This window comes from Plectropomus leopardus, chromosome 13, assembly GCF_008729295.1.
Source record: "Plectropomus leopardus isolate mb chromosome 13, YSFRI_Pleo_2.0, whole genome shotgun sequence".
Taxonomy (NCBI): Eukaryota; Metazoa; Chordata; class Actinopteri; order Perciformes; family Serranidae; genus Plectropomus; species Plectropomus leopardus.
In genome coordinates, this window is record NC_056475.1 from 26763380 (window position 1) to 26894151 (window position 130772).

The 130772-nt window shown below is 39.0% G+C and overlaps 1 protein-coding gene across 1 annotated transcript; it reads left to right on the plus strand.

The window, feature by feature from the left end:
* Nucleotides 1-6382: 6382 nt before the first annotated feature.
* On the plus strand, nt 6383-111772 carry LOC121952493 (roundabout homolog 1-like). Its single transcript, XM_042499217.1, has 30 exons — nt 6383-6685; nt 32569-32895; nt 80319-80476; nt 85722-85842; nt 86880-87018; nt 87119-87246; nt 89575-89583; nt 89902-90026; nt 90126-90297; nt 97964-98169; nt 98256-98337; nt 98440-98608; nt 98991-99157; nt 99279-99400; nt 100417-100651; nt 101651-101772; nt 101947-102118; nt 102403-102600; nt 103306-103332; nt 104845-104884; nt 105075-105229; nt 105387-105752; nt 105826-105945; nt 106028-106163; nt 108698-108850; nt 108969-109414; nt 110545-110685; nt 110782-111003; nt 111090-111244; nt 111355-111772. The coding sequence occupies exons 1-30, from the start codon at nt 6625-6627 to the stop codon at nt 111367-111369; spliced, it is 4689 nt and encodes a 1562-aa protein (XP_042355151.1). The 5' UTR covers nt 6383-6624; the 3' UTR covers nt 111370-111772.
* The last annotated feature ends 19000 nt before the right edge of the window (nt 111773-130772 follow it).

Sequence of the window (130772 nt, forward strand, 5' to 3'; positions counted from 1 at the left end):
CCAATTCCCAGGAAGAGGACTATGTTTCCTTTTGCTGACAAAGACTCTAATACCACTTAATGCCAGTTCAGCAGCTGCAGACCTCAAGTGCTGTGTCCAAAGCCAACACAGTTCAATCCCCACTCCCTCCGCTTTGACATTTTATGGCGAGGGCTCTGACTTTGGGATAGAACAAAGCTAAACGTTTAGGAGCTTGCCTCTCCCTATGGCCTCTATGGCTTTGGAAGATGACAATATAAGACTTCCTGCACAGTCTGTCTGACGCCTGGTTCAAATTTAGGTTAACAAGAAGAAGAAAATGAGATGCTAAAATAATGATGTTTTTGGCCTTTTATTTTTAATGGCCAGCATAAAAGTGTTTTTCATGGAGACTAAATTGGAGCTCTCACTAGTTTCTATCTGACATTTGGAGCTAATGGCTGAAAAAGGAATTCTTGATCTGTCTGTTTCCTTTCACAAGATAAGAAGCCTATTTTTTTCCTACCTAAATCTTTGTGGCCCAGCAGGGGAAAAAAGATGACAGTGAGAGTGTAAGAAGTTGAAAGGATGTCCAAGTCTATTGCATCAGCTTTTCGTACTGTTTGATGGTGAACGTGAAGGCTGTCTCTTATTTTGCTTGAATACTTTGTATGACCCTGAGCAACTGAAGTGATGTGCATTGAGAGGTGCTGACAAATATGCAAAGATATAAATGAGTGGAGGGAAATGAAAGAGCCAAAGAGCTGTCAGAGGTAATAAGATGAGTGAGAGTGGAGAATCGGCATGGAAAATAGAAGGCAGAATGTGGAAAAAAATGTAGTGAAAAATGAAGCAAATGACAGTGATGTGTCACATTCACAAATACTCCGCTCAGCTCTAGTTACAGGTGTGTGATATATATAAATATACTTGATGTATCGTGACTTTTTTCCTGTGGGATGTATAAAAATGACTACATCGTGATCATATACTCTAGTGTAAATTTTCATGATGTTTATTTAAGCCACTGTGTTTTTGACCTGCTTCAACATTTTGGTTCTCTCCTATAGCTCAGACACACACACACAAACAAAGAAAAACTCACAAACATGATGCATGATACACACACCCTTTTGCTCAACCAGACCACTTTCTCCTGAGCAACAGTGTTTGAGCAGACGAAGCGTGTATTTTCGTATCAGCAAGGATCCAGAACACAACTATTTAGTCCCAACCATGGAGCACTAATGCCACTTGCAAATATTGTTGATGTATGAACTGGAGAGCTGCTAGTTTGTTTGTTGTGTGAATAATTCCTCACGTTATAAAGGGCCACGGTTTCAGTTCAACTTTATGGTAACTGATAACGGCTAACTGTTGACCACAAGACACTACTGGTCCGAGATGAGCTGGCTGCTTCAAAATAAAAGTACCAGTGGTTCCGTTTTGATTTATTTTATTACAAAAATACTTTATTTACCTTTATTATAACAATACTTTGTTTAACGTTATTATAGCAGCACTTAATTTAACTTTAACAGTTCTTCTTGTACTTAATTAAACTTTATAACAGTGCTCTGTTTAACTTACTGATAACAGTACTGTATTTTATTTTATTATAAAAGTACTCCATTAAACTTTATTATAACAATATTTTTATTTAACTTTATTACAAGAGCACTTTATTAAGCTTCATAACAGTTTTTTTTTATCTAACTTTATTATGGCAGTACTTTATTTAACTTTATTATAAAAGTAATTTATTTGACTTAATTATAACAGTACAGTACTTTATTTAACTTTATTATAGCAATACTTTTTAAAACTTTATTATGACAGAAGCTACTTTACTTAACTGTGTTATAACTGTAATTCATTACTTAAGATTTTAGTAGTCTATAGTAGTTTAGGGGAGATTCAGAAATATTGAGATATTGGACAAAAAAATAAAACCTGTCTGTATTTTTTCCTGGACAAAAACAGTCTATAGTGACAAATAGAGGACATGCTAAGGCCAAATTTGTTTGTCTGTGGAGGCTCCAAATTGTTTATTTCTTCATAAATATTTTTTTGGATTTGGCTTTGTGCTTTTTTGGAGATATTTCCTCCCTTGGCTCAGAACCAGTTAGAGAGCTACTTTGGTGTGGAAGAAATAAATAAAAATAGGTCTCAGTACTTGGCACCGTCTCCTTAAAATCCTTGCCATTTTTTGCGCTGTGTTGTCATGAAGACGTGCATGTCTTTGTGTCCATTTTTCACCATCTGTTCCTGGAAATATTGGTGTTGGAGATGCTTTGGATTGCGACCAATTGTGAAATGGACGATAGATCTGACAAACCCTGCATTTAGCTGTGTGCTGCACCTGTTGTTATGTTGAAGCCACACGGGCATAAAGCAAGAGCCCCACTACTGAACCTCCATCATATCATTATTTGGGCTTCAGCCCTGCTGTGATGATAGCTAGTGTATACCTGCCAATGTTATAAAATGAGACTAATTATATAGTCATTATATGACCAAGACCATATTGTCTTCTACAGCACTATGGTACTGTTGCAGTCATTTAGTCTCCACCTGATAGGCAGCCAGAGAGCCATATAATGGTGATAATATTGACTTGGAGGGAATAGAAAGAATGGGGACAGAGACCCCTGTTGATTGTTAGGGAAACAGAAACACAATAGTGATATGCAGCAAAAAATAAAGTCTGAATAATAGGGGGAATGTGAGAAATACAGCACAACTGTCTATATTCAGTGTCATTGTGTTGCTGCAAACATGTTGAATAGGATATACAAGAAAAACATGCGAGAATACAAAGAAAGGAAATGGATGGTGTTCTTGAATGAAAAAAAATTGAGTGCACATTTTATAAAGGCAGAAATGTGCTCATAGTGAGACTGTAATTTCCCATATTTTACTGGTTGTTTACCAACCATGATGGCTCAGCTTAGTGCAAGCTCCATTCAGAAGAGCCACCAGTGGTCCAAAATGGGCAATTAAAGGATTTGAGGCTAGAGGTCAGGGAAGGCCAGACTCTGTTAAATGTGACTTAAAAAACCAGAAGCATCACTGTTTGTTCTGTGGCGTGTTAGTGACACAGAGTGAATGAAGTTTGTCTAAATGCATAATTACTGTCTTGTTTCTTGTGTTACTAATTTTGGTTCAACGTGTGATGGAATTTTAAAGTGTGTGCTTTTTACTGTGGATATTATGCATGGACTTAACTTAATATTTTTGTAGTGTTGTGCAGCTTGTCTTCTTGTTCCACTGGGGGATTGGAAATAAAGTGGTGTGGGCAGAATTAGGACACAAACTGATTTTTTTAAACCTTGAATATCCCCCCATACACATACGTACACATAAAATGGACAATTTGTAACAGCTGGTGTTATGTTACATAAAGTGAAATACCACCAAAATTAAGAATTCTAATGTTATTTCCCTGGTCTAGGAAAGTTTGGTCAATATTTGTGAAAATGAGCAACTCACTCAAACTTGTGATGTCATCAAGTTTAAAGTCTGGAGCTGCTCTATAGACAATGGATTGGGGATTTTGTGGACCCACAAAATGTTTATTAATACCCAAACGAGCTTTATTCTTTTGTGGTGTTCTCAGTTGTGAAACAGGGAATGTACCCATAAACTCAGAACATTCCTTTGGGCTGTTCTCATACCCCTTTTCCACCAACATGGACTCAATTTTGTTCTGGTTCCCATACCTAATTTCAAATTGTTCAGAGCATTTCAACCAAAAATGAGTTGGTTCAAAAACGGAAAGGTTGGCTCTAAGCTTGAACCAAAAAAAAGCAGGTTGTCCTTGACCTGAAGTGCAAACAGTGACAACATCTGTGGCCATGTCATAATCCACTGATTGGAAAGAGAGGATGGAGAAGGTATGTGAGAAATCGTCGGAAATAAAGCTTGTGCAGTGGCTTCATTAAAAGTTGGTCCTTGCTTTTTTTTTTTTTTTATAATAAAAACAAATATCTCTATTAACAGAACAAAAGTTCACTTGTAATCCATGTAATCCACAATTTTGTTTCAAATAGTTTTACCATTGTGCAATGCCTTCTGTTGATGACCTATCCTTGACAACAATGTCTCAGATCTGGCGGAAACTGTACTACTATCTGTACAAACTAAACAAAAGTTCCCAGTTAATAAATGTGATCTGCAATTTTGTTACTCTCGTGTACTTCCATTGTGCACTATGCAACGCCCTCCGTTGATGATGACAAATCCTCAGTTTCAATGATTCTATTCAAAACTGATGCAAAAGTGGACTGGTTCACTAAATAGCATTGAGGTTCCAGGAATCATGAGCAGATCCAGTTCAAGATCCAAAGCTCATTTGTGGAAAAGGGGTATTAGCATCACCCATAATCATCCACCCATCCATCCATCTATCCATCCACCCATCCATTTTCATCTGCTAATCCGGGGCTGTTTCAGGGGGGCAGCAGGCTGAGCAACGCACTCCAGATGTCCCTCTCCCCAGCAATACTTTCCAGCTTCTCTGAGGGGACCCCAGGGCATTCCCATGCCACATGAGATATACAGTATATAATCTCTACAGCGTGTTCTGGGCCTGCCCCGGGGCGTCTTACCAGTTGGATGTGCCCGGAACACCTCTAACAGGAAGTGCCCAGGTGGCATCCTGATCAGATGCCCAGCCACCTTAACTGGTTCCTTTCGATGCAAAGGAGCAGTAGCTCTACTCCAAACTCCCACTGGATGTCAGAGCTCCTCACCCTATCTCTAAGGCTGAGCCCAGACATCCCACTCATTCTGAAGCTCATTCCGGCTGCTTGTATTCATGATCTCATTCTTTCAGTCACTACCCAAAACTTATGACCACAGGTGAGGGTTGGAATGAAGATGCTCCCTCTTTACTACAGCAGTCCAGCGTCATCAATAACATCTTTCCTAATTCATAGTCTATGGAGCAGTTTCTGACTTTATACTCTATGACATCACAAATGTATGTTTTAGCACTCTACATTTTAGATTTATGAGAGAGTTGTTCATGTTTACTAATATTTTGGACTGTCTTAGACCATAAGAATAACATGTATGAATTTTAAAAATAGGCGTAGTTCCCTTTAAGACATAGAGGATATGAACAGACAAAAATTAAATTTAAAAAATGCACTGTGGGAATTATGAAACGATAAACATAGTCAAACAACGATCCTGTTCCTATTGCAGTTTCCTGTACAGCAGACTGTGCTGCATCCGTGCAGCCAGCAGAGGGAGTGCTGACCTGCTTAGACAACACAAAAGATATTTGAGGCTCACTAGGTCATAGATATGCTGAAACTATGAACTGCAAAGGATTTAAAGTATTAATCTTTCCTAATTCAAAATTTGATTGAGTAGAATTTTACTCCATATATGTTATCATCACTTTAATACTGGATACCAAGACAAAATATGGTGTTAGTCTACCTTTCTAAAGAGCTTAAAATGTCATTTAATTTCCCAGTGGTGTGTTGAGAGGTCACAGGGTGAAAACTTCATCGATATATGTCCTGGAAAGAAAAAGCAAAATGCTGCTGCTAGTGCCAGCTGTGGATGAAGGCACATTTCACAGGCTCATTAAGAATACCATATTTTTCCCATATGAGCTGCCTGAACTGGTTATAATAAGGACACAGAAAAGTGCTTGTCCCTCTGTCTTGATAGGAGGATAAAAAATAGTATAAATCATTCATCAAGGTCAAATTGTGTTTGCCTTCAACAGTAGACACACTTTAAAATATTAAGTAGCCTACACTTTAGGTTTGGGAATACTGCTGTTCATAAAAGGCTCTTCTTAACATATTTGAGAATGATGGACACTTGAAACAATGCGTTTGATTGCTGCAGCCAAATGGATGCAGGCTGCTCTTTTAAGATGGAAACCGTTTGAAACATGGGACTTGCTAATCTCTTATTAGATATTTAAACTATAACGTTCACGGCTCCGTATTTTGCAGTAATTTAGATTTTTTTCCTGACATGTATGGGACTGCTGTTTCTTGGATCTTTTGGTAAGGGACGTGCTTGATGCAAATGCCTAGTGGAGCCTCGCGTTGTGAATGTATCCTTATGCGGTTAAATGGTGCCTGACTCGCAGGAATCTCCTCTGCACAACAGAAAAGCCTCTGACTGGTTAGGAAATACCAAAAGCAGCGCTGCGCGCAGAGACGCACGGCGCCTCATCCAACCAGCGCCAGTCCCACTTTACCGGGGTAAAACTACACGTTCAAACCACTAAAGTGACTGCAACTGGACGCTTCTACTCTGTGGATTCTCGCTGTCCAAAGCTTCCCCTGAAGTGGAACTCACAGCGTATCTGATCACAGATGAATTCCGCGAAGTTATCAGCGTTTGGAAGTGAGGAGTTCGACAGGAGTGTTGAAAATCCAAGTGGTGCTGAGTGGATTACTTCTCGAGTAGCCCGTAACGATGCCTCCGACTGATTTCAACTTTGATTCAAATAGTAGTAATTCACTGTCTCGGGAGCACTTCTGAACACTATTATCTGTGTTATTACGGAGTTCAGGAACTCTCCTCCACCCGGATCCCCATCACCGGCTCTGCAGTAGAAGTTGAGATTTAGATGAAATAGGGCGACAAAGCGCATTCTAACTGGATTTACACGCTTCCAGCTGCTCGTGAATGATGCCTGCCTGTCTTACGGGGATTTACTGTCTACTGGCATTTCTTCAGATTTGTTCAGGTATGAGTTACTCATTGCTCTCTTTTCCTTTTTTTTGGCAGTGGAAGAGAATGGTTTAAATAACGATGGTGGGACGGAGAGAGAAGTGACGGGGGGGGTGATGAATTTGTTATCCGTCATGGCACCCTGCGTGGTTTTCGGTCACCTTTTCTCTGTGTATTCAGCAGTATCTGTATGTGGCCCCTGACCCATGCTGCGAACTGCCCGGTTGTTGAAAGTGACCCATTTATCTCTATGCTCTGCTGCAGTCCACTGAAACAGCCTATTACCAGCAGTCCTTATCACACCAGTGGAAATTAATTGCCACAATAAGTGTCCAAAGAGAAACAAAGAGAGATAGAGTCAGGTTTATATGGAAGCATGTTGTTTTATGCTTATGATAAAATCAAAGGCATGCACAAATGCATGTGTGGAGTCAAAGTAGAACACAGTAGGTTATCATCAGGGGGTGCATACATTACACTAGTTAGAGGTTTACTAGGAACAGAGAGGCTTCCCTTGGACAGTACTGGTTACCAGTAAGACCTGTGAGGCTGAATTAATTCCAAATAATGGAAAAAGGGGCTGAGCACTGCAAGTGTCATGCATGGCAAAGCAGTAATTATAGGGGAGGGGCCCCTCAAATATGCATAAAATGTATTGATAAAAGTTAAAAAAAAAAAACATGCTATGCTATCACAAGCAACCATGCATATATATATATACTGCATAGATATACTTGATTACGATAAATGATAGGGGTGGGAATCACCAGAGCCCCGTGATACCATATTATCACAATAATTAAGTCACAATGCAATATTGTTGGGATTTTAGGCATCTTGCGATTATTATATATGCATGTATGTCCAATAAGTCGTCACATATTGCCGCTTTGTCAGTGGACTTTCGTGCTTACATATTGCACTCGAGGTTTCAACCAGCATCTGCTGGTGATATTCAGGGATGCCACAACCAATGATGGTATTTCAACAAAAGCACATGCCTATGTTAAGGCAACAAAAGTACATGGCAACCAATGCTAGGACGTCAACAGAAGTACTTGGTTAGCATTAGGCTACAAAGGCATGGGTGACAGGGATGAAGCAGCAGAGGCACGTGGTTAGACTTAGGGGGAAAAAACCCATTGTGCTTTGGCTGTACATTCATGAAGCAAACGCTTGACTCCTGGGTCTAGGTCCGGAGTTTGTCAGACCCATCCACTGCCTCTCCCGCCTGCCCTAAAAGGACCCTCTCGCTCCCTTAATTATGCTGCCGGCAGTGTTTTAACCTGACGCTGTTTAGTGGTGTATCATATGGCCGCAGCAAGTTCTGTCCCACTGCATTACCAACTGGTGCCATCCGTCCACATATCATACGACCACGCCAGGTTCCCGGCCAACCGGTGGCATATCGTACTGCTGCAGAAGGTGGCTTTTGGCGGTGGTATCTTACACCGAAACCACTGACCACTGAAACCACTGAGACAGTATTTGATGACTTCAAATAATAACGGGCTGGTATGCCATGTATGTATGACCTTTTTTTCAACTGCAAATGATGTCCCCAAACTTTGTTAACGAAGCAGTTGATTTTATTATTCTGGTAGGCCATCAAAAGTGTAGTTTGTGTTTGCAATGTTATTTTTTTTCAAATACATGTTTTTTCTTTTGGCGTGTGCCTTTTAATTGTTAGAACAGGGGGTGGCATGCAGTAAGGTACCACAGTTTGGAATTTGACCTGCAGCTGCTGTGACAAGGATGTAGGCCTTTATACATGGAGTGCTCTATTATGTTTTTAGATAAGAAAATCAATAGTTGGGGTTGGTGTATGGATACAATATTGCCATGGAAAATATGGTGATGTTATGTTAGATACATTTTTCCCCACCCCCAATATTTAATATAATGGCAAATGAGTAGCCTTGCATGCTAGATTCACTACTAGATCAAACGATATTTAAAAAGTGTTTGTCATTTCTTTCTAAGAGAATGAGAGAGTCATGCACTCTCACGCTTTAGTTTACATTATCTTTTTACCCAGTAACTTCCTTTTTTGTGCGCCAACTCCAACCCAGCATGACATATAAGTTGGGAAGTAAAGCATTGTCAAACTTCATTTGAGACAGAGAAAAAAAAGCTTTGTATTGGGTGCTGTGTTTGTGTTGGAGGGTCAAGGTTCATTCTGGGAAAATGAACCCAAGCATAACATTGATATAACACTGATGTTGCAGGTGGAGGTCGGGGCTGCACATCAGCAAGGAAAAGTATTTGTTGGAGTGTTGACAAGATACCTAGTTTCCTCCGGACCTTATTGGCTCACTCACATTTTTCTTTAGCCTTGACCACAGCTGATATCAGCCACTGTGCTCCAGAAAAGCAGCAAACTTCACAGGTGTATCTATTGAAGGAACATCAGTAGATATTTCCTTTCACCCAGTAGGACTGAAAAGGCTCACCAAAATTATGCAAAATATATGAACAACAGTTATAGTAGCCTGCTTTTGTACAGATATGAGCTAACACATTATTGCCTATGCACCTGCTGTGGGACATGAGCTGGTTGAGCCTGGAAGGCATATAAAGTAGGAATTTAGTCACAGCCCACCAAAAATTAAGCTGAATACAAGGGACTACAACCCACCAAATAGAAAGTAATTGCTAGATCCCTGCACAGTATATCTGATTTTTTTGTTTATTGTTTTTTGTAATTAACATATTGAGTGGATTTTAGGCGAGAGTATAAAACTTCAGTCTAAAGAAGGACACTAACAGAAACCTACACAACTATATGTGGCTTGATCTTTTTTGGAACCACAAGAAAAGGTACAGAACAAATCACAAATGTTTTTTTCTAAATTTCAGGACTCCCTTCTGGCGCCATTCTTGTCACTCTGTAAAACAAAGACAGCTGTCAGTAACATTAGGATTGGCCACAGACTGAAAAACGAACATTATATTTTCAGCCAAGAGCCTTCACAAGTGTCTGTTCTCTGAGTGATGGCTTTATTTAGTGCTGAACTTTCCTTCTCTGACAGTGTGGAGGCACATTTCTCCAAGGCTTTTAATCATATGATAGCTTAAATAAATAAGCTTAAATAATTGCCCTCCGCGGAAGACATGGGGGTTGAACCTTATTTTTGGATGTGACACCATTTGTAATGTATATAATACCAAAGATAATGCAGCAAATGTTCTTTTCTAGCGACTGTGACCTTAGCTGAATCTGTTCGGTGTCAACTTGTGGATATAATACAGCCTTTTACCAACTGTTTTCTTAAATTTCAGTGGTGACTCAAAAAAGGGAACATACTCAGGCTTGCCTCTCCACATCAAAAGTACAAAAATGTGTATGACACCAATTTTCCAGTTCATTTTCTCTAAATTTACAAACAGACAAACTTGGTTACCACACAGTCCTGAGAGTTTCAAGAATACTCAAAGAGGTTTGTCCTGTTAGGTACTTTCTAGGAAAGTTCTCTAGTCCTTTAATAGGATGTGAATATGTGAATTTGCACTGAAATGGTCACCTGACATGAAACTAAACCCTGATTTTAAGCCCAGATTATTCTCTGATCACTGATCAACGGAACCAGACCTTCCTGCTGGGCCCAGCACTGCAGCTTTTAGCCAAAAAATATGAGTTGGAAGAAGTGATGAGGTGTATAGTAAACATACATGGCAACCTCATGTTAAAGAATGAGAGTTGTTTACTACAACCCTATCCTACTATAGATTACAGGGATTTTCAGACATTATTTCTAGGATAGCTGCCAGGCCATGTCCTTGAAGAATGATTACGTTTTTTTTTCCACCCTGCTTTTGTTTAACGTATACCAGCTAAACCCCTTGTATTGTCTTGACTTTAACATAAAAAACATACAACGGTCCATCGTTAAAACGACAAACTCTTAAAGCTTTGCTCTTAAGTGACTGCATCGTACTACCAACTAAGGGGAACCTGGAACTCTCCTCAGCTGAGAGTTGGATCTCTGCATAATAAATCTGCCAATAGTAATTGGATGATGCATAATAATTTAAATGACGGCCATTAAAAGCATATGCTCGTGTCGAGATGGCTTTGTCCCTTTCATCCCACAGATCTAAATTATGCGTCCCCAGAGTGATGCTGTGACTTTCCTCGCCACTCCACCTGCTTTGTTTGATGGTCTGTAAACACTGTCGAAAAAGGAACCATGGGAAAATAAAAGAATGGCTCATCCTGTTATTCTTTGTTATGGCGGTTGTCTCAACTGAGCTTTCAAACAGAGTACAGGCTTTGAAAGCTCAGTTAACCCTCTCAGCTCAGCTGGGACTGATAGGATTAATATCTTCATAAAACTAGCTAAGCTAATATAGGCTAATGACTTTAGCAATAAGTGACCAGGGTCCTCTGAGGCTTGTTTTACCTTTCTAGACTCTCTTGTTCATATGTTATCAGTGCAGAAGTAAGTACAAGAGGGGCTCCGAGACCAGCAGCCTAATTCCATCATTGGTGTGTGCAGCAGCCCCGCAGGGACCATTTTGATTGAGACATCTGGCTGGCCTGCTGGAGTTAGTTGCACACAGGTCAGAGTTCACATGTACCTACTCATGCTGTTTTGGTGACTGACACTTGCGGCTGCAAGAGGTTGACTGCTGCGACCCAAAATACTGCACGCCACTTGTTACAGAACGCTGGACTTTAAGTAATGATGGCTTGATTGGGGGGATGCCTGCCTGCTGTGTTGTCCCCTAAGCTAACAAGACTCCCTGTAGTCTTTGTGGTGGTGACAGTGATGAGCCGAGTCCCACTGCTAATGAGGACTCCTTCGCTATGGATGACGGGGCTGATAGGACATCTTTGTACACTGATGAGAATTCCTTTGTTTGTCAGATGAAATTGTCAGATTCCTTCTTTTCTTTCTGGGGAATAATGTAACTAATAGGCTTCACTGGTTAGCAGTTTGGTTAGAGAGCATCTTCACTGATGTTGTTTATTTCTTGGAACATGCCAACTGAAGAATAAGAATGAAAAAAAAAAAAAAAAAAAAAAAAAAAAAAAAAAAATGTATATATAAAAAAAAATATATATATATATATATATATATATAATATATATATATTCAGGGTGTGGCCCTTCTCTGCTTCACTCATGCTGATTGAGAATCCACAGAAACTATTTTGTTTTTTCAAGGTAGATGCATTGCTTGCTCGCTAATTAAGCGTGTTCATTCATTCTCTACTGCTGGCAGCCTCTCTGGCACACTGTGTTTTTTCAGCTCCTCGCTATTTATTTTTTTTCTAACTCTTACTTGGGATCCATCAAGCCTGGTTTTGGACTAATGTCTGGACTTCATAAGCTTTTTTTTTTTGAGTCGAGAATTGAGCCAAACACCTTAAAGCTGGGTTAGGCAGAAATCTGGAAAAGGCAAGAAAAACACATAATTTGAAAATACATCCAACTCCTGCAGCTCTCCCAACTCTCTGTTCTCTGCCCTGAGCCTCTCCCATCAGATGATTACTGATCCATGCACAGGGTCAATGCTCTCTTAATTCAGTGTATAGTTACCTGCAGCTCATTTACTTAGCCCCTCCTTGCCCTGCTCTCTCCCTGTCAGTTCAAGTCACAAATGAGACTAGAATCAGCTAGCTAGCTACCCAATGGACCCTCCACTCTGCTCTTTGCCACAGTGGACTGCTTCCCAGGGAAAAACGTTCACAGAAGTTTGGGAGACGGACCTTTGGTTGGGGACTTTAGTGGCTCAGATTTAGCCAGCTCAGGCCCCCCAGCACTGGGTGTCACAGTGGGCTGGTGGCCAGCATCAGCACAGCGGTGAATGTATGTAACAGCAGCAACTGAAAGTTTGCTGATCCAGCAGGGAGTTGAGTTTGTCTGGTCATCCAGAGTTGGGGTTTGTGCTATCTAAATATGGGTAGCTGCAGCCGCCAACTGGGGGTCCTTCTCTGGAACTGCTGCCTGCTCTCTTGCTGGAGAAGTGGTTCCTAGCAGCTGGGACTGAGGTGAAGCACATGCTATGATTCAGGGCTCTAACTAATGTTGGCTGCATAATGTGAACTTAAAGCCGCAACCATTAGCCTTAAGTTAAAGTTATCAGAAGGTTCAACTTTTGGCAATATTTTCTCTCTATCTGTGAAACGCCTCACCGTTATTGACATGTGTCTTATTCTGTCAGACTCTCCTAGAATTTCTTTTTGATAAGCTTGTCTTCCTTTTTTGGGTTGCTTTGCAGTGTTGGCAGTTATTGTGAATGCTGGACTGGTGTGCACGTTCTGACTGGAAGCAAAATTTGACCCTGGCAATTTTCCTCTGGACTGGCACCATTACTACCTGCTAGGTCTTTCTTTCTTTCCCCTACAAATTTTTTTCCAACATTGCTGGTGGTGGCCTGGCATTTGCCAGAATTGACCGATGGCCAGTTCGAGCCTGATGCTGGAATAGCAACTTTCTCATCAAGATTCCACTTAGTTAGTCTCTTACTGAAGGGATGGGCACACCTATTTGTAGAACAGCTTTTTAAATCCTGAAAACAGAGTAAAGAGGGGGTGCAGAAGTCTAGTTTTCTGTCAGTTCACTTGAATTACAATACGATCAATGTTTATTATGTAATTTTAGCCTGATGTTGCCAAAATGAAACTGCCAAATCAACCATTAAACCTTAAATTAGGTGTTCATTGTTATACAGAGCATCCACAGAGTCAGCTGATATAAAGATAAGGTCATGCCAAAGGAATGTGGTTTGACACAGGTGTTTTTGGGGTCATTACCTGCAAAATGCTCATGTGGATTTTGTCCCCCAGGAACAGTTCTGGCAGAGTAATTGAGAGTGTTTCTCTCTTGTCTCTCAAACCCCTGCAGGAGTTGCTGCAATTGTTTGCCTCTGACTGAATATGCATAAATGCATACGTAATGGTGTTAGCGTAAGCTTGTTTTTAATGTGTTTTCAGATTGTGTGCTGAAAGCTGTGATTCATGAATGCTTACCCTTGTTTACTCACTGGTTTCCTGTGGTGCTGTGAGGCCGAGCGTGGTTGCCAACCCTGGAGACGGGAAGCTACTGAGAGCTTTAACAAGCGCCTGTGGGCCTAGAGTTCACAGGTCATCACACCTTCTCACAGGCACACACAGCACACACTCTTGCACACACACACAACTCCTCATTTCGAGAGGGATCGATAACTATCCGCCTGCCCCACAAAGGTAGCGGGTTCCTTGCCTGAAGGATCCTCCCACACCCTTACTACTTCCTTCAACCTTTTCTCCTCATCTTTGTAAAAATAGAATCATCACATTGTTCATTTGTGTCTTCAGCTATTTCAATTTATTTGCATGACAAGCTCTTATTAAAGCACAATTATGTCTTCATTAGGAGCAATAACAACTCAAGCATGAACTAAACAAATAATATAGTAATCACAGCTGGTAACTTTTATAAAAGTAAGTTTATCTCCTGTTTGCTGAAACACACACTTTATCCTGTCAGTAGTACATCAGATAGATAATCTGAGAAAAAAAATCAAGTGTCTCTGCCTTCTCTTCCCAATGGCATTTGCTAGAATCTACCACGGCTCTCAGAAAACAACCATTTCTAGCCTCAAATGTTTTCAGAGACATATTTATATTTCCTTTTACAGTTAATCTGTAAATCGAGAAAGTTTGTTACGGCCGATGGGCAGTACTTGGTTTTAGCTCAACTGTTTCTAACATGTTGACCAGGTAACAAACGTTAAGCAAATAGGCAATATGTTATAAAATATTGATTCATATTTGAACAACGCTGCCAAATTTGACAGTTTAACTGCAGTTTACGAGCAGCGATTACATGACTGATAGCTGCGCAGACTCCTCAGCTCTGATTGGTTGTTTTCATTCAGGTGTGGTGGATTCTTGCAAAAGCCATAAGGCGCACTATGAAGAGGCAGATTAAAATGATTTTTTCTCAGATTATGTCTCATACACTACTCTAAGGATATAGTGACAGTTTCAGCATATGCAACAAAAAGTTATCTTCATAAAAGTTAACAACTATAGCTTTAAATGAAGAAAAAAACCCTCACAAAAAATGACCATGCAATTATAAAAAACATGAAGCTGAGCACAAAGTTAAGTTATTAAACGTAATGTTTCATGGCCACCTCAGTAATGCATTAAATTAAGCAGACACAATTTAATCTAACCAATTAATTCTGTCATGTGCTATTTAGGCTGATAAAATGCTCATAGTGTCATAGATCACATCGTATCTCTGTGAAAACAAAATGGAAGTTGCAGACTAACACCAACAATAAATACAGATGTCTCTGCTTAATTATTTGCAAACTTGGTTTACTTAATCTTTTTGGCATCTCGTGTTGTCCCCTGGCTCTCAATTCCTCACATAATCTGTCCTGAATAGTGAACCAATAGCTACGCTCCTGTGGATGGACTAGTTTCTGAGCTCAAAAATTCCCGTGGGTTTGTGGTTTTTCTCCGGGCTGTTTGAACTCTTTTGGCCTTAGTTTCCTGTTCTGAGGTCAGTGTCCAGCTTTGGGCTGGCTGTGCGCTGGGGCACTTTGGATAATTACTTTTGTAAATAAATCAGCTCTTTATAGTTCTTAGATTTTGTAAGTAATTGCAAAGCCATCCCACTTCTGAAGTGTGCTTTTATGAATCTATCTTGTTTCCTATTGTGATAACCAAGAATAGCTGACACTGGAACATTCTTTCCTTCTTAAATATTGTGTCTACAAAACATATTGTTATACATATGTGACCCTACCACTCTGTCCATGCTTGCAGTGAATGAAGTACCGCAGTGGTTTTGGAATGATGCTGTATTCCTCAAGGATTTGGGTTTGAGAGTAATTGGGAGATTTAATATTTTGAAAGGCCAGCTTTAAAGGTCATAGTAATAGTATAACCTCAGAGATGCTTCCCAAGGTTACATCTGTATGAGGCATCTTCTCTCCAGTCAGGCGGCTAATAATCAATAGAATCGATTTTCTCCCAGTGACTTGGCTTATAGAATCGATAAGCCAAGCCTGCTGATGTGTTCTGTTCAACTGCCCGTTAAAACAGTGCATCAAGAATATACTTTTAAAGCATTCAGCTGGTTTGATTGAATTATTTTGTGACATTTCTTTTAAATTTTAATATTAAAATCTACTCTGGCAGCCTTGATCAAACAACATCTAAACCAAACCTAGTCCTTCACTTCGTTTATCAGATCCCAGTAAGCCTTCAGTGATGATGAAGAGAGCAAGTGGTATGAGTATGATGGCCTGAGGACTGACCTTGTTATTACAGGGAGAGGACCTACCTAATGTTACCTTCATTAAGCAGAGGCTGATGGTGGAATGTCTCTCAAAGTATCTCAAGCATTTTGACATACGGTCTCATTAGCTGGTGAAAGAGCCAGTGGGAGATATTTGTGTTATGAAGGAATGGCATGATATTGCACACAGTGAATGAAGATTTAAATGGAGGCATTGGTTAAGACAGCGACCTGTAGTCTCTTTTTATCAGTTTGGTTTAGTTTTAAAGTGAATTTCTTTCATTTAGCATGTTGAACTGGAGAGATGTTTCAAGGGACTTTTTTTCTAGATTTTTTGACACAGGGTTTAACAGCATCTGACAAGTAATGTAATATGTTGTAACAGCTAATTGTGCAACAAGATTAGAAGCCATTATAGAGCCATTATCTATTCCGATCATTATAATGGTCATGAGTGTAATAGCCTATGCTTTTTTCATTGTCTGTCGCCTGCCCATTTGCCAAAAGAAAATGTTGCCATTTCACCTCTTTGCAAAGCATGACTATGTTAAATTAGCAATTTTGATATTGATTATATCAGGATTTCTAAAGGATGTAGTGTATGAGCTGACTCTGTCATCAGAAGGTGGAGGAAATGGTGGATGGTGTGACACCTAGGCGTGATGACCAGCAAGCTGCAGCCCACTGTTCAATACCAACAAACACCAAAATCGATTGTGTTTTAGTAAGGCATTGCTGTGTTTCCAGCGACGTTTTACGCTCAAACATGAGTGTTTTATAGTGGCGCATCAGTGGGTTTTCATTGCCTCTTTTTGCACCAAATGTGAGTGTTTTGTAGCAACCTGTCAGTGCGTTTCAGTGGATTTTTAGGCACCAAATATGGTGTGTTTTGTAGCAACCCCTCTTTGTGTTTCCAGCGGATTTTCGGCACCAAATGTAGGTGTTTTGTAGCAACCTGTTAATGTGGTTCCAGTGGCTTTTTAGGCACCAAATATGGCTGTTTTGTAGCACCCTGTCTGTCTGTTTCCAGCTGCTTTTTAGGCACCAAACATGGGTGGTTTGCAGCAGCCCATTAGTGCGTTTCTTGTGGCCTTTTAGGCACCAAACATAGATGTTTTGTGGCAATCAATCAGTGTATTTCCAGCAGATTTTTAGGCACCAAATATTAGTGTTGTGTAGCAACTCATTATAGTGTTAACTGCAGCTTTTTATGCATCAAATGTGCAATTTTGTAGTGACCCGTTGCTGTTTTTCCAGGAGTTGATTTTACCAAGACATTGGTAGTTTTTTTTTTCCCTATACAATTGTTTTTTGTGTGCCTTAACACTTGTTAACTACAGCATTGTTGAAACGTAAAGTCTCAATGTATCTGCTGCTTGATACCGTGCAAATGTAAAATATCTGTGGTTTGCAAATGGACAATGCATTTTTTCTGGTGATTGGGTTGCTTTCACCTGCTGCATCGCAGTGCTTTTAGTACTTTTACTTACTACATTTTTATGTCTCAATAACTAGTTAACAAAAAAAATATATTATTTTTTCCCAACAGCAATGAGGAACCTGCAATTTTTCCATCTGTTAATTCAACTTTAGTGCTCGTGCTAATACGGCAGACACTGTTATGGTCAAAAGGGGGGTGGGGAAAGCATCTGGGATGCAGGCAGAACTTTCTCACATTCCATTTTTACCATTTCTGTGCTAGGTAGCATTATCCCCTGAGGCTTTCTCTGGGAAGTCCATATTACAGAGTGGCATGAAAGCCAGTGACATCTTATAATATTTGAGAAAAAAATGCCCCAGGTTAATGAGGGAGTAAGAGGGGAAAAAAAGTGTGGACAGGGAAAGTGTCAAGGTGTTAGCAAGTGGGAAGCAATGTGACATCTGCAGCCTTCAGTGGTTACGTTATGAAATGCAGTAATTAACTCACGTTCCAAATCTGTATATATGAACACAGAGATAAAAGGAAACTCCAGACAGTCATTAATCTCACAGACATTTTCTTCCCATAGCTTGTGATTTTCCACTGCAGTGAGAACAACTTTCCAATCAACCAAACCTGCACCGTTTTGCTCACATCAAACAGCAGCTTTATTGTGACATGAAAGATTGGTATCAAGTGTGGATGGTAGCCAGATTTTTAAAGCTGCTTTATTCCAAACAGTGCTGGTTTGGCAATGAGAGGTACAACAAATTGTTTCGTTCATCCTTTTTTCACAAATCATTGCAATTACATTTAACGGTCGAGTGGAACCTCTCCTCAAACAGCAGGTCATTACAACTTTTGCCAGGATTTTTAGATTGTAAGCTAAGTTTTGCATTCTTAAAGCAATTTATTAGAACACAGAAAGGTTTACCTCAAACACCTCACACACAACACAGCAAGCCAAGCTGGAAAGCTGGGCTTAAACTGTAGTCCTCACGTCAACAACCAACCCCAGAGCCCCGTGCCAACATGTGTGATCAACAGCTCCAACATGAGTGCAGCCAAATAAAAAGCTGTTCATACAGATAAATTCCCCTATTTCTACCAGATGAGCAGTTTTAATCACCTCTTAAAAATCAGAGAAGCTGATGGAAGGGTGATGGGTCATGAACACGCCAATCCTTCATGGCTAAAACGAAGCAAAAAGCAATTTGTCAAGACACAGTTAAAATAATATTTGCCCAGTGGAAGTGACTGACACGAACAGGTTTGCTGTGGAAAAAAAGAGGTCAGGATATTATGGATTTCTCTTCCACGCTGAACTCTGACTTCTTGGCTGAGCCCACTGAGGTGCTTTATTGCTACTTGTAGTATTGCTGCTCCCTGCAGGTGCTGTTGATACAGTTGAGTCTGAAAAAATATAGGAATACTTTATAAGGAGGGGGGCTTCCTGGCACACTGTTTATACGTGGATATCTTGGCTTTATGCTTTCATTTAGTGATGCATATTCCCATCATCACTTCAGGACATTAATCCTTGGAATGGGTGATATCAGGATGTATATTGTGTGGCCAGTGCATGCTGCAACTAAACTAGAAGATTGTATCAGAATTTCTTGAAAAAAAGGATATAGCACAGATAAATATGATGTGTACATTTTTCATAGCAGGTGCAAAATATATAAATATTTCAAAAAGAAGACTGTATTTCCACCAAGGAAGTGATATTGCACCACCACCATCAACACCAGCAGCAGTAGCAGCAGCAGCTGTGTTTTGATAAGAGTTGCATTTGGCTCCTTGGCCTGACTGCTGCCAATGTGTCACACACCCACTGCTGTTTTTGAAACACTTGGATCACTGTCTCAAGATTTGAAACAATTTTGAGAAACAACAAAAAGCACTTTATGTGTTTTTTTCTTCATAAGCAATAGCAGGTTAGTGTGTTTTGAAAAATGACAAGTAACTTGCCATGTCTTCATAAAACTTTTTTTGTGGTTTAAACATTTTGTTTTTTAATCTGACAGTCTGATTGCAAATGAACAATTAAAGAAGAAAAAGTCAAACTACCTCTGATCTGGACAAAGAGGCTTTAGTATTTGCATGTGGAAATATTCATTCTAACTGCATAAATGTTGGCATTGTGAGTCTCTGCAAACCACCAATATGTAACGTTTTTACATTATTATAGCCGATATGTTGAAAGTTCATGTTTCAACAATGCTGTGGTTAATGTGTGGTTAGCTGTAGGCACATAAAAAACTTGGTTATAGTTAGGAAAAGACCATACTTTGACTTAAAACACCCAGTTTTGGTGGCACAGTCGCTGCAGGATATACACTATTGTCTTTGTAAAAACAAGTGGTTTTGTTGTTTGTGAAGGCTTGTCAGCTCTTTTACCCAGCCGTCATGCCATATACTGTCCCTTTTATTTTCCAATGACAAAGTCAGCTCATCAACATGTTATCAGAGCAACGTCACTTTAGTAATGTTGATATGATATGTATGAAACATACAAATGTAATATATCCGTGATTTGCAGAAACTTACAATGCCAACATTTTCTTCTGGTGGCAGGGCTATGATATAGTTTATAGAGAATAAATTCTTTGTGCACAGATGTTCCCAAGAAGCACATACAAGTAAAACAGGTGGCAGGCAGCTCAGATAGCTGGACATCAGTATAACAAGAGGGTGTGGTGTGCAATCCACATTTTGAATCAGAAAGAGGAGCCAGAGTTGAATTTTAAAGGAAAATTTGGGAAATTTTCTCTACTTGCTATTTTTTTTTTATCTTTTGCCATGCTAAAATAAGCTAATTGTTACTTGGCTCTTGCTTTGTATTTAACAGTGATTGGTGTGAGTCTTCTCGTGTAACATTTGGAAGATAGGAAGTGTTTCAAAGTGTCAGTCTGTTCCCATGCAGATGTAAATACAGTCCAACTTAAAGTGTAGGCTATTAATACTTGCTGCTTTTTGCAGAGCTCAGTGAGCTTCATCTTCCTTTTCTACTAAGAGGGTTATGAGCAAAGCCAGCAAAATCTGAGTGAAACTCTGCAGTTCTAACCTATAATCTCCTGTGGCTGAATGAACCCTCTTATTAATGTCCTCTTGGACTATTAAGCTAATGCTATGATTGTTTTGAGTGTTAATGCAGTCCAAAAACATCCAGGCCTGTGGCCACTCATTCTGCCTCTTCATTAAAGAGACAGCAGTGAAGAGTCAGAGGAGTGGTTTAGAGGCAAATATGAGCTTATGTCTGTGTATGTTGGTACTGAGTTATTGACTAATAACCACATGAGTCCGTTTCTGCATGCACGCATTCATGAAATGGTACTTGAGTAAACACAAGAAGTCCTGTGAGGACTGCAGTTTTGTAAATGTGTTTAGTGCTCAGGGCAGCTCCTCTCCCTCTCTCCCTTCACAGTATGACAGTCACTTCACATCTGGGCTGCCACTACCAGGGGCACAATTAAGACCAAAAATAAATGTAGGTCACACAGATATGCACTTGTGACATGCAATGACACAGCATGAGGCTAATGTATTATTAATGTGTAAACTCAGTAAGTGTAGCAAAAAATGTTTTAAATGGCAGTTTTATAACCTACAAGCCTCAGAGGAGATGAAGGAAACATGATAGACTACAGATGGTCAAACACACATTATGCAGTCTGTTTAACTGATTCTACTGTAGACTACATTGGAATTGATGAGATGATAAGGCAACTTGTTAAATCACTAAATGCAAGAGTAACCTAAAGTGGATTTTTTTTCCTTTAATAATAAGAAACTCTTTGCCATTTTATTGTCTGTCCCTGCTCATGGGAAGTTTGACTTTCAGGCTGTGCCTGAGTGATAATCAATGGCCTATACAGCCGCTTTGCTTTCCACTGAACATTTAATGGAGTAAGGATAAGCCTCAGCTGCTGGCCTTTCCAGACACTTGTGCTCCTGTAGGAGGTAAGCTCAGCTTAACTGTTGATATGTCAAAGCTATATACAATATATAAACAGCAAAGTGCGTACAAAATGCCAACACAATTAGGGATTAACCGTAAACAGTGTTAGCATAGCTGGGAATGTGTCCTGCACCCTTGAGCAGCAAGTCAGTTTAATGTCATTTGTGAGCAAATCAAAACATTTCAATGAACTGAAGCAAACAAATAATATTGGATTCTTACAAACTGCAGGGAAACAAGATGGAAAGACCACAGCTTGTGTCATTGACAGTCTGATGGATTTATTCTCCAGTTTAAGTGTCCTGATGACCTAGTTGGCTCAGATGTTTATCATGCACCAGCAATGTTCTGGTTTGAGTCTGCCCTGGGGACTTCATTCCTTGTTACCTTCCTAGTGAGCATTTAACGGCTGACAACACAAAGTGGATTTTCTTTCTAAAACATTTCATTATTGCACAGTAGAAACACAAATAAAAGAAAAAACTATTTAGGAATCAGCCTCAGGAAATAAATACATAAATATTTGCTTGCAATTCTCAATGACGGATACTCATAAAGTCATTTAATTTAATAACGATTTGACTGACAGATAAATAATTGTTGATAACTGGAGGGTAAAAATGCTAAATATTCACTGTTTCCAGCTTTTCAATAAGTGAGAATTTGCTGCTCTCTCTGTTTCATGCAAATAAATGTTTTGGTTTTGGACCAAATAAGTTATTTGAAGACATTAATTTGGGCTTTGGAAAATTATATTGAGCATTTTCTCTATTTTCTGGCATTACACTGACTAAAGGATTTATGGATTTATTGTAAAAAAAAAAAAAAAAAATTAGTAGATTGATCGATCGTTTGCTGCTATTTTAATTATTTCAAAATCTTCCTCTGCATCTTGTCATATCAATTCCTAAGCCGTTCGCGTGTTAAGCTTGCGAGCGTATTCCTCATGCATTCCCACTCTGTTCATATCTGGCTCTGAACATCTGGGTGCTGCAGTTGGGAGGTGTTATCATGTCCATGACCTTGACTCTCCTCTCCGCAGACTGCTTCATTGTGCATTGTGTTGTTAGAAGCATGCCAGAACCTCACAATACTGTAATTAAAGTTTTGTTGTTGTTTTTTTTCAGAACTTCCATGTGATTAAATTAACTTTGACAAAATGCAATTAAAGAAGATCAAATGTGTGAGCACAATGCAAGAGAGAGCGTGGTTAGCAGACACCTTGTCCCAGCCACACACATACACAGGAACACACTCACATTCCTTCCCCCACATACTTGAGTGAATGACAGTGTTCAACTGTTCCACTTAATTGTAGTTTATACAGCCTGAGAAAGAATGTCTGGCATTCATAGGCTCGTTGTGTTTTACTTTACAAATGAATGTGTGTCTGCGTGTGTTTGGAATACGTGTCTCCAAGGGATGAGCAACACAAATGGTTTATTTTCCAATGAGTCTGACTTTTTTTTCTTTGTTAAAGGAATAACTCAGTGCTAGGGGAAATACATTTATTTACTTTCATGCAGCAAATTACATGAGAAGATCAATATCACTCACTTTTTATGTTAAATCATCAGTCATGAAGTGAAAGCCAGCAGGTGGTTAGCTTAGCTTAGCTTAGCATTAAGATAAGGAGAAACATCTAGCTTGGCTCTGTCAAAAGGTAAAAAAAATCCTCCTACCAGCTCCTCTAAAGCTCACTAATTAACATGTTATATCATGTTTGTTTAATCCATACAGAAAAAAGAAAGGGTTTAAATGTGGACTATTTCTTGGCTGGGCATAACTGTCTTCTGGCTCCAGGTTTACATTTAACAGACAGACATGAGAGTTGTATCAGTTTTCTCATCTGACACTTGTAAGAAAGCAAGTAAGTGTTTGACTGAAATTGTCAAACTATTACTTTAATGCAGAAACACAAAAAGCTAATCTGTTTATGCACTCAAATTTTGAGTGACATGATGTGTTTCAGTGCAATTATTAAAACCACTGTTTAAATGATCATAATTAAGACCCCCAAACAACAGACCGGGGTTGTCAAACTCATTTTAGTTCATGAGTCACGCACAGACCAATGTGATCTCAAGTGGGCCGGACCAGTAAAACCACTGCATAATAACCTATAGTAACAACATCTCCAATTTCTTCCCTTTCTCTTAATGTAAAGAAGTTCTTTCTGAAATTGTTCATCCATTCACAAAACAGACGATGAACAGCCTGATGTCTTAAGAAAAAAGAAGTGCAGCACTCATTGTCATTACATTTGTATTTTTTCATACATTTCCACTCCTGACACAAAGTGGAAGTGGAAGCTATTAGGGAAACAGATTATGTTATCTCCTGCCTTAAAAAACATTTACAAATCAAAAGTTTTGGCAGTGCCTTAGCAATAGGGTTCCATCAGTATTTTTTCAAGACAGAAGTCTGATACAGATATTTTCATACTGAAGCTACTGATTGACAATATTTTTCATAATGTTTAATATCTTGAAGTATGTGCACAACAAGCATTCATTGTATTTTCTGAATTGTGTTCTGGTTATGGTGGAAAAGCCTCTTAAACAACATTTTACAGTAAGGAGGCAGCTATAATTATATTTTTTTCAGCCGGTAAGGATTCTTTGATAGATAAGAAAACATATCAGTCTGTTTACGGCTCGGCTGCAGGTATTCTCTGGCCTCAATTACTCACTAAAAGTTAAACTATAGCCCTCTTGTAGATTAGCTGCACTTGGCTGCAGAATCAAACAGGTGCAGCTCGGAATGGCAGCCTCAGCTTTCCATAGACATTGCATAGCTGCTTGCCACAGGCAGTACTTCACCCCTGCTTGGTGTTTTTATTTATTTATTTATTTCAGTGTTAGCCTATACAAGTGCATCAATATTATGAATGTAAAATCATTCAGTGGGCTGGATTGAGCCCTTTGGTGGGCTAGTTCTGGCCTGTTGACCATATGTTAGACACTCCTGTGATAGAACATCTATATCTTCACCTTTCGCAACAACAAAGCCTTCTTTGGCTTTTTTGATTTGTGGTCTGGCAGCATTCCCAGTGGCATTAAGAAGTGAGGATTGTAGACTGCAACCAGCTGAAACTTCTCCCGTGTGCCAAGCATGAACTTCCAGTTAGGATTTCTTAAGTGTTCGTAGTTAGGGAGGTTTTGACCGGGAACCATAATAATATAATGTGCTATAATATAATATGATATCCAAAAAAATGGACCTGGCTATTTAAACTGGTAAAAAAAAAACTGTTTGTTTTCCCTATGCTTTGGGCTTGTCGTAGAGGGGCTGCTAACTATACTCGCTGACATGCAAACAACAAAACACTAATGGTCCTATCTAAAGCCAGTGTTTTGTTTGTCCTTTCTGGGATACTGTAGAAACATGGTGGTACAACATGGTGATCTCCATGGACAAGAACCCGCTTCTTATTAAGATATAAACAACTCATTCTGAGTCAACAAAATACACTTTGATTCTTATGGTTTTTATGCCAAAGAAAATATCTTTACTATATATAATATCTGCCAGTATATCCCTCCTAATGCTGCACATTGGGCTTTTAAATTGCAAGCTCATTACTATGAATATTCACAATCACCATGTATACTGATTGTTTATCCGAGCAGCTGTGAGAGATAATCCTCCTTGATAAACACAAACAGAAAGCTTAGTTAAGCTGACAACATAAAAATCACATAAGAATGAGGTTACCATAATCATCAGAATACCAGTAATAAGTGCAAGGTTATAATGTCAAGGCTGTACATTCATTGAACTATGATTGGATGTCATTAGCTGAGTTTTAAATGAGCCAATCACTGTGAAGCAAACAGTCCATGCCAATCAGCAGATACATGCCCAATTTAATGCTCTACATGAACTAATGCTGTGCTTTATGTGTTAAAGTTAGCAGAAGCAGATTTGAGCTTTAAATGTTTGTGGGTGATTTGGCCTCAATATGGAGAAAATTAGTTGCAGGTTAGCTTGTAGATGGTTTCAAAAATAAGTAATTCTCGGAACATGGTTTTGTCTCTTGCGCTTCTGTGTGCGTGTAACCTTTTTATTCTAGTGTTATAAAACAGGTCCCTGGTCTCTCTTATAGCTCTTTGATGTAGCGCTGAATCCACATTAGTCAGGACTTGGCCTTAGAATAGAAGATTTGTTGGATGTTTTGCTGACATTTCTGTATAATCAGATGTGCTTAAAATACCAAAGGTGGTGCAGTGATGCACGGCAAAAAAACACTTGCATAATATCAGCCGCTTGTCACACTAATACTCTGCTGCTGTGAGTTAAGTGTCACAGAGTCAGACGGCTGTCTAGTCTAGCTCTGTGAAGTGTATTTTAGGATGGAAATGCTGACGGCACTCATTCCTCATTCAGACACAGAATTTATTTATAAAGTCATATTTAATCCTGTATTTTTGTGCAATTGTGTGCTCGCATGATATGTCAGGCGGTCGAAGGTGGAGAGGTGCCAAAATCTGTCTAACACTGACCAGTCTAATTCAAAATGACATTAAAAACATAAAACAGCTTTTGTAGTTAACTTAGTTCAGTTTTTTCCCTGCAGTTGTCTTTGGTGCTCTGGTGGTCTTGTCTTTCTCGGTGTAACTTGTCACGTCTGTCTCTCAAACGCCCTGTAAGCCTCTGAGTCTTAGTTCTGTTCTCTTGATATCTGTCTTGTTCATCTGGTCTTGGATAGCTGTCTGTTCAAACATGTGGTGTCATTTGACTTACAAGAGTACCGCTTTGAACTCAGAAGCTTCTGGAAATCTCTGTCTAGCCATTAAAAGTGTGGGCTGATCCACGATCTGGCCCACGGGTCACGACAAAAGCAAACTAAATGACTTTTACAGATTGAAACAAAAGGCTTTCCTTAACAAGACATAGCTGTTCCATTTACTGCACACTCTTAAGCCTCCAACAAAATCTGCCTGCCGTCATTAGCTGTGGCCCCGACTGCTACTTCGCCAGAGTGGCACTTGGGAACAGGTAATCCCACAGCACCTCAGGTGGAGATTTACCATTTGTACCACTGGGGCTCCGGTAGGCTTGGTGTCAGAGTCAGTGAGCGAGCTGATTGTGTCACACAGCTGTCAGCAGCACCAAAGGCTGACAGTCCACAGCATTTCTACATTGATAAATGTCACCCATTGCTCCTCTAGTACTTTGCAAAACCATGGAGAGACAATTATGCACATCCTTCCATTAGTACATTTAAAGGTTTTGGAGTCTGAATTGAAAACTGGAACCCAAGTATTCAATTGATGCTTCAGAAATGTGTTTGTGGCTATGTTTACGTATAAACAAATATTCCACTATTGTTTTGAATATGACAGTATTCTGTATTTGATGTGGCTCAGGTGAATAGTACATTTCATTTATGTCTTCCGAATTTGCCTGACATGTGGGCAAGGCTGGTATTAATCAAGTTTTGGCTTGTTTTACCGCGTATCTGCAATATGCTTCTAAGCTGTTTGTATTTTTGTTTTTTGTTTGTTTTTTTTAACCACACTTGGCAACACACACCCTCTTACCTGTCTACGACTGGCTTTGTATGTTGTCATAAATACAATGTTCACAAACCAACCAGCAGTTTGCAAGGGAGGTAGGAAATACATGTCCATAAGAAAAGCCCACATTTCTGGTCCAAAAAAAACCCCACATCAACTATTAAACATTATGAAAGACATGGATATAAACAGCTTTTTGGATATTTCCCATGGATCCTTGATAAGTCTAAGGCCTTAATTGGATTTTATGAATCTTTTTTTCTGAAATTGCATTGTATAATCTCAGGATAATTGGTAACATGTTTTTATTCATTTATTTATCTATTTATTATATTTTTAAATCTCTTCTTAAACTCGTCCTGATGGCAATCACAGCAGCGAAATCCCACACGCAGTGAGAAACACAAAATTGCCAAGAAAACCTGTATTAAAATGCAGAAATGGATTTCCTGTTAGTAAACAGAATGAATACTTTCAAGAATATTATGGTCTTTTTGTTTTCTGTGTTCCATTTTGGGAAGTGTTTTTACATTTTAAGTGAATAATATTGCTTTTTCTCTGGACCACAGAAGTCATTCTACAATAAACATTTAATTGTAAAATTGTTCTTAAACCTAAGTAATTGATGCTGGTTCATGTGTTCTTTTTTTTTTTTTTTTTTTTCAACTTTTTCAATTTTAAAATTGCGCTTAAATTTCATTCCAAGTAGCAATAAAACTCTAAAAAAAGTATTAAATCTAGCTCGCCTTAAGCTGTTGAAACCCTGTTGCAAATATTGCAACACCAACCCCTAAAGAAAGTTGTTGAGGGAATGTAAGCAGGAGGCTGTGTTTACATGGTGTAACAAGTCCTCCACGAGCAGGAAACTTTGAAAAAAAAAATTTTGATGCAAAGAAGCAAAATAACACAAGTGGCTTCAGGCGAACATTTCTCCATAATTTGACTTAAGAAATAATATGTTTGGCCACAATAATCAGAGTAGGCTTATGTACTGCTGAATGTAAACTGGAATATTAGGGGAATATTCATTTTCATGTGCCAGTTAAACAGCTTAGTAAAAATATAGTCTTCAGAGCAAGGGCAAAAACTGGAATATTTTGTGCATGTAAACAGTGTTTGTGTGAGGCTGTCTGAAGTGTTGTATCTTTGGAAAGGATACTTTTTCATCTTGGGCTGACAGCTTGTGTGACCTCAGTGTGGTAAGCTAATTTGATTGTGAAATTAGATATATTCTCTGTATATTTCTTTGGTTGGGCTCCAAACAGTCATAGTGGCCTCCTTTCATGCACTCTAAACATATACAGTACTGTACTGTAAATGACACCAGGGTAGGTCGATCCAAGACCACCAGCACTGCACTAAATTACGCTCATATTTGTCACATTGTGTTATTAGAAGCTCACTGTGAATGATTTGTTGTTTCAAATCCCCTACCTCCCTCCTTTATCACCTCTTCCTTTCCTCCTCCTTTCCTCCTGTAATTTATCCCCTCGTGCATTATTTTCTAACTCACACATTCATCAAACCTACTTGAATAAAATACAAAATACCTAGCTTGTTATTCCAACATACTACGGCTTACTACTCTTTTTTTTTTTTGCTCATTTTAGTTGATTCTCTAGAGAGACACAGTTGTGGAGAGAACAGACTCTCTACCCACCTCCTTTTTTCACAGACTGAGACAAAACTACACAGACATGCTCCTTTTCTTTAATGTTTGTTGCTCTTCATTCCTCTTCTCTCCCTGGATCTTCACAAGACAACAGAACTGCCTCAGGGATGACTGACAGAAAGAAAAATCATATTTGTAGGGGCACAGGTGCTACAAATGACCTTTGGTGTGTATGTATGTACTCCATTGTGCATCTGTGTGCATGTTTTTGCATACTGATTGTGTGCTGGCTGCTGGCCCTTTGCAGATAAAGCCCGGTCTTCTGGGGGCCCACTTGTAGCAGGCTGATACTGCCTCTGTGTAATGCCAGGGAGCTTAGGGAGCTGCATGGACCCCTTAGGCATCAGCCCAACACAATTAAGAAATGTAAGCAGCATGTGTGACTGAGGGCCACAGTGGCCACCTTGTTTATATTGTTCTGTTATAGGTTTAAATGTCTAGACCGTGTGTAAAATTGTACTTAATTGAAATGTTTACGCACTTTTTGCCTCTTTTTTGTTTGGTTTGTTTTTAAGCACTAGACATGTTGTTTTTTATGTGGTTTTAGATAGGTTTACCTAATTTCTTTTAGATTATTTAGACCTTCAGCAGCATCAAATGTGACAGATAATTCCTTCATTAAGTCAACATCTGGGGGCCATAGTAAGTAGTCTAAGGGGCCTTTACAGCAACGGTTCTGGCAAACCATTAAACTTCTTTTGTGGTTTGGCCTTTTGTTCACACAGCAACAGTGTTTTGGGGGCCTGAAAATGCAAACTTTTGAACTGGGTCCCAGACTGAGAATTATAGATAACAAATTCATTAAAGTTTTCTGGTAAATCTGTTTTCATATACATGACTTTCAAAATAAAAATACACATTTGAAGAATGCTAATACCATAAATGGTCAATACATTTCATTTCGAGAAAATTACTACTTTAGTTTGTGACTAAATACCTGCAAAACTCATTACGTGGTAAGTAAGTAATAACAAGTCCTCTAACATTGTAAGCATATCAGCATGCTGACTTAAGCATTTTGCTTCAATGTAGGCTACATCCCCACAAAGCTGCCAGTGTAACTGCATACTTGTTTTAATTAAATTGCATTATATTTGGGATGAAAGCAAAAATCTCTGGATATCTCAAAACCAAAAAAAATATCAAAGTGGCTGCATGGGCAGGTATGCAAGGAGTGAGTGAGAAAATATATTTTTTTGCACTTTTTGTAACCTTCCCAAAAAGGTCAGTTAATGGTTTGTATATTTCCCTCTCATTGTGCCAATGCACAGAAAGCTCCTGCTGGTGCTCTTATTTCAAGCTGTGGTGCTGTGCGGTGTTACTCAGGAGCATACTGTATATATGGGTAATTACCTGCCTGTACAATACAACTTTTTGGCACCATTTGCATTCATTAGCATGTAGCCCTTTTAGCTTGGTCGACCACTTGACAGCATAAAGGAAAAGCAGACAAAGGAGGAAAGGAAGTAAATGAAAGGGAAATTAAAAAAAAAACAAAAAACAGAATGTAATAGTCAGGCAGTAGGAGGGCTTATCTCAGCAGTCCACAAACATTGAGTCAGACTGCTCCCATCCAGGTAATACGGAGCTTTTGGATGCAAAACATACAAATGTCAGCATACCTTTCTGTTTTTAATGATAAGCTTGCACACTTATCAACCCCTATTGTCCCCGACCTTTTGTGTAAGTGAGGGGGTTGTACTCTTAAATAATTTTCCCTTATAAGCTTTTGTAAAAGGCAGTAAATATAGATTTGTGCAAACGCACAAAACCAGGCTACCCAGTGGTTTAAATTCTCACCCATTTCACAATGTGTGAGGTGTTATCTATCTGGGTAAACACTTGTCTGTGTGGGATTTATTGGTTGCAGCGGGAGAGTAGGAGCTCATCACTCTCTTGCACAGTGGTGATTATCTGCTTTACAGGGCGATTGGCACATTAAAGCGCGACCTGCTGAAGGCTGTGCAAGCTAGTGTTTGCAGCAGCATGAAAGAGCTGAAAAGTGTTCCCACAGCAATAAGACAGGTAAACAGTGGCTGCATGACGGACATTAATGCCACATTTCCTTCATCATCTCGGCCGCTCTTCACACCCTCTTCACTCTCTTTCTGTTGGGTTGTTCACAGATGCTTGTGCATTATGATTTTGGATGAAAGGCGATTTAAAATTTGATCTAGATCCTGCAAATATAATGAACTCCTGTAGCTGTTTTGTGTGAGTGTGTGGACAGGGTTGGAGGTGGGCTGGCTCGACTGTGTTGGGGGATTGCAAAGAGATGGAAGGAATGTAAGATGTGCAGAGGCATTGGAGTTGTGTACCTGGATCTCATTAGGGAGGTTTGCTTTGTCCTCGGCCTCACAGGGACTCATTGTTACACCGTTTCTTTGAGGAGGCCAGCATGATTGACATCTCAACAGTGTATCAGGGATTAGAGGTGATTTTGTGGTTGTTAGAGTGAGTATGGTTGGAGGTATTGATTTGTATTTCTGTGGCTGGTGTAACGGTTTCAGAAGGCTGTGGCAGAACTAGCTCCAAATAGTGAACATGAAGCATACATAAATTTAAACTCCAGTGGGGTGGAGAAGAGAGAGGCAGGTTTTTGACATTGAAAATAAAATTAATAATAAAAAAGAGGAAACCTTCAACTGACAAAAATACTCTAAAAAATAAAATCCAGGCATTTATAATTATTTTTAATTTATTTCAGAATGTAAATATATTGCATCCTAATGTGTTTTTAATGACTTTTTTTTCCCTCAAGTCACGTTTATTCAGTGATTTTCCAAATGTATTTTTTCTTTCTATTTATATATATATTTTTTGCAATGACAGCTCCTTTTCAGTTGCAACTTTCTATCACTGTTTTCTTAGTGACAGAATCTGAAAAATGTCTTTAAACACATAAGAATGCAAAAAAATACATAAAATATATGAAATAAAAATAAATATGAATCAAAGTAAAATAAAATAATTATCCTTTTAGTGTTTCTTTTTCAATGCTAAATTTTATTTATGATGCTAAAACTTGCTGTCAGTGTTCTAGCTCAATAAACAACGCTGTCCCTCCAGTGACAGAGAGTTAAGACTGAAAAAAAACCTGACATTATAACAAAATAGAAAAAAAAACCCTGACACTGGAAAAAAAACAAACAGTGACATAAAGAATAAATCACGAGAATGTCACGGAAAAACACAGGAATTTTTAATTCTTACAGAAGAGACTTGATGATCGCTAAAATTAGGTGGGGATACAAATCAATATATTGATATCAGTATTGGTTATCGGCCAAAAAAGTTGTTATATAGTGGCATATCAGATGTTGGCAAAAAAATCAAATATCATGCATCCTTAGTTTTTTTGCGCAGTGGAAAAGGGGCTTCACCATTAGAGATCTAGCTCCATATTTTTCCACCTTGTTTATTTCCCTGGTAACTAATGGAGTGTGCAGTGAAAACAGCCATAATACATTTGGGAACTCATGCCTTTTCTGTTACCTGTAATAGCAGGAGTTTCAACCATGTTTAAAACTACTGACTATTTAAATCAAAGGAATGAACACAAATAGTCTGTAGTATTGTGTCTCTGAAGCCACAGATAACACCATAATCCCATTATAATTCAGCCTTGAAGCTTCTCTCAAAAAGCACATATAAATATTTCTTTGCAAAAAAAATCAAGTTTTAAGGCGAGACATGTTTTGAAAGATATTACTTCCTCAGGATTTCACGTCAGCATTGTTTTTTAATTTACGATGCCTCGTGGGGTTCCAACTGCTGAAACAAAAGCATAACAGTTTATGAGCAACACGCAATTGTGTGGTAATTATATTGTCAAACTGGATTATTGTTAATACAAGGCACTTGCACAGCAATAATAACATGCCATGTCTAATTCCTTTAGAGCTGCTGCTGTTTTGATTACTCTTTATTGCATGGAAGGATTATTTTAGGAATTTTATTGTGGCTCTTTGTGGTTTAAGTAAGTGTCTTATATCTAATACGGCAGTGAAGTGCATACATGGAACCAATTCTTTTCTTTACTTATATCAACTTTGTACCCATCTTTCTCTCCAGGGTCTCGTCTTCGCCAGGAAGACTTCCCTCCCCGCATTGTTGAGCACCCCTCTGACCTCATTGTGTCCAAAGGGGAACCAGCCACTCTCAACTGTAAAGCAGAGGGCCGTCCAACCCCCACGGTGGAATGGTACAAAGACGGGGAGCGCGTCGAGACGGACCGCGACAACCCTCGCTCCCACCGTATGCTGCTGCCCAGCGGCTCCCTCTTCTTCCTACGTATCATCCATGGCCGACGGAGCAAGCCCGATGATGGCAGCTACGTGTGTGTGGCCCGAAACTATCTGGGCCAGGCAATCAGTCACAACGCATCACTTGAAGTAGCCAGTAAGTTCTCGTGGTGTGTGTATGTGTGTGTGTGTGTTGGTGTTTGCATGTTACGGTGCTGAAATAATTACGTTAAAAATGATGTCACACAAATGTGCACACATTACTCCAGCAGGGTCAACATATATTATAAATGGCCACAGTCAAACACAAGTACACAACTCTACCAGATCACTAAGTCTTTGACCAAGAATAACTAAGAGTCTATCTCTAATATCCAGGCGTACAGATATGCAGATAATAATTGTCTTAGATCTCTAAGCATTTTAATTGATTTTCCAATCTCTGAAAGTGCATGATGATTGCAAAGATTTGAACCTCAAAGCAAGTAAGCAGCTTCTTTGAAAATCTTCAAGTCTGGAAATGATTTCCTAGATATAATTTTTGGATAATCTGCACAAAGTGTTAAAGCAAGAATGACGACAACAAAAACAAAGTTTTTTGTGGGTGAAAATACTTGCATTCTCACTAAAATGTTTCTTAGTCTTTGTCATATTTACATGTTTATATGGTTCAAGCTGATGTTGGTAACTTTTATACAAAAGACGTGCAGTGTTGACTGAAACTGTGACTATATTCACACATCGGTTAAGGAGATACTTTTCAACCTGCTCTGTTTCCTGCTGACTCTTGGGCTGTTGCTCTAACACATTAGTACATAGTACATTAAGAGACACACTCGTCCATCTCTTTCTTTCTCTCAAACTCAGACCAAACTCTGATCAAATGGTAAATGGCAGTGCTAATTCTCGTCAATGCCACTACATGCAGTAAGAAGAGGAGGAGGGACATTAATTATTTCATAGACTATCTGTCACATATACTTCTTTCAGAATGTAGTGACAGTTTTAGCCAAAATGTCCCAAAGTTACTAGCTGTAGCTTTAACTCAAAAATTGCGTTGATCTAATAATATTTGAAACATAATATGTAAATCTTAAAGTCTGTTTTATTTTGATACCATCCTTTCAAGATGGGTCACTTTTATGGTTGAGGGACAGGTGGATGTTCACAATGCAACCCACTTGTCCGACATGCAGCAGCTGTGTGTCTGCTTTAGTCCCCACGGTTGAAACAAGTACTGAGCATGATCCTAACAGGTGACAGTGTCAACTTGCTGAGTCGTAGAGCTGGAAGTGTCAAGTTGGGGCTGCCAGTTAAAACAGCCTTTCACTGCAGTGTGTCCCAGACAGGAATCTGTCAGGTTGCATGCAGCAGCCAAATATGTGAGTGCGTGTGTGTGTGTTAGCAAGGGTGATGGAATGAAGCTTGTGGAGAAGCAGACAGAGGGCAGAGGGCAAAGGTCAGGGTTTACGACCATTAGAATAGGGTAGGTGCAGATGGTCTTTTAACCCCTGTGGGACACAGGTTCTGCAAATCCAAAAACACCGGAATCTGGCTAACAACAAGAGTAAAGACTGCACTGAAAGAAGGAAGTGTCGGTGACAAAGATAAACAACCACAGCCATGCCCTCACACACTGCATAGCTCCGCATCCTGTACTGTCCATCCCCTGCTCCGCTCAGCTGTGTCAGCGTGCAGCGCTCTACCCAGCCTCGGTCTCCTGGGCAAATATTTCGCAAAGGTTTTAGAATAATAATACCCCCTCTAGTATCTGTCTCACCTCTTGAATTATAATGAAAGAGATGGTCAAACGGTATCAGGGTAATGCTAGATCAGCACTCCAGCCCTGAGAAGCTCAGCCCTCTAGGGGGGAGAGTTTATTACTCGGAGTTCACTAAATTTACTGTCAGGTTTTAAGGTCGAGCGAGAGGGAACACAGAGAGGACTTGTTGAAGCTGCCCAGATGAATTATGCGTCCCTGCTTCATCCTTCAGAGGTCACACAGATTCATGGGTCACCCTGGGGCTGGATAGTAAAACAGAAACCCCTTTGGCAAATGCTGTTTGAGAGTTTCAGAGTTTATAAGAAGACAGAGGATCTGGGGAGTGTTAAAAGGAGGATTGACCTCACTCTGTCAATAGAACAATGTGTCGGATCATTTGTCTGCTCTTGTTAATATGGTAGTTGTTTATTTTGCGTAGTGTTTTAATTGCTTAAAAGTTGTTTTGACTCAGGGGAGCTGTATTCAGAATAATGACTGGGTGTCAAGCTGACATGCTCTGGATGCTCTTTTGTGCCAGTAAGCTGATGGTTTTGAATAGTTCGCTTTGACAAACAGCCTGATCATCATGTTTCACTTATTATACTTGTCCCTAACAAATCACTAAGGCAATAATACAGTGTAATGACACTCACAATAACAGAGCAGAATCTTGCATTGCAATCATTTTCCAGGAGAAAGAGTAGCCATAATAGTTGCATCATAAGCACAATATTATTATTAGAACATCAAAAAATTGATTATAAAATGCTATCCTCAGTCATGCACCCCATATTTGTAATGACCTGTCATCAAAAACCCCCCAAAACTAAAAGAAAGCAAATTTCCTCTCCTCAATATTTACTTTAAAACCAACTTCAAAACCCACTGGATGTTCACTCCTGCAGCTACTCTTTCATGTAGGTTTACAATAATAGCTGTGCACAGCTCTTAAGCTTGAGCCAAAGTGTCTGGCCGTTCTGTATCCTCTGCCTGCCATGCACAGTTGATCACTCATTGCTACACTGATAAAACACAATTTAAATCTCAGCATCACATCTGCACATGTTGAATACAAACCAGCATGCTGCTGCTCTTGATGAACATGTGATTGGCTGTTTGTCAGTATGACAGGTTCAAGGAGGTTCTGAGACTCACTAAAGGCTAGATTTGCGGAAAACTTAAACAATATTTTGCAATGTCAATAAAACACAATTCCAAATTGCATGAAATACAACATGCGAGCGTGAAAATGTTTTTTTGCGATAAATGGGAGGTTTTTTTTTTAAACTGACGTGTTTCCATTAAGCATATTTCATAGTTGCAGTTTCAGTTTGTGTAATTTGAGGATTAATGGAAACCCGCCTTAAGTTAGTTAAACACCAAACTGTGTGGCTGTGATGCACCCAGGTTGACATTGTGTTTATGGTAAAAGTGCAAACATACTCAGATATGCAACCATGAGCATCAGATTATTACATTGTCTTTGGCGCCTGGTCTTTGTCCTTTTGTGTCCTGTGTTTTACCCAACATCCAGAATGCAGCTGCAGGTTATTGGCTCTTGGTATGTCATACCAACACACAAGGCAGTGCATCAAAAAAAAAAGGAGAAAAAAAAGTTTAACTTCCCAGGTATGAAGTTATCCAGATCTTGTGCACGCATGGGCTCATAGAGCAGGTGTATTAAAGACTTCTGTCAGCCAAGCTGGCTAACATTCATGTTTAGCTCTTTTCTAGCTTGAGTGTGGATGAAATTATGCAATCATGCGGACTGCTCCAGAAAGAGTGTTATCAGTCTTAATGGATCAAATTCTGATAGTGGAATGAGTCATTTTGCGAGGCATGTGACACTCAAAAAAATGTCTTCACTGATTTACAGATGTCTCCTTCACAATGTGAGTCTATATGAGAAAAGGTATTTTTTTGTCCACTGGCATGACGTGACAGACTCGTAAATTGTAATCCCACAGTTTGGCTGTGTTAAATTGGCTTTAAAGCTACATTGGTGTAGTGTAAAGAGCAAGAGAGACTGTTGGAGAACTGGGAAAGATAGGGGTGGTGGATATGTCAGACAAACATAGGACTTTCCCTGAGGGGACCACCGTTCATGTCCCATATGAAACCAAATTCAGCAATGAGGGTTATTTTTTGACAACAAGATGTTGTTAATGTCACATGACCTATGTGTGTTACTAATGTAGGAAAGATCCAAAATTAGGACATGTAGTCATAATTAGTAGTCAAGTGTAATTAGGACATAGTCATAGCTACAAGGAAAGACTTCAATTTTGCTGAGGAACTGGACCAGGGCCATGGTCAGGGAAGACACAGTAGAGAGAAGTGGAGATGATGGAGACTGGGCTTGCGTGAGCAGGGATGCAATAGCGTGGCAAACAGAGGTAGCTTGAAGCTAGCAGACATGCAATGAGAGGAGCAGGAAGGCAGGTGGGTGAGGGAAGACCCTTAAGCACAGAAAACACAGATTAGTAAAACACAAAACATGAGGAGATTAGTTCACAAAGAGTGTGGTTTGGCCTGGGGAGTATCAGTAGCATAGATGTAACAATGTGGCATTACATGTCACATATGGAGCATGTAATAAAAGCAGAAGTTGAACTGACATGTCCAAAGCTAGCACTAAAGCTGTGCCCAGACCATCATAGTTTAGTGTCATAGTTTAAAGCCAAGGGCCACTGACTAAGCTGCCATATTTGATGAGTTTAGCATGAGAACATGTTGGTGTCAGGTGTGTGCACATTCAAATAGGAGCAAGTAAAGACACAGTCTTGAGAAACATTGACCATTAGTGCTTAATTTAAATGTGCAAACGGCCTGACTCTAAAGGATTATCAGTTATTTGAGTTTCAGGTTTGAAATGGAACCTTTCACTTTCATTTAGTGCAAAATTGTATCTGTCCAATTCTTTATTTTATGACCAAATACCTGCAAAACCAGTGGCATTCTGCCTCATCAGTACTTTGTGTGTAGTGCTTATTAACACATGTTAGCATCATAACCTTTAAAAACCAGGACTGACATCACTTTTCTTGTGTTTTTTTTTTTTTTTCTTGTGGACACCTGTCACAAGTATTTAAACCTTTGAACCCTGCTCAAGTCAGTTTAATTTCTTTTGAAAACAAGGAGAAAAGGCAATGAGCAACTTGGCAAGAACTGTGCAGCAAACTGAAAGAAATTTTTAGTTTAGAAAAAATAAAATCTAAAAAAAAAAAAACAAAGGAAAAAAATGTCCAGAAAACTGGAATTACATTTATCATATATTTAAAATTATTTTTCACAAAATTAAGCATTTTTTAAAAATAAAACCCAACTAATTTTTCTTGCAGTTTTCACTAATCTCTTGCTGGTTTCTGTCATTCCTTCTTAAGTCTGCTCATTGTCTTCTTCTCATGTTTGTGAAAGACACCTTGCCAATTTGCCAAGGTTTCAAGGGGTTAATATGCTAGATTAAGATAGTCAAGATGGTGAAAATTACACATGCTTAACAACAGCATGTTAGCATTGACACCGTGAGAATTTTAGCACAATCATGTTAGCGTTGAGCTTAACCTTTTTTTAATTTTCAATTCAATTTATTTATAAAGCCCATTATTAAAAATCACAATTTGCCTCAGAGGGTTTTTAAAGCATACAACACACCATCATAGATAAACACATGCTGAAGTAAAGAACAGAGTATATTGTGCTCATTAAAAATATATATACGTATATATTATATAGTATTTGCCTGTAGGTGTACTCCCAATGCCTAAAGATATAATTGCATGAATCAATACAACAAACTCTCTATGTTCTGTCCCTGTCCCTAAAATTAAATGTTTGAATAGTCATAGTTAATATACATGATTGGCTGTCGCTTTATATAAAATGATGATTCCATGTACCGGGCTACCTAGGAAGGAAAGACAGTGTAGCACGTTGACAAAGTCCCACAGAGCATTAGTCATTTGATCTCTTAACGACAAAGTAAATGTGAAAGCTACAGTAGAAAATTAATCACTTATAAAAGCCTCAACTCAATTCCACATGAATTTACGGTATTATAGCTATTTCTACAGTCACTTTGATTTAAGTGAAGTAAGGCAGAGATGATGAAAAGTGGGGCGACGGCTGACAAAAGACAGGCTGACAGGCTGAAAGTGATGGAAACAGGAAAGGAGTGACAGAGACAGACGGGAGGAGAAGAGAGCGAGGGAGAAGTATTTGTCCTTCAAGGCACAGAAGTGAAACTAGTTTGCAGAAAATTGAGGTGACGTGGTAGAGACAGTGACAGATGTAGTATGTGCTGGTGCCTGAAGCGTGACCATGGGGTTGAAATACTGTGTAAGCACACACAACATGCTCACAGACATACACACACACACACACACACACACACACACACACACACACACACACACACACACACAAACACACGCAGTCTACTGGAACCCTTTCAGAAAGTGAAAAAGATGAAATGAGAAAAAAAAGGAAAAAGGACATGTAACTTAGTTCCTATCCAATAAATGTCACAGAAGACACTCAGCATATTTTTTCCTGCCTGCGGGGACCCTAGAGGACCCTGGGAAATGAACATATGTCCTATTGACCTCAGCCACTTGATTCAATCATGGAGCGCTTTATTGAGGTGAAGGCAAAGTCACAGCCTGTGTACTCTAAAGGTTATTGGATAGTAGACCTGTTTTTAGGTTCCGTGAGGGAGAGGAATAAATGATATTCTTAAACTAATTGGACACTGCCATTTGCTAGAGGAAAGTGAAGCTTGTGGCAGGGCTGAATGTTAGGCCACAACACTGCAGTGATGAAGTAATGAACCGCAGGGAAAGACAACGATACAGCCACATCGCACTAGAGCCTGTAAAGAGAGAGGCAGAAACATGCCCTTTGATTGCTCCCTATAGTTTAGATTTTTTATTTGTGTATCACATAAATACATTTGCCCCATCATACATGGGATTTCAAGACACAGCTGCCAAAGCTAAAAAAAAAAAGCTAAAAAAACATCAATCATAGCATTATATACTGTATCATGTACTTTTTTTATGCACAAAAGACTTATTTCTCTTAAAGTTTTTCCACAAATTTGTTTGCCGGATGCACAAGCTGCCCAATTCTCGGAACTGCAGACATTGTATGATAGTGAAATGAACTTTAATTAATGGACAACGCCCTTAGTCGATTTTCCTGTCAAAGGCACGCTTAATCAAAATTTGCGACATCTGTGGCATTGTGTTGTGTGATCAAACTGCAAATCTCGGAGCAGCCTTTTTATAGTGACCAGCCTAAGGCACACCTGTGTAGTAATGATGCTGTTTAATCAACAGCTTGATGTGGATGGGTTATTGTGATAAAGATGCAAGTGCTCACAAAACAGTTTGATTTTACTTCAATTCTCTCCCTTTTTTTTTTTTTTTTTTTTTTTTAATTTCATAGTCTGTGTAATGTTATGAAAATATTTAATCGGCCGTGTTGCCATCAACCCATTGCTACTCATTAAAGAGGAAAAATGTGATGCGTCCTGTATTTCATATAAATGGCATGTGACTGTGCGGGTTCATATTCTATCTCAAAAGTGCAAAATGGGATGAAAGATTTTCAGTTGTTTTTTGTTTTTTTTCGATCACAGACACATCGAATCAACTCAATTTTCCATCATCTTTATTTTTATGTGGATTTACTTTTATTGCATTTACAGAATTATTTAAAAAAAATTATACAGTGCAACCAAACCAGCTGCTATTGCTCTCGTTTTTGCCTCTATGTGTGTGTTAAGTATATATATATATATATATATATATATATATATATATGTATAGTTACACAGTCTTTATTTAGACTCATCCTAGACATTTTTTTGAAGACTGGTTAAAATGCAAATCATATTTTACCATTTGATTATTTTTGGTACACATTTAAAATATTTTAATTTGTATATTTTGTTTGCAAATAACCTCGTAGATATTTGAGGGTTACAAGCTATTTAAAACAGAAAATATAGCAGTCTTGATTTAATTAGGCTTTCTGTCAGGCTTTCTTCAAGTAACTTTAATTTCTAATATGTGAATAGCCAGCTCAGGTGTTACATTTTTAAAATTCTGTCTGTTATATGGGGAAACAAAACATGGTGGGGTTTCCAGCAAAAAATACAATAAACAGTTACACCCAAAAAAAAAAAAAATATGAGATGCCAGTGAGATTTAATGCTGGACAAATAAACATTATCAGATTTCAATTTGGGAAATATGGATTCTGCTTAAATTATTTACATAAAACACCCATCTCTATACTATATTAATCTCATTATCCTAAATGTATTCAGGTTTGTTTTCTGTTCTGTTTTCTATCTTGAAAAGGCTAAGCCATTGGAAGACGTGATGGCTCTTGGTAACTAGATGAATATATTGATATGACGGACATGTTCATCATAACACCACACTCTCTGATGTGGATCATGGGATATGCGCAGCTCAGTCAGACTGTGAGATTGACAGCTTAAGGTGGGACCCCTGGTCCGTCTCCCTGTCCACTCCTCTTTGATTGCATTCTTGTGGTGGAAATGAGCGCGTGCAGGAGACGCACAAGGCAGAGAAGAGAGAGGCGGATTCACAGAGGTCACGTTTCCCCTCTACCTGCCCCTATCCATTAACTAATGGCTCCCCACTTCAAATGGCTGTCACCGTCACTGACAGCATCCTGTCTGTAGTCACTCCGGATCAAAGCAATGAGAGATCCTAAGTGGCAGCGGAGCGGTATGTCTCAGGAAAGTTGTCATTTTCTCTCCATAAGGACGAGGACTGATATTGTTTGATAGACAAACACTGACACATTGTAAATGCTCCTCATCCACAACCACAAAGTCAGATATCAGCGTTTACTTCCAATTGCCTGTGACAGTCCGCAAACGCTGTGCTAGCCATCCAGTTCTCGGCCTCCTTGTTCTGTCCCAGTTGGCCTATGGTTAGATCAGTCAGTGAATAAGTATCACACTCCGGGGACAGCTGGTTTGTGTTTACAGTCTGGAGACTGGGGCGAGTGCACTGCAAGTATTGTCTAAACAATTTTAGTCGCTATATTCCCTTCGGCTCAGCATTTCCAAGAGCCAGATTTGTGCCAGAGTGTCAGGACACAGGGAAAGAGTTTGTTTGGCTTGCGGCGGCATGGTGAAGGGAGAGGAGAGGGGAAGTACTCAAGAGCTCCTGACAAAGACCATATGGCTGCTGGGTGTGTGGCAATATTATCAAAAGTAAAGGTGTAGCTTTTGTTTGCGTCTGTACATTGTGTTAGGACTATGATGTATGCATTTGTGAAACATAAGTCGCTACTTTGACAGAAGAAAAAGGACTGGCCTTCACATCTTTGCATTCTTTGGTAGATTACACAAGTACGCCATTAATTATAACATTTTTTTTTATGTGTTCTCTGGCAAAAGGAGCTCTCATTTTGCAATAGAGATGCGTTGTAGCCTTGTCAAGGAAAATGTCTAGCCTTATGTGTGATAATAAGCTGGCAGGCATTGTGACTCCGTTCCACTGTTTAAGGATCTTCTACATTGCATTACATTATAGATATATGAAGCCATCTTTATTGGCCATGTTGTATGTCTGCGTATGCACTTTTTTCCTCTTTTCTTTTTTTGGGCTCACCTTTGGAAAAAGTTGCTGACAAGGAGACACAGACATGTTACAGGAAGGAAAAAGAAGCATGGGACAGTCGACTCAAGAGATGTGCTTTTGTGTGTTGCAAGGGTCATCTCAGCTACATTCACCAACGGCCAGAATTTTTCTAAGCAGACTGTGTGGGGGCCAGACAAAAAAAAAAAAAAATCAAATTAGCCTATCATTGTTAAATACTTTACATAATAATTGTTTAATAAATTAAAAAAGAAAAGCAAAGAAAAGCATGTGGAGAAAAAAAATGTTAAAAGAAAACTATAAGTTTGTCCCCATTCTAGCATTAAGGCATGGCACAAGCCACATTCTATTTATAAAAGACAGAAACTGATTTAAGCATCACCCAGTCTGCACCACACAACCAACAAAAAAATGGGTTTATCAACCAACTGAACCTGACCAGACCCACAAACCACCATATTTTTGCATGTAGATAAAAAGCTCCTTTTACACTGCCTCTTCAAGGTGGGAGATCGAGATCAGCCACCATGTAATGATTGGTAGTGCCATGTTATGTCATTGTTATTTTTTAAAAAGTGCTGCCGACATGTATGTTAAACTGTATGTCACACTAGAAGGTGACACTTGTGTAACTTGGTTGTCATGCCTCTTTTGATTCTGTGATGCTGGCATGCTGTCTAAAATAGCACACTGCAGTGGAATGATGCTGGGGTTGTTTGGTTCTGTATAAATCGCAAAGTCAGCATAAAGGAGGGACTTTTCAGCTGCTGTATAGCATGACCTCTGTGTAAAAGGGCTAAAGACTTAGTGCTGCAGAAAGTGTGTGTTTTTGAGAGATTAACAGCTAGAGGGGAAGAGAGGGTGGAAGATGGACTATTGCCCGAAATGTTTTTGTAAGTTATTAATAAGAAATAACCTGTAATATTTTCTAGTAATCTTGCCCTAACCCGCACTGCGTACTGTGGATTGATAATAAACTAATAATAAGCTGAAAGATGGATTTATATGTACCCGTGGGTCACATATTTGGGGTTGTTAGATCATAATAAATTTTCTTTTTTTTTTTTTTGTTTGGGGTAAGATGCTTCAATATAAGAAGACAAACAAAATGCTAGATGTTCCTCCTCAAATTTCATGAATTCATTAGTATTCTGTAGGCCAGATGGGAAGCGTTGGCGGGCCGTATATGTGGCCCCTGGGCCACCAGTTGACGATCGCTGGCGTACTACTACTACTACGCCCCTGTGTGCCCATATGTGGGTGACATTAAGCATATGCTTTGGATACCCCCCCCCACACCGCTCCAAATCATGTTGGATATAATTTTGTGGTGGGTAATGTATTCAGCTCTGCTTGTTGCTGGGGAGACAGTGTTTGGCTCGGCCCATTTCCCCCGACACTAAATCTTTTCCCCCCTTTTCCCGCTCACCACTGAACCTCAGTGCCGGTTGCATTTCCCTGCAGCCTAGGAACTGCAACCCAGCCAGATTTGATCCATTTCCGATAAAACCCCACACGTACTGTGTCGTGTTACTCTGATGTCATAGGTATTTTATTCACTCATTTGCTGATTTGTAACATGGCAAGAGAAACTTCCCGGAGGGCCAAATAACCAGCACTTGTTGTTATCTGCAGTTTCTTACAACTGAAATTAATTAGCAGTAAAAACCCATCATCAAGTTACAACTTGCAACAAACCCTGTAATGACATACACTATGATATTTCTAGTGCGCCCTATATTTTACTTGTGAATTTGTCAGTGTGGAAGTATTAAAGGCTTACAGCATGGTTGAGTAATCCCGCTGTCACTGAGAGAAAAGGGATGGTTGTGCATTTGCTGAGATATTAGCCTTATCCATCGTCTGTCCGTCACTCTGTAACGCCACAGTCAACAGCATCCACCAGTCATATCTGGGCTCAGGGTTAATGCTGTCTTTCCTGAGGGGTCAAAGGTCGTATGGCTTTTTCATTTCAACCTTGTGTCAGTTTTCATTTGCCAAAGCTTTCTGCCTGCTCTCCTAATATCTGCTTTGTGTGGTGTTATTTCATCCAGTTAAAGTTAGCTGGAAAAAAATCAAGCTCACTACAACTCTGACAGTCCCTTCAGGGCGTGGAAATGAAAAATGAACACTCTCCCAGATGTGCACTGTGTGGTTTGATGATTGTTTGTTAGTGTTTGTGATTAAAATGCCAACTTTTGAGACTGTCATTAAGTTAATCAAAATTCTTCTGTGATCTGAAAGAGGCGGACATTTTGCTTTGATACTGCCAAACACAATCAAATTTTCTGAATGAATAGCAGACAGCCAAATTGCATGGATATTCAATTCAGTATTTGTTTTTACAAGGTTTTGAAGCAATAAATTCAAACGTCTTTTTTTTAAAATCAGCATTCATTCTTTGATTGAAGATGAGGTGGGCAGTTTTCTGCAGAAGGCAAAGAAAACGCCAACGTTTAAAAATAGTCCTCCATCTGCAGCTCTCCCCTTACTGTCCTAAGCCCCTCCCACCAGACAAGCACAGGCATATACACGCACTTTACAGAGTAACCAGTAGGAATACTAGTCATTCATTTCATCATTTCGATCATGATTTTGATCCTGAAATATAGCAGCACTTACTACTACTTACTTACAAGAATTCCTGTCCTATTTTCTTTGCAGACTTTAAAGCTCTTTGAGATTACATCCAGTGATTAGAGGCATAACTGTGGACATGAACTTGAATTTAGGAATGCAGGATATTGGATTTTTGCAGATATCCAATGTGCCGATATATAACAACTCATTTGGCCGATAACTGATACAAATATATCCACTTTTTTCCCTACCTAATTTTAGTGATCATCAAGTCTGTTCTATAGGAAAATAACATCATATATATACTAGCAGATGGAGACATGAAATACAATGATTTTCAGCCATCCTCTTTTGTGTTTCTGTGCACTGTTGGTAGCCGTTTCCAGTGCTGGAAGGGCAACTTGTCTGCAAGATTTTTCACCATTGGCTGATGGCTTTCAGCCACTGAAGGGGCATGCAAATTCAGCTGCATTTGTAGAATAGCTAATAGCCTCTTCTCTGAAGTGACCTGTGATTGGCTGAATTCTCCTGTCTTTGCCTAGGTTTTCAAAAGCCTGAAAACAGAGCTAGAATAAATATAGGTCCATAGCGGGGTGGGGGGTGAGGGAGTGGGTGTTATAGGCAGGGTCTTCATATAGGATCCTTTTGGCCTGAGGGTAGAAGCTCTCCCTGAGCCTCTCAGAGCTGGTCTGGTGTTACTGGTGCCTTCAACCTGACCTCAACAAGAAAAACAAGGTTTGGATCTTTAATGATTCTCCTGGCCCTATTTTTGCAGTTCCTGGTGTAAACATCCTGTAGAGATACTAGAGCAGCTGCTACAGTGTGTTTAGCTGAACGAACCACTCTTTGTGGGCCTTGCAAGATGCAAAAATGGAGAGAAAATGTTGCTGCTTCCTGCACCCTTGCTCGGACAACACCCATCTTTAAACTCAGCATTTATTTTGATCTCAGCTACACTCCTGTAAAGTTACGTGACTGATCTTACATGGTTACAACGCTAGTGGATAAAACAAAAGCAGTCCACAGAAAAACCTGGCAAACTACTCAAAACTGCTTCTGCATTCCTGCTTTAGTTCGTGTCACTAGTATTATGATGACACACAAACTCATGAGGTGAAAAAAAATAGCAGCTAACTTGACTTTGTCAAGGCTGGTAACAAAGTGAAATAATATCATTATATTTAGATGCTGTCCTTGCTCTTGGCTTACAACAGTAATCCAAACTGTTACATCCACTCCATAGCCACAGAGGCTCTTTGTTCACATACACATTTTAACTCAAACTATCACTGCTAGTGTCAAAATGAAGACACTAATTACATGATTACACAGTTAAATACAGGGATTAAATTAGTGTGCATTAAGTGTTGCCAGGCTGAATTGATTTTACTTTGACTTAATGTAAAAGAGACCACTGTATTATGTATTTAAAGAGTGGTGGCTCATACAATCAGGCAAGATCAACTCAATTTTAATGTATATTTTGTTTTTGCATACCTATCTGCTTTGCAAACAACATGTCATTATGTTCTTCTTTGAGGAAAAATCAGATGGCAAGAGGAAGAAATGTTCGATTTTTTTATTTTTTTATTTGGCTTCATGATATTGTTCCTTGTTGCATTAATCCATCTGCATACCATTTGTTCTCCTAAGTAGAGGAAGATGGTTTGTAAGCAACACAGCACATGTTTACTTCTCTTCTCATTCCCCTGCTGGGACTCTGGCTGCCAGCTGCTGTCAATCAAATATGTACATGCCCCCCCAGCCACTGAAAATATTTCTGATTTTTACTCAAATGATAGATGAAATTATATCTGACATTTCTTTTTTCAATAATAAAACTATAGATTAGACTTTAGAATTCAAAATTATACAGACATTTTTTTTACTGTAGAAGGGGATGACTAAATGTGATCTCAGTTGAACTAACTGACCTGATGACTAGTATTTGCTAAGAGTATTAAATCAGCTTTCGCTAAACAGATAGGTAGCCAACAAGCCAATTGTTTGGTTAACCTGGGTGATTAAGCGGAGTATCATCTGCATGGTAATGAACTGAGACGGTATGTATTATGAAAACTGACAAAGTGAGAACCTAATATTGATTAAACATTACATTCTAAACCTGAATGCTGAAGCACAACATAAACATGAGGCTGATTTAAAAAAAAATGACAAATCAGACAATTTTAAGAGACACTGTAGGACAATCTGAGAGCTTGACTTGATACCATAAAGTACGCCACATAAAAGCCGTCACAGACACTTGGAATCAGCAATGTGAGCCGTTGCCAGTGCAGCAGCAGCAGAGTACTACCCTGTTTATGCAGTATTGTTCCTGTTGCTTCCTCACCAAAACCAGAGATTCTGGTATCTTCTCTAATAGGCTGCAGATGTGGTGATTTATAACATCCAGTGAAATAGGGGACAAAGAGTGAGAGTGAGGGCTGGTTCCTCAATGGAAAGCCGAATAATGAGATGAACAATTCCAAGGCACTCCAACCATTCCTGTGCCTGCCTGGCTGTCAGTTCTGCATCTCCTATTTTCTGCCATATCCCCCTCCTCCTCCTCCTCTTCCTTCTCTCTCTCTCCTCCTCCTTCTGGAGCATCTCTTCATCTCTCTCCTGTGGGAATACTTTGGAATGTGTAGACAGGTTTGTGATGGAGCTGCTGTTGTTGAAGCTGCTTACTGAAAGCTTTGATGACCAGTGATGTGTTCCCCATTATTGTCATATGCACTGTATACAAATTGCATGTATGTCGATGCGTGTCAGGTGCACAGTATGCAGAAACACAGTGAAACAAGGGTGTGTCTGTGTGTTGTCATACCAGTGCAGACTTATTCTTTAAAACTAGTGCTATTTTTGTAATGTTAAAAATGTTTCATATGTAAGAAAAAAGCAAAACTTATTTAAAATAGATTAATTTGTTAGCACCTAAAGAAAATGTGCCAAACATTATGTGTTGTATCGTCACTGACACTTTAAGGTGCTTTGCTTTTTCTACCTCTTATTATGTGAACATCAGCAGCCTTTTGTGATGTTGACATTGCAAAATCCAAATAGGCAATTTCAATATTTTTCCAATTAACTGTTTTGCGATGCGTGGATGTAGTAATAATTAATATTCACAATCTCTGTGTTTGCTTAGCTGGCAGCTTCCTTCCACACCCACAAACTAAATTCCTTTTTTTTCCTGTGTTAACAAGGCCAATATTCAAGGTCTCAGTTTCACAAAGTGAGACAGTGAAATAAATGAGAGCCTTCTTCAGCCTACTTCTGCAGCAATCTAGCATGAGTATCTACAAGCACTATTACAGCAGACGTTTCAAAGTAGACCTACCATCACGTTCATACTCTCAAATATGTGAAAGTATATTATCTTCAAATGCCATAGAATATGAAAAGATGGAATATTTCATTATGAAAAACTCTCAGTGCCAATAAAGCCGTCCTCTCTGTTTGCTCAACCTCACTCAATCTGTGTTTTTCTCCATGGAAAAGTCCCCTTACTGTTCCTCCCAGACTTCCCAAGGCTAATGCGGAGATGTAACAAAGAGGCGCAGATACAGACAGCATGAGATGAGGCACTAAGAGCTGAAGGAGTGGATAAAGCTGAGAGGTAAAGGAAAACCAAGAGATGCTGAAGAGGGACTGGAGATCATTAAAAGAATCTTCAGAGCGGTATAGCTCTTAGCACAGGGACTTTTCAGTCATTTACGCACATTTAAATGCCACTCCACACATGTACACAGATAATGCACCTATCCAAAGATGTGTTTTTACATTTTTTCATGCTACATTCAGGACATAAATATATGCCTCTTCCCCACTCATATTTCTAATGTAAGTTATGCAAAGCACGTCAGAATTCTATTCATTTTCATAACAGCAAATCGACATGCAATTTGTCACAATCAAGCATGAAAAATATGCTATTATCCTGCTGAAATTATTTTTGGTGTTTCATATATTGTGTTTCCAGGAGAGCAACACAGTAACATTTTTAGGTTTAAATGTCAAATTGAAATATGTATATGGTACTAATGAAACTGCTTTCTCTTGGTAACTGGTGTTTCACTCTCACCATCTCTATATAGATACTCACGCATGCACACATACGTGAGCAGTTGATCTCATCTATCAGACTAATGTAATTATAATATATACTCATAGTTGAGAATCTGAAGAGGGTTAGCTGCTATTATGGCCTAATCTCATTTCTTATTTTTATCCTTTTGCCCTTCAGAACAGAGTTAAGAGTAGAAGTTAAAACAATCCCCTATGAAATGGGACAACCTTTCAAACCCTGATATGTCATCAGTATCGCCATCAGTGGTGTTACAGACACAACTATCGCATTAATGGTATCAGCCCAATAACATTGGCCATTTTTCTGATGGATGCTCGCAATGCGTACAAAACTTAAGTTTTACCTAATCAGTTGATCAAACCAGTCATCAAATAATTGTAAAAAAAACCAACTCCGTGTCATTAGCAGGCCATTAGCGGTGCTCTGTAAGTTAAAATTACCAACATGTGCTCCAACTGATGGACTGTCATGCAGCTAGTTAGCTTCCTAGTTAGCTATGGAGACATCAGTATATTACTAGTGTTATTATAATGCTTGTGATAAAATAAAAGGAACACAAAACATTGAAACAACCTTTAAGTAAGGTAATATGATGGTTATCGAAGTTTTTAATTCTTTATTTACAAAGAAAATACATTTGTGGGTTTCGTTTGTTGCTCTTATAGCCATCTTGCCAATGATTTCTCATATAGCAATCAGTTTGGAGTGTGCCTCTGACAAACCTCTGTTTGAAGGTTTGTCAGAGCCCCTCTCTCCCAACAAGAAAAGGGATTCCCTACCCCTAGATGTGAACATACAAAACAGAGGGGTCAGGAGCCAATGGGCATAGGCATAAAGGGGGGCATTGGAATTGAGCCTAAGTATAGCCCACTGTGCATAGTGATTGATCAGTCTTCCAAGACAGTCAATATCACGTGTGACTTAGCACAGCCACCCTGCACTTATGAAGTGGTGTTTCTGGGGCTTGTAATCATGGCAGCTCTGTCTCAGAGTAGTTTTGAGGTCAGAGGGATGAACAGCTGAATAGACTGTTTGACAACCTGTCAGGAACTGGTCTGTCACCAGAGTAATGTGTGTGTGTCAGTGAAAGACGATGAGATAAATACCACCTGTTATCATGCGAATAGAAATATATGTCAGACCAGATTATACTACTGCCAAACCAAAAATGACCAAAGGTTTTTGCTGTATGTTACAATATATAGGCAATCGCAGTGCTCATACACTTAAAAGAAACATTTTCCTAAGAAAGTTGTGACTTTGTAATAGCAAGAAATAATGACATACATCATTATCTGTGCAAATTCATAAAGAGCAATGACAGCTCTGTTTGGTCTTTGCTTGATGGCACCTCCATTTTCTGGTGCCACATTATGTATAGTAGCACATGAATGACAGGTGTGCTCTCCTACCCTAATGCACAAATTGCCCCGGCTGCAGAGTGCTAATGTGGTCTGCTTTTAAGCATAACCACAATATTCCAGTGAGACAGTTCACACCCAGAAGAAATGGGGAAAATGTTTTGTCTTCTTTTTGGCTTATGGATTGATAGTAGACCTCAGTGTCTTTGTATCCAGCATTTCCTTCCTTTTAGTTAACTATTACTTGCCTCTCCACTTGATATGAGGGGAACACATAGTCCCATCAAAAAAAAGTGTTTATATCGTCGGAGCATTGATATATATGTTTGATGATTTTAGTATTTTGTTGAGAGGTATATGTCAGATCTCACCATGCATTGCTACTTCTTTCTATTTTTTTAAAATCTAAAAGTATCCAACAGGATCTGTTTTTCTTCTAAATAGTTTATTGACTGCAAGCTGGTAGATTTAGCATCTTCTCATCTAAGATTTACAGATATACATAAGAAAGATATTCCTTTCCAGGATCCATTCCTTTATGTTATCCCACTGGTCTCCAAGCTGAGCTGGCTAATTAAAAGGGCTCACTGAATTCATTTGGATTGAGCGAAGAGTTAGGATTCATAGTTGGACTTCTAATTGGCCTGATAATAGGATTCCTGCGAAACTCCTTCTTATGTAGTATAGTGCAATGATCTCAATAAGCTCAACCACCCATATTCATTTACTAGGCCACCATTTTAAATAAGAATTTGCTTAATGGTTAACCCTTTAGAACCTGGAACACGAACAGTTTTGTTGTGCTGTGTTCAGACGCCTTTCACAAGCATTTAAACCTATGAAACTGGAGAAAATGGGTTTGAGTTCTCTTGAAAACATGGGGAAAAGGCAATGTGTGACTTGCAAGAAAACTGAAAAAAAAAATAATATTTAAAATTAAATCACCCCCAAAAAGGGAAGAATGTCCATAAAAAGGTCCACATTTTTATTTTTATTTTATGTTTATGTTTCACACTTTGGTAAGGTCAATTAGGTAAATTTCTTGTCCTTTTTTATTTATATTTATTTATTCATTATTTTTATGCTCATTTTCAGGTAATTTTATCATGGCATCTTACTAATTTCTTGACAATTTTGAGGCCATTTCTTGTTTAGTAGCTCATTGTCATCCCATGTTTTTGAAAGAAATTAGGCCAATTTGCTCTGGTTTCAAAGGGTTGAATAAAGGTTTTAAAAAATAATTTAAAATTGTGGCCATGGTTTGTCAAAGCTGCACTGTCAAGAAATACACAACATTCACCCCTGCTGTCCGTTTTATTTTACAGCTGACATTTTTTATACAAACTCTCTTTTCATGCCTTCTACCAAATATGTCATATATGACATGAGTTCCTAAAGGTCTTGCACCAAAACGTTAACAGGGGATAAAACATACACACCCACCCACCGCAGACATAATTTTCACCCACTCTGTGTTTTGAGTGGAAGAAGCCTCTCAAGATGAGCGCTTGTTTAATTGACAGCTGCTTCACTAACTGGTTGCCCCTCGCTGACAGATGAGGAAGTTTTTACACTAATAGCCATCGGACACCTGCGTATCTTGTCAGTTTTTCTTTGAGGTTTGTTGACAGCGTGTGCAGAGACTGCAAGTGTGATGTAGGAATGCTGTCAGTGTGATGTCTTATACTGTCGATGTCACCTCTTCTGTCTCACTCAAAGTGCCACTTATAAATAGGGTATGCCGAAGCTACATGCCATCATTGTTGTTGGCATGCATTTCTTCCAGCATTAGAAAAATAAGCAAAATTATATTATGAATGGAGTGAGACATGAGCTTTTCTTGGAAGTTTTCATACTATATTTTCATACGTTTGCTTTTGAAGCACATTTTATTCATTTTCACTGGTAGTTTTATCATGTTATTTTTCATCATGTCTTGGTTTTTATTTATATGAGATGTTATCTTTTAATTAGCTGATACGATAAATAAATCATAGTGTCGAAAGAATTCATCCGAAATATATTCTACATGGACAAAAGAATAGTAAATATTCTGGGTCAGGGCACTCCTGTGCCCCCTTCTCTTCTTATTTTATTTCTGGTTTTTGCTTGTTTGTGTAGAACTTGGCCTTGGGTCTGCCTCTCTCCACCCTCTCTGTCTGCTGCTGCTGCTCTGTTGGCATTGATTATCTCAGACCTGAGGTATCTACGGTGTGTGTGTGTGTGTGTGTGTGTGTGTGTGTGTGTGTGTGTGTGTGTGTGTGTGTATGCGTGGGCGCGCACGTGCATAAGTGTGTATCTGTTTCACCGTCTCTAGCTCCGCTGCATGCTGAGAAGGCAGATATCTCTAGAGGTTCTGTAATGGAGCGGATAGTGTTGCCCGCCTCACATTGCCATGGGGGATGGAGGGAGCGTTGGGGAGTGGGGAGGGATTGGGAAGAAGAAATAGGGGAGAGGGCAGAGGATGGAGGAGAGTATCCACCGTTAATTTGCAGATAGGAATGAAATCCTGGCTGTTTGATTGGCCCTTTGACTCAACTGGTCACAAACACTCCCAGTTTCAGCTAATTGAATTGTGTTTGATATGAGTGATCATAGAATGTAATGTGCTTGTGCTGGACTGGGTCAATGGGTGGGTTGCAACCATTTGTTTATGCATTTTAACCAGAGTGTATAATTATGTTGTAATTTAAGGGTCATTTAACTCGAAACAACAGAGGTATTTCCTCATTTGCCATGGTACAGCAGTCATGCTGGTAGTTTGGGTTTTACTCATTGTTTGAGAGTATTTTTGCTTTTTTTTCCATATAGATTTGGAGAGTTTGAACTGGGTTTAATGGGATGGTCTGTGTGAGATGGACATTCATGTCATATACAAGCCAAATTAAGCTTTAGAGCTAATGCTTTCTAACGACACTAACAATGGATCGGAAATTTGCAAAAATATTTTTTGTAGACACAAGACACCAAACAAAAGCCAGAGACTGTATTGTATTAAGTTGCTGAGAGCTGTAAATTTACCATTTCTAAACAGGAAGCAGGAAATTAGGTTATTTTCGAGCCTGACTGAGCAAAGCCTCTCTACTTCAAGGCAGCTGCCTCAGTCTTACAGAGGGTGTTTCATATTAGATTGATTCATGCCATGCTCAAGTTTAATACTCTGTTAAAAACTATTTGAGGTTTATAAATACTACTTAACTTAAGTGTTTTGGTAGAGTTGGTGTTGACACCTGATGCGTACCCTACTAGAGAATAGGCTTCAGTGGTATCACTGTATTACAGTATACCAAGGTACTTAGAAAGGTATGATTGTCAATACCATCATAAATACAGGCGCTCCTCTTTCTATTTAACCTTTTGTGCACACAGACCACACAGCATGCACCACCAAACCTCAGTCTCCAGTCTCTGTTGGTGGAACAGGCAGCTGAGCTGAAAGATATTGCGACACCTAGTGATGGAGGTAGAAGTTATAGGACTGTAAACAGCCGGCAGAAATCAACAGTAGAGAGAGACCATGGGGAATAACGGCAAAATATCCAAAGTACATTGCACACTGACTAGAAGAAAAAAGTAAAAGTAAAAAAACAACTGGTGATTCAAATATTTAACTTTCAGGGCAGAGTACTAGGATTTTGGTGTGTGCTGTTTACAGCAACAGATGCTTTGTGTGTTTTGCAACTTTGGTGAACTGGCCCTTTTAACAGAACACTTTTAGAGGGCAACAGCACAAAGCAAGGTTCAATAGCAAAATCTCTTCCTAAATAATTTTTTTTTTACTCTGGATAATAAAAAGCAGACTCTCAATGGTTTCCATAGGGACTATTATTTTGTTACAAAGTAGTTCCATTGAAAACGGTTCAAGGTGAAGTTGATCGGTCATCCAGAGAAAGAGGACCACTTGCACATGCTGCTTTGTGTCATTTTTCAATGCTACGAGCCCCTCAAACATTTCCATTCATCTTCATTGTATTGGAGTAGCAGCAGAAAAACTGAAGTTTGAAATCTCAGGAAAAATATCTGGGTTTATAAAACCACAGCAATCTCCATGTCTCAATACCAGAAAAGTTAACTGAGAAAATGTTTTTTGTCATTTGAGTAAATTCTCATTCAATGAAAAGAAAGAGCAAAAACAGACAAGTGGTTGTTGAAAAGACATTTTCATTTCACACCGTTTTAATCACACTATATGTATTGGTAATGGACACATAACAGGACAAATAACAGTAATGGATATTATCTTGCTGAACACGTGTGTGTTGTGACGAGCACCAGCACAGCTAGATGACTCACGTTCCAAATTGCTTCTGGGAGGTAGAAAAGTAGGAAGCTTCACACTCTCATGAACACACAGCGGGGAATATGCTGTACATTGTTTACAGTATACACAGTCTGCCATGTTTCATAGCCCTCCCCGTCACTCCCATTGGGCTTCGGAATAGACCGACAAGCTCACAAACACCGGGACTTTAACAGCCCATGCATGTTAGTCAGTACGCTTCAATGGAAGCTATTAAACACGGGCTACCTTCAGCACAGACACCTACTGAGTCTAATCAAGGGTTTCAGTCCCAGTAAATCTAACTGTTCCAAGCCTTGTAAATGACTGTACGACTACTGCAAATGTATGTTGACCCCCAAGCAGCTGCATATTTATATCAAGCAGAGCGTAAAAAAAACAGCACCTCCAACAACAAACCAATTAATTTGGACACATGCTGCCATATGAGACAGTGAATTAAGAAAGTAGTGGAAGTCAAACATGCTAGACAGAAAATACTGGTGTAATGTGGAGCTCAGTGGTTTGTTTTGTGGGAGGTTGAGATGCTACAGAAGTGAAGCGGAAATGATAATTAACACTGACCTCGACTCGACCCTGATTCTTTCCTCTACACGTCTTTTTCTCTTTCAAGACACAAAAGAAACTCTCTCGACAGACTGTGAAGGACATTTCATTTTAGCCCACAATGCCAGTCTCCCCAGAAAAAAAAGGTTATCCTATCCCTAACTGCCCTCTTTCTCATTTGTTCCTATTTGGATCCAGACAGTGCTGAGTCTACAGAGAGGAAGACAGCTGGAGGGATTACAGTGAGCTAATTATAAGATATCTATCCATAATTGCAGCGGATTACACTATTATTCATACGGAGCTTAGCTGCACAAAATGCCTTAACCACCATCACATTACGTAGCATATATCGCTATGTATTATTCACTATTTATACAGCTGAAACTAAATACCACATTTCAGTTTAAAGAGCCTTGGTAGGGGCAAAGAATAACCAAAACCTATTACCCTATTACAGCTCTTTTCTCACTCTGTAACGCATCATTGATGACTCCATTAGACTTGTGCATTGAGGGTATTGTTGGACAGAAATGAGGAAATGGCACAGTCCATTCAGGTAGCAGATCAATCACTGAAACTAATTCCAGGAGGAGTGCATGATTGGACTTCTGGGCTGGCCTTAAGATGACAAACAGACACTTCAGTGGAGGAAATCATTTGAGTCTCATTGATCTGGTGAAGACGTCTTGTCCTTTTCTCCATGTACTCGTGCCTTTTATATGACGAGATAGTGAATATGTGGCTTTAAGAAAACTTTTTAAAAAAAAAAAAAAATCTTGGAAATTTTCTTTCATTGAGCAAAGCAGTAACATTTACTACCTGTGTTTCAGTAGATAAGTGATCAACTAAGTTGCAAAGGGATATGCTTATTCATTCAGTTCATTTTATTTGCACTGAAACCTGATGCAATCCTTGGTTTTGATACTAATAGTACTAATTAGCAGCATGCTGAGCATAGAGTTATACTAGAAGTGTATCATCCTACTAAAAGATAAAAAAAAAACTCCATCCATCCATCCATCTGTCCGTCTGTCTGTCTGCATGCATTTTTCTTCTTGATGGATTGACCAATCAACCTGAAATGGTGCATGGGCATTGACAATTGTCGTAGGCAGAGACAGACTAAGCCCTTTGTCTCATCCACCCACTGCCTGTGCCCGTTTATATATAAAAAAAAAACTTCATAATTTACATTGATTTGCTTCTTCTTCTGCCTGGAGAGTCAGCAAGTGAAAAGGCATACAATGCCACTCTGCCTTGGCAACCCACATTGTGGTCAAAGGTGGAATTGCAGCTTGAATAACAGAAATAAAGCACTATTTTTTCATTTTTTCACAGTAGTTAAAACCTATGTTGTTACAAAGCAGATTTTTTTTCAGCCTGTTTATTTGCATTTTTGGCGAATTCTGCACTAATGTATAGGTCTGTGGTCTGTACAAGGTTGCGGCACACACATCTCTTAAAGTTTCCATGTAGTTGTGGGGCGCATATCCCTGGGTATGGACTAGAAGCATTATATTTGTAGTTTTAGTATGGCTGTGAGATAGTTTGCATGTGAAATAAACAAGTTAAAACGACCAACCCTGGTAAATATTAGATCTTAACAAACTGTATTCCTCTCAAGTGTGTCTTGATACTTACTTACTGTTTTGTTAAATAAAGACCATTTGTCACCCCCTTTGGCATATAATATTGACGCCAAAGGCAACTGCTAACATTTCAATGAGACACTAAATGGTACTTTCAAATAACTCGAATGTAAACCAATCCACTGATGCTGAGAGCAACTCACGAAATATAAAAAGCAAGCAAGTCCACTTTTGGGAAATGGATGGCTCAAACATGAGAAACCAAAAGTTACCATTGTTTTAACGTAACGTTACATAATTTATGCACAATCACTGTGCACTGACGTCACTCAAATTATGTATTTGCTTCACTTTATCCTACATAACAAAGGTACTTATTTTAACCCAAAATATAATCTGTATTTTAAACTTGAACAAGTAGTTTTGTGACCCGACAGCGACTGTTTCACAACTTTTACCACATATTCTGAAGTTTTCCAGCTGTGTATCACATAGATATGCTGTAGGGTGCCCTATGCGTGGGTATCAAACGAAAAAGGGTTGGTATTTGACACCTGGGAATGAGAACGGGTTGCATATTTTGATGTAGGGCTGGGCAATATAGTGCTGTCGTGGTATGAGACTTGATATCATGTTAGATTTTGGATATCTTTTTTATCGTAAGTGTTGTTTTCCTGGTTTTAAAGGCTGCGTTACAGTAAAGTGAAGTCATGTTTTTAACCTTCCAGACTGCTTTAGTTGGTCTATTATTTGCCTTTACCTACTTTGTCATTATGTCCACATTACTGATGATAAATCATCAAAAGTTTCATTCTGTATATATTTGGTGAAAGCACAAAATCGTCCGAATATTAATATTGAGATATTTGGTAACAGTTATCGTGACATGATATTCTCTTCATATTACCCAGCCCTAGTTTGATGTAAAGTGAGAAAAGGGGACAGGTAGTAGGTGACACATTTGTGGGTCAGACATGAATCATCCCTGACCTATGATTGCAGGAAGCTGACATCCACAGACACCAGAAATCTGTCATTAGCATGGAATTCAGTGGAAGTGAATAAGTGAATCTTCACAGAGCGCTGTTCAAGTGTTTGCACGTCCTTCTATCCATCTGCATCTCTCTGTTGCCAGGATGACAGTATGTTGTTTATCAAGCTCGCTGGTTTTTAAAAAATAATCTATTTAGCAGTATGTTCACTTTGCTCCCTCCTACCTCCTGCCCGTCAGAGCAGCTGTCTCTGTACACATGGTGCAGCAAGTCAACCTGAACGTTTTCTTTGCACTGCTGCTAAATCCAATTAAATTTACGGCAAAGAAATCACCTGATTACAAAGCTGCGGCGCCCCCACAAACCTCCCCACCCCACCCTTTCCCTCTGGTGTGTGTATTCATGTGTGCATCTGTGTATGCATGCCACCAAGGGCAATGTTAAGAGCTGATCAGGTGGGAATGTGACATACTTTCTGGTTGTGCATGTGTCTGTCTCGTTGCTAATCCATATGGGCGCAGCACTAATTAAATCCAGCAGCTCAACCATTCACACCAGTGGCTGCTTGGCACTCAGCAAAAAAAAAAAAAATCTGTTGGTGTGCTGCCAGGTAATATGACAAAAATCAGCAGGGGGAGTGTATGTGGGTGTGTGTTAATGGCAGTACGAGAGAAGGGGGTGTGATGGAGGCTGTTTGAGTGTAGCAGTGAGAGGGGGTGGGTTCCTCTGCAGAGACAGAAATATTAATTCTAGTCGAGTGTTTGTCGATTTAACAGTCAGATTGGCTGCTGATGATGGAGATGGTTGTGTAAGAGGTAGCGTTTGTCAGCAGGGTTAATAGCACAGGGGACATGATGTCGTGTGAGCCCTCTTCCCCGAGCCAACCCTGCTGCAGTCACTGAGACAGACTGGCATGCTACTTGTCTCCCCAGAAGTGGGTGCCTCTCACAGCAATTTCCAGGCCTTATCAAATCTTAACAGTAGAAATATGTGCCGTCCGTCACCCCTGACCCCATCACTCCTCGTCTCTCTCTTCCAACCCCTTCCATCTCCACTGCATAAACTTGTTTTGTGTTATCAGTGAGGCGGCTTTAGTCGCAATATTTATTCTCTTAGGTGAATCCTTTTCATCTTGCTTTTCACAATTGTTTAGTAGGAAATGTTTATTTATTTCTCCTTCTCATGATTGCGATATCTCAATAACACATTGAGCAGATTTCTTCAAATTTCTGACTCAATGATGAAATGATTTGGATTTTGGTGGTCATATTTCAAAGATCAAGGTCACTGTAAGCTTATCTTTTTCACCCTTTTGAACGTGACATCTCAAAAACACCTTGAGGGAATTTCTTCAGATTTGATATAAACATCCACTTGGACTCAACAATGACCTGTTTAGACTTTGGTGGTCAAACGTCAAGGTCACCTTGACCTTGCATCTGTCTTATTCTCTTGAATGCAATATATCAAGGAGGTCTCAGGGGAGTTTCCTGAAATTTGGCACAGACATCCATTTAGTCTCAATGATGAGCGTATTAAAATTTGGTGGTCATAGGTCAAGGTCACTGTGACCTTGCACCCAAATCATTCTTTTGAATACCTTAAGAGAGACTAAAGGGAGTTTCCTCAAATTTGGCACGGACATCTATTTTGATTCAAGAATGAACTGATTGGAAATTGGTGGTCGAAGGCCAAAGGTCAATGCCACTGTGACCTTACTGTTTTTTGCTATGACTCAAGAATCCAGTCACTACATATGACAACATTTTACACAAATGTTTAATAGGATGTATTGATGAAGAGATGACATTTTATATTCAAAAGGTCAACTTCACTGTGACATCATAATGTTAAGCAAAAACAATTTTCTGGCCACAACTCAACATCATTTCTCAAGAACATAAGGGGAGATATTTTGGTAAGATAGTGAATTAGTGACTCTAATCTCGAGTGTCCACCTTGAAACTGTGCTGATTGTATAGATCTTCTTTGCTGCCGGGGAAGAAGATGTGGAAAACATCCATGTTTTCACAGATATGGATATAAACTGCAACTTGAGTAGTTTGCAGAGGCATTCAAATGTGAGGCAGTAATTTTAGTTTGTTTATTATTTGTGTGTGCAGATGTGCATGAGTGAGGTCACTCGCAGCGATTATAATTGTCTGTTTGATGTGTGTTTCCCAGTAATTTCACTGCTAGAGTGCTGATGTTTTTTTTACGGATTGTGAGACTTTATGCTTGATTAGTCTGCTGCTCGGGAGGGCTAATGTGTTGGTTTATTGGTGCAGTGTTAACAGGATAAAGATTTATTGGGGAGGGGGGACCAGCACGTGTTCTGTAGTCCATACAACAGATGGATAAATAAATGGAAATTGGGTCCATTTGTCACTGCCTGGTCTTGCCTGGGACGCGGCGTACCTGTGGAGTGCAGAGCCCAGCAGAGATGTGACAGTTTGTCCCCCGTCTTATCAGGTCGTCTATCACACGTGTCCCTGTGAGCGTGCTCCAGCTCCCTACTCACGCAACTACTGGCTCACTACACCAAAGGAGAGAACAAGGCACAGATACCCTGCTGTTTGTGTTCACACTGTTTGGAGAAAAAAAAAAAAAGTATCACTGGTTGAGGTTGTTGCTGTAATAAAGAGCTAGATGACACTTGTAAGCCACATCCTGATAGAGAAGAACACTGAAATTGCATTGCTTTAAACAGAGAATCAATCCCCATAACTTTCATTGATTGGAAAATTGTAATTTACAGTCTTTAATTAGTGCACAATAATAAAGAGTTGATTTTTAATCTACCTTAAGACAGCACATTTTTATTAGGACAAGAATTGATTGGCAAAGTACAATTGGTTTTCGCTCGCAATGTGCATTTCATCCCCTAAAAGGATACGACATGTCAGAGACACGTCATTTAAAACCATACACTAAAATGCAGCCACCCTTTGTGTCTCAAAATGTCCATAGTTATTTTGTCACATTTGGGGCACAAACCCACTGAATTTAACACTGACATTGTTTATCTAAAAAATCATATGTCTCATTCAAAATAATAATCTGCAACACAGGAGACTAGGGTTTGTGTTGAGTCCAGCATGTGGTTACACTTTCATTAATGTTAGAAAATGCTTGTGGTTTCAGTTTAATGTTGATAAAGTAAACATGTCCTGTTAAGTGCTTCAAGTCATTTTTGGCTTTTTCAATCTTTCACTCAGTTTCACTATAACATTATGTTCATTTCAGCCAATATATCCCTCTAAATCCTACACACTGGACCTTAAGTTTAATCACAGTTTAGTCACCAAAAGCAGTTAATATATTCAGATATTTTAAGTTTTTAGCACCAACATTTTCCAATTCATCCTATTATGTTTATTAACATTTTTTCATTACGTTGGTAAAAACTATATCCAGGCAGCATAATGTCTCTAATAAAACATTCTTGCTGTTTTAAATTAGCACTACATAGCCGTCATTTCTAGGAGACAGGGTTGTTTATTAAGCACATCTCCCCTATAATTTCCTCAGGGATACAAGTTGTGGCACAAAATGGGGAAAAATCTTCTCATGCACAGTAAGTGCTGAGTTCACCAGAAGCAACAGCAGTTTCTTTGGAACGTAGAAGAAGTGGGTAATTAGCATGTTGTGTGATAGCTTCCATGGCTACAAGGACAAAGGAAAGTGAAACTTCAGCAAAATAAAAGCTAATAAAATGAAAAAACACTGCAGCACTGACATCTTATAGCCAAATATATATTGAAAGTCTTCCTCGAGTAAAGAAACAAACAAAAGTAGAATCTCACAGGTGACAAATGTGAGGTTGCCACTATATACAATAGAATGTGCACCTGTATTTGAAATGATATGCTTCATAAAGTAAAATGTCTTTGGGGTCCTCTTACTGTAATGTTTAGCCAGCAGTTTTACTATTCATTTCTCTCTCTCTTTTTTTTCATGCATGGAAGAGAGAGACGTTGAGGCAGAGACAGACATGAAGCCACAGTGCAGTTGTGTGGTTTACTCTGGTATTCTGCTGACATGGGATCCATTAGTAGGGGTTGGGGGGTTGGGGTTGGGGAATGCACAACAGGACTGGGAAAGAAAAAAGAGGGAAGTGTGGGCCCTAAAAATCAGTGAGGAAAATCTAGCTGAAAGACTTAAGAGCAGGTTTGAAGCAGGAGAGGAGAAAAGGAAGATGGGGAGGAGCAAAGCCTTTGGAGATGGAGAGATAGCTGAGAAGAAACAAAGGAGATGAGAGTAAGCAGAGATTGAAGTTGGGAGACAGGAACACACAAGGGAGAATGAAAAGTGATGAGGGTGTACAGTACTGTACATGCAGGGAAAGAAAGAGAGATGAGAAGAGAGTTGATGGGGGTTGGTGGGGCTGATTCAGCTTACTTTGTATTGGTGGAGAATAGATTTAGGTCGATTTCTGGTTTTGTTGGCCCAGTCAAGTGTAGAAGCTTAAATTGGTTTGATTTTATGCGAACTGGCTGAACTAGCATTTATGACATGTTCTGGCCAAGAGGCAACCTCAGGGGCTAAATAAAAAAATGAAGCCAACGTGGAAGTGCCAAAAGCTGCATTTCCCTGAATGGCCACTTGAGGACAGTTCCAATAGTGAATCAGTCTCCATAGATACCCATTATAAATGCCCAAGCTAAAATAAACATGTTTACAACAAAAATGTTCCAGTCTCTACAGCTAATTTCCCCTGTCATAACAACTGTACAGGAGGTTAATTTTTATGGCTTAGTTATGCATATTTAAGGGGAGGGGATGCATGTTTCTATTAATTTCTGTTGCCCCCTTTGCTGCAATAAATAAGGGGTGTGTTTTTCATTAAGCAGGAATAGGTAGTTATCTAAATGATACCTCCTTACTTGACTTAAAGTATGAAACTTGTTGGTAAAATTTGGTATACCATTCCTCCCCAGGGTTTGGCTTCATATCAAACTGGTTTGAAAATATTTATATCTGCCCAACCCTAGCAGGCATGGTGGTGCCTATACAAGAATGCCAGAACTGTCACTAAAAAAAATTTCAGGTGTGCACTTGCCTCAACCAAAATTGTCAATGACTAACACTATTGACCTCATCTTAGCCTGCTTATGTGCTCCCATCCAGTCAGGTGAGTCACCTAATTTTGCAGAGAACTGAGTCATGATAGGTGCATATATTTTCACAGCGCTTATTCATGGCATACCTCATACTAATGATAAGGCAGGGTGTCTTTACACGCTTAGTGATCTTTCCTGTGGTGCCCAAATGATACCCTCCATCCCCTGTCATCACTGGCGCCTTGCACAGCAACCAACGGGAGTGTCATTGTCAAGGAAATTGAAAACACCTGGAGGCTGGCATCATCCAGCAGCACATCAGTCAGCCATATTTAGGTAGAATCAAACATTGACAGATGAATGTTTGTAGCCACAGGGCTGTGGCAGTGTTTGGGATAGGGATTTGCAGAATAACATAGAGAAGATGGAGAATGAGGATAACAGAGCTCCATATTAGCTTTATTTTCCAAATGCGCTCCGTGTAATTACAGATGCTTCTCAGGAACGCACCTCTCTCACTTTGCTCACTTTTCTAGGACCATTTTCACATGCAGATCTTCTCTTGCCCCAATTGTGCCTCTGACCACAACATCAAACAGAATGAGCTATCAGAGGCGAGACCGCGCAAAGCATTCAATATCAATTTTTTCGTATAATCACGTTTTTTTCTCTCCCTTTTCCTTTGCATATACTTTCGAGGCCCTCTGCTTTCCCCTCCCCCATACCTATCCATGAACTCTCCTCGTCAGAAAGACAAATTACCCAGTGGGCCGCTCTTTTAGCCGTGCTTTCTGTACAATAATCAATTTGAGGGCGAGAGAAAGAGAGGGCTAGAGAAACGTGAAATTATTCATCAGGGTCTCTCAGTAGCGGGGCAGTAGAGGTGCGGGGGATGGTAGGGGCTACCTCGTCCTCCGTGAGATAATTAGGGAGAAGACCAAAAAGCAGAAGGCTGCAGGCCGGGAGTGAGAGGTAGAAAAAAAAAAACAGAGATAGAGGGTGGTAGGTGCATACACGAGGGGATCGTAGCAGCTCCAAGAGCAGTTTGTTGTTATATTTGGAAGTCTTGAGATGGTGTTTAGTTTGTCGTCCCAGCAACAGACAGATACACAGGAGAGGATGGAGGATAGACAGCTGGTGACGAGTGAAGGGGAAGTACTCAGAGGAGGAGGAGGAGGAAGAGCTTTGAGGGGACTGTGAGTTAGCTTCGGTTAAACTACTCAGGAGGGAAGAGGGACAGCGCAAGGAGGGGAAAAATGAGCCTGGCTCTCTCTTGTGGCGGGTGTTTATTCAGAGACCTCTTGTTTCCTACCAATTAAAGGGGCTGGGGACTGCTTCAGCACAATCCTCCCCGTCTCACTCCCTCCTCTGCTCAATTCACTCCCTGTTTCCCTTCTTCTGCAACGTTTGCTCCATCGGCAGTTTTTGATCATTTAAACATCTCACAATGCAAGACATTTGCAAGTGTTTTTCCTGCCTGACATTTTCACTAATTCTGACACATATCTTTAACATCTAAATTAGTTAAAGAACACTATCTGTGGAATAATCTGTTATATGTATGTCTCGTTTTAATTACTTGCATTATCTACAAGAGCCTGCATTGGTGCGGTTCTTATCTATACCCTTCTCCGTGCTGCAGCAATGACCCAATTTCCCCAGAGGGATCATTAAAGTTTCATCTTTCACCCCTCATTCATTTCTCTCTCCATTCATTCCTCCTTGGTGCAGCTCGGTCCAAACCAAACAAGCTGGTCGTTATACTCCATTTCTCTTCCCAGTCCACTCTAAATTTGCAGACTTTAGCATCCCCATGACTTGAAGGGGTTATAACTGCCAAAGACTTCTGTTTCTAGGCTGTTGTGACGCAAATAACAAATTGATGAACCATACCTTTGCATCTGATCAGTTATTTTTATGGATGCACTCATTAGGAAATTATTGGCACTTAACAGATGTTTAAATAAGAATTTGGGCCACGCTGATACAGATGTTTTGTTTTTCTTTCTTTTTTTAAAATTGTTATTTATTCCATCTCTTGTAACAGGGAAACAAAGAAATCTTCATTTTAAAAAAATAGCTGAACTGTTAAATTAAGTATAAAAAAATGAAGTCCTTCATTAAGATATCCTCTAATAAGCACAAATTCAATCATACACATTTATGAAACAACCTTTAAAGTAACCTTATTTCACTTGTAAAAACAAAAATCTTCAAAATTCTTTCTACTATACATAATACTTTATATTCTAATTATCACCCAATAACTTTTATATTTCTGTGAAAACATCAACAAATTTCACCTCCAAACAGCTGGATTTATTCAAGATCCTTGTCAAAAACTAAATTTTAAAAGATTACATTTGATCATGAGAACATTATTTATTCATTTATCTATTTTTTTATTTGCCCATATAATTTAGCTTTACCTTATACTAAAGCATTACTGAAAAGAGCTTGAATGCATGATAATGTCACTCAAACCAGCTGTTTGTTCCACCAGCTGCCAACAGCTAACATTGACTAGCTCTCCTCCTATTTGATGGCAACACAAATTAGTTGATCACAATGTAGCGATCAGAGAATCAATAGCGAGTGACAAAAGTGAGTTATCCAAAGTGAGTTTACTGCAGCTTTAAGTCCTCCAACACCAGCCACTGCCATTGGTGAATATCATCTTATTTGCGGATATCAAATTGACAGTCAACAAGGTGATTACAGGCCAATACCGATGTGCAGCCAATAAATCTGTGCATCCTGTTTTATTTTTAAACCTCCTTAAGCTAATGGTGATATGTTGATATTAATGTTTGTACCAACCTCAACATTCATTCCTAGAAGTGGTCTTGTGGAGTTAGAAATAATCGAGAATCCAACAGAATGCTTGAAAACATTGGTTGTTTCCTACCATCTGCTCTGGAGTAGCTGTTATGTGGCTTTGTGCTTACCATGTCGACTTGCCACTGCCTGCACACATCATTATCAGTATCAAACACCTGACATGATGCACGATTTGGCTCTAAACCAGCCAATCATTCATTATTTTTTTCTGTGCTGCAACTCTTTACATATCCATCATTTGTGAGGAAATATTGTGTCGAATGCAGCCCCGGAGTCATGTGAGTCTGCTATCTGTACCTGCACTGTCAGCATCCCCCCCCCCCCCCCCCCTCCCATAATGTAATTTTCTTGGTTGAATAAAACCATTGTCATGTATCTCACTGCAGAATGAATGCCTGCCAATCAGCATAATATGGCTTGGAATATAATGCCACGGTCCCAGATATTTCGGTAAAAAAAAAGTGTATAATTCTTGATAGCTCTGTCTGATTTATATCATGCTCTTTCTCTGTCACACTGTAGAGCGTTGCATACCTACCGTAGCTCCGTTCTCTCCTGGGCCTGGAATTGTCTCTCAGATTGATGACAGGGGAAGGACTAGGGCACCTCGGGGTACATTAGGATGCGGAGCTGTAACTGTGAGGGTGTGTGATTCTCGTGCATGTATGTGTGTTTGTTAGGACGTAACTTTGCCTATTTTGGCAGCTGCCTCGCCATAAAGCAAAAACATTGCTCTGGAGTCGGTGTTGGATTTACTGTAGCTCTTTGTTTCTTTGTGTCTGTATCTCTACTCCTACCCATGCTTGTACGTCTTTGTCTTGCTCATTGTTTTTTCTTTGTTAAAATACATTGCCCTCCCCACCACCACCAGCTCTTCCTCATCCTCCTCCTCCATCGCCTTTCTTTGTGACCCGGGTGCACCCCTCCTTTGGAGCATATCTCCTGGGTTTTGCTCTTTATTATTTCTACCTCTACCCACTTTGTCTTCTTTCACAAACAAAGGCCAGGTAGGAATTAAGGTAGATACTCATTTAAACAAAGAGCAGCCCACTAAGCTTCAGATTTATGCTCTGTCTGCAGCGTGTAATTGCACATACCCCGAAGTTTGCCCCTCTTTGCAGTTTGTGTACAGTTCATAGAAGGTGCTTATTTAGAACTCAGCCCTCGGAGATTTTCCAAACACCCATCACTAAGGTCACACTGCCCAAACAAGGGTTTCCACAGGCTAAAATCCTGGAATACATTTGTCTCAAGGTCTGACTGCTGTCTGCTTTCCAGTTCTTTTGTTTTGTCAAACAAAGCCTGCAAAGTCTCACCAATCTCTTTCCTTCAGGCAAATTCATTGGCCTTATTAGTGGAAAAATCTTGCAATGTGTTTTGTGCAAAAAAAAAAAAAATAATAATTGACACACTCACACACACGCTTCCCTCCGCTAACTGTATTTTATCTACTCGTTAATGTTCCCAATTACTCCGTCAAACACTGCCAACGTTTTGCAGCGTGGCACGCTTATTGAAATGGTAATGCGACCATCTCAAAGTGAAAGTCTTTTCATTCGCTGGCTTCTAAGTGGATTTATTCATGACAATTTACTCTTCTCATGCAGGATTACACTAATGAGAGGGTTAAAGGGTGGTGTGTGTGTGTGGCTTTTCTCTGCTTTCATGCGAGGGGACTCTTGCCCCGGAGAGAAAGGGCCACGTTTCCACTGCCTTCAGCTCTCTCCATTATTCACAAGAAGAGGACTTGATTTGGTTTTATACCATTTCTCATTCTCATCGCACTTCCTGCCTTCTAAAGGAGTCAGGTGTCTTTATAGTCATCACTGTTTTTTTTTTGTTAGTTTCTCTCTGATTTGAATCACAAACCAGTTGATGAATTGCTTCACAGCTGGAACAGGCCTCAAATGTGATGTTGGTGTGCTGCAGGACTGAACTGTGAGCCATCTCCTTGCAGGAGGTCAGGTCCCTACGGGGAGGTATTGTTAGTACAGATCTCAGTATGTAGGTCATTGTGCTTTGACTTCAACAATCCCCAGGTATCATTTCAGCTTGCTACTGTCAACACCCTGTCATACACGCCTCTGTGTCCTCTTGCCTGTCCCTCATTAGCATCTTCCACCCAGCATCCTCATTGTTTGCACCTCCACCTCCTATTATCTCTCGTATCAGTAAGAATTCTAGTTTTGGAATAATTAAAGGACAGTTTCTGTGTGACTGGAGATGTGGCCATTTCACAATTGCTGGTATTGTTGTCTCCTTGTGTGTGTGTGTGTGTGTGTGTGTGTGTGTGTGTGTGTGTGTGTGTGTGTGTGTGTGTGTGTGTGTGTGTGTGCGCGCACGCGCGCGCACGGCAAAATTCTGTACTGGTACTGGAGGTTTAACGATTTCTACCTAATGACTGCAGAACAGCAAGGGCTAGGTGAGAAATCCCATCCTCAGGTAGCTTCATGCCTAAACCAGTCAGAGGTGAATTGGGACGGGTCAACCCTTTGCCATAGAAGAAAAAAAAATTATCCTTTAGACACCAATTATAGCAGGAACTACCACAACAGCAGTTTGAGTACAGCCATAGGACTGCACAATTAATCTAGTAATAATCACACTAATAATTTTGTCTTCCTACTACTAAATGAGTATGATTGACTGGGATATTGACAGCACTCCACTCATAGATTACTCTGCTGCATATCAAAATCAACACTACACGAGTAACTTGTTAAACCACTTAACAAACACCACAAACTGTTGAATGATGGATGCATTAAGGCCAAGAAAATTTAAATTACCATTCAGTCACTATTGATCCCTGTCCTTGTCCAGCATCAACTCACACATTTATGACAGCGACACTACATGGTACCATTGATATAATTTAAAAAAAAAAAAAGAAAAGAAAGAAAGTAAAAAGTGGTGGCTACATATTCATTGGGAAAATAAGCTGAATTCAGGTGAAAATGAACCTCATGTAGGTCTTATTTTGCAGTAGCAGGAATTTAGCGCAACATAAAATGTAAAGCTCTGTTTATTTAAATATGACAGAGTAATATTTTTTGTTCCTAAAAACAATGAATAATTGCAATAAATAATCATGACAACAATATTGATCAAAAGAATTATGATAATTTTGGTGATAATTGGCCATAATAGTTTGTTGAAAGTGCTCAAACTGAAGGGCATGCTTGATGAGTTTAGTCATACAACATACAAACAACCTGAAGTGGTTATATGAATTATATGGCAATTGGGTTAACGAGCTCATGGTCTACAAAAAGTAGGCTACTTACAAAATAACAGGTGGCAGAAGCCAACACCACCCACACATATAAACATTATATTTAGACTGCAGAAAGATTTAATCATACAAAGCTTTTATCATCACAACACTGAAGGAGAGCTCAGTTCTTGCAAACATACGACTGCATAGAAAACGTGGGCAACTTGATCCAGTTAACTTAATTTTAACTAACGTGTTTCAGAGAAGTGTGTCTTTGTGTGCCCTGAGGAGGGAGATGCTTTCCCAAATGCATTTGCACTGATTGAATGCATCAGGCTAGTGATTTACTCTGGTTTCATTTATTTTGCTTAATGGAAGCTCTGTTTAATGAAATAGTGAAGTCTAAGCAAAATTATTTTTTTAAAAAGAAGTACTTTAAGCTGATTTGCATGTTGGATGATTTAATGATTACCTGTTTTCAGTTGATGTCGGAGGAAATAGTTTAGAACAAATAAAAATTAGAGTCACTATTTATAATTTGGTTTTCATTTTAATGCACAGTTATCGCTTTTCAGCAGAGGGCACTAAATTAAACACGCAGAACGCCTGTGGGTTTACTCCCACACTCCAGTGACAGACAGGTCAGTTAAAACTAAATATAACAATTGTTCATGTAGCATAAGGCTGTCAGTGTTGGAGAATTTGTAAGTAATTGTTGAGATAGTATGACCCAAGTTATTAAATAGAGAGCAAAATATTGTAATATTGGGCTATACATATATACAGTAATGCATAAACCCCTACAGGTATAGAGGAATTTACAAACCAGTGAGTTTGTGCCTGCAGCCCAGGAACACAAAATAGCTGATGTTAGTATAGCTTCTGTTAAACTAATATTTTTGCAAGTTCCATAATGATAAGGTTAACTTAAGTCGGAGCCCACTGGTAATACTGTAATGTTGTAAATTGGTTAATTGTTATTTGTTGTGAAATTTAAAGAGTGATACTTTCTGGTATCAATACAGATTTGGAGTGGATTTGTGAGCTTTGCACAAGTAATTTTCGGCTACATTTGATATGCTGGTTGACATTTCAAAGTCTTTTCATATCTAAGCACAATCTGATCTGATCCCTTTACTAATAACCATAAACAATCCTACAGTTATCATAACTGTGCCCACAGTGGTGTCACACTGGGCTTCTGTCCAGGAGAAAACAATGTCTAATTGTGGTAATTATACACTTTATACCACACTTTCAATGAAGCCTTACACTTCTGTATCAGTATGATTTTTGCTATTTGCCACTTCTAAAAAGACACTTTGCTATACAGCAGGTGTGTGTAATGCTGTGGTCCTACTTCATGTTGTCTGCTTCAGAGTAAAAGAGCATAGGTTATGTGTGGGAATGTTTTCAATATAAACACAGTGTATCCCATAAACAAAAGAGCTTGTGTGTGCGTCTGTTTCTTTAAACACGTGTAACAACTTGTCAGCCTGTATTTCCTCTAAACCGCTCTCAATGCACTTAGTTCAGAAAATTCTCTACAGCTCATAAAGATGTCCACAGCATTGGACCCTAAAACCAAACACCATGGCTCAATCCCAATGCACCCCTTGCTCCTACCACTTACCCCTCCGGTTTGTGTGTTCATGTATAGGGTTAGGATGCCCCGATTCTTGTTGGGATAGTGTGATAGAGTGAAGTGTTAGGGTTACATGGCCTTTTAAAAACAGACATTTTCAGAGGCATGCCTCATGAAAAAATCCACAAGATGGCTACTGAAGAAACAATAGAGTCAAAAGCATTTTCTTTGTTAATAAAGATTTTAAAATGACAATAACCCTTGTTTTATCTTAGTTTAATGCCGTTTTAATGCACCATGGCCTTTTCTTTATAGCACGCATAACAAAAAGAATCACTGCTAATATCCCGATATAGTGGTGTAACAATACATTAATCTGGATGATATATCAATTTTAATGATCAATGATCAAATATTATTGATTATTATTACATTTCATACTTTATTTTGAAATTCCAATGGCATGTCGGTGTCACCATTTCAAGTCAAGCAAACCTTGCCAAACATTCGTCACATTGTTATCCAAAGAATTAATAAAACATTGTACCGTGATGAAATTTGTGATTTACACCCCTATTTCATTAGCAAAATAATATCAAATTTGTACTGTATTTATTGTTGTATTGTTTTGAATCTGCTTTCATTCATCTACACAGCGTTCACAACACTTTAGAATGAGTTGGGGGGGTGAGGGAGAATCAGCCGTGCCCATCTAGTCCAGATATATATACAATTTCATTACTGTTGGTGCAGGTTAATGCATCACCTTTTGTTAGAGCATCTTTGGTATCAGCGTCTTTAAATGTGGTTCCATTTCATAGAAGAAGGGCTCTGTTCGGAGGGTCAAAGAGGCGCTCAAAGCCAGGGATCGAGGTAAAAATAAGAAATGGGACTGATCCTGTGTCTGTACGCCTGTATTTCTCTTTCTTATTTGATTCTCAAAGGATTCACACTGTGATATTAGTTTAGTTTTACACTTTACCAACATGTGCTCTAATGCATCACCAATCTACTCATACAGAAATTGGATCATTATCCTGAGAACTAATGTAGTGTGTTTGCTTTATAATCATGAGGCAAGTAAGAGAAATCATGACGTTTTAAGCAAAAACAAGAACTGTGAGTCAACCTTTTGCACTTTTGTGTGATTGACAATTCACCTAACCCCATCAGAGCTGCCTCACCCATCTCTCCTGCCACTCCACCAATTATCCTAATCTGCTTCATGTCCGTCTGTCTCTCCGTATCTTCCCTCTCCTTCTTCTCAGCAGTGCTTTTTCCTCTTTCTCTTCCTCGGTCTTCCTTCTTACAGAGGGAGAGGATGAGTGGAGGAGATTAAAACGGAGGTTACACAATCCTTTTAGCTGGTTTTAATGTCTGCCCCTCACGAGTGATATGTTCCGCACGTACATCAACAGGATTAGAGTGTCAGAACATCCGAGAACTGATGAACCGGCGCATCCATCCTAACGCACACACACTCACACAGTATCATTGTACACATAAACCCCTGTCAGAATGAGGTGCCTCTTAATAGGTTGCGTTATGTCCATTGCACATACCATTAGTCCTACTGACTTTCCTATGTGCTGTAGTGATTTTTAATGGTGCAAAAAACAGACTTAGTTAAAAGGCCAAAACTGTAATGTAAAATGTAGCTGTGGGTTGGAATAGTGACACAACAAAACAAAGCTATAAAAAGGCAAAAATATAAGACAATTTTCTTCAAGTTTAAACCTTTGAAACCTGAAAAACTTGTCTTGGTGTCTTTCAAAAACATAGGAAGAAGTCAATGAGCAATGAAAGAAGAAATGACCTAAAAAAAAGAAAACACAAGAAAATTACCTGAAAATTAGTAAAAAAAAAAAAAAAAAAAACACAAAAGGAAAAAAAGGGGGGAAACGGCCTAAAAAAATACAGTTCTGTCACATATTTTTAAACTCTAAACTTTTTCCCTAGCTTTAAAAAAAAAAAAAAATCCAAATCTACTATTTTCTTGCAATTTGTGTAACAAGTTTCTGAGAGAAATCGCACCAATTTGCTCAAGTTTCAAAGGTTTAAATACATGGCTGAAAGGCATCTAAAAGCAGCAAATGAAAAGTGATGTTGCTCTGGGTTTCAAAGGGTTAAATATGAGAATAATACCAGACTGGGGTTTATATGTAGGTTGTACTGTGAGCATGTCTCCTAGGATTATTTCTGTCTGTAAGCTAATGTGTGTAAGGGTCAGAGAGGGAACGGAATGGTTAGTGTCACAATGTTAATTGTCACTAGATTAGACAAAAAAATCTGATATTCACAAATAAAAGTAAATAAATGGTTTATACTAATCCAGACAGCACAGGTCAACTGCGGGTCAGCATTCCTCACACGTCCTACACAAAGATGAAGCTAATGCCACGGCCTGAGACAGCTAAACACGAGGGGGGAGGCTCTTTGAGTCTAAGAGAAAAAGAGGGCAAGAGAGAAGTTAAAGTGTAAAAATTTGGCCCAACCAATATTATAACAGGGAGCTTTATCCCTAAGTGAACCCTACTTTGAGTTAATTGGCTCTCCAAACATAAGATAGATTTATGGCCCTGAATGCAAAAGAACCTGTTTGCCCTGGGACTTTTGTGAGTAATGATTTCAGTGGAGAAAATGAAATTCAAATAGGGGAGCTCGGGGAAGACGGGCAAGGATTTTTTGTTTGCTTTATAAGCAGTCTGCTGTGTCTTTGGGATGCTGGTGTGTGTTCCACAAATCTCATGTGCCGTAGTTATGAGACTGAGCTAATGCATGTATTCTAATTTGTATGTGCACAACCTTCTTTTTTTATTGGATTTGCTTGGTTGCAGTTTATATTATGCTGTCGGCTTTACTTGCAAGGGGATACAGGGTCCACTGGACCTCCTGTGTGAGTGTATGTCTTTTTGAGATCCATCCGGCCAGGCACAGTCCATGAGCTTCACATATTGGTTTTTCTGTGGAGCAGCTGTTTCTCCTGCAGCTTTCTGTCTCTCCAGACTCGACTCTGTGAGAGCAAGGAAGAGAAGAGTAGGAGGTGGTGGAGGTGGAGAAGGGGGGAAATGGGTAGAAGTAGAGAGGTAGGGGGTAGGGAGAGGTCAGGAGGTAGATTGTGAGAAAAGTCAAGGATTTCATATCTGCTGGGGTTTGATGATAGCTGTATTTTTAAGGCTGGCTTTGGGTATTTATTAAATTTATTTATTTTTAATTCAGTGCTCTGGGGTATTTTAGTCAAAGAAGGCTGGTTTGTATTTGAGCTGGAATGAATGTTTTTAAGCACTGGGAAACATTAAGACTTCAAGACAGTGTAATAGATGCCAGTACTTATTTTTACTTATTACTACTCACTCTTGGAATAATGTGTTTCAGTGCGGTCTCGGTCCAGAGTGCCACAGAACAGAGGAGGAACCATAATTCCAGCCTCTGCCTTTTTTCCATTTTAGTATTTACATATCATTGACATGGTGTGATGAAATCTAGGAAAAATGGTCACACTGTACCTACAGCATGTAAGGAATAACAAGGAATAACAATAACAATATATGGGCAGTCATTTTTAGAGATAAGGATAATGCTCTGCTTTTTCCCCTTTTTAAACTGTTTAATTTCATTTTCTAGAGAGCATTTCATTAAACTTCCTATTCTCCACTCACTACTGAACTATTTAGAGGAGGCCATTGTGTATGAGATACTTGAATAAGTAACAGATAATATCATGCATGTATTCATTTATAATGCATGGAGTTTCAATGAATTAAGACTATTATGGTATTCAGCTAATGCTTTTGAATAATGGTCATACAGAGTGTCCGTTTAATGACATTCAATAAGTGGCATTCAATATGTATCTAAGTCATCTAAGTATCTAAGTCTTATTAATCTGCTTTTAAATTTGACTTAAAAAAATAATTCTTTACATGTCTTACATTTTAAGGTTCCACTAGCATGTGATTGATAGGCGTTATCTCTGTTTTTTGGCCAATTCATTCCATTTCAGTGGAATTATATTTTGGTTAAAGCAATAGTTCAACATTTTGGGAGTCTGTAGAGTCTTGCAATGACCGCAAGGTTGCCAAGCAACCAGCAAAGACTCCAGAAAGTCACTGCTCCCAGCCAAGAAATCATCCAGCACTTGCCTGATATCAAACAGAATTGTCAACCTGTTACAATCCATTCCACTCTTCAATGTAAAGGCCCAGTCAGGGCCTTGACATTGTGTCCTCTCATACTGATAGATTTAACTGGGAGATTTGATTTTCCCAAACCAATGACTAGAGACCCATTGTCACCGCCTGAATCTAGCACCATTATAAGTCAACACTGATGTGTAGTTATGCTATGTTTTAGTGAGATTTTAAGAATTGAGCAAAGCGAAGTAAAAACAAACTATAATGTCAGGTGATGTTGAGAAAACGTCAGTTTAGAACAGCCTCGTTAGCAGCATATGTCTTGTATAGCGCAACCATTGTTGTTATTACTTGTGATTGGTTCTTGTCCACCACGACAACTTGACAGCGGTGTTAGTCCCGCCCTTGGTGCTGATTGGCTCATCGGCTAAATGTTCATCCCACCACAGCACTTATTGGTAGTTGACCTCTGTTTTACTTCACAATGCCAGATGAATCAGTAGAGTGGGCATATTCCAAAGTCTGGACCAAGACCAATCCAGCACCCCCCTGGTTTTTGTACAGATTAAACAAACAAGATATAACCTGTTAATTGGTGAGCTTTAGAGCTGCTGGCAGGGGGATTCTTTCCCCACTTTGTACAGAGCCAGTTTAGCTGTTCCCTCCTGTTTCCAGTCTTTACAATAACTAAGCTAAGTGACTGTTGGCTACAGTCATGAGAGTGGTATAAATTTGAACCATTGTTGAAATATTCCTGTATGCCTCATGTCAAAGACACCATTATAAAACCTTTCCCGACAAATACATTTTGGAAATTGAGGATTGTTCTGCTGAGTCTGAATCTGCTGTTGAGAAGTTGAAGGGTCCCTCCATTTAATTCTCTCACACAGAAAACTATTTATTATACAGCTGGCAGCTAATTATGTTTATCAAGCTCAGACCCTGCTGATTGTAAAAATGCAGTTCCATTCTTAAAATTGAAATCCTACAGCCAGCAGTGACTTACAGCCATGGTATGTTCCCTTCTCTCATTCGTGCTCTGCTTTGTTATATGGCATTGATGATAAATTATAAAACAAATGAAAATATAAAACACATCAAACTAATGATGTGGAGGTCCCAAACTGTTCTACTTTCTTACTTATAAAAACTTAAAATCTGTCATCAGTCTCTAAGCAGGCCTTTGGATAAGCTGATTGCTAATTGTATTCTTCAACTATAGTATGAGTTGGAGGCAGAAGCATGCACAGCTGTTGTGCTGCTTTTGGCAAAGCTATAACTGATATTAAACTGTCAGTGCCTTGCAGTAATGTTGATGTTGACTTCGGGACTTGCAAATGATTGCTGCACCAAAATAGTTGTACAGCTGGATGTGCAGTATATATGAAAGCATTTTGAATACATAATGGAGTAACAAGGAAGGGCTAGTTTTAACTGTGGTGACAAAAAGGTGCCTCTGGCTGTCTCATGCAGTGATGCAGTGTGATGAGGTTACTGTGTGTGTCCTGTGTCTGTGGGGCTGGATTGTGTTCCTTTTTTTTTTGCTCCAGTTGGACTCTGCAGAGAGGCTGCAGTAGGCCTTTCAAGCTATGGCTCAGGCTCCAGAGGACTAACAACAACTCCGACACTGTCAGATCCAGGGTAGTGAGGCCAACGGCAGATGCTTTGAAGTAAGCTATGAGATTCTCATCTGGAGGGATCAGATGGAGGGCGAAAAGAAGTCAGCGAGAGGTGCAAATCTCCTGCTAAACAGGCAAGCTGGGTTGGCTTCAGAGGCTGCAGAGATGGGTTTCACTGTTAGAAGCCTGAGCGTGCACGCTATGAATGGCTTCAAAAAGCTGTGAAATTCATGTGGGTGCAACATGTGAAATAAACAAGTATGATTTGAGAATAACAAGACAGACATGCTAGCGTGCAAATCATTTAAGGGGGAGATAAGTTGAATTACTGTTTTTTAAGCTGGGCTGCCCCTTACAAATAGCAGTAGGCTATATTAAAAGACTAGTGTGTAGGATTTAGAGGCATATAGCTGATTCTTCTCCCATCTGTCAAGTGTGAACTCCCGGTTAGGATTCCTTCAGTGTTCAGCAGGTTTTTAACAGGGTTTGAATTATCTGCAGAGGTTTCTTCCTCTCCAAAACAAACAGATCAGGTAATTTAAACCAGTAAAATCTATGAATAAAAGCAGTTTCACAAAACAAGCCTGTGTTTTTCCCAATGCTGTTTGGCTATGCATGTATAAAGTGGTGCATGAAGCCAAAATGGTTCGGCTGGAGCATATAAGATTACCCAAATGCTCGGTGCACTTGAGACTTTAATAGGAAGAGATGGCTACTTCTGGTTCAGAACTGTGCTAGCTTGAATTGGAAAAAAAGAAGAATCCTGATGCTCCTCCGCTTTCAAAATGCTATTAGACCAAAAAAAAGTCTCTATAGCGAACCAAGTAATTTGGCTGGGGTTGTGTAGGCTCAAAAAATGTATCCACTGATTAACAAAAGTCTCTTTCACAATTTAAGTCTATGAGAAAAAGTCTTTCTTTATTTATTTTTGATCAATGGCATCCAGCGTCTGGCTCAGAAGTTGAAATTTCACTGTTTGGCTTTTACAAAAATTTGCTTCAAAGCCCAGCGCACTTCCTCTGGGCTTGTTGCAGACGGGCTACGAGCCTAGCACCTCTTTATGAGAGCTCTCTTTCTCGAATAACTTTGGATTCAGATGTTCAGGAGGTTTTTAGCAGGAGAAGAACTTTTCCACAATGGTCAGTTTCTCTTCAAAACAAAAAGACCCATTGATTTAAACTGGTAAAAAATACTGAATAAACCAGTTTCACTTTAAAAATCAGTGATTTTGAAACGCTGTCTGGCTCATTGCGGAGGGGCAGCTAACTATGATGGCCGTCGCAAAAACACAGATGGCCCTATCTGGTGTCAGTGTGTGGTTTGTCCGTTTTGGGCTACTGTATAAACATGGCATTGTAACATAAACCACAACAATTCTTATTTCCAGGTGATAATACAATAAAGACAGCATACTTATTATTGTGTATTCCATTTGTGCTAGTATATCCCCCTAAATACTGCACACTGGACATTTGAGTGTAATGATGTAAGAGTGAAAGAAAAGAAAGTAAAGTTTTTGAAGCAGACAGGAAAAATATTAATCATTATACAATCAAAGCATGCTGAGAAAAAGAAAAAAAGATGTCTCTGTTTTCAAGAAGGTAAGAAAGAGGGTTTAATTTGTGTTGATTGTCCTTTGCATAATTCGTCAAACGTCCCCTAAAATCAAGGCAGTCGTTGCATGATGTCCACATTTTATTAATCTGCCTGCAACATTTAATACGCATCAAGCACATGTTTTTCCTCATTCTCCCCGTCTATGAAGCTTTGGCGAACGGCACGACTCAAGAGATTTATAATTCGACAGCAGTGTCAGCAACATCTTTCGCAGAGAGAAGCTTGTCAGGATATGTTTACTGACAAGCAGAAATTACTTGAATTGTGTAAAGCTAATAGATGACAAGAGAAGGAATTAAAGAAAGTTGAGAAACAGGAGACAAGAGTCTTAGCATAGTTTAGGTTGTGGGAATCAGCTCACTTAGATTTTTGTACGCCTGCGTGGTTTTTACTTGGGCATGCATAATTTCTTATTATAATTTAATAAGCAGATACATTTTCCCCTTCTGAGAATATAAACAGTCAGTTTCACAAACACATGTTCTGGATTATTTACGTGCTTACCCGGCACAATAGTATAACACGCGCAAACGAGCCAACTTTTCCTTGTTCACATACACACAAAAACATGCATGCTTATGAGAACATTCTTCACTAACCTTCATAAGCTTTTCTGCTTTTAACCCTTATCTCCCCTTGCCTTATGTCTTAGACTAACTCCAGCACTATCGCTGAAAATAAATCTTTAACAAAGGGCTTTGAGGAAACAGTCCAGGCTCTCACATCCTATGGAGACATTTGGACCTCACACGATAGTAAAAACAGATGTGTAACCTGATTGCTATTGGAGTATGAGATAGCATCAGTCAATCAATCAACACACACACACACATACAGTATGCACAATCGCGATGGTCTCACTTTCTTCCTGTCTGTCGTAACCTCAACCATGTTTTTGTGTCCCGCGAGGAATGCCTTTTATCATGTGACATGGTGGTGTTGGCGGCGATGGGGAGGGGGGTCGTCGGACAGCTGTTTCCCATCAGCACTTCAGTCAGTCATCCAGTTGCAACCCCGCTCCGAGGATCAGACGGGGGGAGGCAGAGCAGCAGTGAAGTGGAGCTCAAAGAAGCGCAAGGGCTAAAATGCCTCCAATTAGAAGGTCATCCCAATTTGTTCTCCCATATCCACCGGTGCCCATCAGGAGTCTCAGGCCCTGCTCGTCCGGCGTTATGTACAAATCCGTAGCCAGAGGTGAATGAGTTGCCGCCATCTGGGAGTCATTACGTCTTTTCCTCATTGTTTCCTGTCTTTTTCACCCCAACCCAACTCTGCTGCTCTCTCTGCGTTGGCTCAGATCCCTTGGCTTGTTCAGGTTCTAAGCCCCCACCCCCTGTAATTTAAGACTGGGAATGCTTAGCAGCAGTCACTCATGCAAAGGCGTCTACATTAGCACATGTTGTTCACCTCATCAGGAGCACAATCTTTTTCAGTTGTGTGGAACAAAAGGTTGTTTTCATTGAAAATGTACCCCTTTTCTCTTCTGTACACTCGATTTCCCTTCACTTCTTGCGAATAATAGTTCCATACCACATTTTGAAGCTCTGAAATTATTCCCGTAGATTTCTTTTTTGCTCTTCCTCATGCTGTTTAGAGCTCGAGGCTGTACAGTGGAGAGCTTTTGTATACAGTCCATGGTGGAGACAGGATTCAGATGCCTGTGGCCTCTAGAAATCACACTCATCTGCAGGGCTTCTTGGAGTGGATGCGAGTTTGCTTTGTCTCCAGTTCAACTTCTGGCTGGCGAGCTCTTTTTTTTTTCTTTTTTTTTCTGTACGCAAGCTATTCGTTGTGGAAAGATGATAAATTGCTGTGGTAGCTTTTCCGCTGCCTGCTACTGGAGCCGTCTGGATCTCACCTTTCTGCATTGCTCTGTAGCAATGTATCTTCTCGTCTTACTGTCAGCCATTAAGGCAACCAGCTTTCTCAGCAACTTGATTCAATAGACCTTATCTCCTGTTTTGGTAACGGGGTAATCACCTGAGGAATCCTTTCCGCTTTTGTCTCTTCGATGACAGTCCTGATTCACATGAATAATATATTAGGTACATGATATAACAGACTGTTTAAGAATTCATCACAATGGAGGAATTTTGGAAAAGAGTTGGTGTGCTGCCCATATAAACAACCTGTTATTATCCTGCCTTCAAATGGAACAGGTATTTTTTTGACATGGGAAGTCAAGTACACAATATCCTTCTGTTCAAGAGCTTTAAGTCTTGATAACGCTGTTGCTAGGTGACTGAATCAAACCTAATGTGGCCTTCTTCCCCTAACAGAAGTGGCAATAATTGTGTGCATTTTATTGCCATGCTAGGAGCAAGAAAAGGGTAGGCAACAGAATATATAAATAAATAAATGAAAAAGCAATTTCCCTGGGTTCTGACATTTAAAAAAAACACATTAGCATACAGTATGTCACAACATCTTCAAAATTCCCACTTGTGAAAGCTGTGAATACCACTTCAGTCAGACATTTTAATGAACTCTTCTTGTTGACACAAACTAAGTACAACTCCACTTGAAAGCATTAACAATAGGAGCAAATATTGTGATTTATCATTGTCAAATTATAGTCAAACATTATAAAAATGCTCTCCATTGACTGTTCTGTTCTTCTGTGTGTTTAACAGTTTTACGAGACGACTTCAGACAGAACCCGGTGGATGTTATGGTCGCAGTGGGTGAGCCGGCAGTGCTGGAGTGCCAACCGCCCCGTGGGCACCCTGAACCCACCATCTCCTGGAGAAAAGATGGCTCTAACTTAGATGACAGAGATGAACGCATCACAGTAAGAGATGCCACTTAATTACACATAATTCTGACCTTTAACAGGATACTTTTTTTTAACCAGTTCTGTGTCATAATGGTGTGTTGAGTTTGTGCAGAGGAACTGAATTTGCTCGCTTCCACACCAGGGTTTCAAACGCTTCCATATCTGCCAGATGACATAAAACACATCGTTTTTCAATCATGAATGACTCATTTCAGATCAAATTATCACTGGTCATTTGACACACTTCCCACATCGTGGTGACACAGACCTGGTTGAACACTGGCAAAGTATCCCTTTAGAATTTGTCATTGTAGCTTTTAACAGACAGAACAATTACCATTTGGTGTAATATAGTATGACTCACATGGTTTCACAAACACTTGGATAATGCTGCACAAGCTTTTGGTCTAATTCTTTATATTACTATTGCTGTTTTTCAAACCAACTACCTCTCATCTCAGTCACATTTTAGTATGGACACACTTAAGAACAATGAAAAACATCATTTGTGCCCAAGTCCTCTCTGAGTTCCTGCACAGAGTTGAAAGTGCCAGGAAAAACCATAAAGCCCTAAACCCAAAAAGAAGATTTATTTGGCACATACAAATGCTAACCATAAGATAAAAATACACAATTGAAAAGAACAACAAGTTACCAGTAGTGTCATCATATGAACTACAGCATGTTATTACTCTGATATATTAAGTTGTTATGTGGTTTACAGTACACAGAAAGGCTTTTATTTTCATGTTTTTGTATACACTGAAGTGATAGAGTGGTGCAGGAATGATCTCTAAAACCTGAAAAAGAGTAAGCATTTTTGCACTCCCTGTTTCCTCATCTGAAAGACTATGGTTTTCTTAAATGAGTGTTTAGTTGGGTGCAATGAGGTCTGCTGTTAACACAAGCTTAAGTGACTTTCAGATTTTGTTATACAACATAAAATACGTCAGTAAATACCTCACTTGTTAATTCTGACACTTTTTCATGTCTTATGAAAGGCAGCCTCTAACATGTGGCTAAATTAGACTACAGAACATCATCGTGCTGAACATGACTTTAGAGCCTCTTTGTGATGGCAATGTTGAAGTCATGCAGGCGTGGTGCTGATATCTTCTAAGATCAGACCTTATTTTCTGCAATAATCCAAAATCCAATGGAAAAATCCTGTTGGTATTTTGTTGAGGGCACCAGGGCGACGCTAATTTGCACGTTTCACAGTGCTGTTCCCTGTTACTTCATCTTCCTTTTATGTAAACCAGTGACATCTATACATCTATTGTTGCCTTGTATTTGTACTTGTTCAGATGTCAATATTGTCTACACGGGTTTGCATTACTGGATGAATAAAGGGCAAAAAAACCTTGCAGGTTAGCCTACAAAAAAAGATGTTGCCCCGGCCAGCGGGAACAGGCTTCTCCTTCCTTTTAACTCAAGAATAGAACCGTGTTTCAACTCAGATGATTCTGTGTGTGTGTGTGTGTGTGTGTGTGTGTGTGCGTGCGTGCCTGCCTGCCTGCCTGCGTGCGTGCCTGCCTGCCTGCATGCGTGTTGATTTGTTTATTTGAATGTCTGTGCATGCTCCCGGGGACACACAAGAGCGAATTCAAAGCTCATGTTAGCACGGAGTGACAGGTAGAGTGTCTCTGGGGGACTGTGATGGACAGAGGAGCTATCTCTGATTTTAGGAGAGGGATGGATCAGAGCCAGGGGGGGAGGCTCGTCAGAGGGAAACACAAAGGCTGCTTTTTGCTTTGTACTTTCGGCATGCCTGTCTTTGTCCTCCCTAATCATCTTCTCTATATGGAAATATGTCTTTGCCATGAGAGTTCACTCAAAGACATCACTTACTGTACAAAGACCAAAGGAGTCCACCACAAGTGATTCATGGCTACTTTCCATCCTTTTGAGTGTTCCCCTTGTGGCCTGGACCATCATTTATTAATACTGATATGTAGATAAAGTTGTGTGTTAATTCTTAATACCGATTTTTAGAAAGACTCTCACACACAGGAAGAGTATGATTTATTGATTTTAATTTAAAGAGGCAGAGCGCCTTTATGCTGAAAAATGCATGCAAAATCACACTATAAGTAGCTTCGGTATATGTGTGCCTTCAGGGCATCTGAGGCTATGTGAAGAAGAAAGAGAAGACATTGAAACAGTGCAGAGGCGAAAGCTGAGGTTTTAGTGTCCGAGATGGAGGATAGACAAACCACAGTTGGATTTCTTAGCGATGGAATTGCTGCTAAAAACGAGGAGCGGTCATTCCAGGAAATAAAAAAGCTCATGGTGTGCTCTTTAATCAGCTGCTAAAGTTACTAGTGCAGCAGTATTTACAGCAAACAGCAAAAAGTTTCAGAACAGAAGGACAGCATTAGTCAAGACATATTGGTTGGAGCTAGATTGCCCCTGCAGTCCTTAAGGAATATATTACTGTTGTCATTGTGACCACAGAATTTAATATTGGTCCATCAAGGGACAGTTATTACAGACTCAGCTGTATAAGTGGCCAAGGATGCCAGATGAATTTGAGACATAAATATCTGTATCCAGAGTTCAAGGTCGACAAACTACCATGATTTTTAAAATAAGAAAAATGGATGGAAATAAAAAAATATATTTTATACAACAAAAATGAAGAAATTCATAAATGCTTTATACGCACTCCCCCCATTTGTTAAAAAAAAGAAAGTGCAGAATATAAACATTCTGGAGAGCAAAAACAATTTAGGTGGCAATAGGTTTTAATTTCCAAATGTAAAAAATGAAGGGGTCAAATATAAGAAATGCAGGGGGCATCTCTCATGTGTTATTCCAAAAAATCACGCCCCTGATAACCTCATGGTTATTCATTTAATGAAAATATTAGTCAACAATTACTCAATGAAATGGAAAACTACAATACAGCATGGGAAAGATTATGAGCAGATAGTAAATCTGTCCACTTATATTCAAGTAATTGGAAAGAAATCCTCTGTTATATGTCTACATGTCATAGATTCCCTGTTTCCTTTTTGCTGACATATCAGGTTGCTTTTATTAATGTTAATTAACTGTTATGATCTCATGCCAAAATATGCAGTCCTGCTTGCTAGGATTCCAACAATGATGTCATTTGTCATATGTAACTAATTCATGGCAGTATAAACACCACTGTTACTATATGCAATCATGCAGTTGTGTTTTTAGCCATATATAGAACATTTTTGCATTGACTCTAATGTGTCCAAACATCCAAACCAAATCCATCACATACTGACAGGAATGGCTGAATCTGCAATACCAGTTCCCCAAATTCCCCCTACTTGCTCCCTGTGATTGCTAGTGGTTAGCATTGAGTATGAAAAGTACATAGAACCACAAGTCACACCACAATCTTCTTCTTCAAACCACATCATTTGCAACACATTTAGAATGTCAGCCGTAGTTAGGTCTCTCTTAGTTGTTATTATTTGGTGTACAGTATGAACAGTTTGTGGAAGGTTAGCCTGGAGGAGGCAGACTAATAAATGAAAGGCTGTCGGTTTCATCCCTGCAGCAGCAATTTAATGATGTATTCTATCTGGACACTGGTGAGTGGAGAGTCCTCGGCAAGTCAGGTGCTGTCTAGCATGACGCTGAATCCCCTGCCTGCTTCATGGACACAGTGCTGTTTGCAGCCTCGACCTCTGACCTCTGTTAAGAAATAACGGGGCCGTGCTATTACTGGCGTTGTGTCCCTAGCAGACATATATGAATAGTTTAATTCCATTGCTTGGCATGAATAGGAAAGAAGCAATCTTAAATCCTAATAACAAGGCCGAAGGTTTAATTGCAGTTGATGCTGAGAGGTTTCAGATGTCAGGATGCATAGAATGGCCTTGTGGTTTTGTTGAGATCTTCACATGGACATCCTTACCCACAATCATATCATGCCTGCATACTCCTGCTCTGGTATCACCTCTTGCACAAAGTAGCTGCAGAATGTCAGTGCAGTAGCTCACATTGAAAGCACCATAAAGACAGCAACATAGTCTGTGGGGGCGTCTGGTGAATAGGATATGAAAAGAATAAAAACAGTAGGGAGTGCACATATCTTCCACCTCTTTGTTGTGTGTTTAGGTGTGCTTGTGTGTGTGCAGATATCAGTATAGAGGAGGTAAAAAGTTTGGGAAAGGCAAAGAAGGCTGACTGAACATCTGAGGAACTCTACAAAGAGGCAGCGTCTTTGTTCCCAGGGTTCTGTGCTAATGTAGCGCTAGATATGAATTATGTAATTTGATAATGGGTGACCTTCTGTGCAGCTTGAAAGGCAGATAAAGAGATGCACACAAACGCTTCTTACTCTTATGCCATCAAGTGCATAAAAATTTATATTTTGATATGGAATATAGCTAGGGATGTGATTAAATGTGGGTGGCATCATGCATCAAAGTAAACACATCGACAAAGAAAACTTTGCACATCTAACCTATTAATTTCATTATGAAAGTGCCACGCTCACTCTATAACTCACACAGTACACATAAGGGACACCATCTTACGCCCAGAGTAAAGCAGCGCACAGCATAACACAGCTGTCATTGCTAGTATCAGACTAATGTTCTTAGTCTGATACTACTGTTCAGCAAATGTTCTTCCGCCCATCCATGCACCCATGAGTTTGTACGTCTTAAAAGGAAGTGTGGTCAGGCACATTGTTGGCATTTTGCCATTTTGTGGCAGCAGAAAGCAATGTGCCATAGACCAGCATAAACTCGGTCAAATTGCTTGGTCTTTAACCAGGGCCTCTTTGGAGTTACTGCGCAGGTGTCACCAAGTCATTTTTATTATTTGGTGGCACCTTCATTTTATTATTATTATATATTTTTTAAAATAATATACTAGTGTTCAGTTATCGCCACCAAGTTTATAACTACAATTTTTAGTTTTGCTGCTTAGATTTCCCACGATATTTCATGCAGTGAAAATACTACTAACAGAAAATCACATACTTCTCTAATTTGCCAAATCTGCCAGGTAAATTACAGTGTGCCAGGTGAAGGCACACATCTGCAATTAATTAAGGGGCTATATACAACCTCTTTGCTACTTTAATCTTACTTTGTGAAAAGATGATATGCCATTTTATTTAGCAAAAGTGGAGCTTGACATGCCCTAAATGCACTTGCACCAAGCACTTTACACTTTGCGCTATAGATTGTTCATATAGGGCCAAAGAATGAGAAGATTTCTTTCATTAATAACTGTGCAAAAATTTTTTTTTGCTTTTTTTTAGATTCGCAGTGGCAAACTGATGATTACCAACACCAGGAAGAGCGATGCAGGGAAATACATCTGCGTTGGAACCAACATGGTTGGAGAAAGGGAGAGTGAGATCGCTGAACTCACTGTGCTAGGTAACATTTTCAGCATCTTGATTGCATTTCACAATGTTGCAGTGCTAAACTTAGTCTAAGTACCCTCTCAGTTCACAGTGGTTTAGCTTGCCAGTCTGCTATGCCAGGTCTTTGTCACCAGGGTATAATAACCTATTAATTACGTTGATTATGCGACACTACTGTTCAATCTGCCAGCTTTGGAGTGGTTTTCCACCAAACACGTGCTAAACATCTACTGCTACATCCAACGCTCCAACCCCTCAAACCTTTCAATACAAGAGCTCCCCATGCTGCCTCGACTACCTACTATTCCAAAGCTTCTGTTCTCCATCCCCCACTTATTTTTCTAACGTTTCCCATCAGAATAGAGCTCTTATCAGTATCACATGGGTGGATGACCTTGGTATACAGTATAGTGCCTCATTGAGCCATTCAAGGCTTTGAGAATAATCCTGCTGAATGCAGAAATAGGTCAAAATGTGTTGTTTTACAGGTTGTGCATAATAAATGACTTTGGAGACTGGCAGATGATTATCACTAGAATATTAAATGTTTCCACACTCCATGATAGTTGCGATATGTAGATTACTTTGCATATTTTGCTATTTTTTCTGCATTTATTAGTGACTTTTTGTTTTTTGTGGGAATAATTCTTAAAGTCATGGGAGTTGGTAGTTACTGCTGATCAAAATGTTGAAGAATTTTTTTCTGTCAAAGTGAAACATTACTTTTGAGTTAAAAATAACAAGATAGCGTAGTGCTATATAAACATTTTCAGTGTTTTCTGTACCTTGCCAGATAATTGAGTCACTGTGCTGACATTCAGTGTATGAATTCCAAAGTAAATGTTATTATTTTGCTTTAATTCCTCGCACAAATTCTTTGCCTCAAGTGCATGTTATGGTAAAACTATACAAACAAAACAGAGCCCTTAATCAAAAGACAATATACAATCTATTATTGCTATACTGATATATAGTGCAGTAAGGTTTAGATGAGCTAAACAAAGAGGTTGAAAAATGTACAATATTTTCATATTTCTTTCTGCCATCCAGAACGCCCCACCTTTGTTAAGCGTCCCAGCAGTGTGGTGGTGCTGGCAGAGGAGAGCGTGGAGTTCCACTGTGTCGTTCAAGGAGACCCTGTTCCCACTGTCCGCTGGAGGAAAGATGATTCTGACCTGCCTAAGGGCCGGTAATGCACAAAGGCCCTCTATATATTAATATACCATGCAAACATGGTGTTTCAACATTTTCTTTCATCTAATGATCGTGTGATTCTGTGCTGCGTACAGATTTGAAATCCTTGAGGACCATACCTTGATCGTTCGCCAAGTGACCTCTTCAGATGAGGGCTCCTATACATGTGTGGTGGAGAACATGGTTGGAAAGTCTGAATCATCCGCCACGCTCACTGTGCACGGTCAGTACAGCCCGACCCTCATGTAGTGTCCTCCAAATGTAGCACCACCTAATGTTCTATTTATGGTTCACTCACTTTCAGATTTTCTTTTCATGGTTAAAGTATTTGCAACACAGCTGCTTCTAGACTAAGGATCCTGTCTTATAGTGTCACAAATTAGCAGGCAGTGACTTTCCATTGCTCTCGAGACGGTGCAGACAGGAAGATTAATCTCTGGAGTTTTTCTTTGTGCTATTTTTTGTCTTTTCACTTCCTGGCTGGAGGTCACATAATGCAGCCCTAAAAAACAAGCAGTATAGGACATTGCATCAGTTTGTTTACAGTACATTTCATGGTAATGTCCTGTATAGACTGAGAAGAGCCTGCAAAGTAAATGTTTACGTAACCACAGAAAATGGATTCATTTGGTCTGAGTGGTCCTGCCACAATGACACCCTTTAGTTCTTAAATCAGAGGCAGGAAATGAGTAGTGAGACACCTCTCATATTTGCACACACACATAACCATTTATAAAAATATATATACACATAAACAAGCACAGACAAGACAGTGACAAAGTGGGTGACATAGACTGCGAGGGCAGTAGGACTTAATTAAAGATAAGGCAGGGCTGGTCGCATGCTGGGAAATGACATGGTTGCAATTACAGCGCCCTCCTCTCCCTCCAAAAACCTGAGAAATGAGCATCAAGGGGGACCATAGCTAATGTGGGCAGTGAATGGAGAATGGCAGGGATAACTGGCAGATGACTAGAATTTGTATTAAGGGAGGAAACAGAGAGCTATCTGAGTTAATGTGTGTTTCATAATTAAATAAAAAAACTCTGGCAGGCGTAATCGTTGCCATAGTCATAACCACAGAATCATTTTACTGACCTAGAACATTTGGTCGATATTAAACAGTTGCTATCTGAAACAGATGCAGCAGGCCAACGAGCTTTGTAAAGTTTGTCCCAAGTATGAGATGAAATGACTCTTAAGCACAGGAAAATGTATTTTTTCAGACATTAACTTGCAAAAAACTGCTTTATATGACACACAGCTTTTCAGAAAGGGTGCTTAACTTTTGAAAGATCATGTGCTTTACTTTTTTAAAAAAGACATTCTTTGAACACAAAAATGTTGAGCAATAACCGCAGTCATCCCCTCGCAGCAGTTCCAAAGCCAGCTGGTTAGCTAGCCATTCATTTCACTATAAATCTAGTTTACAGATGTCAAGATGCACAGTGGTTTCCATCTCCAAATGTGTCTTTGTTTGTGTAGTGCATTTAGTAAAGCAAATCCCAGCATACTACCAATAGTTCCTCTCCCACCTTTTGTCCACACACAATGCTTCTTTCTCACATTTCAAAATTTTATGTCCTCATTAGGGGATTGTATCTTTGTCCAAGTATACTTCAAGGCTGGCTGGCTCTGTGGCTCAAAGCAGCAATTATTTATTCTTTTCACACCTTGTAGTCAACTAGTCTGCTGGGTGTAATAGGGGCTAAAAAGCGTGCTTTGTCTTTTGACATCTGTTTTTTTTTTAAATTTATTTATTGATTTTGCCATTCGATTTAGGGGGGGTATAAAGAAATGCTTTACTTTTTATTCCAAAAGTATAATATCCCTTTTTATTTTTATCATTTCAAGCTATACTGAAAATGTGTTAGCATATATGAAGTTGGTTATCCTGAATGACTCTGCATCATTTACATTTGATATTTACACATCCATACATAAATTAATCATATATATCACAATATCATCATCAAACCACAATGTATTTGATATATTTAACAATATTTTTCAAACTAGGAGATAATATATCCTGTGTAGATGATATCTCCCACTACAATATATATTGTGCATAGGAGATTATATTTCTCCTATGTAGGAGATATTATCTCCTACTATAATATCTTGTATGTAGGAGATAATATCTCTCATTTTTCTTTGAATGAAATACATCACTTTTCTGTGTCTTAACTAGGAGATAATATCTCTTTGCCAGAATAAACTACATCGGTGTTCTATATACTAACTAGAGATATTGTCTCCCATGTAGAAGATGATGTCTCCCACTTTGGAAATAAACAAAGCTATGCAAAATAAAGAAAAACTTAGCCAGTCAACAGCCAATTAGCTAGTTAAAAAAAAAGTTTTTGTGTATATTTTAACATGCACCCCCATATCACTGAGTGTCTAGTGTTTTTCATACTAATTCCATTGTGCTCACTCTTTAAAGTGTGTGTCATTACAGTTGAGTATATCATTGCAGTTCCATAAACCTGTACATGCCTTCAGTATTCATTACACTGCTCTTTTCTGTGTGTCTTTTCTCTTGTAGTCAATACTGGTAAGTTGTCATCCATCCCTCATCCACCATCAGACAGCAACAAGATATCTTGAGCCCCTGTCATTGTCCTATCTTCACTGTAATGCCATCCAACAATACAGTATGTAATTCATGTTATGTGTGGGTAAATTAATAGATATGTGCTGTTTTTTTAATTACATTTTTTTTTTATACAAAAGGTAAATAATGATTGTTTTTTGCTACATGCACACTTAAACTAATACCACAAGCCTCTAATCCATACTGAGATGTTATAAAAGTGGGAATGTTGAAAATTTATCAGGCTGCCAGGTAATTAGGACCTAATTTCCTCTGCAGTGCCCCCTGCATTTGCCATACGCCCCAGGAACCAGGTGGTGGCAGCGGGCAGGACGGTCACCTTCCAGTGCGAGGCCACTGGCAACCCACAGCCTGCTATCTTCTGGCAGAGGGAGGGCAGTGAGGTGAGATTGACCCTCAGTCTGTCATCACACTAAATCACTGCTGAGTGCAAATAGTGAACGAATGGTTTTCTGACTCTGTGATCTCTGTCTCCCCTCCAGAGTCTCCTGTTCTCTTACCAGCCACCACAGCCCTTAAGCCGCCTGTCTGTCTCCCAGATGGGCAGTTTGACTATTACCGATGTTCAGCGCTCTGATGGTGGCTTCTACAGCTGCCAGGCTCTCAACATCGCCGGCAGTGTTATTACCAAAGCACTGCTAGAGGTCACAGACTGTGAGTATAGGGAAGGCGTGATGGAGGGCAGATGGATGGGACTTTTATTCAGCATCTTTCTAGCTTGAATGTTTTGTCTTTTGGCTAAACAGACTATTTTGCAGCTGCAGTTTTGCTTTATGGAGCTTGTGGGGTGTATTAGGCTACAAAATGGTTACAGACCACAGCTACCTCCCTTATAGGTGTGGTAGTTGGCCTTGGTTACTTACTGCCAGGGGAGGGATTTCAAGAGATGTTGTTCACTCTGTTTCCATGGTGATTGTGTGTAAAGAGTGTCTGGGCTTATCTATCTAATGCCGGGCACACAATACGCAAGAATCAGGCCAAATTTGGGTTAGGTTGCCCCCTCCAGATAATTGTCAGCAAAGCCCTGATTTTTTTGATGGTTTTAAAGATCATCTTGCCAGATTTTACTGTGATGTGGGGTGTTGAGAGTGTTTTTACATTCCCCAATCTGCTCAGAAGTCCATCCTGGCTGCACTGATTTCAAATTACAATTGTTAAATGGTACCGGGGTTGTCCCAGTTTTAAGGTAGATATGAAAGTTGACGGTCATCATACTGTGTACATTTGCTAATCTATAATACTGAAAAAAATGCAACTGGATGGAGAATCCCACCTGAAAATCCCATCCTGTTGCAACCCTGACGGGGGCCTTTAATGCTTTTCCATAAATCATAAAGCCTTATATGTAGTGGAATGGATGTTCATATTAAATGTGGACTAAGTTTCAAAATTTAATTAAACATAAGTAGAGGTTATCCCTGTGTGAAAAAAAAGGTTTCTTACCATTCTGAATACTCCAGTTTTAAGAGTTTCCTTCTACTTTGGCTACAGTATGATTTCATAGTGTGCCGGATTTTTTTATATGGTCAGCCACTCCTAACATGCTACTGCAAGTGTTTACATTATGTAGCCTAAACTGTTACATGTAGATAGCTACATGCTAACTTCAAGTAAACATGTAAACTTATTTTACAATGTTGTAAACTTTCTTCCTGATCAAGATCATATTCCTGACACATATGTGTATAGTTGTGTTTAGAAGCTTTAATTAGTGATTTTTCACAGATGAAAGTGCCACTGTTATCAATAGAGTGGTGAAGTAATGAATCCTAAAACGCGGAAGTCCATTAACCTTTTAGCACTTCTCATTCCCTCGTCTTAAAGTCTATGGGGTTTTTGAATAGGTTTTCAGTGAAAGTACAACTACAGTAAAGTCTGTAGTTAACACAGGCTAAAGATATTAAGACGTTTTGTTCTGCAACATAGAATATATCCGCTTAAACCCAATTTTTGAACTTTTAAGGTTTTACTCGTCTTAAAAAGGTGGTTGCTAACAAGTGGCTAAGTGGAACTACAGTGTTTGTCAGGGACATTAGACATCATCACACCGGACACAGTAACTCATTAAACCCACTTGTCCGCCTTTACAGCTTTACAGTCGCAAACGAACTCGTAGATTTATCTGTTTGATATTTTTCGATTGTGTTTTAACATGTTTTTATAGTGTTTGTAGTTGTGACGTTTAAGACGTGCAACCACGCTGTAGTTCGTGTATAGCCTAACAATAGCTTTTTGCTTCTGGCGATTTTATTTACGCTTCAAAACACACAAAAGTGGTGTTCGTCCGTGAAGATTGTCATGCTGAACAGTCTCAAAAACTTGTGTTTGTCAGAGAGCTTATTTTTGGCGATAACTGTAAATCCCATTCAAAAATCACATAAGGTTTTTGACAAGGGATCCAGTGTGATGCTTACTTCCTGGTTGGCCTGCAAAAATACGTCATCCCTTCACCACTCTCTGATGGTGCAGAGATCCTTTCAATGCTTTCGAACTCCATTCAGGAGGGGGACTTAAAGACATAGGCACAAAACAAAGTGTCTCAAACTCAGGGTGGATACCGGTGATCAGGTACAGACAGTATGAGGGAAAAAAGTGATTTGTGACTGTTAAAGAATGTAAATATGTCCAGTAGAAACCTTAAAAACAAGGATGAACCTGAAAATGAGCATAATAGGTCCCTTTATACATGTTAATATTTATGATACAATATCCTGTTGTGTAGGGAGGAATCCCAAGGATGACTGACAATACCACAGGTCTCAGAGGGTTTTAACGCAGTATAAAATAGGATTCATTGCAGATTTAACCCAATTCCAACTCACGCTGTCACATGTACAGTCCTTATTCATGCTGTCTTCATGTGACTTCAGTCATATTTGTTTTTTTATTTTTACTTTATTAATTTCCTGTAAAAAGCATGGCAAAACACTGAGCTAGGTAGTTCTCCCTGCCTGTCATCCACCATCTTTGTGTACATTGAAGTCACATTTGATTGTAGGAGACTTCCTGTTTTTAAAGGCAGGACTCTCGTTTTTTGTGTTAAGTCAAGTCAAGTCAAGTCAATTTTATTTATAGAGTCCATTATCACAAAACATGGTTTGCCTCAGAGGGCTTTACAATATACGACATCCCTCTGCCCTTAGACCATCACATCACCCGAGGAAAAACTCCCGAAAAAGAACCACTGTATCAAGACTGCAGGATTGGCATATAATATTTAAAGGTATTTCTATCGGGAAAATGATCTGGTAGACTATTATCCATATCCTAGGTGATAGAATAACTGTGTTAATTGTAAAAACATTACAAATTTTAAAAAAAAAAAGCTATTTAAATGCACTTGAAGGACAACACCAGTCATTAAAGCTGTAAGCAGTGAGAAAAGGGCCCTCGCACCCCCACGTATGTCGGAGTACTGGTGAACTCCGGCTAAAGCGGCCATTCATTTCTGTGAAAGTTGGATAATGCACGCAGAGAGTTTCGACCCTGAAGTGAAATATTTTACCTGATGTAGTATTTCCAGCGCCCACTAGATAGCACCGGAGGGCACATATATTCCATCATCTTGTCATCTTGGTATACATCTTTTGTAGACCAAACAATGACAATGTCATGTAAATTCATTAATTAATATTGACAAAAAACCTATTTGGAATGTTGAGTTTGAGCCTTATCCAGGGCAAGTACGTTTTACTAGTGGCGTCCCAAAGAAGAGTCTGAAGTTCAACTTAAAATACATTTGAAATGTCTGAAGGGTTAGCTCAGTTGGTTAGAGGGCTTGCCTGCAGACTATGACATCATTAGTTCGAATCTCACCCAAGACAGGTGAATTATACAAAACTGCTGTCCAAACGGGAGTGTGACAGAGAATGTCGAAAATGGTTTGGCTCAGTGGGTTTGATGGCTGGTTTGTGTCTCTGAGGTTGTGGGATCAAGCCTCTTTTGGGAAAGTTGATTTTTTTATGATTGTTGTAATCATTTGTAAAGGGAATGTCAAGCACAGTGGTTGTTCACCAGTACAAAATGGCTGAAATTTAACGGGATAATGCCAGAATTGGCAACAACTATACATTTACAAGACAAGGAGACAATTGAATCACAAACAAACAAAATGTTGTCAGTACTGTCGCATGGACAAACTATGTTATTACATCACAGTTTCTAAATTACCTCACATTTTACTTTGACTTGATTTTGACAGACACATCTGCTATGTTATTGTTTAACCTGTTTTGGGACAACTTCACCTGATTTATCGGCCAAATCAATATATTACTCAACTTATCGTGCCTTAATTTGTTGTGCAGTATCACCATAAGTGTCTAAACTGTGTGAATCTACAGCCAAATAATATTTTATGGCATAAATAAAATAAAATATCAGCTGATATATCTGTCTACTCTGCTAATACAAGGGTCATATGGTGTTGAAATGGAAAATTCAGTATGGGCAATGAAGTTGGTCTAAAACTCGACTGATATATGAATCAGGCCGATAATCAGCTAAGTTCTTGGCAGGGAAAATTCAGTAAATAAAGTCCAAAATCATCTTAAAATTAATATATTGATAACTTTGTCAATAAGAAGCAAAAAACTTAATAGAAAAATGCCAGATGTCTCTACTGATATTGATTAATCTGTTCCAAGAAAATCTCGGCTCATTCATTGGCTTGACCCAAAATATAAGTTGTGCATTTTGACCAAGGTCTCTGCCGATACTGAATTTTGCCTGTCAAGAACTCAGCCATTTGTCAGTCAGGATTGGCTCTGAGAGTTAAGGCGCATGCTTTGTAACTTGGAGAACGTGTGATTGATTCTTACTTGGCACAGTTGTATTTTGAATGAAAGGAAACTTCAAAAACAGATGGCGTGCCAGGAGGATTAGCTCTGCAAGTTCAAGTGCTTGCTTCATGACTGGAAGGTCATGAGATCAAATCTTACTGGGAACATACAATTCAGTTTCTGCAGTGTGTTGAAAATTCGACTGATATATGAGTCAGGCCAAAAATGAAATTCTTTGCAGGGAAAATTCACTTAAGTCAGTAAAAAAATCATCTTAAAATAAAATATAAAAAAACGCTATATAACACTCAGCTATATATAGTAAATCCTTTTAGCAGATAAATCAGGTGAAGTGTGGTGAAGGGTTGTCTTAATGACAACATATTTTATATATATATTACAAGATTAGATATGATGTTTAAGATTTAAGATTCAAGATGATAATATATAGTTTGGTACTGTGAAGCACTTTGTAACTCTGTAAATAAAATCTCAGCTAATATCTGTCTGCTCTGCTAATATAAGGGTCAAAACAGAGAATTCTGTATAGGCAGTGACGTCTGTCAATTTTAGACAGACAAATGAGCAAAAAATACAAAATGGCCGACTTCCTGTTGGGTTTGTGGGATGGGTCCAAGAGGCTTTTTTGTGCGCCTTGGCATGATACATGAGTGTACCGAATTTTGTAATCGTAGGTGAAACTTTATGTGATCTTTCAATAGGGGCTATAGGTTAGGTGCCGCTGTGGAGCCATTTTGCTACTGCCCTTTCCGAAAACACCAAAATACAAAACTTTTTGCCAGGCTGGACAAGTATACCAATTTTCATGAGTTTTTGAGCATATTTAGACCTCCAAAAATGCGATTCATTTGTTAAATAAATGATAATAATAATAATTCCTTGCATACCAAGAGGGTCCTTGCACTGGTTGGTGCTCAGGCCCTAATTACACACCACCAGCAAAGTCTACAAGCTTCCAATTAAATGAACTGTGTGATCATGAATAAATGTGTCTGGGTAACTGTGCGCTATGTACATATATTACGTTTGTAAATTAATGAACATTATTGCTTCAGGCTTAAACAGACAGTTACTGCATTTACATATTGAGTTGTTCAGTGCAGCCCCGTTAGTTACAAAAGATAATTTGCGTATTGGTAATGCATTCTGCAGCCGCCTTAGTGGGGGAAATGTAAGGTATCCACTCAGTGAAAAATCTGTTACAGGTAATGGAAATAAAAAAAGATGAGGTCATGTTTTATGTAGTTTTTCAGTCCTCTGTAGCACTGCACTCTCGCCTGTACCTGTTTCTCTATACTCTCCCCTCCCCCAAATTCTCTCCATCCCACCACACTCCTCTCATCCCTATTTGGAGTGGTGCATTTTTATGGAAATAACAGGTCTGCATTACCTCTGGCAGTTTTCAAGGCGTGTTTCCATCACCTTTTTTGGGGGGTATTTTTATTTATTTATTTATTTATCTAGAACCCCTGCCCCCATCCACAGGGTTTTAAAATATGAGAGAGAGAAAAGAGAGCTCTGTTATCTAAGTGGAATTGTTATTAGTTGGGCTTTGCCGTTGTGATTGGAGCTGGCTCTGGCGGTGCCTACTGCCGAATGAACGATTAGTTGCTCTCCGCTGGAGGGGAAAAGTTGATTTCTTTTTCCTCCACTGCCTGCATAGCCTCCTAAACCTATTGTTCTCTCTTTACCAATTTTCCTCTCAATATCTTTCACATCTTATCTGTCTTCCATTTTTGGGCCACATTTTCATTTTCTCTACTTTCTTTCATCTTTCTTATTTTTTGTTTCTCTCTCTTTCTCTTCATGGCTTTTGTGAGCATGAATTCCCAATTTCCAGTTTGGTAATATATTGTTGACAATGTAGTGTTTTTTGGGAGTTTTGCCTTTATTTGATAGTGATAGTGGAGATACAGGCATGGGAATGCAGGAGGAAGACAAGGGTCACCAACTGGAATTGAAAACAAAGTTGCTGCCCATACTGTTCTTATAGTGACCACAGTGTTTCTCCAACCTCAAACAAATGCTTTCCCTCATGTGTGTTTGCAGTAAACATTGCGTTATGTTAAGTAAAGGCATCTTTTTTTTTTTTTTTTAATATAGGTTTGGAGCTTTTCTCAAAAATGTTATACAGGTTTGCCAGTGGATGTTTTATATGAGAGCAGTTTGTAGCAGAAAGCGTTAGACATGGGACATGACATTCTTAAATTTGAAAACTTCTCACACAGCCAACATAAGTATGTCTTAAGCACTACACATTTTCACTTTGTTGACTTTGCTGTCGGCCAGCAATGTGTTTTTCTTGATGTGAAAGGCTCCTTAATTCGTTCTCGGTGTTGCAGTGTAGGACGATAGTGTCCATCATTTTGAAAAATTTTGATATTTTTTAATGTACCTTATTCTGTAATTTCTATAGTTTTCAGCGTACATTATGCACATTTTAAAGAGTAATTAATCTACATAGTTTTGGCTGAAGTACCTCTACCCTAGAAGTTCAAAAATGCTTCTCGAAAAGAAATATGTATAAACATGGGATTGGCTGTAAGGGTAAGGGCTAAAGGCACGTTCATTTCTAGCACTGTAACTGTCACAGCCCTCATACTTCAATGTGTCTTTATGTTGTCATAGATACATCTACTTGATGACAGTGATGGATAGTGAATTGCCTTATACCGTTCTAGGCCTCTGATCACTCAGTTTTTACACTACTTCACCATACCATACAAGGTGCCCCATGCTACTCAGTTTGAATATCCACACGCACTTTAGGAACAATATGGGGTCGCTATCTTGCCCAGGAATTGGACCCCCCTGATCTACCAATTAGTGGACAACCTTCTTAAACTCCTGACCACCAGGGAGCAGAGTCAAAACTTTCGGACAACAACAAACAAGGTGACAGTGGAGAAGGTGGTGATAATGTACCTTAAAACGAAGGCAGCCTTGTACATTGTGATGATCTGTGAGGTAATTAAATATAAAGCAACATGTGGACAAAGAATTATTTTCACTGAATTACAGATTTGTTCCATGCTTGCTTTTAAATATTTTAATTCTTTACTTGTCCTAGTGTTTTTTCTAGCTTGAACCACACTATACTGCCTTCACAATTTCCAGTGGCACTGCTCTGTTGCGTTCGTTGTACATATCAAACGTTGAACATAAATGAGTCTTAAGACATGCTCACTCACTCTTTTGTGCTTTTGAGGAGTCTGATCTGCCACCAGATTAGCCAATAGCAAATTTCTATTGCAATACCCAGGTATCAACCAGTAGAGTGCAGTCACTATACATATTTGTTATATGCAGAATTCAAATACTTTGCACTAAATTGTCAAGATTTGGACCTGAATCCATCATTAGCTTTACTAAATACCCACACACATTGGCTTTCAGCTAAAATAAAAAGTGATTTGGTGGTTTAATTACACTTTAAGTGTGTTCTAATAAGGCCACTGGGCTAGTATTAAAATAATAATTCTGTCATTCTCCTTTTGTTTTTGTTTTTTTCTTATTAGCTGGGTCAGACCGCCCTCCTCCTGTGATTAGACAGGGCCCACTCAATCAGACCGTTCCTGTGGACAGCACAGTGGTCCTGGGCTGCCAAACAGCTGAATCTCCACCTCTGACAATCCACTGGAAGAAAGATGGCGTTGTGGTGTCTCCAGTGGACTCCCGCATGTCCATAGCAGACACAGGATCACTGGAGATCCGCTACGCTAAGGTAGGAAAAGTAACACAGCAAGTAGTATTTAAGAGACTGCACAGAGCCAGCTCACTAATATCTGGCACTGTACTTCCTCTTCTCAGCTGGGAGATACTGGTTTCTACACCTGTGTAGCTTCTAGTCCCAATGGAGAAGCTTCCTGGACAGCATACTTACAGGTGGAGGGTAGGTTACACACATTAAGATGTAGTCATACTGGGTTGTTAATACATGCTGAACAGTCTTGTTTGGTGTATTTTAATGAATTTGTTTGTATCATTGTTGCAGAATTTGGAGTTGTTATTCAGTCCAGTCAGCCTGTGGACCCCAACCTGATTCCCAGTGCTCCATCTAAGCCTGAGGTGACTGACATCGGTCGTACCTCTGTCACCCTGTCATGGAAATCCACCCCCAGTGCTGGAGCACCACCTACATCTTATCTGATTGAGACATTCAGGTTAGACATATGCAGTATTCAGCAAGTTTTAAAGATCCAGTGTGTAGGATTTTAGGGCATGTATCAGTAGAACTTGAATGTAATATTTATAACTGTGTTGTCATTAGTGTACAATCACCTCAAACTAAGAATTGTTATGTTTTCATAACCTTAGAATGAGATGTTTATATCTACATACAGAGTAGGTCCTCTTCTGCAGAGTCAGCCATGTTGTTTTTACAGTAGCCCAGAAAGGACAAATCAAACACTGGCTCTGGATACGACCATTCACATTTTTGCAACCTTCCTCACTAGACCTTTAACTACACACTGTATATTCCATCTATTAAGCTTGCTGACTTTTTCCTTGCATCTGTCATCATTTCTTCATCTCTCCCTGCAGTTATACATTAGGCAACAGATGGGTGACTGTGGCTGAGCATATAAAGACACAAACCTTTGTACTGAGGAACCTGAAGCCTGCAGCTGTCTACCTCTTCATGGTCAGAGCGGTGAATGCTTATGGCCTCAGCGACCCTAGTCCAATCTCTGACTCTGTCAGAACACAGGGTCAGTGAGGGCTTTTCATTCCTTGTTTATTTCATATTTAACAGACATAATTTCAGCTGCAGAGAATCGACATGTTCATTTGTTGATGTGTAACTTCTTCTTTTTCCGTTTGTACCAACAGACAGCACATCCACCATGCAGGGGGTAGATCACCGTCACATCCAGAGGGAGCTGGGAGATGTAGTCATCCACCTGCACACACCAACCGTCCTTTCGTCTTCTGCTGTCAGGGTGCAGTGGATGGTAAGGCATCCATACCATTATGACTGTCCTGCTCACTGTCAATGTGTTTTTTGCTCTCCATTAACCCTTTTCCACCAAAATAAGTGCATGTACGCTGTTTTTTTAACCTGCTTAACAGGTTAGTAAACAGTAGAAAGCATCATAGAGGCCAGTGAAAATAATAAAGTAGTTCCTTTTTTCTTTTTTTTTAATCTGTCACTCATTCAGTCTTTCTTTCAAACTAGTTGCAGATTAAATTTTAATTGATGTTCAAACACTGCTTGGACAGAGACAGACAGCCCTGTCATTGCATCTTGCTGGTAAAGGAGATAAAATTAGAGAGTCCACCCGGGTTTTGTAGCTCCATCATTTCCAATAATAACCTACTAGAGCTGGAGCCCATAAATACCCGTGACTACTGCAGAGTCATTTGACCCCTGCGTTAATGCCGACTGTAACCTTTCCCATTAAACACAAAAGTCTGTGTTGTTAGTGGGCGCTAGTGGGGGTTTTTGTACAGTGGGAAAGGGGCTCAAGTCAGAGTTAGGGTAAATATAAGAAAAGGTAAAATGTGTGTGTGTGTGTGTGTGTGTGTGTGTGTGTGTGTGTGTGTTTTGGATATGTGCATGTGCAGAAATATTTTAAGGCATCATTTGTCAAAATTGTGTGGTTTAAATGGAAAGTGCTTAGTCCTCTCCTGGCTTGATTTTAGCCAGAGCCATGCTGAGGGGAAACTATTAATGACCTCATATTGTGGTTCACTGTGATACTTCACAAATATGAGGAAATATTAATCTGTATCAGCCTAAAGGCAAAGGCAATTAACTGAGTTTTAACAGATCCTTCCAGCAGGATGTTCACTCACACCCAAGATGAAGCACTAACCTCTTAAATGTATGTTTTAACTCACAGATATAACGATGAACCTCAGAATTTACTTGCACCACAGCAATAAAATCTACAGTACATGCAGACATCTCTTTGATTTAAAACCAGATGTTTATTTGAAGCGTGTTTTTCTTCTGCATCTCCGCTAGGTCGAGCAGCAGTCCCCGTACATTCAGGGTTACAAGGTACTTTACAGGGCATCTGCTGAGCACGGGCAGCCAGAGGGGCAGTGGAGCGTCATGGAGGTGCGCGCCTCACGGGAGGACGGGCTGGTGATCAGTCACCTGAAAAGAGGAGCCATCTACGAGTTCAAAGTGCGCCCCTTCTTTGATGAGTTTCAGGGAGCTGACAGTGAGGTGAAGGTGGTCCGAACATTGGAAGAAGGTGACTGTCTTAGAACTTTTGTTCTGCACTGTTAAAGGTAGCTATAAATAACTGAGAGGATGATGCTGTTAGATTGCTGCCACACTGCCCAGTTAATACAGGTGTGTGCCTTCCTTTGAGTGCAGCAAGAGAGAGAGTAAATTGTTTTTTTGAGCACAGTGAAAATGTATTTTTTGAGAGTCTAAACACCAGCAAATGAGGATAGAAGCAGAATATTTGATAAATTATTTGTTTATTTTGACATTTGAACTTTACAGTGCTCTGGAGTTATTGGGTATGTCTGGATCACATGAGTCAGAAACATTTTACACAGCCAATACTGGAAATTAATCAACAAATAGCAAAATACTGTTAATATTGATATAGCCCAGTGGTTCTCAAACTCTGGGGCGGGCCCCACTGGGGGGTACATAGAGCCACTGCAGGTGGCGCATGGTTGACCAGGGTTAAAAATATAGAGTGGAACAAAGCTGAATGAATGTGATTTGTGTAGGGAGCATGCTGATGCTATAATACTGACCTTTTCTCAAGTCCAACATTGATTATTTTTGCTTCTGTAATTATTGTTTATGATTGATTTAAAAAAATGTGGGGTGGGGTGTGTGAACATTTGTCTTAGTTGTTGGGCATATGCTGGGGCAAAAGTTTGATGACCACTGGTGTACCCTAATATTTACCTGCAACTGTGCATATATGCTGGGTTTAAAAAGAATAAATTGACATGCATTGAAGGGCTGCACAAATTTAAACTTCATATTAGAATTTGAATGTCAACATTTTAAAAGAAGCTTTGAAGCCTTAAACTACTTGTTACAGCCCTAGTGCAACTATGTATTATTCTAAAAATTATTGTACATTTGGAGTACAATACAAATACAATACAAAAGCCATGTATGTTTTGGGGTTTTTTGTATGCGACGCTGTTAGAGATGCAGACTACACCTGGGAATGAAATTGTGTTTATGTCTGCATGGTTAACGGTATTCCTCATTGTGTTAGCCCCTAGCAGAGCACCCCAGGGCGTAACAGTGACAAAGAGCGATGCCAATGGGACTGCCATCCTCGTTGCTTGGAAACCGCCTCCGGAATGGGAAGAGGCTGGAGTCATTCAGGAGTACAAGGTAAGAAGGCCCTCCCCACCATCTCCCATACTCATGCTCTTCTCTGAATCCTGTGTATTGCAGTTCAAATGTAAATGGCATTTTTTTGAGGCTGACGATGCCTCTTGTGTTTCCGGCTGCGTCCCTCAGGCAGTCACTGTCATCTCGTCTCCTCTCGTCACCTTGTCTTGACAGATCTGGTGCCTGGGGAATGAGAGCCGCTATCACATGAACCAGTCAGTCGACGGCTCCACGTTTTCTGTGCTCATTTCCAGTTTGGCGCCAGGAATTCGATATAGCGTAGAGGTTGCAGCAAGCAATGGTGCTGGACCTGGGGTCAAGAGTGATGTCACTTTTTTTCAATTAGGTGAGAATTCTACCAAAAAAAAGTGTTTGTTTTGGAAAATGTCACAAAATAGGCCTTGAAATAGTGACAGCAACATAGTGTGAAAACGTCTATAATGTTCCTTAGCCTCCTAATTGTGCTTAACCCCCTGTTACTTAGGATTGTTTTTGGTTTTTTTTTTAAGGAAAATCTTGTATTTTTGCTGCTGCATCAACATTTTTGCACACAAATCTTCAGTTCTGTTTTGTCCTTTCAATTGTTTTTGTGCACATATAATGTCTCCTCTGTTTTCTTTTCCTGGTTAGACTCTGCAGGCCAGATGATGGATATCAGTGAGGAAAGAGACACTCTGTCTCAGATCTCAGATGTGGTGCGGCAGCCTGCATTTATTGCTGGCATTGGCGCCACCTGCTGGCTGGTCCTCATGATTTTTAGTGTGTGGCTCTACCGTCACAGAAAGAAGAGAAGTGGCCTCAGCAGCACGTACACCGGCATCCGCAAAGGTGTGTGTTTCTCTCTAGTGTGCATGTGTGTTCACGATGCAAACCATATAGGGCAAGTGTGTGTTTGCAAAACAGGTCATGTTGCTTTTGTTGGTACATTTGAAGGTCGGCATGATTGTAGAAGGGATCAAGACATGACATGTTGCCACTGCAATAAACAGGAGTCTTCATCTCAGTGATATTAAGGACTAATTTCAGAGGCCGATAAGCAGATCACATCAAAAGGTGAAAAATACTGCGGTCTAATCTTCCTTTGACACAAAGACTTCAGAAACAAATTTGCATTTGCGACTATGCAGACAGTCAGAGGCTGACCTTTAGCCGCTCATTTGTAGAGTGTCATTTTCTCCACACAGCACAGTTCTTAGAGGCACAGGCCTGTCAACCTGCCATTACCCTGTCTGCTACAATATCACTGTTATTTTCCCGCTCTGTCTCTGTTCGCCTGTCACCCCCATTAACCTTCACCTGGACACTTGTCAGAGACGGAGGCAGCAGTAAGGCAGCAGTGAGGCAGATGGCATGTGGTTATTTGAATATGTGTACATCACATGAGGAGATGTCCATCACACAGCAGAGAGTACATACATAGATACGTCAAACCTTAGTGTGTGGGGGAGCCCATAGCTTCTCTAATAGTAAAGTTTATATAATTATTTTAATGCTCATATTGCTTTCCCTCCCTGTCTTTGTCTGTCCCTACAGTCCCCTCATTCACCTTTACACCTACAGGTATGTACACTTTGATTCTCTCTTAATGTTGTAGATAATTTTCGTATTTTGCAAGTCAGTTGTTAGAGTTGCTGTATAGTATTCAGTTGAAACATCCCAGGATGAAATTGCATTTTGTCTCATTTAAGAATTTTTAAGAACTGACACTCTTTATGGCCATTTACATTTAGACATGCAAAGGTATGAAAGTGCAACTGAAAAGTTACACAATGCTAAAAAGAATACATGAATGACAGAGCATCTGTAGTCACTTAAGTCTTAAATTGTCTTAAAGCTCTCATATCATGCTCATTTTCAGCTCATGCTTGTGTTTTGAGTTTCTGCTATAGCAATGCTTACATGCTTTAATTTTCAAAAAACACTTTTTTTTCTCACACTGTCTGGATGAATATGCCTTTATTCTCCCTCTTTCTGAAACACTCAGTCACACACACTGCAAAACACTCCCAACAGGAAATACAAAGGGGTTCATTTAAAATGTTTATGTTTAAGAGTGTAACTGTTTATATAGTGGACTACAGATGTGACATCACATTTCATAAAATTTTGTTTAGTTAAACATGTTTTTAAAAATGAGAGAAAGAGAGATGAAAAGTACAGTGTGAGGACGCCAAAATATATTTTATAACTAATTATTTGCCTTTGTTGAATCAATGTCTACTTAATTGTTTTGCCAAATGTAGATTAACCTAACTCACTCAAATACCCATATTCATGCCTCAAACCTTCCCCTTCAGGGGATCACATATATATTAATTGCTTTATAGTTAACTGAATGAGATTAAAATGATTTGTTACAAAAATCTGTATTAAATTTGGTTAAAAATTATCTTAAAAGGTCTTTAAAGGCATTCAATTTATGTGTCTGATACCTGAAGGCACCCTGGAATGAGATTTTATGAACATAATGTAGGATTCAGAAAACACAAATGTAATGAGATTCAGTAAAGTAAAACACCATTAAAAATGTGAGCTAGAAGGGAGTGATTAAATAAATCTTTGCAATGAAGTGTAGCAGCTGTTGCTATCTATATAGTACAAGAAAAGTACAAGATCGCAGGACTAGCATGTTAATACTTTTTTGTTAGATCACACTGTGGTTTTTGCCCACCATATTAAAGCAATAATGTGTTTTTGTATAAACCTATGTAGTATATATTGATAGTGTGCCCAGTTAGGTTAGGTTTATTTAATTAAATAAGGAAAATGTGTTATGTATTCTACTGTTTGATGTATTACTGTTGCTTGAGGAGAAACTGTCTCCAACAGTGTTTCTGAATCAGTTCTGAAGTTATTTGGGGGTCGGTAAAGGCACAGGCAATTATTTGTGTTGTGTTCATGCACATTAAATCACAGAGTCAGTCTTTCCACGGAAGCATGTATTGAAGTGAGTGTAGACTTTTGACTTTATAGAATCTCTACCTGCCTTTCATGGTGCCACTTTCTCTGCCTTTGGCACTTCCTGTTTTTGACAGCTCATCAAGGTTTAATGTTTTCTGTTTCCCTTTGCAGTGGCGTATCAAAGAGGAGAGTCTGTGTGCAGTGCTGGCAGGTGAGTGATATTTTTGTCTCTGTTATATAAAGGCACACAGCAGACATGCACTTACATAAGAGAAACACTGGGGGGAGATGTCTCCCTTCTCCACACAATGAGACACATGCACCCTCCTCATGCTCATTCATCAGTGATATATGAGAACAGGAGCGTTTGATTGACAGCTCTGTGATCTTCGTTGTTGCAGACCTGGCCTTCTCAGCATGGGTGAACCTCTGAACCAGCTGTGGCTGCCTGACAATTGGCCAAATGCATGTGCCAATCACAAGGACTGTAGCATCAACTGCTGCAATAATGGCAACGGCACCAGTGACAGCAACATGACAACATACAGCCGACCAGGTTAGTTCAAGATCAAGTTGTGTGCATGTCAAGGTCCAGGTACTGTAGGAGTGCCTCTCAAATATATATTTAATTGTGTGTCTTACGAAAATCAAACCATTCTCTGGGTTGTGTTCTTACTGCGTTCATGTGCTCCTTTGTTCCCTGTTCCCTTCAGCCGACTGCATAGCTAATTATGGAAGCCATCCAGAAAACAAGCAGGGGGGACAGCTTGGTTCTGAGACGGCCATTTACAGCGACGTGAACCTCTCCAACAAGCTCAATGAGATTAAAACGTTCAACAATTCCAACTTGTGCTACACGAGTCCAGGAGGAGATTCAGCAGCCACATATGAACCCATCCCATACGCCACCACACAGCTCATTCAGGTCAGCATTAAGAATAAAGCAGCCACTGGTGGCGCTATAGGAGAACCTCTGGACATGCCATGCTGGAAACAGCCCCCCAACCCGCCTCCAATACCTAAAGAGATGGCTGCACAGATGCAGTACAACATCATTGAGCAAAACATGCTCAATAAAGGTAGAGTACAGCTACGTTTGATTTGCTTTGTATGAAAAAAAAGTTGCAATATTTCTTCCTTTTTTGTCTTCAGATCATTTGCAGGGAAGTGAAGGAGTGATCCATCCTAAAACTATCCCCTACAACCAGAGCCGTGATCACAGCACGGGAGGCTCACACCACAGCTCTGACAGAGGCAGCAACAGCACCTCAGGTGAGGCCAACGGCTACTTTGCACAGCAGTGAATTTTAATGATAAGCTGTGTTTTTCTTGATGTTTTCTTCTCATCTCTCAGGGAGTCAAAATCAAAAGAAGGGAACAAGAGCCCCGAAGATCCCAAAACATAATGCAGTAAGCTGGGGAGAAACCCTGTCTCCTCCTCATGCTAATGCCTGGGACTGTGATGAGTACAGCCTGCCCATGGAAAGGAGGTAAGACAGGAAAAGACACACTCAGATGCATGTACCCCTACACAGTACAGAATAAGGCCTTGTTCAGGATGCCAGCTCAAATCAAGGTTTTTGGCATGTGCAGATAATTTTTTAGGAAATCTGGACAGCAAAAAACAACACAAAATGCATTTTTTGCTAATTTTATCCAAGCCACATTTGGAGCTGGTTTGAAATTCCAATTGAATTTCTACCAATGCGTCTAAGTGCGGACGCTCTGGCTGCTCAATTCAAATTTCAAAGTGTCTTTAAACACGATGACATCAAATTCAGAGTGGTTGAAATTCTGAGGAGATCCATGCTGCTACCAGCAGAGCACCAAAGAGGATAACATGAGGAACAACAGTCCGTGGATAGGTGCCAAAATAGGTTGTCTGGAGGGCGAAATGAGAAACCCATAGATTTGTAATAATATCTAGATTCGGGATACCAAGATGGCGCCTGCTGATTCCAGTGGAGATGCTCGCCTGGTGCATATGCCAAAAAAAGTTTTTAGCTTCAAGGTTTACTTCCCCAGTATGCACCTCCCTGAACAAAGTGACCCAGGGATTTCCAAGGCCAATGCAGAACTTAGCATTGCCATGGTTTCCATGTCAGAAAGCCAAGGGGATTTTTCCAGTGGATTTTGGATTATTGCAGAAAATAAGCTCTGTGGAAAATGTAAGTTTATGAAACACATTTCGTTCAGCAAGATAATCTTCACATATGAACACCACTTTTAGGATTTTTGAAGCCTAAATTCAGTTGCCAGAAGTAAAAACCTATTATTATGCTATATACAAACTACATTAAGGTCACATGACCTAACGTTGCCACCACAACGCGGCTGTGCAGCTGTGCAAATCTGTTATGTTTTGTTTGGATTTTTTTTGGGTTGGGTTGGGGTGTTACATATTTTCTCAAAAACACTAGAAAATCAATCAAGTTTTTGTCTTCTTTGTGCATCGAGCACTGTGATTGACTGTTAGCCACTATGATGTCATTGCCAAAATAAGAAATTACTCTCTCTGTCACAGCTCCTCATATAAATAAAACTGATGTGGTAAAAATGGTCTCAAACATTCTAAAAATCTGATTGAATAGCATGATGAACTTCTGTAGTCTGATTTAGCCAGTTGTTGACAACTGCTTTTTTTAAGACATAAGATCCAAAGTTCACAAGTGATGTATTTTTTGGACATATTTAATGTTTAATGCTTCAGTTTGTTTTACCACAGACCTTATTTCATCTAATCAAAAACCCACTGTTTTCAAGATAAGGGAACTAAGAGTGCTGAAATGCTAACGCATCTGGGTTTTTAGTACTCTATATGCGCAGTTGTGTTTCTCCCGCTGTCCCCGCACACAAGTTCCCGCTCTGCTCATACACTTCACATTGTGATGATGTCACAAATTTTTAAATAATTTTAATTTAATTTTAATAATTTTACAAATAAAGAATGTCCATGAGTCAAAAATTCATAATAGAGAGAGTTTTAACTTTGTTATAACTTTGTTTGCAGTATGAGGTGTCCTGTCAACAGTTTAACAGAGGTCTCTTTTACAATGGTGTCCTATAGGGAAAAAAGGGGGGGTCTTTTCACTGTGAGTGGCCACTGGGAAAACATGGGTGCATGGATAAGCTGCTTTCCTGGGGGCGTGGATGGACCTCCATTTCTCATGCTTCCACTTTGGAAAGTCATATCATCAGCACCACTTCGTAGTTACTGATGCCTATGTCGTTATACTGTTTACAGTGTGGACAGTCTATTCTCAAGATCTGATTTCAAAAACAAATCCGATTGGTTTGCAGTCTTAATGTAGCCTAATACACGCATATGCAAAGCTCTTTCATTTGGTAAAATTGTAGTTGGGTATCAAAAGAGTTAGCTGCAGTAGTGCACTTCAAAGTGCCTTAAAATATCCACCAAATGTATTACTTTATTTGTTCTCAATTGAGTGCATAATATTAGATGAAAAATAAAATAGAATAATTGAAAAAAATAAACTAGCAATTTTGCTGAAAGTGTCATATTATATTATAGTTATTACATTGTGTGAAGATAAGCTGACTGAAAAAAAAAAACAGTAATATGATAAAGTTATCAGACTCCCTCAAGCATTAATTGAAGGTGTGCTGAGAACATCTGCAAACCTGCTGTCAAAACACGGCCTTATTGTCACAACAAAGACTTTTAAGCAAACTAATTATGCAATTTAGATTCTTGTCATTGTTAGACAGTTTACAATGACATCAGGTTTTATGTAATTGAAATGACTTCAGAAAAGGTACAATGAACAGAACAGAAACAAGCATGCACTCAAGAGATGTGCAGCATTACAGCAATAAAAAACAGATGGTGCAGAAAGCTTATTTTTCATCTTTATACGTTTTTCCATGATGGAAATTTGTGTTTCGAAAGGCAGACCAAGGGATTTGCATTGATGTCTAATGGGCTGTGACTAATGTATCAGGACTGCCAGGACCCCTCATTCCTTTAGCCATTACCACATGTCAGTTGTCCTTTTCTTCTCAGTTTTGATCCAGAGGAGAGAATAGAGGGCTGCCCTACTCCACCGGTTAGAGGGGCAGCCTCGTCACCTACTGAAGTGTCCTATAGTCACCCTTCTAACCCAACACCACAGGGAGACCAGAGCAATGTCCCGCACGATGGAACAGGGCACCTCAGGTAACCCATTAAATCTTCCTGACACCGCATTCAGCGATTTTTAACTGACACTGCACATTTTACAGCTGTGAAAAGAGTGCATAGATTTTAATGCACTTTCCATCCAACACACCACCAGCCACCCCCACCCTCTCTCCCCAACACACACCTACAGCTCCATACCCTTCTGCATGGACACCGATGTACAGGAAGAGGATGAGGAGGAGGAGGAGGAGGAAGAGGCAGAGGAGGAGACGGACGCAGAGCTTGCTGATAGTCACTTCAGCCAACACCACAACCAGCAGAAGCACAAACACCAGCTGCACCACCCCTCTCCACACAAGCTGCCACTGCATGGGCTGGAGCAGACCCCAGCCTCCAGCACCGGGGATCTGGACCGATCGGTCACAGGGTCCATGGTTAACAGCTGGGGCTCAGCATCTGAGGACAACATCTCATCTGGCAGGTCCAGTGTTGTCAGCACCTCGGAGGGATCCTTCTTTACAGATGGCGATTTTAACCAGGCAGTAACGTCTTCACGAGATATTGTAGGCCTGCGCATGTGCAGATACCCGGAGGAGTCAGGTGAGAGAGCTGCTGGGGACAATTTTATTTTGTAAACAAGATGATTAGCTACACTTGTGCCATGCTTCTAAAGATGGCGATGTCAGTCTGTCAAGTGTGGTCCAGACTTAAATATCAACACAACTTTGGATGGATGCTGTGGAACTTTGTACAAACATTCATGGTCCCCAGAGGATGAAGTCATAATATATCATGACATTGTCCAATACTTAAAATCTTCTAGACGGACAGCTAAAGTTAGATTAGTATTTTAGTATCAACTTTAAGTTTACTGTTGTATTGTATGTACTAGAGGTGTACATTTATTATCTGTTCAACCAACAAAATTTTCTGTTTCTGTATTTAGATAGAAAGCCAGATGTGGGTGAAGTTTATTCCGGAAGTCACGTTAAATTGGGCAAATGTATTCTCTAACATTATATTTATTTATAATGAAATTGTTGTGCCTTCAAAGCACCTAATCGATTTAACAATAGCATATATTTAATTAGAGCATATATTATATATTTTTGCTTTTTTTTTTATTTTTAACTAAACTAAACTTTATGAAATGTCTACATCCCTGAAATACCTACTTAATTAATCCCACAAAATAAATAAGGAAATAAATATTTAATTAAATATAAATGATAAATTATAAAAAAAGATTTTTTTTTCTTAAAGAAAATTTTCCAATGACATGCTCTAATTTATTTCAGAATACTTTTATTTCATAAATTCATATTTATTTATTTCAGGAGACTTTTATTTTCTAATGCCACATTTATTTCTCAGCTTTTTTATTTACATAGCTTTTTAATAACCCATTCTTGGTAAGGTGTTAGTGGAAGGTATATCAAATTTTAAGCTTGACTGAATGTATATAAGAGGAGGTTTGAAAGAAATCCAGCTGTCATACCAGGCTTTTATATCACCACTCAGCATATGCCGCCTTCTCCAAATGTGCTCTCTGCCCACTGTGCACAGTGGGGCGATCAGAATATAGCAATCACTTTCCAATAATGTGTGGTAAATGACTGTTAAGTGAAGTACTCCACCATTTTTTTCCCCAAATATTTGTTTCCATTACATTTTTTGTGCTTTTCTGAATAAAATATTCAGACTCATTTTCATCTGTGTGATGATTTTAGGCCGGCGGCACCAGCGACCCAGCAGTCCCATGTCCACAGACAGCAACATGAGTCCTGCAATAACACATAAAAGACCTAGAAGACACAAACAGAACCAGTCCGGACAGCAGGGCTACCAGTCCAAAGATGTCTTCAATGATGGTTAAGATTGAACAAAGAAATTTTTTGTAGAGATTTACTCCCATTTATCTTTTAAAATTCTAACATTTTGACCTCTGTGCGCTGCTTTGTCCCCAGACTCTTGCATGCCTATGAATTTCCCAAGTCAGATGTCCCACGGCGACTATAAAGTGAGGGGGGCCACGCTGCCTCGGATGGGCTCAGGGGAGACCCGGGGTCGACGAGGCAGCACTGGGACTCACAGGGTCAAAGAGGCTGCATTTGAGCATAAAGACAACCAGGACAAGCACAAGACTCCACAAGGAGTTAAAGGAAGCAGCAAAAGCCGACAGCACTCAGGCACTGGATGAATTATTTTGCAAACTTTTTAACAAGTGATTGAGAGAGTAGACAACTAAATTTTTTCTTTCTTGTCTCTCCTTCAGAATTTGGGGATGTCCTTCTGTATAGTCGTCCCTCTTTCCCATCAGGTCAAGCTCAAAGGGAGCCTGATGATACCAATTCAGCCAGCTTTAAGTCATGTGGAGACTCAAGGACCAAACAGGGAGGACAGGTGGCACCTACAGGACAGGTCAAAGAGGTAAACCGAAATCAGTAAACAAAACTCTGCATATAAAAATTTCCCAAAATATGTGACAAGCCCCTTTCAAAATCAGTTTAGAAAAATATGACACTGTTTTGTTTTCACAGTTCCTGAAAAGCTAAGAAGCAATGCAAGCACAAAAGGAATATCCTACAGTTGCTTCAGACGAAGGACTATGACCTTGACCTTATTGGAAAAAAAAGACTCTTAAAGTACTGCACAATACATGCTATTGTTTTCTACTTCAAATTTCTCATAGGTGTTGGAAAAAAAGAAAAAGTGCTCTCATGTTAAAGTCTGTGGACTTCAATTTGATGCACTGTTATTGTTTGCTTGTTGGGTGACCATCTTCCGGGAGCAAGATGAATGCACATTTGATGATGGTCGTGAGTGTCTACACAAATATTGTCCATGGCGACTGCTTGATGCGGTCCTTACATGATCTTTGCCTGTCAGTTGTCTTGTTCTTTTACTGTAATTGATATTCAGTCATTACCAGCCATCTTGTAAATTCTTGAAATTGTTTACTGCCACAGAAGTGCTTCAAATTCAAATTTTATATAACAGTGTTAATGTTTTATAAGTGATGTACATCTTGTCTTTGTATTATTTGTTCTACTTTGGTTATAAAAGCACAATCACTTAATTTTATTCTAAGTCTTTATTATATGAATTTCAGTCTGGAGGAAATCAGTCTTTGGAGTCTTGTTAATCGTTTCATCAGCTCACTTCAGGCTGAGAAAATGATTGTTGATTGTGATTGTGCATTTGGTTGCGTACATTTGAGCTGCTTTCATTCAGATTTGAACTATCTGTTGTGTGTACTGAGAGAATTGCATGCAGATTCACATGTAGGAGCTTTTGCTTGACTGTTTTGTTGTCCCTTTGGGATGATGAAAAATCTGGTCATGGACTGGTTCCATTTATTTTTTTCTCCACTGAGTCAATTTCATTTAGTCCTGTGTGGCCATAACTTCTGGAGTAGGGCTGGACAATATGCTTAATTTATCCAATTGCCACTCAAGAATCTCCCACTGTACCAACCTAAATTTACTCACACAGCTATTTTTAACTAAACAAAAAAATTAAAAAGCTGGACGAATATCAGGAGGTAAGCATAAAAAAGTGAATATTATCATGCAGTGATATATTAAGGAAATAATGCATATTTCAAGTTGTTAAGTTAAATATGCATTATGCTATATATTCTGGTCATAATGTCCAACCCTATTCTCTGAGTTATATATGGAACAAATATGTCACTTTAACTACTCTGTTTCAATAAATATTGCTGTTCCTTAAGTAACAACAACAAATAATCCTTTTTTCACCATATGATATATCGCCTTGGAATTTCAAATGAAACAGATGATCAGAAACGGAAAAAAAAAAAAAAAAAAAAAAACAGCTAATGGTACCATGACCTAGATTACTGAAGTCTTCACACACATTTTGTCACACAAAGGTGGCAATTCAGTCACCAGAAGTAAATTTTGGCCTTGCACATTTCTGTAAGCCATGCCAATTACATGTATATGTTTCATACATAGCATATCAGTATTTCCAAAGTTGATATTTCTAGCGACTGGGTTGTAGCAAACATGCAAATACCTGCTGATCCTGTGCTACATTTCACTCATGTCTAAGGTGGTTGTTTTTGTTTCTGTTTAGTTTTTAAAGAAAAGAAGAAAAGGTGAGTATTGTTCCCTTGTCCTTTTTCACCTTTAACCTAAAAACAAAAAACACAAGAAAGTCATGATTTTTTTTTCATTTCTTTCCAGACCTTGAAAAGTTTGAATCAAATAATTCATGCAACATACAGTGAGACTTTTAGAAAAAAAAATTGGTATCAAGGAAAAGGTTGTATAAATTGACCCTCAGTGATTTAGACCATGAAATGTAGTGTTTAACAGTCTTCTTTTGCTATGTAATTTATATTTAACACATCTCTGAAAATCTGTGTTCATTAATGCTTGGGGGGGGGCTGTTGTTGTTTTTTTTTTTTTTTTTTTTTTCAGTTCCTGATTTCCAACTGTCACCAGGTTGTTGCTGAATGCTCTTCAGTTCATCCCACAGGTGGATGAGGAAGACGGGAGAGAAGAAAGCTGTGAGGATGTGCTGACATGCTGTTTAATTAACCTCACTTATGAACCTCCATCAACAGAGCAGCTGTGTGATGCTGAAAATCTTTCACAGATGTCTTTCAGTGCGTGAATATGTGTGGTGAGTGTCACTTTGAGTATTCCTCGACTCATACCCTAAGCGGTGCATCATCCACAAATAATTGAAGTGATTTTTTAATTATACAGAACTCATTGTGATTAATGAACAAGCTTGATCCTGAATAAACTCCACTCAGCAGTGATAAGTTAGGTGTCAGACTGTTTTTACCTCAACGTGGTTTATTCTGATATCACCCAAATATCACTGTGACTACATGAGACGGCACAAACTATCATCCCCTAATAATCTGCTTTGGACAGTTGGACTTTGGAAGATATCTCCTTTTACATTTAAAACATTTTCATAGCAGTACCCTGCACAAAATCACCCACCTCACTTCCCTGTCTGTGGTTGTGAAGATGCAGGCGTGTGTAACAAACGTGTCACAATTACCAACAAAGATTACTGCCAAAGACCGTGCAAGGCAATTGCCTAATGTTCTGCGGCAAAGTGGGTTTGCATTGCATGCAATGTTGTGGTGGGAGACAAACAAAAGTCATCGACTGGCAAACGCTCTTCCTCTGCAAAACAGCTAAAAAGGGGTGGAAACACGTTGATAACTTTCAAATTACCATGACAGAGGCCAGAACTATCATAAGCACTAAAGGAATCAAGTTGAGTTAGATTTAATATGTATGTTTAGTGGTAATGTTAATTTAGCATAAAACTTAGAACAATGTGGTTTAAATCGTTGCTGAAATAAACCTTTGATTTATAACAAATTGTACAAAGTAAGTTTGCATCTATTTTTGCTATCTTACACTCGCTCCCATGCATAATGCAACACATTTCATTTATATTTTTTTAGAAAAGCTGCAATGAAATCAAGCAATCAGGTATATTAGGCCACAACTATTCAAAAAATAAAAATAAATTAAATTAAATAAAAAAAGACTGCAAATCCTATGGGGATGGCTGTGGAAAGTAGCCAAGCTCTAAAGCAGCTTAAGAGCTACATTTTTTTTCTTCAGGAGTTCATGGAAGCCAAAAACAGAGCTAAAAGAGAGTAAATGTTTGACTGACATTTGCAAGGTGGATGGAAATATGACTCCAAAGTATGAAATGAATGCTAATGGTGATCCCTAATTACCAAATATGTAATTGGAAACTGTCTGTTCTTTCTTACAATCAATACTTCACTCAACCTAGAAACAATTTAACTCCCTACTTGGCTATTTTCCAACTCAATCAAATTTAGCTTTCAAAACACACTCTGCCAACGGTAAGAGGATCAGAGGTACAAGGATAGTTTTTCACCTTTCAAGTAGTATTTAACTTCTCAGTGGATTGTCTGCTCAGTCCTTATACGCCTACTTAAAGATAAACACAACCTTAAAAAAAGTTTGTGGAAACAGAACAAAATAAAGCACTACGAGCACGGCCGTTCAACAATTTTAAACTCAGAATCACCAACATCAACGCTCTCCTGTAGACTCACTGACCCACAACAACCCACATCACTCAAGTCACTTCACAAAACAGCATGAGGCTTGTAGCTACAGTTTTTTTTTTTCTTCAGTCTGTCTGCTGTTCACACTCACTGACTTTGTGACACTAGGTTAAGTGACTAGCAGAAATAACCAAAATAAAACTCCAAAAGTTGTTACTGTATAGCTTGGTCAGTGTAACTTTAAAGAACTTTCTAAGCTACAGTTGGATCATTTAAATTTAAATATTGGTTATACACAGAAACCAATGACCCAAAAAGCACGTAACACTCAGACGAACAACATATTTTTTAAATCTCACACAGGATAACACTGGAAGAGCAAGAGGTGGATATGACTTACAGACTGTGGAGAGGCCTCACAGACAGCTCCATTATTAAGGTAGGTCCACCCTTAAATATGCATAACTTTGACATTGTTGTGTTTAGGCAACACCAGCACTTGGCAACTGACGGCGGGTCATTAACAAATGCACATGCTGGCACAGACGGTTAGGATAAAGGGAATGAGACACTTGGTAAGGTGAAGAAAAAAACCCCATCAAATTCAGACGCAAAGCAAATACTGGGTTCACACATGAAAGTCCAGGGTTTGTTGGATCCATCCACCAATCCTGCTGCCTCCTGCACTCGCACTCTTTATATTATTTCGTTACCAGCAGTGTTTTGCATGTCATGCCTTTGCTGCAGGCACTGTCCAGCTTTCCTTAGGCGTATAATAACACTGAGACACATCTCTCCACTGGCCTGCTCTATGAGAGCACTCGTGCAGTTTTTGGCACCTCCTCCATCTACTACATTTTTTAAGACTCGGAGGATGCCGCTTCATGAGAATGCACAGACTGGGCAGAGCATAAGAATTTCTGCCATCCTGTCCTCCTTCTTAAGAAAGGAGACAAAAACCTTCTAACTGTATATCTCTGAGAGGCCAGTGAAGGGCTCTGGTTGTGATCATAGAACTAGGATAACAAACTTTTAACCTTCAGTGCAGAGCCTGTATGGTGTTTTCTGTGAAGAGGAACGATGTTATTCTTACATGTAACTGCTGACAATTCTGTTCTTTCTTTTTACATAAATAATGGCTGCATTTCTGATGTTTGCCCATTTACAGTAGTTGTTACAGCACAAAGGCTGCTGTCAATACCTGCGAGACTATCTTGTGTGTGTCCTTGTGCATAAAGGCTGACCTCCTTTACAGCTGCCAGCAGCTAAGATACAGCGTGATCTACCTTTTTTGTCCAATTATCGCTTCAAGCTTGACTGATGTGACTGCTATGTCTAAATGGAGGGTGGACAATTTTATCTTGTGCTGTGAAAGCTAATGTCCACTCCAATCAACATGGCTGACCCATGATTGCTGAATTAAAAAAAAAAATCAATGCTCTATTTATAACAGAGGGAAAATAATCATCCTCTTCATTACTGCCTCCGAGGGGGTAATATAATAATTGTTGACAAACTGGAGTGTGCATGGGCATTACTTAAATAGAAACTTGAATATGCAACACTTAATGGTTTTTATATTATGTTTACTGAGTCATTCATGCAATCAGCTACTTCATGAATTATTCCAATAACTTGATTGAAACTAAATAGAATTCTGATTCACCTGTGTTAGTAATGCCGTTTTCTTCTCCGGAAAATCTACTTCTCAGTAGCATGAATGGCTGCCTTCATCCTCATCTATTTCTTTTCCTCTCCTTTTTTTTTTCGTTTTCAAGGACAACTGTCTACAGTAGGTTATTCACAAGTGTTTGCCTTGGTTTCTAAGATACTGTGAGTGTGTGAGTGTGTGTGTGTGTGTGTGTGTGTGTGTGTGTGTGTGTGTGTGTTCGTTCTTATGCGCTTGTGTGTGCTGCCAAGTTTCATTTTCAATTTTGCTGTGTTTATCCAGCAGATTCTCTGCAATCTGTTGACAAAGAGCCGGCCCTGACAGCTAGGGCAAATGTGGCAGAATTGCTAGAGAGGCTGACAGAAAAAGTGAAACTGATGGCTGTCAACCCTGAACAACTCTTTAAAGCAGGGCAGATCTATAGAGACAGTATAGCTGAATGCTGCGCCGCGAAGGACAATATCTCTGCTGACCTACCCGCCATAATCTAGGTGGTCAAATTCCTCCCATTATCACCGCAAATGTTGAATCTTAACATTATCCAAAAATGTTATTCTGCATTGTGGAGGAAGTCATTGGAGGTTTTGGAGAACTGGCACCCTTTGGCCTCTTGAGCAGGTTCATGTAATCATTATGGCAACAGGATTTTCTACATAATGAGGTTTATTGGGGGTGTGCAGGAGGCAGTGTTCCAGGAGAGAAGTCTGGAGGTGATGGAGACATTGATTAGCTCCACAGCAGTGAAACAAACAGGTGGTGTCAGAGATAGGCAGCATTTCTCAGCCTTGAGAGGAAGTGTTTTCCTGCGTCATTGACAAGGGGGGGGGGGGTGACACTAGTGTCGACTGAGAAGTCAGAAGGGGCCAGAGTAATGAGGTGCAAATTTATGATTTCAAAATTTATAGCAGTTGTGTTTGAGGGAGATTACTTTCTCTTAAAGCAGACAGTTGGTGAGGAATTAGGAGGTGTCGGTGATAATGAATCTGGTGGAGAGGTGGAGCTTGATCCAGCAGTGGTAAATTCAAATTTGTTTATGAAGACATATCACTGTCTGTCACTATAAAAGTTGACTGTGAAACGAGGGAGGATGCGTCCTGCGACGCCAAGGGAGGACTTAAAGCGGTAGATGAGGAGGGAATGCTAAGTTGTCAAAAGCTGCACTCGAGGCAGAGAGGGTGATGACATGGCCTTATATGGCAGCAGGAGAGAGGGGGCATTTAGAGTACACACACGCTGACAGTTAGTTATACAATTTAGATATTTGGATATGAGAGACGGAGTGCTGTATCAAAATCGATCCTGCATAAGAAGGCAGGTGGATGGGTCACAAAACACAGGATTTTACCCAGGGGGCCGTTGTTCAGAACTGTGCAAAATCAAGGGAACTTAAAAGTATGTGTTGTCATTATGTTTTTCTAAACCTAACCTGACTTTACTTGACTAAACCTAAAGACATCCAATTTGTGGAAAGAGTGTGGTATTGTCTGTTAGAGAGCCCTCACATTCTAGATGGTTTGACATTACGACAGTCTGAAGTCCTCACTCGCTTTGTGGGAACATGCCTTAATGTCCGTAAGTGTGGAGATTGGGATTGGGCCTTAGGTTGGGTTTATTTTCCACAAAAAAATCAGTTACCTCACAAATAATCTCCCATATTTCAAATCCAGAACTTTCTGTTTTTCATCAAAGAAAATGTAACTTGTGGAGAAAAGACGTGGCTTTCTTCAATGAAAAAGTCCATTCTTGCTGTTCACTGGATGAGCAAAGTGTTCTTTTGAGTAGAGGGGTCCTTGAAGGAAAACATAGCCAGCAGGTGTTGTTGTTTCAAATTCAAAATTGAATAAAATTTAGGATATTTTTTCAACCCTACAACTTGATAGTAAATGCACCAATTGTTTTGTGTTCAGCTTTGGGGATTTTGTCCTGGCTTGAGGAGAGTCCCATGGCAACTTCACCAGACAAATTGTAAGTCAAGACTGTTGAAGTTAACTTTTTGGGCAGTAGTGCAGAGACAATCTGTCCTAACCAGAAAGGCTAAACTACAAGTGTGCCACTTTAGTCTCCCGGGCAGCTTTCAGCAACCAGAGCAGAGTTTCTGTTCCAGGATTAAACAGCAGAGCGAGTCTCAGCTGAGATTTTGAGACTGTGTGTCTGGATTTGTGAGTCAGGGAGAGCAGGTTATAGACAAAGATAAATATAATATCCTCTCTGTATTTACCTAAATGCCCTCTATTAGAGACCTCTAGGAGAGGCATCGCTGTTTCATGTCAGCGGCACAATGTGAAGTAGCAACATGAAAGAAGTAGATGAAGCATCAGGGTGAACAAGATGAAAATAAATTGGTCACAGAGGGAGCTAAAGGCCAGGAGACCGCTGGCCTTTGGCTCACCCTCAGGGTAGATGAGCCACAGAGAGAGCCCTGCGGTCTCAGGTGGAGCGCATGTAAACCACCACACTGTTTGAATGATGCAATTAGCCAAATGTCATGAGTCAAAAATCATCCTTTCAAGGCTAAATTACATATACTCATACTGAAAAGGTTGTTCACCACATGTTGGGAGCATTTCATGCAGTACTGAGATCTCAAAAAAGCAAGCAAATAGTTCCCTTTATCTTCCCTTAAAGCAGCAATAATGATTATTTGCAGAGTGAGATATTACAGCAGTTCATCTAGCCCACTGAGTATTAAGTCTGGCTTTAATGTGCAGAATCAAAAGGCTAAACAAAATACAATATAATGAACATGGTGAGGTCTCTTGTCTGAGCATCATACTGGGAAATATAACAACCCTCTGTGCTACTCATAAAGCTGTTCCAAAATATACAGTAGAGCTTTACAAGCTCTTTAATCACACTGTCTACATTTCCCTTGAAAATCTATGATACTGACATTTCCTAAGTCTAAAATTGGCTCTTCAGTGGGATGGTGACACTATGGATATGAATATCCTGTATGTAAACATGCTAATGATTGTTTGTGCTGTTAGATCTTGAATTAACATGTGTAATCTCTGTGAAGCTGATTTTTCTCATGTAAACTGCAGCCTGTCATTATGATTAATTTATGTTCACCTAGATAAAAGGGTGGTTTACCTCAAGGATTCTGTATTTTATTTATGTATTTACTCCATTTACCCATGTGTAGAGTCCCTCTTATATACTTACTAATTTTGTTTAAATTTCTTTAATTGTATTATCTTACTTGCTTTTTGGGGATGGTTAATGCACCTGCATAATGATGAAACACTGGGTTTAAAGGGGCTAATCTCAATTTCTTTATATGTAGGCTATTTTTTTTTAAATCAAAGTCAGAACCACTAGGACCTTTCTTAAATATTAACATATTGAACTTTTACACAATTGATTACTTACAAATGATGATGGAAATGAAATGTAGCCACTGGTTCACACTTGTTTAAGCGTTCTTACATTATTGTCACATTGTCATCCAAATGCTAAATCTAATGTTAATGGGGTTAGGGCCAGGGTAAGGGTAAGGGTTGGGCCATGTGAATTGGAATTGTTTTATTTTAATTAACAAGTCATCAAAAAAATCACTGTTGTTGAATTAATATGGCCATATATACTTTATTGTTAATTTTACTATGAATTCTTTCTGTAGAAAGTGGATCATCGTTACAAATATTTCTTTGCAGCAGTGTCCAAAGTAGTGAAGCAGTGTGAGGCCAAATTGTTCCTGAGTGGTGAAAAAACATAGCACAGCAGTAAATAACAATTACAGCAAACTGCTTTTTCATCCAACCAAGACCACAACACCCCAAAGTGACCATACCACTCCAACTACATCTTTATATGGAGCCATGACTCTATGAATGCTGGTGGAGCCTTGTAATTGGGCCCTGTGGGCACAGCTAGGGTAAATTAGGAGGATCCTATGCAGGATCGGTGGTAGGATTTTGTGGAGGAAAGGGGGGCTGGTCCCTGTAATAGGGTGGACAAATTGTGTCAAAGTAAGTATAGAATTGATGGCATGATACCAATTCTTCTGTCCCCACAGCAACTCTGGAAACCCACCCAGTTAGATTTAAAGCTTAAACGGTGGCTTACACATGGTGCCATGTCTGCACAATATCTGCAGACAATCCTAATCCTTGTCTATCTATCTCAAGATACAAATATTGACAGCCTGTGGGCACAGCGCGGGCACTGTGCATGAAACCTATTGTACCATTGCCTGAAGCTATCCTCCCCACTGCTGTCCAGAGGAGCTGTCATTCAAAGATAACTTGAGTGACTTTCAGTCTTTGCAGCCTCGTCTGTGATGGAGCAAAGTTGAATCTAGAACTTTTTCAAACTATGTCGATAAGACAAAATATGTCTTTTTAGGCATATTTTGTCTTTGTAAGGTGGTGCCATCTAGAGGTCATGGTAATTATTAGGGGAGCAGACAAGGTGATGAGCTGTGGTAGGATAAGAAGCAACAAAGTCTACCTAAACCTTATCACAAAGCGTTAAAGCAACCATTTTTACCTTAAGCAGTGTAAAATACAGAAATGTTTGGTGTTAGTCTTCCAAAATGGCATAAAATAAGTCAGAGATATTGTATATCATCCCACAGTATGTTGTCCCAAACAGCATAAAAACATCATAATATAGCATGTCAAAAAAATTAACGAAAACGTCATAGTATAGTAATACATATCCAAAGAACAGCTGAAAACCACATAAAATAGCATGTCAAGACACGCCATAGTATAGAATGTCTAAAAATTTGACAAAAAACATCAACATATAGCATGTCAAAAAAGGACTGAAAACGTCATAGTACAGTATGTTGAAAAATGTCAAAATATGACATGTCCAAAAAACAGCTGAAAACCACATACAATAGCATGCAGAGACAAGCCCATTGCATATAATACAAAAACTGCCAAAAACACCAAAATATAGCATGTCAATAAAAAAGACAGAAAATGCCATATTATAGGATGGCGAAAACTGTCAAAATATAACATGTCCAAAAAACAGCTGAAAGCCACATTTAATTACCTGCTGAGAAAAACATCTCAAAAACTTCCCAAACACCATAGTATAGCATATCCAAAAAACAACCAAAAATGCCATGCTATAATATAGCGTAAAATGTCAATATGGCATGGCCAAAAAACTACTAAAAACCACATAAAATAGCCTGCCGAGACATATCATAGCATAGAAAGTTGCAAAAACAGTCCAAAACACCATAATATAGTATGTCAAAAAAACACTCAAGAAGTGATACCCACAGGTAGAGGAAGTCGTCCTCTAATCGGAAGGTCCAGGATTTGATCCCCAGGTCCTCCGGGCAACATGTCGAAGTATCCTTGGGCAAGATACTGAACCCCAAATTGCTCCCAATGCTCCCAGTGTGAGTGTGTGTGTGTGTGTGTGTGTGTGTGTGTGTGTGTGTGAAAGATTACTGAGTAGCAGGTGGCACCTTGTACGTTAGCCTCGGCCACCAGTGTGTGAATGTGTGTGTGAATGGGTGAATGTGACGTGTAGTGTTAAAAGCGCTTTGAGTAGTCAATAAGCCTAGAAAAGCGCAATACAAGTCCATTTACCATTTACCATAGTATGGCGAAAAAAGTCAAAATATGACATAGACAAAAACAGCTGAAACCTGCATGAAATAGCCTACCAATACGAGCATTACATAGAATGTTGCAAAGACAACCAAAAACACTACAATGCAGCATGTCAAAAAAAACATCGAAGATGCTGTGTTTTTTTCGCAATACTATACTTTGGCATAAAACGCTAAAAGTTTTTGACATCCTGTACCATGACTGTTTTTTTTTTTTTTCATTTTGAGCGATCACTTTTTTCACCATTTTTCCCTGTGCTATAGTATGGCTTTTTTCGCCAAATTTTACTTTGGCTTAAAAAGGTCAAAATAATGACTTTTTGGACTGTTTTTTCAACAGAATATACTATAAACTGCCTCAATGTGCTGTAGTCTTACTTTTTTCAGCATTTTGAGAGATCACTTTTTTGACCATTTTTCCCTGTGCTATAGTATGGCTTTTTTCACCAAATTTTACTTTGACTTTAAACGATCAAAATAATGACTTATTGGACTGTTTTTTTCAACAAATACATTATAAACGGCCTCAATGTGATGTAGAGATACTTTTTTCAGCATTTTGAGCGATCACTTTTTTGACCATTTTTCCCTGTGCTATAGTATGGCTTTTTTCACCAAATTTTACTTTGGATTAAAATGCTCAAAATAATGACTTTTTGGACTGTTTTTTCAACAGAATACATTATAAACGGCCTCAATGTGATATAGAGATACTTTTTTTAGCATTTTGAGTGATCACTTTTTTGACCATTTTTCCTTGTGCTATAGTATGGCTTTTTTAATCGAATTTTACTTTGGCTTTAAACGCTCAAAGTAATGACTTTTTGGACTGTTTTTCCAGTAGACTATACTATAAACTGCCTAAATGTGCTGTAGTATGACTTTTTTCAGTATTTTGAAAATATGACTTTTTTGACCATTTTTCCCTGTGCTATAGTATGGCTTTTTTCACCAAATTTTACTTTGGCTTTAAACGCTCAAAATAATTACTTTTTGGACTGTTTTGTCAACAGAATATACTATAAACTGCCTCAACTTACTGTAGTATTACTTTTTTCAGCATTTGGAGAGATGACTTTTTTGACCATTTTTCCCTGTGCTATAGTATGGCTTTTTCAGCAAATTTCACTTTAGCTTAAAAAGGTCAAAATAATGACTTTTTGGACTGTTTTTTGACAGAATATACTATAAACTGCCTAAATGTGCTGTAGTATTACTTTTTTCAGTATTTTGAAATATGACTTTTTTGACCATTTTTCCCTGTGCTATAGTATGGCTTTTTCACCAAATTTTACTTTGGCTTAAAAAAGGTCAAAATAATGACTTTTTGGACTGTTTTGTCCACACAATATACTATTTTCTGCGTCAATGTTCTGTAGTATTACTTTTTTCAGCATTTGGAGAGATGACTTATTTGACCATTTTTCCCTGTGCTATAGTATGGCTTTTTCACCAAATTTCACTTTGGCTTAAAAAGGTCAAAATAATGACTTTTTGGACTGTTTTTTCGACAGAATGTACTAAAAACTGCCTCAACGTGCTGTAGTATGACTTTTTTCAGCATTTGGAGAGATTACTTTTTTGACCATTTTTCCCTGTGCTATAGTATGGCTTTTTTCACCAAATTTTACTTTGACTTTAAATGCTCAAAATAAATTACTTTTTGGACTGTTTTGTCAACAGAATATACTATAAACTGCCTCAACTTACTGTAGTATGACTTTTTTCAGCATTTGGAGAGATGACTTTTTTGACCATTTTTCCCTGTGCTATAGTATGGCTTTTTCACCAAATTTCACTTTAGCTTAAAAAGGTCAAAATAATGACTTTTTGGACTGTTTTTTCAGCAGAGTATACTATATAAACTGCCTAAATGTGCTGTAGTATTACTTTTTTCAGTATTTTGAAACATGACTTTTTTGACCATTTTTCCCTGTGCTATAGTATGGCTTTTTTCACCAAATTTTACTTTGGCTTTAAACGCTCAAAGTAATGACTTATTGGACTGTTTTTCCAGTAGACTATACTATAAACTGCCTAAATGTGCTGTAGTATGACTTTTTTCAGTATTTTGAAACATGACTTTTTTGACCATTTTTCCCTGTGCTATAGTATGGCTTTTTCACCAAATTTTACTTTGGATTAAAATGCTCAAAATAATGACTTTTTGGACTGTTTTTTCAACAGAATACATTATAAACGGCCTCAATGTGATATAGAGATACTTTTTTTAGCATTTTGAGTGATCACCTTTTTTGACCATTTTTCCCTGTGCTATAGTATGGCTTTTTTAATCGAATTTTACTTTGGCTTTAAACGCTCAAAGTAATGACTTTTTGGACTGTTTTTCCAGTAGACTATACTATAAACTGCCTAAATGTGCTGTAGTATTACTTATTTCAGTATTTTGAAATATGACTTTTTTGACCATTTTTCCCTGTGCTATAGTATGGCTTTTTCACCAAATTTCACTTTGGCTTAAAAAGGTCAAAATAATGACTTTTTGGACTGTTTCTTCAACAGAATATACTATAAACTGCGTCAATGTTCTGTAGTATTACTTTTTTCAACATTTGGAGACATGACTTTTTTGATCATTTTTCCCTGTGCTATAGTATGGCTTTTTAACCAAATTTTACTTTGGCTTAAAAAGGTCAAAATAATGACTTTTTGGACTGTTTTTTCAACAGAATACATTAGAAATGGCCTCAATGTGATGTAGAGGTACTTTTTTCAGCATTTTGAGCAATCACTTTTTTGACCATTTTTCCCTGTGCTATAGTTTGGCTTTTTTTCATCAAATTACACTTTGGCTTAAGATGCTCAAAATAATGAGTTTTTGTACTGTTTTTTCCACAGGCTATACTATAAATTGCCTCAACCTGGTGTTGTATGACTTTTTTTAGTATTTGGAACGATCACTTTTTATATCATTTTTCCCTGTGCTATAGTGTTTGTTTTTTTTCACCAAATTTTGCTTTGCTTTAAAAAGCTCAAAATAATGACTTTTCAGACCATTTTTTCCAGTGGCTTCACTATAAACTGCCTTAACATGCTGTACCATGACCATTTTTAGACATTTGGAACAGTTACTTTTTTGACAATTTTTCCCCGTGGTATAGTATGGCTTTTTTTTTTTTTACTAAGGTTTACTTTGGCTTGAAAAGGTCAAAATAAAGACTTTTTGGACTGTTTTGTCAGCAGGCTATAATATAAACTGCCTCAACATGGTGTATTATGACTTTTTTTAACATTTGGAGAGGTCACATTTTTAACCATTTTTTCCTGTGCTATAGTACACCAAATTTTGCTTTGGCTTTAAATGCTCAAAATAATATTTTTTTTCAACAGGCTATACTATAAACTGCTTCACCATGCTGTAGTATTACTTTTTTCAGCATTTGAGGGATCATTTGACCATTTTTCCCTGTGCTATAGTTTGTTTTTTTTCAACAAATTTTACTTTGGCTGAAGTCAAAGAAAAATCTGGTGAACAAAAGCCATAGTATAGCACAGGGAAAAATGTTCAAACAAGTAACTGTTCCAAAAAGAAGACTTTCTAAAGTACAGCATGTTGAGGCAGTTTATAGTATAGCCTGTTAAAAAAAAGGGTCAAAAAAAGTCATTATTTTGAGCTCTTTATGCCAAAGTACAGTATGGTGAAAAAAAGCTGTACTATAGCACAGGGAAATTGGTCCAAAAAGTGATCGTTCCAAATGTTAAAAAAAATCATAGTACAGCATGTTGAGGCAGTTTATAGTACAATCTGTTGAAGAAAAAAACAGTCCAAAAAGTCAATATTTTGAGCGTTTAAAGTCAAAGTAAAATTTGGTGAAAAAAGCCATACTATAGCACAGGCAAAAATGGTCAAAAAAGTGGCCGCTCTAAATATAAGAAAAAGTCATAGTACAGCATGTTGAGGCAGTTATAGTATAGCATTTTACAAAAACGGTCCAAAAATTCATTATTATTAGCATTTTATGCCAAAGTAAAATTTGTTGAGAAAAGCCATGCTATAGTACAGGGAAAAAATGTCAAAAAAGTGACCCCTCCAAATGTTAAACAAAGTCATAGTACAGCATGTTGAGGCAAATATAGTGTAGCCTGTTAAAAAAAACGGTCCAAAAAGTCAGTATGTTTAGCATTTTAAGCCAGGGTACAGTATGTGAAAAAAGCCATACTACAGCACAGGGAAAAATAGTAAAAAAAGTGAAAGTGAAAATAGTAATACCACAGCATGTTTAATTTATAGTATATCCTGTTGAAAAAACGGTCCAAAAGTCATTATTTTGAACTTTTAAGCCAAAGTAAAATTTGGTGAAAAAAGCCATACTATAGCACAGAGAAAAACTTTTAAAAAAGTGATTGTTCTAAATGTTAAAAAAAAGTCATACTACAGCATGTTGAGGCAGTTTATAGTATAGTCTGTTGAAAAAAAAAAGGGAAAAACGGTCAAAAAAGTGACTATTCCAAGGGTTAGAAATAGTCATATTACAGCATGTTGTAGCAGTTAATAGTACAGCCTGTTGAAAAAACGGTCCAAAAAGTAATTATTTTGAGCGTTCCCGTTGACTGGTATTGTAACCGCACAGTTGACTTTCTTGTCCATATTGCTTTATTTAAAACTCTGAAAACCTTTTTTTGGCTGTTCATAGTCATTCATCTCATTGAATAGTGTATTCAACACTGATTATATCCACTGTATGGCGCTGCTGTAGATAAACATTATTGTCTGAATACTGTGGAAAAAAACGTAAGTGACTCGGTGCTGCACGGCTCCTCAGAAATCTCAGAGTAAGAGCAAAAAAAAAATCTTTCACATATCATTTCTATACCCCGTAACAATCCTTTTTTTAGTTGAAAGAAATAAACTTAACACTAAAATATATATCTACGATTCCTCCGAAAACTGGATTGACCGCTCGGTTGAGTTGCCAGTCTGGGTAAACAGTTTAGCTCAAGTCACTAATTTCTCATTTTGTTTTCTAATCATTGCTACTCAATTTGTAGTTACACAGACATAATATACATCAAAATGTTCATCTATTTGTCAGGATTCATAATGTGTAAATATCTAAGCTGTGGTTTTTGTACTTTTAAGGATAGCGTTGTCTAAACTCACCCATGCAGGTCTGGATAGCAGATTAGCGCCATTCATTTGTATGGTGAGCACTGTTTTTGAATCAATGGTCACAGCTCAAAAAATATACAGTATATCATACAGCTTTGATATTTATATTGTGTGAATCATTTCAATTCTAAAATTTTATGCACACAGGCCTACTCCCTCTCCCTCTATCTCTCAGACACACACACACACACACACACACACACACACACACACATGCAGCTACTCAAAGCTAGCTACATGGGCACATTTTTGTAACTCCTATGAACGGAATAACAAAAAGCGGTGCTTTGTTGCATACCACCAGAAGAGAATGCAGGTGTTTGATAGGGTGATAGTGTCACACTCTGTTGTTCAGTAAGCAAGTTAGACAAGTGTGATGTGGAAATATGAAGCCTGTTTACATCACTGTTCATAAATTATCAATGAATTTCTGTTCACAGTGAATAACTAAGCATTGTTGGTTGTATTTGATTTCGATGAAATGCATTGTTGGTTTTGAAAGTATTTATATATAAGTTAAGAAATATATTTGTTAAATTTATGAAAGGTTATTTTAACAAATTATACTCTCTGTGATGTTTTTATATGAAAAAAAAACTAAACATTTTGTTGCAGAAATGAAATAAATGCCCACAATTACCCTAAACGGGCAAGTCAACCATCTGGTTGACCTGCATACACTGCAAAAACTGCCGATCTAACCAAGTGTAATAATCTTATATTTAGATTTAAAAAATCTAGTTAGTCTTGTTTTAAGTATAAATGGATTATCTAGTGCTGACTAGGAAAGATCATTTGACTTAATTCAAGTAAATATCACTTGCCTGGTCTTGTTAAGCATCTTTGTCTTTTTCTGAGTTATTTTTAACTAGATACAGGAGACAAGTCTGGAAACATCCACTTCAGGTCTATAGAAACCTTATTTTAAGCACTAGTATGTCCAACTAGGCTTAAATAAATTGCTTGAAATTAGTGTTTTTGATCTTATTTCAAGCTTTTATGGGCTACAATGAGAGTCACACAGTTTTACTGGTTTTAAGACACCTTAACAAGCAAAATTTGCTTACTGCACTGGCAGCCAAATTTGCTTCTTTTAAGTGCAAGTATGCTTAAATCTAGGGTGTTTGGCCTTAAATTTGACAGGCCATTTTTGCAGTGTATCTGCTTCCTGATTGGGTAATCTGAAAAACAAAACTTGAAATGTTACTAAATGAAGAGGCAGGAACACAATTGTACCAACAAATAATTTTTTGCAAATGCAAGTCAAAGGGATACGCCAAAGTACAATACATGAAAAAAAGCCATACTAAAGCACAAGGAAAAATGGTCAAAAAAGTGACCGTTCCAATTGTTAAAAAAAGTCCTAGTACAGCATGTTGAGGCAGTTTATAGTATAGTCTGTTGAAAAAATGGTCCAAAAAGGCAATATATTTGCCTCAACATGCTGTACTATGACTTTTGGATTTGGAGCGGTCACCTTTTTGACCATTTTTCCCTGTGCTATAGTGTGGCTTGTTTTGACATACTGTACTTTGGCTTTAAACACTGAAATTATTTACTTTTTGGATGTTTTTGTCAACAGGCTATATTATTACCTGCCTCAACATGCAGTACTATGAGTTTGTTTAAAATTTTAAGGGGTAGCTTTTTTTTTACCATTGTTCCCCATGCTATAGTAAAGATTTTTTCCCCATATTGTACTTTCGCTTAAAACACTCTCAGTATTTACTTTTTGGACTGTTTTTCCAACAGGCTACACTGTAAACTACCTAAACATGCTGCACTATGACTTTTTTTTAACATTTGGTGGCGTCACTTTTTTGACCATTTTTCCCTTTGTTATAGTGTGGCTTTTTCCCATCCCATACTTTGGCTTAAAACGCTCAAAATATTGACTTTTTGGACCATTTTTTCAACAGACTACACCGTAAACCTCCTCCGTAAACATGCTGTAGTATTACATCTTTCTGCATTTTGAGCAATCACTTTTCTGACCATTTTTCTCTGTTCTTTATGGACTGGTTTTTAAACATGTTAAAATAATTATGACATGGCCAAAAAACAGCTAAAAACCACATATACTCTCCTGCCGAGAAACGGCATTGCATAGAATGTTGCAAAACATTACACAAATATCTCAAAACACCATAATATAGCATTTCAAAAAAATGACAGAAAATGCCATACTTAAGTATGGCGAAAAATGTCAGAATAGGACATGGCTAAAAAACACTAATAAACAACCTAATAAAATAGCATGCCAAGAAACAACATAGCATAGAATGATGCAAAAACGGTGAAAAACACCATAATATAGCATGTCGAAAAAAACGACCAAAAATGGCAGACTATAGTATGACAGAAAATATCAAAGTATGACATGGCCAAAAATACAGTCAAAAATAGCATAAAGAAGTAATATCACTAACTTACCAAATAGAAGTTATACAATGGTATGTTGTCCAAAATAGGATAAATAAAGCCATAGTATAGTATGTCATCCAAAATAGTATAAAAGAAAAAATAATATTATGTTAACCAAAATAGCATTAAAAAACAGCATAGTATAGTATGTTTTAAAACTGCATAAAAAAGTCATAGCAGAGTATGTCGTCCAAAACTGAATAAAAAAATAAAACAAAGCATAGCATGATGCCTGAAACAGCACAAATTAGCCAAAGGTAGCATTAACAAGCAAGTTTAAACTTAGAAAACCTTTTAATAACCTGAGCTAATACACCTGATACTTCAGCTGTTTTTAAGGTCCCTTTCACAGTCTCCTTTTGCAGCCACCTGTCCTGGATAAGGATCCAACTCACAAGCTTGGACAGATGAGGTCAAGTGACCTTGACCTTTGACCTATGGCTACCAAAATCTAAACAGTTCATCTCTGAGTCCAAGGGGATGTTTTTCTTGTTGTCTAGTTTTCTTGTGATATTGCTCAACAACCGAGAAACAGAGAATGCCTCAGCTATCAGGGACAGAGCCATAGGAAACGTGGGCACAGTTGTAGCATGAAACTGATGTGTCTTGAGTAGAGTTGTTTTTTTGTGTTTTTTTTTTTTTTTTTTTTTTTTTACCAGTTTCTATCACCTGGGCCTAATGAACAAAGACTTGATGGCTTTGCTACTGAAACATGCCGTATACTTAAATCCAGAAAATGTTGTACGCACAAAAAAATACAGATGTATGAAACTGTGCACACTCATGAATCCAAGCACATTTCCTTTGTACATCCCAATCAACGTGGAATTGAGCATGTATAGGGGTACCAGACTCCTCCCTCTCCATGCCCTCATTTAAATATGCAGATTAATTTAACTAGGCCCTGCATGTAGGATTCCCCTCTCTTATCTCAGATAACACAAACATTAGCAATTAGTAAAACTAGGGAGAAGAATTTTTCAGAATGTGAGTTGGAGACGCTCCTTAAAGTATATTTTTTGTGCAAAATGGATTTACAGTTTCCATTTGTTAATTTCATAGATCGCATGCATCATGCACTACAGTTGTAAATGAACGCAGCAG

Excerpts from the sequence above, each read along its gene's own strand:
- LOC121952493 (XM_042499217.1), top strand. The coding sequence starts at position 6,625 with ATGATGCCTGCCTGTCTTACGGGGATTTACTGTCTACTGGCATTTCTT. Across the intron at positions 90,027-90,125 it reads GGCAGAGGGAGGGCAGTGAG|AGTCTCCTGTTCTCTTACCA; the intron begins GTGAGATTGACC and ends TCTCCCCTCCAG. Across the intron at positions 105,753-105,825 it reads GCAAAACATGCTCAATAAAG|ATCATTTGCAGGGAAGTGAA; the intron begins GTAGAGTACAGC and ends TTTTGTCTTCAG.